Source organism: Tachyglossus aculeatus, chromosome 9 (genome assembly GCF_015852505.1).
Source record: "Tachyglossus aculeatus isolate mTacAcu1 chromosome 9, mTacAcu1.pri, whole genome shotgun sequence".
In the NCBI taxonomy this organism is placed as follows: domain Eukaryota; kingdom Metazoa; phylum Chordata; class Mammalia; order Monotremata; family Tachyglossidae; genus Tachyglossus; species Tachyglossus aculeatus.
The window spans coordinates 40,359,343-40,503,521 of NC_052074.1; the positions used below are offsets into that span (position 1 = coordinate 40,359,343).

At 43.5% G+C, this 144,179-nt stretch overlaps 1 non-coding gene across 1 annotated transcript; it reads right to left on the reverse strand.

The window, feature by feature from the left end:
• Nucleotides 1-94,931: 94,931 nt before the first annotated feature.
• On the reverse strand, nt 94,932-95,069 carry LOC119932727. Its single transcript, XR_005452466.1, has one exon. It is a non-coding gene; the product is annotated as a small nucleolar RNA SNORA7 (small nucleolar RNA).
• Between the last annotated feature and the right edge of the window lie 49,110 nt (nt 95,070-144,179).

Sequence of the window (144,179 nt, forward strand, 5' to 3'; positions counted from 1 at the left end):
TTCATTCATTCATTCATTCATTCATTCAATCGTATTTACTGAGCGCTTACTGTGTTCAGAGCACTGTACTAAGTGCTTGGGAAGTACAAGTTGGCAACATATAGAGACAGTCCCTACCCAGCAGTGGGCTCACAGTCTAGAAGGGGGAGATGGAAAACAAAACAAAATATATTAACAAAATAAAATAAGTAGAATAAATATGTACAAGTAAAATAAATAGGGTAATAAATACGTACAAACATATATACATATATGCAGGTGCTGTGGGGAGGAGAAGGAGGTAAGGCGGGGGGATGGAGGGGGGAGGACGGGGAGAGGAAGGAGGGGGTCGAGAATTGGAAACAAATGTCAGTCAGTCATTCAATCATATTTATTGAGCACTTATTGTGGGAAGAGCACTGTACTAAGCTCTTGGGAGAGTACAATATAACAATAAACAGATAAATGAAACAGTCACATCAACATAAAACAATAAGACAGACACCTTCCCTGCCCACGGGGATCTTACAATCCAGAGGCCAACACCGTGTCAACTCCCTGAGGGCCAAGGATGTGTCTCAAGTTTCTGTCTTGCTTAGTAGAGTCTATCATACCCAAGAGACACTCGATCGATGTCATTATCATCTTCTAGACTGTGAGCCCACTGTTGGGTAGGGACCGTCTCTATATGTCACCAACTTGTCCTTCCCAAGTGCTTAGTACAGTGCTCTGCACACAATAAGCACTCAACAAATACGATTGATTATCATGAATGAAAAATCTATCTTTTTCCAGCGGAGAGGAACATGTGAGTCAAAGAGAGTTCTGGCTTCCCAAAGGAGGGGTTCTGGCCAGCTCCAACTGGAATCTCAGCGGTCTCCTGGATACGGGGCTCCCGGATCCCAGAAAACCATGGTTTCGGCCCCAGCCCATCCCGAGCTACACGCGGGGCTGGGAGTCACAGACCATAATTAAAGCCCTCCGAGCCGGAGCGTCGTCGCGTCCCATGAAGAATTTACAGAAGATCTCGACGCGAGCCCATCGCGAGGGGAGTCACGCTGAGCCGTTCGGTAGGGAAATATCGTCGCTCTTATGCCACTGGCACATTTGAACACCTAATGGGATAAGCCAGACACCAGTGTTCAAGGTTTTATACAAGGTAACAGCTGCTTTGATCAGGCAGTTAATTAAATATGTTAATTTCCCATACACCCGACAGTAGCGACAAGAGATCAGAGAGGGATTTTATGACATTTCCGGGTTCCCTTATGTGCTCAGGATCGTGGACGGGACCCATTTGGTCTGACGGGGCTCCTTCCAAGCTGCGGCTCCCATCCTCCATCTTGGAAGCGGCCTCGGGCTCGGGCTCTGTAGACAGTGCTCCTCTCCGGGCCTAACGACGCCAGTTGTCTCCACTCCAGTGCTCAAAGGCCCCAGCCCGGGACTATGTTTGGTTAGTCGGTAAATATCACAAATCATTCTGGGTGAGGGCGAGAAATGGATTTGTTTCTCCCTATCCTGTGCTGTGCCTTCTGTGTGATTATCACTTGAGTGTGGGGGTGTAGTGGTGTTGATGAGAAACAGATTGGAAAGAATGGTCAGCACGGGGACTCCATATCTGCCCTGTCCTGAATGACTTAAAGAGTTGTGGCCGTCAGCATAACCACCAGAGGATGGGAAAATCCACCCCGAACACACGGAATACCACTGTGCCCTTTAGTAGGATCGATTGGTTAATCGATCGATAGTATGTATTGTCCTAGTAATCGTCTGTGCTGAGCCCTTGAAGAAGTACAGGAGAATTAGAAGACATACTCCCAGCCTTCAAGGAGTGTATACCCTAGTTTGTCTGACTCAAACTATTTTTTATTTTATTTTATTTTGGTGTTTGTTAAGTGCTTATTACGTGCCAGGCACTGAACTAAGCGCTGGTGCTGATGAGATAATGGGGCTGGACTTTGGAGGTAATTGGGGCACAAAAAAATTAAGTGGCTTACCCAAGGTTACACAGCAGAAAAGTTGTGGGTAGGGAATGTGTCTGTTTATTGTAGTATTGTTATTTTCCCAAGTGCTTAGTACAGTGCTGTACCTGCACACAGTAAGCACTCAATAAATACAATTGACTGACTGACTCTGACGCCCAGGCCCATGGTCTTTCTACTAGTTCATGCTGCTTTTATGGTTTCCACAGAATCATAGAGATGGATGATCGGAGAGTTCGTGTAGTCCAATCCTCTGTCTTCTGACAGAGCTAAAGTTAGCGTTGTCCAAAGAGATGTAATTCCACCCTGGTTTTCAGCCCCTTTCAGAGACGGGGAGTCTTGGTTGTGTTGTTTGGGTTATGACAATTACTAGGCAATTTGGTTGTCAAGAGAGCCATCCCTAGAAAAGTTCTCTAAGCAACTACACTCTAAGGATCAAGAAGGAAAGTAAGAAAGGTGTAACTGTTGGGTGTTTCCATTTTGATGGAAAAACATTTCCCCACCTGTATGTTCTTCCTTTCAAGTTTGAAATGTTTTGGAGACTGCTTCTTGTAACCACTAAAAAATGTGACCCTCATTTGGGGTGACACCTTTTTGAGGAGGTAATAATTTTATGACTTCTATTTAGAAGTCATTTTTCTATTGAAAAAAGCATCAGGTCAAGTGACGTCTCAATGCAGCTGTGTGCTATGGGATGGAACTGTTCTGATGCATAGAATAGAATGGTTTTGACTGAAAATGACTGTTCCCAAGGAAAAATCCAGGTCTCTGCTTTTCATGGAGGAATGTCTTGTGTTATAAGTACACTTTCAGAATAAAAGACATGTCATTTTTGTGAGGAATGGGCATGTTCTTTATCCACGTTAATCCCTAAAAGAAGATTTGTCCACCAAAGCCATACACAAGATATCCTAATTCCTTGAATTTGAATTGTGCCAATACGTGAAATCAAAGAGCTTTTGCAAATGCTATCCCTGTTAATCAATCATATTTATTGAGAGCTCACTCTGTGAAGAGCACTGTACTATCCACTTGGGAGAGTATGGCTACAACAGAGTTGGTTAGCAAGTTCCCCAACAAACCTAGTGTCCTCACCAAACCCTTGTCAAATCACTATCCCCATTTTATAGATGAAGAAACAGAGGCCCAAGAGCAGCATGGCCTAGTGGATAGAGCCTGGGCCTGGAAATCAGAAGGACCTGGGTTCTAATCCCCGCTCCGCCACTTTTCTCTGCTGTGTGGCCTTGGACAAGTCACTTCACTTCTCTGTGCCTCAGTTACCTCATCTGTAAAACGGGGATTGAGGCCGTGAGCCCCACGTGGGGCAGGGACTGTGTCCAACCAGACTTGCTTGTATCCACCCCAGAGGTAATAATCATGGCATTTATTAAGCGCTTACTATGTGCAGAGCACTGTTCTAAGCACTGAGCACTATTCTAAGGTATTTGCCTGGCACCTAGTAATCAATCAATCAATCAATCATATTTATTGAGCGCTTACTTTGTGCAGAGCACTGTACTAAGCGCTTGGGAAGTACAAGTTGGCAACATATAGAGACAGTCCCTACCCAACAGTGGGCTCACAGTCTAAAAGGGGGAGACAGAGAACGAAACCAAACATACTAACAAAATAAAATAAATAGAATAGATATGTACAAGTAAAATAAATAAATAAATAAATAGAGTAATAAGTAAATAAATAGAGTAATAGAGTAATAAATAGAGTAATAAATAAGCATAGTAGAGTAGTAAGTGCTTAACAAATGCCACAATTATTGTCATTATTACTATGAAATCAGAGGACTTGATCCCATGAAAAGGAACCTCTTCCAAGGAGTGGGGAATATAAGAAAACTGGATCTCCTCTCACCCCTTAATCGGCTAGGAGAGTTGGCTACCTTTCCACATTCCTACAAAAACCCGGTCATCGGTTTCCTAAATTTGGACTACCTGGAGTGGTGGGAATAAATCCCTTAAGGGGCAGATAGATATACCAGTCAATTGAGCAGTCATGGTGATTGAGGGTTTACTGTATGCAGAATACAGTATAAAGAGCTTGAGAGAGTACAATACAAAAATAACACAATTGGTTGAGATGTTCTCTGACCACAGCTGTACCCCAATGCACCACGTTGGAATTGACACCTATTTTTGTCTGGGACACAGTACTGCATTATCTAACCCCATGTTTCCTGGTGTTCTTTAAAAACTTCTTCTGTCCACCCCTGCTTTCAACTTCCCAGTTTCAGTTCACCATTACTGCAACTATCATGCTGTGTGCTTAGTATAATGCTTGGTGAACAATAGCACGTAAACTCCAGGGATTGTATTTTATATGCCTTTAGACTCTCTCAAGTGCTTAGTACAGTTTTTTGCCTACAATAGACTCAGTAAATACTACTGATAAAATAGGTCTGGAAGCTGAAAACAACGAGATAGCATCAACAAATAATCCGGTCAATTGTTTCACCCAGCTACATGTAATAGCCCCCAAATAAGTTTTTAAATCATTTGTTGATTTTTCTGTTGCTCTCCCCATACTTGCATTTTTATTTTAAATTTCTATCTCCCAGGCTTGATGATGAACTGCTTGAGAGAAGGAATCCTACCTTCTAACTCTATCAAGCTCTCCCCCAGGTTCAGCTCAGTGCCCTGCACAGAGTTTATCACTCAATAATGAGTAATGCGTGGCTCGATGGAAAGAGCCCGGGCTTTGGAGTCAGAGGTCATGGGTCCAAATCCCTGCTCCGCCAATTGTCAGCTGTGTGACTTTGGGCAAGTCACTTAACTTCTCTGTTCCTCTGTTACCTCATCTGTAAAATGAGGATGAAGACTGTGAGCCCCCCCGTGGGACAACCTGATCACTTTGTAACCTCCCCAGCACTTAGAACAGTGCTTTGCACATAGTAAGTGCTTAATAACCATCTCTATATGTTGCCAACTTGTACTTTCCAAGCACTTAGTACAGTGCTCTGCACACAGTAAGCGCTCAATAAATACGATTGAATGAATGAATGAATAATAAATGCCATAAAAAAATGCTATTGATCGATTGATCTCACCTGGCCAGGGGGGAAAAATAGCTTGATCTCTCAATAAGACACTCTTTCGACAGACATGTAGTACATAAAACTGAAAAAATATATAATTTTAGCTCTTCATATTCCATCTCCAGACTGCAAACTCCCCCTCTAGACTGTAAACTCGCTGTGAGCAGGGAATATGTCTACCAGTGTGGTTTAGTGGAAAGAGCCCGGGCTTTGGAGTCAGAGGTCCTGGATTCAAATCCCCGCTCCACCACTTGTCAGCTGTGCGACTTTGGGCAAGTCACTTAACTTCTCTGTACCTCAGTTACCTCATCTGTAAAATGGGGATTAAGACTGTGAGCCCCCCGTGGGACAACCTGATCACATTGTAACCTCCCCAGCGCTTAAAACAGTGCTTTGCACATAGTAAGCGCTTAATAAATGCCATCATTATTATTACCAACTACGTTGTACTGTACTCCCTTAAGTTCTTAGTACAGTGTTCTACACACAGTACGCACTCCGAGAAATATGCTTGATTGACTGATTGACTTGGACAATAAAATATTTCCTCCAAAAAGATTTACACCGTTAAAAGGCTGAAAGATTTTTTTTTTTCTTTTAAACACCTTATCTTTAGCCGTGGAAACTTATTGTGAGGATGTGGGTGACCATGGACCTCAGAAGTATGGAGGGGTTCATTCGTGTTGAGGGGTTTGAACCAAAGAATGGAGACTCCCAGCAGCCTTGTGTCTTAGGTGATATATCAGTCAATCAATCAGTGGTATTTACTGAGTTATTATTGTGTGAAGGGCACTGTACTAAGTGTTTGGTAGAGTACAATACTCCTTGTGAACTGGGAACATGCCTGTTCATTGTTATATTGTACTCTCTCAAGTACTTAGTAAAATGCCCTGCAGGCTATAAGCACTCTATAAAGTAGGCCCTTCCCCTGCCCACAATGAGAAGTCCAGAGACAAGCTTTTAGGCAGGTACTGCTCTTTTGTTTGCTGGTAGGAGGTATTAACCGCTTTCTATCCTCCAACTCTGTACTAAGCAGTGGAGTAGATTCAAGACAATCAGATAAGCAGCATGGCTCAGTGGAAAGAGCTCGGGCTTTGGAGTCAGAGGTCATGGGTTCGAATCCCGGCTCTGCCACTTGTCAGCTGTGTGACTTTGGGCAAGTCACTTCACTTCTCTGTGCCTCAGTTACCTCATCTGTAAAACGGGGATGAAGACTGTGAGCCCCAAGTGGGACAACCTCATCATCTTGTATCCCCCCGCGACGCTTAGAATAGTGCTTTGCACATAGTAAGTGCTTAATAAATGCCATCATTATTATTATTATTAGATAAGACACAGTCCCTGCCCCACCCAGGGTTTACAGACTAGGAAAGGAGGAGAAAAGGATCTCATCCCTATTTTACAGATGAGTAAAGCGAGCCCCCGCGTGGCTGATTGGCCCATGCTCTCACAGGACGAAAATGCCATGCTCTTTCCACCATGCCGGGTTTGGTGGAAAGGGCTGATTTAATGGGCCACACCAGTGCCCGGGTATCTTCCCTGCTGCTTTTCCATGTCCTATGCTCACGAGCGGTTTAGAATAATAATGGTGACATTTGTTAAGCACTTACTATGTGCAAAGCACAGTTCTAAGCTCTGGGGAGGTTACAAGGTGATCAAGTTGTCCCACAGGGGGCTCACAGTCTTACTCCCCATTTGACAGATGAGGTCACTGAGGCACAGAGAAGTGAAGTGACTTACCCCAAGTCACACAGCTGACAATTAGCGGAGCTGGGATTTGAACTCATGACCCCTGACTCCAAAGCCCGGGCTCTTCCCACTGAGCCACGCAGCCTCCCTGGAAGCCACTCAGCCCACGTCGGAGCATCCAGCATTATTAACGCGTGGCCAATGTGCAACTCTTCGAAGTCTGAGTAAATGTTTTGACAAGTCGAAGCAATGAGGACAGATCAGTAGTAGCTCCGGAGATGAAATTTCAGCTGGAGACGGAACAGCTTTAAAGTCTTAACTGTGTTTGCACTGGGGCAGTTACCAGATGAAGCGTTCTTCTGGGTGTGCATACTAGAGAAGAAAATTCCTCTGAAAGTTTATAATTTCTCATGGGAAAACACAACTTAAAAGTTACTTTTTACTCATAGAAAAACACCACCATATTTTTCTGTCAACCTCTGCAGTTGGGAATTTCAAACTTTTTGCATTTTTTTCCTGTGATTCTTTACCGGCCCACGGGACAGGCGTTTACAACATAATTTACTTTCAACGTGTCTGTGTAAATCATCGTAATGCTCTCTGTGACTGGCAAATAAAAGCCTCTCCCATGCGGGTCTGACACTCCGTTTCGCCTCGCTTTCGGCGGTGTGAAAACAAAACCGATCTCGACGCTGGCGAGAGCGGTCTAGGACGTTGCCCGAAAGAAACATCTCACGAGGCGTGTAGGGGAATACTGACCAGAGTCTGCTTGGCCTGGGGAAGGCTGAGGGCCTGCACCGTGGGTGATATTTGTGCTCAAATATGGGGCAGATGGATCACGGGGGAGTCAGTCAGCTTTAACCGCGATGAAAGATCTCCACCTTTCCCTGCTTCAAACTCCCCGCAACTTGGGAAGGCTTCAGAAATCCAGGCTGGCTCCTCGGCGAACGGTTGTCCATTAGAACTTGATGACTTACATGTCGGTTTGAACCTTCACCTTTTTCAATCTTAATGGGGATTTATTAGCTATTTCACAGTGTGTAAATTTGAATCCAGGTCAGATGAGGAAGAAAAATAGGGCAAGCCTAGGCCTTCAGTATAACCTACGAATAATATATCAGAGCGGGGAAAAAAAGTGCAAAATTAAACAGATGATTAAAAGTGTCTAGAGCCGTCTGAGGTTCCAAGACGGCTCTTGATAAATTAGGGGTTTGTGTAGACAGTGGGAGTTCAAATTCAGGTGACTGGGCAAAGCTTAGGTTCCACGGGAACGCTGCAGGGAAAGGAGTTAAAATCTCTGATTAACCTGCTTTGGCTAACTGTCCGCAACAGGAAATTAAACGCAGGTGTGCTTGATAGTCACAAGATTAAAGCTTCTCCTAACATTAAAGTCATTTTAATGAAGGCTTAGGAGATAAAATGAATGGACTTCTCTAATTCAGGGCAGGGGAGAGAGTCTGATCCCCTGCTGACCTCTCGGCAGTTGGGTAAGTTAAACAATGAGTTAGCTGGGCTAAGACATAGGATGGGATATAGAGAAGCGTCTCTTACACGCTCAAGTGTTGGCTTCTCTTTGTTTCTTTCCTTTCTTTATGATATTTGTTCAATGCTTACTATGTTCCGGGCACCCTAAGTGCTAGGGTAGATCAGTCAATCAATCAGTCGTATTTATTGAGCACTTACTGTGTGCAGAGCACTGTATTAAGCACTTGGAAGAGTGCAACACAACAATATAGCAGACACATCCCCTGCCCTTCTAGATTGTAAGCCCACTGTTGAGTAGGGACCGTCTCTATATATTGCCAACTTGTACTTTCCAAGCGCTTAGTACAGTGCTCTGCACACAGTAAGCGCTCAATAAATACGATTGAATGAATGAATGCCCATGTAGATATAAGCTAGTCAGATGAGATCCAATCCCTGTCCCACATGGGGCTCACAGTCTGAATCCCCATTTTACAGATGTCATAAATGAAGCCCAGAGAGGTGGAGTAACTTGACCAAGGTCACACAGCAGACAAGGGGACGAACCCGGGTCCTTTTGACTGCAGGGCCTGTCCTCTATCCACTAGGGCCATGCTGCTTCTCAAGGAAAAAGACTACTCCCCAAGGAAAACGTTTGCTTCCCAGAAGAAAGGGTTGGATAACATACCATGGCTGCTCCTTTATCTGAAGGAAAGGAACTGAAATAACAAGAAACTGCAAAAACAAGAAACGGAAAGAAACTTGGCCAAAGTGCTGGCATAGGAGTAGTGATAGCATTTATTGAGCGCTTACTAGGTGGACACTGCACTAAGCGACTGGGAAATTCGGTAAGCACTTAGCACAGTGCTCGCCCACAGTAAGTGTTCCATAAATACCAATGATTGATTGATTGATTTCTGTGGTCAATTGATATAAACAACATAAGCAATTGATATAATTGAGAGAAGCAGCATGGCTCAATTGAAAGAGCATGGGCTTTGGAGTCAGAGGTCATGGGTTCAAATCCCTGCTCCGCCAATTGTCAGCTGTGTGACTTTGGGCAAGTCACTTCACTTCTCTGGGCCTCAGTTCCCTCATCTGTAAAATGGGGATAAAGACTGTGAGCCCCCCGTGGGACAACCTCATCACCTTGTAACCTCTCCAGCGTTTAGAACAGTGCTTTGCACATAGTAAGCATTTAATAAATGCTGTCATTATCATTATAAGGGCCTGTGAACAGCTGTTGCCATAATCCAAAGTTCCCTCTACCTTTCAATGGGGGAAGTGATCTTTCAGAAAATGTTTTCTGGGACATATTTATTTTGGTGTCTATCAATCAGTAATGGTATTTACTGAGCGCTTACTATGCGGTTGAGAAGCACTCTGCATTCGGTGCTATGTGGGAATTTCCTAACAGGATCTAGGATATTACAGGGATGAAAATCCAGGTCCTTGGACTTCACACTGGACCTCACAAACCCACCCTCCCCCATCCATCCATAGAGTCCCTAACTCAGTGAACTTTTCAGAATGTGTCTGGGTTAAGTACAGATGATGATGATGGTATTTGTTAAGCGCTTACTATGTGCTAATCACTGTTCTAAGCGCTGGGGAGGTTACAAGGTGATCAGGTTGTCCCACGGTGGGTTCACAGTTTTAATCCCCATTTTACAGCTGAGGTAACTGAGGCCCAGAGAAGTTAAGTGACTTGCTCAAAGTCACACAGCTGACAGTTGATGGAGTCAGGATTTGAACCCATGACCTCTGACTCCAAAGCCCGGGCTCTTTCCACTGAGCCAGACTTTAAACTCATCCTCTGGAGTGTAAGCTCTTCTTGGGCAGGGAATTCATTCATTTATTCATTCAATTGTATTTATTGAGACGTTACTATGTGCAGAGTACTGTACTAAGTGTTTGGAAGAGTACAATATGACAGTAAATGGACATATCCGCTGCCCACAACAAGCTAACAGCCAGTTATATCGTGTATCCCATCAGAGTCAGAGGTCATGTGTTCAAATCCCTGCTCCTCCAGCTGTCAGCTGTGTGACTTTGGGCAAGTCACTTAACTTCTCTGTGCCTCAGTTACCTCATCTGTAAAATGGGGATTAAAACTGTGAGCCCCCCATGGGACAACCTGATCACCTTGTAAACTCCCCAGCGTTTAGAACAGTGCTTTGCACATAGTAAGCACTTAACAAATACCATTATTATTATTATTATTAACAAATACCATCATTATTATTATTATTATTATCCCAAGATCTTAATACAGTGATTTACACATTGTAAGTGCTCTGTAAGTACAATTGATTGATTCCCCCATCTGAAACAATAATAATAGTAATGATGGTAATTGTTAAGTGCTTACTATGTGCCAAGCGCTGTTCTAAGCGCTGGGGGAGATACAAGGTAATCAGGTTGTCCCATGTAGGGCTCACAATCTTAATCCCCATTTTATGGATGAAGTAAATGAAGCACAGAGAAGTCACACAGCTGATCAATGACAGAGTCAGGATTAGAACCCACAACTTCTGACTCCCAAGCCCGGGCTCTTTTCACTAATAAATAAATAATAAATAATGATGGCATTGATTAAGTGTTTACTACGTTCCAAGCACTGTTCTAAGCGCTGGGGAGGTTACAAGGTGATCAGTGATCCCTTCAAGGCCCTGCTGAGAGCTCACCTCCTCCAGGAGGCCTTCCCAGACTGAGCCCCTTCCTTCCTCTCCCCCTCGTCCCCCTCTCCATCCCCCCCATCTTACCTCCTTCCCTTCCCCACAGCACCCGTATATATGTATATATGTTTGTACATATTTTTTACTCTATTTATTTATTTACTTTATTTGTACATATCTATTCTATTTATTTTATTTTGTTAGTATGTTTGGTTTTGTTCTCTGTCTCCCCCTTTTAGACTGTGAGCCCACTGTTGGGTAGGGACTGTCTCTATACGTTGCCAATTTGTACTTCCCAAGCGCTTAGTACAGTGCTCTGCACATAGTAAGCGCTCAATAAATACGATTGATGATGATGATGATCAGGTTGTCCTAAAGTGGGCTCACAGCCTTAATCCCCATTTTACAGAGGAGGTGACTGAGGCACAGAGAAGTGAAGTGACTTGCCCAAAGTCACACAGCTGACATGTGGCGGGGCTGGGATTTGAAACCATGACCTCTGACTCCAAAGCCCGGGCTCTTTCCACTGAGCCACCTCTGTCACTGTGGGGTGTAATCAATTGTGAGGGGCGGTGAAAGTGCCTACTGAGACTGAGATATTCTGGACCAGGGGTGGGAGGTAGTCAAGAATGCCCTCCCCACACCCGGGAGGACCAGAGAAGTGTGTGTGTGTGCTGCGATGGAGTAACAGATGGCGTGGCGTCAGGCCGGGCTGTTGAGGGGAGTGAGAGGGAGGTTCAGGACAGGTGGACTGGTGAGCTGGCTAACATGGACACCACATCAAAGCACTCTAGCAGATGGCCCCGGGGGCTGCTGATGATGTCTGCTCGGTTTCGAGCTCGGGACCCGGCCTTAGGGGCTCTGGGGTCCATTCACGGGGAAGTGTCAGGGAGTCGGACATGTGTCGGCCAGATGGGGCCACGCTTCCCCTTCTGGCGGTCGGATAATAATGATAATAATAATAATGATGTTGGTATTTGTTTAAGCGCTTACTATGTGCCAAACACAGTTCTAAGCGCTGGGGTAGATCCAAGGTCATCGGGTTGTCCCACGTAGGGCTCACGGTTTTCATCCCAGATGAGGGAACTGAAGCACAGAGAAGTGAAGTGACTTGCCCAAGACCATGCAGCTGACAAGTGGCGAAGCCAGGATTTGAACCCGCAACCTCTGACTCCCAAGCCCGGGCTCTTTCCACAAAGCCACGCAGCTTCTCCATTGGGGAAGAAACCACCTCACCTCACCTCAGGCCGGGTGGGAGCTGAGAAGCGGTGTGGCCTAGTGGGAACTCCCTACCTAGGCTTGGGAATCAGAGGACCTGCTTTCTAGCCCCGTGACCTTGGGCAAGTCACTTAACTCCTCTCTGCCTCAATTCCCTCATCTGTAAAATGGGGATTAAGACCATGAGCTCCTAATAATAAAAAATAATCAGGTTGGGCCCAGTCTTTGTCCCACATAGACCATGAGCTCCATGTGGGACAAAGACTGGGCCCAACCTGATTATTTTTGTACCTATTCCATCACTTAGTTCAGTGATCAGCACATATTAAATCCTTAACAACCAAAGAAATAATAATAATAGTAATAATGATAATGAAATAGGATCCGTGTTCCAATTGGAACTGGGAGGGTATCCCCCTAGACTGTTTGCTCACTGTGGGCAGGGAATGTGTAGGCTTATTGTTAAATTGTCCTCTCCCAAGCTCTTAGTACCACTCTCTGCACACAGTAGGCATTCAATAAATAGGATTGCCTGACACTGTCACCTAGGTCAGACAATGGCAAGTCAGTTGGCAAAGCCACCAAGAGGATAGGCAGAGTGGCCTAACTAATAATAGTAATTATGGTATTTATTAAGCACTTACTATATGCCAAGCACTGGGGTAGAGAAGCAGCATGGCTCAGTGGAAAAAACCCCGGGCTTTGGAGTCAGAGGTCATGGGTTCAAGTCCTGGCTCCTCCAATCGTCAGCTGTGTGACTTTGGGTAAGTCACTTAACTTCTCTGTGCCTCAGTTACCTCATGTGTAAAATGGAGTTTAAGACTGTGAGCCCCCTGTGGGATAACCTGATCACCTTTTAACCTCCCCAGTGCTTAGAACTTCACTTCTCTGTGCCTTCGTTACCTCCTCTGTAAAGTGGGGATTAAGGCTGTGAGCCCACTTTGGGACAACCTGATCATCATCATCATCATCATCAATCGTATTTATTGAGCGCTTACTATGTGCAGAGCACTGTACTAAGCGCTTGGGAAGTACAATGCTTAACAAATACCATCATTATTATTATACAAGGTAATCAGGTTGTCCCACAGTCTTAATCCCCATTTTACAGATGAGGTAACTGAGGCACGGAGAAGTTAAGTGGCTTGCCCAAGGTCACACAGCAGACAAGTGGCAGAGCTGGGATTAGAACCCATGTCCTCTGACTCCCAAGCCCGGACTCTTTCCACTAAGCGACACAATTTCTAGAGGAAAGAGCACTGGCCTCCATATCAGGAGACCTAGGTTGTAATCCTCGCTCGGTCATTGTCCTGCTGTGGGCAAATTACTTAATTTCTCTGGACTTCAGTTTCTTCATCTATCAACTGAGAAATGATAATGCCAGCTTCTCCCCACCTCATGAGGGTATACATAGAATAAAATGACAATTGTTGAGTTGGAACTGGAGCAAATTCAAATTATTTTGAGGTAGGATTGCCTAGCTCTCTGCGTGGCTCAGTGGAAAGAGCCCGGGCTTTGGAGTCAGAGGTCATGGGTTCAAATCCCGGTTCCGCCAATTGTCCACTGTGTGACTTTGGGCAAGTCACTTCACTTCTTTCACTTCTCTGTGCCCTCAGTTCCCTCATCATTTATTTTATTTTGTTAGTATGTTTGGTTTTGTTCTCTGTCTTCCCCTTTTAGACTGTGAGCCCACTGTTGGGTAGGGACTGTCTCTATATGTTGCCAATTTGTACTTGTACTTTGTACTCTGCACATAGTAAGCGCTCAATAAATACGATTGATGATGATGATCTGTAAAATGGGGATTAAGACTGTGAGCCCCCTGTGGGACAACCTGATCACCTTGTAACCTCCCCAGTGCTTAGAACAGTGATTTGCACATAGTAAGCACTTAATAAATACCATTATTATTATTATCATATCCATGGGTCTGAGAGTGGCTAGAAAAAATCTCCATGCCTGTGGAAATACAGACCTTTTCTGGTCCCTCGTCTGGGAAACAGTGTGGCTTAGTGGTAAGAGCCAGGGCTTGGGAGTCAGAGGTTTTGCGTTCTAATCCTGCCTCGGCCACTTGTGAGCTGTGTGACTTGGGGCAAGTCACTAAACTCCTCTGTGCCCCAGGTGCCTTATCTGTAAAATGGGGATTATGACTGTGAGCTCCACATGGTACAACCACCCCAGCACTTAGAACAGAGCTTGGTACAAAATAAGCACTTAAATACCATCATTATTATTATTATTATTATTATTATTATTATTATTATTATTATTATTATTGTCACTCAGCTGAGCCCTGATCAAACTCTGATAGGCAGATAGCTCTACCCTCTTGCCAGCAGAAAATGTGCTTGAGTTGTTATAATTATTATTATCATTATTATTGTCATTATCATTATGGTTTTTGTTAAGCACTTACTACGTGTCAAGCACTGTTCTAAGCACTGGAGTAGATACGAGTCAGAAGTCATGGGTTCAAATCCTGGCTCCACCAGTTGTCAGCTGTGTGACCTTGGGCAAGTCACTTCACTTCTCTAGGCCTCAGTTGCCTCATCTGTAAAATGGGGATGAAGACTGTGAGCCCCATGTGGGACAACCTGATCACCTTGTATCCCTCACAGCGCTTAGAACAGTGCTTTGCACATAGTAAGCGCTTAATAAATGCCATCATTATTATTATTATTATTATTAATGAGCTCAGATAGTCCCTGTCCCATACGGGGCTCACACAGCCACTGGATCCCCATTTTACAGATGAGGAAACTGAGGAACAGAGAGGTTAAGTGATTTGCCTAAGGTCACACAGCAGACAAGTGGCCGAGCTGAGATTACAGCCAGGTCCTCTAACTCCCAGGCTCACGCTCTTGAATACTTGCTCGGCGTCACCAATACCCTCTTGCCCAATCCAATTTTTTGAAAAGAATAATTTTTATCATATGATTATAATCATTATTATAGCTAATTTAGCCCTTTGCTCACAGATTGCCCAGGCCTAGTCCCCCCTTATTTCAAATCATTTTCTGATAATGACCGCTTGGTATGTAATTAGAACACGTTAGCGTGCTAATCCATTTTCGCATAAATGGTAAAGAATGCTTATAGAGGTCGTGGACTTTGTCACAGTGTACTCCATTAGTTCCTATGTTAAGACGTGTACACAAACACATCATACATTATTTATTCATGCTATATGAATGTTTTATATTTGGCCGAGGTGCAGAAGCTACACTTAGGTTTATCTATGTTATTGGATTCCTTGTGTGGGTCAAAACAATATGGTGGAATCAGTCACTTCCAAGGAACAGAAACAAAGGCCTCCTCCCCTCAAACATTTCCTACAAGTTTTCACCTGACCAATTTTTGACATCCTTCTAAATAACTAAAGAGAAATGCCCCTTCATCTATAATGACTTTGCCATGGTAATTGAGGGGTGGGGGTGAAATGGGGTAAGTAATAAACAGAAGCAGCATGGATGATGATGATTATGATGGCATTTATTAAGTGCTTACTATGTACAAAGCACTGTTCTAAGCGCTGGGGAGATGACAAGGTGATCAGGTTGTCCCACGGGGGGCTCACAGTCTTTATCCCCATTTTACAAATGAGGGAACTGAGGTACAGAGAAGTGAAGTGACTTGCCCAAAGTCACACAGCTGACAATTGGCGGAATCGGGATGGACTAGTGGATAGAGCACGGGCAGTCTGAAGGATCTGGGTTCGAATCTCAGCTCTGCCACTTGTCTGCTGTGTGACCTTGGGCAAAGCACTTCTCTTCTCTGGGCCTCAGTGACCTCATCTGTAAAATGGGGATTAAGACAGTGAGCCTCAAGTGGCGCAGGGACAGTGTCTCAACCTGATGATCTTTTACGTACCCTGGTGCTTAGAGCAGGGCATGGAATATAGTAAGCGTGTAATAAATCCCATTTAAAAAAAAGAAGACACCATATGGTCCAGTTGAAAGAGCCAAGGCCAGAAGTCAGCAGAACTAGGGTGTAATAATAATGTTGGTATTTGTTAAGTGCTTACTATATGCCAAGCACTGTTCTAAGCGCTGCGGTAGATACAAGGTCCTTAGCTTGTCATTCATTCATTCATTCATTCAATCATATTTATTGAGTGCTTACTGAGTGCAGAGCACTGTACTAAGCACTTGGGAAGTACAAGTTGGCAACATATAGGGATGGTCCCTACCCAACAACGGGCTCTAGTCAATCAATCAATCATCATCATCATCATCATCATCAATCGTATTTATTGAGCACTTACTGTGTGCAGAGCACTGTACTAAGCGCTTGGGAAGTACAAGTTGGCAACATATAGAGACAGTCCCTACCCAACAGTGGGCTCACAGTCTAAAAGGGGGAGACAGGTCCCATGTGGGGCTCACGGTCTTCATCCCATTTGATAGATGAGGGAACTGAGGCCCAGAGAAGTGAAGTGACTTGCCCAAAGTCACACAGCTGACAAGTGGTGGAGCCAGAATTAGAACCCATGACCTCTGACTCCCAAGCCCAGGCTCTTTCCACTGAGCCACGCTGCTTCCCTATTCCCAGAGATCTTCCACCTGCCCGCTGTTCGAGCTGGGGTAATTGCCTCTGCTTCATTGGGTTTCTGTTTCTTCTGCTGCAAGTTAGAGAAATAAATAAAAAAAAAACCCTGCTTACCCCCTTTTTTCTGTGAATCCCAGCTGGAACAGGAGCTGTGTCTGTTCTAATTACCTTATTTCTACAGCAGGGGCATAAGGGAAAACACTGAAAGCAGTGGGCTGGAGACAAAAAGAATTGAAAAATGGAACTTACTGAGTGTCTACTAGGAAACAAGCGCTGTACTAAGCGCTAGCCCAGTGCCTTGCACAGAATACACACTCAATAAATACTGGTGTTTGAATGACTGAAAGAGAACAGCAAGAACGAAGATCCACTACCTGCCTTCAGGGAGCTTGCAGTCTTAAGAAGGAAACATCTTCTGCAGCGTGGCACGAGGAAAGAGCCCGGGCTTTGGAGTCAGAGGTCATGGGTTCAAATCATGGCTCCGCCAACTGTCAGCTGTGTGACTTTGGGAAAGTCACTTGACTTCTCTGGGCCTCAGTTACCCCATCTGTAAAATGGGGATTAAGACTGTGAGCCCCCCGTGGGGCAACCTGATCACTTTGTAACCTCCCCAGTGCTTAGAACAGTGCTGTGCACATAGTAAGCGCTTAATAAATTCCATCATTGTTATTATTATTATCTTCACTTAGTGAGCCACCGGTTTTCTCCCAAGCAGGAATCACGACCCTAGGTTAGACTGTGGTATGCTCCTTCTCCCTGATGAGCACCCAACACCTCTAGCAACCCACAAAAGACAGTTTGCCCATGACCTTCCAAAGCTCCTTTTTAACCTGCCATCACACACGAGGCTCATGGTATTAATCCCCATTTTACAGATGAGGAAAGTGAGGCCCAGAGAAGTTAACTTGTCCGAGGTCACACATCGGACAAGTGGTGGAGCCGGGTTTAGTACCCAGTTCCTTCTTTACTCCCAGATCTTTGTTCTTTCCACGAGGTCACATTCCCTTCTCTGTGTGTCTTAATAATAATCTTGGTATTGTTTAATATTTACTCTGTGTGAGGTGCTGGAATAGATGCCTGATAATCAGGTAGGGAGGCAGATACAATCCCAACATGATGCTATCCCCTATGGAATTCACAGGTGAAGTGAAGGTAAAACAGTTATTGAATCTCCATTATACAGCTGAAGGGTCTGTGTCCCAGACAAGTAAAGTGACTTGACTAAGGTCACACAGCAGGTGTGTAGTAGAGCCAGGATAAGAACCCACATCTTCTGACTCCAAATCTCGGGCTTTTTTTCCCTTAGACCATGCCGTTTTGATTTGACAGTTTGAGCAAAATCTTCGGGTAGGGACCGTCTCTATATGTTGCCAACTTGTACTTCCCAAGAGCTTAGTACGGTGCTCTGCACACAGTAAGCGCTCAATAAATATGATTAAATGAAAGAAGAGGCATTCTCTCCTCTCTTCTGACCATGCAACAATATTATAGATAACATAACCCTATAGTCACACCCTCCCCCTCCACGTATTCTCCCTCACCCTCCATAAAAGCCAGATTAAAACCCTCTCCACCTTCCAAGAATTATTGAGTTCACATCTTCTTCAAGAGGCCATCCCAACTTGAGCTCTCCCTTTCCCTAATTTGCTCTTCCTTCTGCATCATCTTTGCATTTGGATCCGTGACCTTCAGACATTTCATAGCCTGTCCCCAACCCCACAGCGCATATATACATATCTTTAAATTATACTATAAATCATTTGTTCATATTAATGGGCATCCCCTCCTCCAGAGTGTTAATTTGTTATTGACAGGAAATGTATTCTTCCAAGTCCTCAGTAGAATGCTCTGCCCCCAGTAAGCACTTGATAAGTTTGATCGATCGATCTATTTACATGAGGTTCATTGGCAGCAAAATGCCCCATTTTAGAGATGCGAAAATGTTAAGTGACCTAGGATCTCCAGATGCTAATTCTCATCCAGTCCCACAATCCCTCTACATATTCAGGCCTCAGACATAACATGAAGCAACAACAAGATCTGTGAAGCGGAGGATATGCAGCTGTGATGAGAAATATGGCATGCATTGTCTAAATGATAACTACTATGAGAACTGCCAAGTGATTAAGTTTGGTTTTCCTCAAGCAATTTATCGACACCTGGATGGTTCGGTATTGACTCGGTTATTCAATCTGGATGTTTGAGACCCAACCTCTCAATGCCAGGTGGAATATCACCTGGTTAAAATTATATAGATGGTGTTAGGCAAATACCTGAACTATTACTGTAACAATACAGACCATAAACTCTTTGTGAGTAGCGATAGGATATGCTTATTCTATTAAATTGTACTTTCCCAAGCGCTTAGTGCAATGCTCCACACATAGTAAGCTTCCAGTAAATAGCATTCATTGATTGGTTAAAAAACACAGGCCAGTCTCTTATCCCCAAATGGATTTCTCATGGCAAATGTTCTGTTAGTGTGGAGGATGCAAATTAAAGGGAATGTGAGGTAAAAGAAGGAAGAGAAGAAAGGAAAGGGAAGCAAAAAGGGAAGGGAGAGGGGAAAGATGAATGGAGAGAGAGAGAGGGTGGGAAGGGAAGACAGTGAGAATGAGAATACACCTACTTTTGATCGAAAACCCATCATGAGCTTGGAAATATTTTCCATATTCAGTTCATGCTAAATTATTTGGAGCAACTCGTAGGTATGAGAGCCACAAATGTCAGCCTCAAGAAGCCTGGGAGAGGAAGGGGAATAAGTCACTAGAACAAGTGTTTTCTACGTCTGGGCTTTGGAAGTCAGATCGAGGTGGCGAGCCAACCTTTCCTCTGCGCCCACTTCGCATGCTGTCCATACACTGTGCCGTGCCCGGGCCCTTTGATCACCTTCCTTCATTAATTTCATTCATTCATTCATTCAATCGTATTTATTGAGTTCTTACTGTGTGCAGAGCACTGTACTAAGTGCTTGGGAAGTCCAAGTTGGCAACATCTAGAGACAGTCCCTACCCAACAGCGGGCTCACAGTCTAGAAGGGGGAGACAGACAACAAAACAAAATGCATTAAAAAAATAAAATAAATAGAATAAATATGTACAAATAAAATATAGAGAGAAATATGGACAAACATTCATTCATTCAATCGTATTTATTGAGTGCTTACTGTGTGCAGAGCACTGTACTAAGCACTTGGGAAGTATAAGTTGGCAACATATAGAGATGGTCCCTACCCAACAGCGGGCTCACAGTCTAGAAGGGGGAGACAGACAACAAAACAAAACATATTAACAAAATAAAATAAATAGAATAAATATGTACAAATAAAATAAATAAATAAATAGAGTAATAAATATGTACAAACATATATATATATACAGGTGCTGTGGGGAGGAGAAGGAGGTAAGGAGGGGGGATGAGGAGGAGGAGGAGGGGGAGAGGAAGGAAGGGGCTCAGTTTGGGAAGGCCTCCTGGAGGAGGTGAGCTCTCAGGAGTTTCAGCTCTGAGTAATCAATTTCTCCCTGGACTGCGCATCAGAAACTGGGGTTCTAATCCTGCTCTGCCATTCATCTGCAGAGAATCAGCGCAGCTCAGTGGTAAGAGCACGGGCTTGAGAGTCAGAGGTCATGGATTCAAATCCCAGCTCTGCCACATGTCTGCTCTGTGACCTTGGGCAAGTCACTTAACTTCTCTGGGCCTCAGTTACCTCATCTGTAAAATGGGGATTAAGATTGTGAGCCCCACACGGGACAACCCGATCACCTTGTAGCCTCCCCAGCGCTTAGGACAGTGCTTTGCTCATAGCAAGCAATTAACAAATACAAAAATTATTATTAAAATTATTATTTGCCTGTTGGATGACATCAAATAAGTCATTGCTCTGTATCTCAGTTTCCTCCTCTGTAAAGGAGGGACAAAATGGCTCTTCTCCCTCCCATTTGGACTGTGGGTTCTATGTGGGGCAGGTACTGGGCCTGATTGGAATATTTTGTATCTAGACTCCGTGTTTAGCACAGCACAGTGTAACCACTTAACAAATCCTTATTATCGTCATCATCATCCTGACTATATGCGTGGCCCAGTGGGTAGAGCCTGGGCCCGGGCGTTAGAAGTGCCTGGGTTATAATCCCGCCTCCGCCACTTGTCTGCTGTGTGACTTTGGATAAGTCACTTCACTTCTTTTAATCAAAGTGTTTTCTCAGCTTCACTAAGCCTGCAGCAGCCCCTCAAAAAGGGTGTAAAATGAATTCCTTAGTTTGCCCTTAATTTTTACACTTCATATCTGGTACCTAGGTAGAGCAGCAAAATAGACTCAAAAGCTTCTGGGTGGACAGAGAGGTATCTCATCAGTAAAATGGGGATAAAGACTGTGAGCCCCATGCGGGACAGGGACTGTGTCCGACCTGATTAGCTTATATCTGCCCCAGAGCTTAGAACAGTGCTTGGCACATAGTAAGTGCTTAATGGATACCATCATTAATAATAATAATAATAATAATAGCATTTATTAAGTGCTTACTATGTGCAAAGCACTGTTCTAAGCGCTGGGGAGGTTACAAGGTGATCAGGTTGCCCCACGGGGGGCTCACAGTCTTAATCCCCATTTTACAGATGAGGTAACTGAGGCCCAGAGAATCAATCAATCAATCAATTGTAATTTATTGAGCGCTTACTGTGTGCAGAGCACTGTACTAAGCGCTTGGGAAGTACAAGTTGGCAACATATAGAGACAGTCCCTACCCAACAGTGGGCTCACAGTCTAAAAGGGGGAGAATGTTCACACGCCCTTACAATAATAATGATAGCATTTATTAAATGCTTACTATGTGCAAAGCACTGTTCTAAGCATTGGAGAAGTTATAAGGTGATGAGGTTGTCCCACGGGGGGCTCACAGTCTTAATCCCCATTTTACAGATGAGGTAACTGAGGACCAGAGAAGTGAAGTGACTTGCCCAAAGTCACACAGCTGACAAGTGGTGGAGCCAGGGTTTGAACCCGTGACCTCTGACTCCAAAGCCCATGCTCTTTCCACGGAGCCACGCTGCATTATTATTATGGTTATTATTAACTTTCCGAAGGAGGGGTATTTTCTGTGGTATTTCCTATATTCCATACACTGGTGACCAAATATCAATCAGTCAATCTATGGCATTTATTGAATGCCTACTGTAAGCAGTACACTGTACTAACAATAATAATGGCATTTGTTAAACGCTTACTATGTGCCAAGCACCATTCTAAGCTCTGGGGTGGATACAAGGTGATCAGGTTGTCCCACGTGGAGCTCATAGTCTTAATCCCCATTTTACAGTTGGGGTAACTGAGGCACAGAGAAGTGAAGTGACTTGCCTTAAGTCACACGAAATCTGACAAGCGGTGGAGACAGAATTAGAACCCATGACCTGTGACTCCCAAGCCTGTGCTCTTTCCACTGAGCTTCGCTGCCTCTGCTTAGAAACTAAGCAGTTTGGAGAGTAATAGAGTTCATAGCCAAAGTCTTTCCCAACTAAACCCTCATTTCCCCAGGTCTTTATAATTTTTAGGATTTTTCAGAATAAAAAATCTGCAGCTTAGTACCTATTTCTGGCAGATAACGCTGTGTCCACCCAGAGGTTTTTTTGAGTCTATTTTGTGGCTCTACCTAGGTCCAAATATGGAGTGTAAGAATGAGGGGCTAACTAGGGAATTCATTTTACACCCTTTTTTAGGGGCTACTTTATGCTTAGTAAAACTGAGGAAACACTTTTATTAAACTAGTTTATCTCCACTTGGAAATAATAATAAAAAAAGTATGCTCAAGACAAACAGGACAATATGTAGAGGGCAAGAATGGTCTCATTCTCGCTTTTCAGTTTCCAAGAGGTTAAATAGGAAAGTCACTGATGCTAGGAAACAGAATAATGCGGTATTTGCTATGCGCCGTGTTCCAAGCACTGTATTAAACAGCGGGGTAGATACAAGATAATCAGGTCGACACAGTCCCTGTCCCACATGGGGCTGAGTCCACATGGGAGGGAGTTCAGGTATTTAATCCCCATTTTACAGATGAGGAAACTGAAGCCCAGAGAAGTTGAGTGACTTGCCCCAGGTCACACAGCAGAAATTAGAACTCAGGTCCTCCGATTTTCAGGCCCAGCTTTTTCCACTAGGCTTCACTGCTTCTCTGATATGGGAAGGGGTGTTGAGACAGCCGGTCGATATGTTGACGACCATCGCTCTACAAGATGAGTTAACTGGATTTTATATGGTATTACCAGCTAGGATATGTATGAAGCTCTGATTAGGTGCCAAGCTCTGTACTAAGTCTTCTGGACTGTGACCCACTGTTGGGTAGGGACTGTCTTTATATGTTGCCAACTTGTACTTCCCAAGCGCTTAGTACAGTGCTCTGCACACATTAAGCGCTCAATAAATACAATTGAAGAATACTAAGCACTGTGGTAGATATAATCAGACCGGGCACAGTCCCTGTCCTTTGTGAATCTCACAGTAGAGGAGGCAGGGAGAGCGGGGATCCTATCAATCGATCAATAAATCATTCATCTATATTGAACACTTATTGTGTGCAGAGCACTGTACTAAGCGCTTGGGAGATTACAATACCACAGAATTGGTAGACATATTCCCTTCCCATAATGAGCTTACAACCTAGAGGGGGAGGAGGCAGACCTTAATATGAATAAATAGTTTAAAATATATAATTTCAAGATATGTTTATGGGGGGGGGGGGGGATCCCATTTTGCCGATGCAGAAGCCAAGACCCAGGGAAATGAAGTGACTTACCCAAGATCATACATTTATTTATTTATTCATTTTATTTGTACATATCTATTCTATTTATTTTATTTTGTTAGTATGTTTGGTTTTGTTCTCTGTCTCCCCCTTTTAGACTGTGGGTCTACTGTTGGGTAGGGACTGTCTCTATATGTTGCCAACTTGTACTTTCCAAGCGCTTAGCACAGTGCTCTGCACACAGTAAGTGCTCAATAAATATGATTGATTGATGCAGCAAGCTGATGTCTATTTTATTAATGATGTGTATCTAGCTATAATTCTATTTATTCTGTTGGTACTGACACCTGTCGACTTGTTTTGTTTTGTTATGTGTCTCCCCCTTCTAGACCGCAAGCCCGTTGTTGGGTAGGGACCGTCTCTTTATGTTGCCGATTTGTATTTCCCAAGCGCTTAGTACAGTGCTCTGCACACAGTAAGCACTCAATAAATACGATTGAATGAATGAATGAGTGATGTCAGAACTGGATTAAAACCTGGGGCTTCTGACTCCTCAGTGAGACAGTCAGTCAATTGCATTCATTGGGTGCTTAATGTGTGCAGAGCACTGTACTAAGGGCTTGGGGGAGTATTACATTACAATATAACAGACACATTCTCTGCCCACAGTGAGATTACAATCTAGTAGGGGTGACCGGCATTAATATAAATAAATTGCGGAGATGTACGGAAGTGCTGTGTGGCTTATGGGGGTTGGGGGTGAATAAAGGGAGTGTGTCAGGGTGACGCAGAAGTGGGTTGGAGAAGAGGAAAGGAGGGCACAGTCAGGGAAGGCCTCTCGGAGGAGATAGGCCTTCATTAAGACTTCGGACTGGGGGAGAGTAATTGTCTGTTGGATATGGGGAGGGAGGGCATTCCAAGCCAGAGCGAGGGCATGGACAAGGCCTTTTCTCTTCCGGGTAGGGCAAACTGCTCCCCTTGATTTTGATACTTATTGATCGGTGGGTTCCCCCTTAATATCCACTCCTGCTCGGTGTTATCGCTCCAAATTTTGGGGGACACCAGACGAGAATCAGACCAGCTTCCTACCCCTGGATCTTAGCTGGCCTGCCAATGTGGCTTCTGGTATTGGGACCCCAGAGCAAGGCCAGAAACTTGGATAATAATAATAATGATGATATTTGTTAAATGCTTACTGTGTGTCAAGCACTGTTCTAAGAACTATATAAGTTAATCAGTTTAAACCCAGACTGAACCCCATTTTTTCCTCTCCTCCTCCCCATCCCCCCACCCTACCTCCTTCCCCTCCCAACAGCACCTGTATATATGTATGTACAGATTTATTACTCTATTTTACTTGTACATATTTACTATTCTACTGATTTTGTTAATGATGCACATCTAGCTTTATTTCTATTTATTCTGATGACTTTACACCTGTCCACATGTTTTGTCTTGTTGTCTGTCTCCCCCTTCTAGACTGTCAGCCTGTTGTTGGGTAGGGACCGTCTCTATATGTTTCCAACTTGTACTTCTCAAGCGCTTAGTCCAGTGCTCTGCACACAGTAAGCGCTCAATAAATATGAATGAACGAATGAATGAATGACACAGTCCCCGTCCCAAGTGGGGCTCACAGTCTTAATCCCCATTTTACAGATGAGGGAACTGAAACCCAGAGAAGTTAAGTGACTTGCCCGAGGTCACACAGCAGACAAGTGGTAGAGCCGGGATTAGAACCCAGGTCCTCCTGACTCGGTTCTGTCCACCTGGCCAGGCTGCTTCCATGCTGGATCAATCAATCAATCAGTCAGCCACATTGATTGAGTGCTTACTGTTTGCAGAGCACTGTGCCAAACACTTGAGAGAGTACGATGTAATGGAGTTGGCAGATATATTCAATCAATCAATCAATCAATCATATTGAGTGCTTACTGTGTGCAGAGCACTGTAATAAGTGCTTGGGAAGTACAAGTTGGCAACACATAGAGACGGTCCCTACCCAACAGTGGGCTCACAGTCTAGAAGGGGGAGACAGAGAACAAAACAAAACACATTAACAAAATAAAATAAATAGAATAGATATGCACAAGTAAAATAAATAGAGTAATAAATATGTACAAACATATATACATATATACAGGTGCTGTGGGGAAGGGAAGGAGGTAAAGCGGGGGGAATGGAGAGGGGGAGGAGGGGAAGAGGACACATCAAGATTGTGAGCCCGTTGTTGGGTAGGGACTGTCTCTATATGTTGCCAAGTTGTACTTCCCAGGCACTTAGTACGGTGCTCTGCACACAGTAAGCGCTCAATAAATATGATTGAGTGAATTAATGAATCAATCAAGCTTACAGTCTAGAGGATCCCCAGTGAACAGAAACCGCCTGTAGCGACTCAGGTTGCGTCGGCGATTCTTTTCCTCCAGAAGGCAACTCACAACCAACCAAAACGGTGGGCAGCTAGAGCTAATACTCTCATCTCTCCGTTCCCCCTCGGAAAAATAAAAACATAGACAATGATAGTGTCTGTTATTTGTTCCCTCGTAAACATTCTGAGCTACCCAGAACTGGAAGATAACTGCCCCAAGGGTTGGGGAAAGAGGTCCTCAGCATCCATGAGCTGAAGAAAGACCAACAGCTAGGCCAAACGGAAAGCTCCTTGAGGACAGAGACCACGTCTAACTACTCGACAGGATTCTCTCAAGTGCTTTGAACAGAGCTCCTCAAATAGTCAGTACTCAATAATCCCCTTGTTTGGACAGACCATTCATTCAGTCGCATTTATTGAGCACTTACTGTGTGCAGAGCACTGTACTAAGCGCTTGGGAAGTACAAGTTGGCAACATTGTCAGATACGGGAGCCTGTATCTCAGTATAAGTACCTCCCACAGTTCAGTCAATCCATCATATTTATTGAGCGCTTCCTGTGAGCAAAGTTCTGTCCTAAATACTTGGGAGAATACGGTGCCACAGCAATTTTCGACACATTCCCTGCCCACAGCGAGTTCACCCCTTTCCTGCCAGGGGTTGTCGAAGTGGCAAAATGGAGGATCCGGGTCTGATGAATGAAAACAATAATTATATGCCGAGGAGGAGAGGAGAGGAGCTTCCATGTTACTTTAAACAAAGAAGAGCTAAGACCTTATCTTCACCATGCTTTGGCACCGCAATGCGAAATGGTCATGCAAAATTAATTTTTAATGTGTTCAATTTATATTAAAAATTTCTGCAAGTGTGTGAATTTTTTTTTTCTAAGGCTGGAGTGCTACTTCATTTACAATATTCCCTGAAGGTGTTTTTTTTTTTAAAGAGACTCTTAAACTGAAGCCATTTTAAGGGTTTTATGAGACATTATGTGAGCTTTCATATGCAAGTTAGTCGTTAAGTACCAGATATTATATTCTGTAATATGCTTAAGTGATATTAGAGGCTGTATATAGCCTGCAGTAATGGCTATTGCTGCTTTTTTAATTTATCAAGAAAATGTTGCTTAAATAAGGAGCAAATCAATGCTGGGTTGTAGAAAATATAAATGTAAGGAAGGAGCAGTATTTCTTAGATACTTGGGGTTTCCAGCACCTTGAAGCAGGGAGCGCTGGCCATTCTCAGGACTCCGATGGACAGCACGTCCAAGGGCCGATAAGAAGCCAAGACCGCTTCACTGGGGATTGAGACCCATTGCTCTTCTGTGGTCTTCGCCATTGGATGGCCCTCAGTATTGTAATTTGTGTGATCCTCTAGATTGCGAGCTGTCTGAGGTCAGGGATCATCATTTCTACTAATTCCATTGTACTTTTCCAAGAGCTTAGTACGGTGCTCTATGCACAGTAAGTGCTAAGGAAACGCCACTGATGGGCTTCAGCTATTCAAACAGTGGCCCATCTTGTTTGGGAGGAAATCAGGAAAGCACTGGGGATCTTGATCTTCCAAGGAAAATGTCTTTATTGAGCAGGACTAATTGGCCAAGCAATGACAAGGAAAGTAAGTTAAACAAGCCACAGTGGTGCTTTAAGAGAAACAATTGAGATGGGAAAATGCATCAACCTTCGGGAAGCTGACGTAACGTTAGTGTTTTTTATGGAATAGCCACTGTAAAAGTGTTTGGAAAAAGACAGAGAAGTGACACGTTTCTGCTCACAGGTAGCTAACATTCCATATTTCGGAGACTCGGAAATAGACTGGATTAGCCCAAAATGGAGCTACCAGCTCCTGCAGGGGTTTGAAGCCAGTCGACATTGAGGACAAGTTGGACGTCAAAGAGAGAGAGGCTCGATTGGTTTCTGGTCCTGAGTCCTCCTCTCCTCCCCACCCTCCAAAATGTACTACTCCCACTGCATCTTCCAACTAGTTGTCTTCCCTCCCCAACACCCTCCGACCTCCACCATGGGTCAAAACACTTCCCTCCGGGAGGGAAATAGTGTCACCTATTGGAAAGACCACAGGCTTGGGAGTCAGGAGATGTGGGTTTTAACCCGATTCTACCACTGGCCTCGTGGGAGACCTTAGAGAACCACTCAACTTCTCTGTACCTCAGTTTCCTCATCTACAAAACGGGGAGAAGATCTCTGCTCTCCTGCTTAGATTGTGAGCCCCTTGTGGGAACCCGGGCTGTTGCCAATATAATTTCCTCATAGCTAGCCATCTATCGGTACAATGCTTGGCACAAAGTTAGAGCTTAATAGATACTGTTATTATTGATTTTTAAAATAACTCACTTGGAAGTATACTTGATGATATATTTTAAACCCCTAAATGTGTAGAACAGTAGCACACCAACGATTCCATGTGTTTGTTTATTTTATGGTATTTGTTTGGCACAGAGTAAGAGCTTAATAGATACTGTTATTATTGATTTTTAAAATAACTCACTGGGAAGTACTTGATCATATATTATAAACCCCTAAATATGTAGAACAGTAGCACACCAACGATTCCATGTGTTTGTTTATTTTATGGTATTTGTTTGGCACAGAGTAAGAGCTTAATAGATACTGTTATTATTGATTTTTAAAATATCTCACTGGGAAGTACTTGATGATATATTTTAAACCCCTAAATATGTAGAAGAGTAGCACACCAACGATTCCATGTGTTTGTTTATTTTATGGTATTTGTTAAGCACTTACTGTGTGTCAAACACCATTCTAAGCGCTTGGGTAAGTACAGGCTAAGTTGGACACAGCCCCTGTACCCCATGTGGGATCCCAGTTTGAAGTAGGAGGAAGAACAGGTATTGAATCACCATTTTATAGTTGAGGAAACTGCAGCAGAAACAAGTTAGGTGTCTTGCCCAGGGTTACACAGTTTTGTTTTGTTTTGTTGTCTGTCTCCCCCTTCTAGACTGTGAGCCCGTTGTTGGGTAGGGACCGTCTCTATATGTTGCCGACTTGTACTTCCCAAGCGCTTAGTACAATGCTCTGCACACAGTAAGTGCTCAATAAATACAACTGAATGAATGAATGAGTGAATTGGCAGAGGTGGAATTAGAACCCAGGTCCTCTGATTCCCAGGCCAGGGCTCTTTCCATTAGGTCACACTGCATATTCATACCATTTCTGCATGATAAGAAGCTGGTATCATTCTCTTTACATGCCTCATATGTACAAAACTATAAATTATATGTTATGAATTATACATTTAAATTCATGTCCCCCCCAGACTAAGGTCACTGCGGGCAGGGAATATGTCTCCCAACTCTACAGTGTTCTGCACGCAGCAAGTGCCCAGTAAATACCAGTGATTGAATGATTGATCGATTGATCATTCTACCTGTTTTCCAGAAGAGGAAAGCGAGGACCAGAGAGGAGTTGACCAAAGCCCACCAGGAGAGTAGTTACAAGAGTGGGAATGAGTCTTTCAGGTTTTCAGATTCAAAAATTGCATGCTCTTTCCCAGAAAATCTGCTGCTTCTCCGGGCTGTTCTGGCATAGAAGGAAGACAGTTTTAACGTGGACAGGACCAAAATGAATACAAGGCCTGAGGTGTGTCTGAGAAATGATAATAATAATAATAATGGCATATGTTAAGCTCTTACTATGTGCAAAACACTGTTCTAAGCGCTAGGGAGGATGCAAAGTAATCAGGTTGTCCCACGTGGGGCTCACAGTCTTAATCCCCATTTTACAGATGAGGGAACTGAGGCACAAATAAGTTAAGCGACTTGCCCAAGGTCATAGAGCTGATAGTTGGCGGAGCCGGGATTAGAACCCATGATCTCTGACTCCCAAGCCTATGCAGTTTCCATTGAGCACTTTGAAGCAGAGTGGCTCAGTGGAAAGAGCACGGGCTTTGGAGTCAGAGGTTGTGGGTTCAAATCCCGGCTCCGCCACTTGTCAGCTGTGTGACTTTGGGCAAGTCACTTCACTTCTCTGGGCCTCAGTTCCCTCATCTGTAAAATGGGGATGAAGACTGTGAGCCCCTCGCGGGACAACCTGATTACTTTGTATCCTCCCTAGCGCTTAGAACGGTGTTTTGCACATAGTAAGCACTTAACAAATACCAACATTATTATTATTATTATTGAGCCATGCTGCATACATCAGCAATGTTGTATTGCATGCTTCCCAAGTACAGTGGCCTGCACACAGTAAATGATGATTGATGATTGATTGATTGATTGAAACTTGGATTCTCAGATCCTTACCCAAGCCTGGATTCTGTCACCCTGTGTAACCTTGAGTACTCTGCATGCTTAGTTACCCATCCCACTTTAAATGAGAAGCAGCATGGCCTAGTGGAGTGAACACAGGCCCAGGAGTCAAAAAGACCTCGGTTCAAATAGCTCCGCCACTTGTTTGCTGTGTGGCCTTGGGCGAATCACTTCACATCTCTGTACCTCAGTGACCTCATCTGTAAAATGGGGATGAAAACTGTGAGCCCCATGTGGAACATGAACTGTGTCCAACTTAGCTCTATCGTATCCAGCCCAGTGCTTCAGTACAGGGCCTGACACACACTAAGCGCTTAACAAATTCCATAACATCAACAATGACAAGACAAAAGCAAATAGAACAAGTAATTGCTAGTGAATGATAAAGTCATTTGGATGCCTAACTATCTTGCTTAAATACTTCCTTAGGCTGAATGAATTCCATCACCTAGAATCCCAGTTATCCTCACCTCAACACAGCTATGCTGCTTGTGGGGTAAGAGGAGAAAGCAACCTGACAGAGCAGCTGCTGTGAAGAGACCTGAAGTTGGGAAATTGAAATTCAGGGGTCAGAGGAAATATTTTTAGGACAAAGTAAAAGAAAGGCTTAGAGGATGCTGAATCGCAACTGAAAACTAGGAGTCAATGGGGGAGGAGACGAGCAGACAACACTACCCCAAAGAAAAGAGTGGGGCCGTTTCTGCAAAAGCTTTTTAAGGAAGGAGAGATAGAGGGCCAAAAGTGAAAACAACCCGTCAGGCTCTGCAAACATCAAGCAGAGAAGCCGCATGGCTCAATGCAAAGAGCCTGGGCTTGGGATTCAGAGGTCATGGGTTCTAATCCTGGCTCCACCACTTGTCTGCTATATGACTTTGGGCCAGTCACTTCACTTCTCTGGGCCTCGGTTCCCTCATCTGTAAAATGGGGATGAAAACTGCGAGTCCCACGAGGGACAATCTGAGCATCTTGTATCCTCCCCAACGCTTACAACAGTGCTTTGCACATAGTAAGCACTTAACAAATGCCATTATAATTATTATTATTATGATAACACAAAGGGCAACATTTTTGCATGCGCAAAGTGTACAGGATTGGGTCCCTCTTTAGCCTTTTCAGACATATACAGCCCATGAATTTCACCATTAGAGATGCCTTATGAAAGATAACTAGATTCAGACAGATAGGTAAATATGGGCAGATATAGAGAGTTGGGTAGAGAGCTAGATCATTAATAATAATAATGATGGCATTTGTTAAGTGTTTACTATGCGCAAAGCACTGTTCTAGGCACTGGGGGGATACAAGGTGATCAGGTTGTCCCATGGGGGGCTCACAGTCTTAATCCCCATCTTACAGATGAGGTAACTGAAGCTCAGAGAAGTTGTGACTTTCATTCATTCATTCATTCAATCATATTTATTGAGCACTTACTGTGTGCAGAGCACTGTACTAAGCGCTAGGGAAATACAAGTTGGCAACATATAGAGACAGTCCCTACCCAACAGCGGGCTCACAGTCTAGAAGGGGGAGACAGACAACAAAACATATTAACAAAATAAAATAAATAGAATAGCAGAATAAATACAAAAATGCCCAAGGTCACACAGCAGACATGTGGCAGAGCTGGGATTCGAACCCATGACCTCTGACTCCAAAGTCTGGGCTCTTTCCACTGAGTGCTCTGCACACAGTAAGCACTCAATAAATACGTTTGATTGATTGAGCCACTCTGCTTCATTCTTTCTTCACCTTAGTCCTTTAACCCTGAAAGGGCACACTGTCTTCTTTCCCTGCTGGAGATTCCCCTCCTTCTTTTCCTACTTTTTTGGCACACCCCTGCATCCTCCCTACCTTAATCCATCCCATTCCATGCACACATACACAAAGAAAGTCCTCTCTCTGAGCTCTTCCCCACCTCAACCCAGCTGCAGTCTTCCTCCTCTCCCCGAGTTTGCAGTGTGATGAAGCAAATTGGAAATCAAAATCATCTTTTCCACTTGCCTTCTCCCAGCTGCGTTGCCCCCCTCTTCCCGCCCCCCCCTCCTTACCCCCCCTGCCCCCAGCGAGTCTATGGGATCCAGGAATGAGGATTAATATGAATATTTAAAATCAAAATAATCTCTTTCTCTGCCCCAGCTCCAGCAGCTGTGAGCAAACCCATCCCAACCTCATCCTTGGCTTTCAGAGACAACCAAATGCTACAAAGTCAAGTCCAACCTTTTTCCCACTGGCTCTCCTGGAACTCAATTCATCTTATGAAGGGCAGATCAGTTTTCCGTCCAGAAAACGGCCTAGACTTTTGGATTAAGTCTCTTTCAATCAGTCAATCAATGGTATTTATTGAGCGCTTTCTAGGTGCAGAACACTGTACTAAGTGCTTGATAGGGTACAATAAAACACAGTTGACAGAAAACTTGTACTTCCCAAGTGCTTAGTACAGTGCTCTGCACACAGTAAGCACTCAATAAATACGAATGAATGAATGAAGTTCCTTCCCCCTCTTGACTGTAAGTTGCCCCTCTAGACTGTAAGCTCATTGTGTACAGGGGAATGTATCTGTTTATTTTTGCATTATACTCTTTCAAGAGCTTAGTACAGTGCTCTGCACATAGTAAGCACTCAGTAAATAAAAATGAATGAATGCCTGTAAAAAGCTTACAGTCTAGAGGTGGAGATAGACATTGATATAAATCATTTATAATGTATAATTGAAAGATGTGTACGTAAGTGCTGTGCGGTTGAGAGTGGGAGGAATATCCAATGCCCAAAGGTCACAAATCTGAGTGTATAGATGATGCAGAAAGACATGCAAGATGGGGAAAAGAGGACTTAATGAGGGAAGGCCTCTTTCAAACTCAGTGTGCAAAGAAGGGGGAATAAATTCTGTGACAGTTTTTTCATCTTGTCTACGCTTCCAGAAGATTCCTACTCAGTTCGGCAAGCAGAAGCAGAATAGAGCAGAGATAAGCCGGATCCTAAAATCAACACTCTGAAGAAATAAGCAAATAAACTTTTCTGGCAGCGAGTTTATTTATTTAACGACAGCGATGCAGTTGCTTACACTTTCTACAAATGTTTTATCTCCTCTTCCTCCGCACCTGTCCCTTCGTGAATAGAACCACATCTGTCTCTTCTTGGCATGACAAGTACACATCTACATCTGTGAGCGATGATTCCATTTTTGAAGGAAACTGTGGATGCTTCAACACTCCTGCAGTTGGATTTTTTTTTAATATATTACACAATGGATTTTGTGTCTTACAGGAAGACTTCTAAGTACTGAATTAAGAGTGTTCAGTTGACCTAGAGAAAAATTGACTCTGCACTTGAAGAAAGCCGTGTTTTATTTTCTGTTTGTGGGTTTTTTTTTGTTTTTCTGATGGTATTTGTTAAGGATCTACTATGTGCCAGGAACTGGAATAGATACGAGGTAATTGGGTTAGAAACAATCCCGGTCCCGCATGGCGATCACAGCTTTAATCCCCATTTTATAGATGAGGTAACTGAAGCACAGAGAAGGGAAGTGACTTGCCCAAAGTCACACAGCAGACACGTGGCAGAGGCAGAATTAGATCCCAGGTCGTTCATTTGTTCACTCAATCACATTTATAGAGAAGCAGCGTGGCTCAGTGGAAAGAGCCCGGGTTTTGGACGGAGGTCATGGGTCCTAATACCGGCTCCGCCGCTTGCCAGCTATGTGACCTTGGGCAAGTCACTTCACTTCTCTATACCTCAGTTCCCTCATCTGTAAAATGAGGATTAGGACTGTGAGCCCCCCGTGGGACAACCTGATCACCTTGTAACTTCCCCAGAGCTTAGAACAGTGCTTTGCACATAGTAAGCACTTAATAAATGCCATTATTATTATTATTATTATTATTATTATTTATTGAGTGTTTGAGAGTACAGTACGAAAACCAACAGACACATTCCCTGTCCACAATGAGTTCACAGTCTAGAGGGGGAGGCAGACATTAATATACATAAATAAATAACAGATATACACATACGTGCTGTGGAGCTGGGAGGAAGGATGAATTAAGGGGCAAGTCAGGGTGATGCAGAAGGGAGTGGGAGAAGAGGAGAGGACAGCTTAGAGAAGACTTCTTGGGGGAGATGTGCCTTTAGCATTGCTTTGAAGTGGGGGAGAGCAATTAACTGTCTGATATGAGGAGGGAGGGTGTGCCAGACCAGAGGCAGGATGTGGGCAAGAGGTCGGCGGCGAGATAGGAGAGATGGTGGTACAGTGAGAAGGTTAGCATTAGAGGAATGAAGTGTGCGGACTGGGTTTTCATAGGAGCGTAGGTCCTCCGTGCTCCTTCCATGAGGCCACACTGCTTCTCCAGTGATGAGAAATGGAGGAGGAGGAGGAGGAGGGTAGCATTTGACAGCCAATATGAGGAGTTAAGTTTCAAATATGTTGAGCTTGAGGTATTGCTGAGACATCCATGTACAGCTGTCCTGGAGGCATAAGGAGAATTGAGTCTGTGGAGGAGAGAGGCCATCGTGATGAGGTAAATTTGGGAATCATCTGTGTTGAGGTGGCAGCTTAGTCATGCAAGTGGATGACCTCACCGTACCTCGTTCTCGCCTGTCCCGCCATCGACCCCCGGCCCACGTCATCCCCCAGGCCTGGAATGCCCTCCCTCTGCCCATCCGCCAAGCTAGCTCTCTTCCTCCCTTCAAGGCCCTACTGAGAGCTCACCTCCTCCAGGAGGCCTTCCCAGACTGAGCCCCTTCCTTCCTCTCCCCCTTGTCCCCCTCTCCATCCCCCCATCTTACCTCCTTCCCTTCCCCACAGCACCTGCATATATGTATATATGTTTGTACATATTTATTACTCTATTTATTTATTTATTTATTTTACTTGTACATATCTATTCTACTTATTTTATTTTGTTAGTATGTTTGGTTTTGTTCTCTGTCTCCCCCTTTTAGACTGTGACCTGTCTCTATATGTTACCGACTTGTACTTCCCAAGTGCTTAGTACAGTGCTCTGCACACAGTAAGCGCTCAATAAATATGATTGATGGTGATGATGATGATGAACTCCCAAGGAAGTGAGTGTAGATTGGGAATAGAAGGGGATGCAGAACTGAGCCTAAAGGGATACTGTTAGTGAGTTGGAGGGAGGAGGAGCACTAGAACTAGAATTTCCTTCTTCCTTCCCTGACAGTCAACTTCAACTGTTGACTCTCCAATGGCTTCTTCCCCATTGCTTTCAAACGTGATCATGTCTCCCCATCCTAAGTACAAACAAACAGAAACCTCCCCTTGATCTAATGGCTTCCTTCAGTTACTGCCCCATCTCCCTCCTACCATTCCTCTCCAAACTCCTTGAGCGAGTTGTCTACACCCTCTGTCAGAGGATGTGGGTCCTAATCCTGGCTCCACCACTTGTCTGCTGTGTGACCTTAGGCAAGTAACTTCACTTCTCTGTGCCTCAGTTCCCTCATCTGCAAAATTGGGAATTAAGACTGAGTCCTACGTGGGACAAAGAATGCATTCAAACTGATTATCTTATATCTAGCCCAGTCCTTTGTGTAGTGCCTGGTACATAGTAAACATTTAAAAAATATCAATAAATAAAAAACCGGAGAAGGAGCCATCAGAGAACTAGGAGGAGTACCTGCCCTTTATTCCTCAGGTCTACCCACTCTCATCAATACACGAGAGCGTAACCAGAAGAAAATATGAGGCGCCACTAGAAAGCTGGAATTCTATCTTCATTAAAAGGCAACGTCCAATTTCTTCGGTTTCGTTTCTTCTCAGTCTGGCCTGGGTACGTTAGCCTTCAAATGTTCTTTTGTAGATTTTTATATTCCAAAGGAAGAATGGAAAAGATCAATCACAAGAGGTTATATAATGCATATTATTTACTTGATAGCGCTCTGCTCTATTAGATAAATACATAGTCAGGCAATTTTTTAAAACACGTATTATGTACCCAAGAGACCAGAAAGGAATTGTGCCAGTCTATTGGGTAAATATGTATTTAGGCAATTTTTCAAAATACGTTACAACTCCTCGGTGCCGTTCTGTCAATTGGTTAAATATGCATTTAGGCGTTTTGAAAAATGCACATCGTGGAACTCATAGGCTGAGAGGGCTCTACGTGTGAAATATGCTTTTCTAATTTTAAGCGAACCCATCAATTACAAATTTGTCGGATTTCTCCATTGATCCTTGCTGATGTATTCAGAGGGAATACCGGCAGGGATGTTCACAAGTTATTTCAATGACCAGGTCTCGACACTCCAGACTCAAAGGAAAGAAAGCTTCCGGCAGGGATATTTTCTCCAAAGGCACAATGTGAAATATGGCAGGGTGCTCTTCATTAGTTTCTTTTTCAGAATCCACCATCTCCTCATCCCCAGCCTGCCCATCTTTCAAGGCTCTGATTCTAATGTCTAGATGACAGTATTTTTTATCTTAATCCATGATCTGGATTTACTGAACAGCTACTGTGTGCAGGACACTGAACTTGGGAGAGTACAGTAGATAGAAAGCAATCTCAAAGATAAGGCTTGGAGAGAGAAAATTCAGGATCATTCAATCATAGGTGAGATATCATGCCGTGACCTGAAGCATCTGGTATGATACAGTCAGTCCATCAGCAACACAAAAATCCTGGTTTACCCAAAAATATATCTGTTGAATTTATTTACCTTGGCCATTCTAGTATTAAGTATGCTTATGTCTGTCTCCCCAGTTTGGGAGTCCTTATAGTCCTTATAGTCAGGGAATGTGTCACTTCATTGCTCTGCCCTTTTCAAATTGTCCTCCTCAAGTAAGTGCTCAATAAATATTACTGCTACTACAATTGTATACCCTCATTACTCTGTCCTTGTCAAATTGTCCTCCTCAAGTAAGTGCTCAATAAATATTACTGCTACTATAATTGTGCACCTGAGGGCAATTATAATCCTATCTCTATACTCTATCCTTTCTTCTTATCTGTAATTGATTTTAGTGTCTTTCTCCCCTGTTAAATTGTAAACTCCTTGAGGAGTTTAAACAATTTCAAACAACTCAATTTTATAATCCCAGAGGTTTAGTACAGTGCTCAGTACCCACTAGTCTCAAATACTTGTGATCGATTGATGGATTGATTAAAACATGGGAAACATATGCTGCAGTGCGCAAGCGGTCCGATGTCCATCATTTTACGTCCTTAGGGTTGATCGGAGAATTCACTAAGACTCTGTGAGAAAAAGAAAATCATTGTAATCCTGCATTGTCCTTTCACTGGCTATTATGTGTGTGAACACGAGGAAAGAGAGAGAGTAAATAAATATACACTTTGAGTAAAGAATGTACACCATGAGGGAAATGTCCAAGAGTTCAGTCATATTCTGGTCAGAATCTCACAGGGCTCATTAGTTGAAAAATGAGAAGTATTTACCCATGTTTATTAACTTATCAGCTCTGGTTGAGCACGTCAGCTCAGCATTTAGAGAAGCAGCGTGGCTCAGTGGAATGAGCACGGGCTTGGGAGTCAGAGGTCATGGGTTCAAATCCCGGCTCCGCTAATTGTCATCTGTGTGACTTTGGGCAAGTCACTTCACTTCTCTGGGCCTCAGTGACCTCATCTGTAAAATGGGGATGAAGACTGTGAGCCCCCTGTGGGACAACCTGATCACCTTGTATCCTCCCCAGCGCTTAGAACAGTGCTTTGCACATAGTAAGCGCTTAACAAATGCCATTATTATTATTATTATTATTATTATTATTATTATTATTATTATTATGTGACTGGAGCTTAAATCAAATACTATAATTAGAAACAGCCTGGCCAAGTGGTTTGAGCACGGGCCTGGGAATCCGAGGACCTGGGTTTTAATCCCAGCTTTACCAAAAGCTTGCTGCGAGACCTTGGGCAAGTCACTTCATATCTCTGTGCCTCAGTTCTCCTATTCTCCCTCCTACTTAGACTGAGAGCCCTATGTGAGACAGAGACTGTGTGTCCTTTGGCAAGTCACTTAACTTCTCTGTGCCTCATCTGTAAAATGGGGATTGTGACTGTGAGCCCCATGGGGGACAGGGACTGTGTCCAACCTGACTAACTTGTATCTACTTCAGAGTTTAGAACAGGTTTAGGCACATAGCAAGCACATAACAAACACCACTATTATGGTTATTACTAGGAACTGTGTCCATCCTAATTAACTTGCATTTACCCCAGCGCTTAGAACAGTGTTTGACGCATACAAGCTCTTAACAAATACCATTAAAAGAAAGAAGAAAAAAAAATGTCAGTTGCAATTGACCTTACCATCCAGAACCATCCTTCAGTGAGTTCTGGGAAGATCCAATCTGATAGACTGGGTAAGCCTTCTAATAATAATTGTGATATTTACTGAGCACTTACCATGTGCCAAGCAATGCATAAACAGCCAGGGTTGGACACTTTTCCTGTCCCACATGATACTCACAGATGAGAAAACTGAGACACAAAGAAATTAGGTGACTTGCCTAAGTCCACACAGCAGGCAAGTGGTGGTCCAAGTGGTCCATGCTCTTTCCACTCAGCCAGAATTCTTCTCCTCTCCCTTTAGGAAGCTGTGAAAACGTGATCCCTTTTCCCAACTTTGATAGAGTGGAATTTTTACAGGACCCTAATGAGAGAAGAAGTGTCTTAGGAGAGAAAACAATCTGGAGAGAGGTTCATAAAAATCTGTCAGGGTGCATTGGAGAGGGAATCACTTAATGGTCCTTTTGTTTGTGTTTGCACTCTGCTGGTAAAATCAAGCATTTATCAATCCCTGAATTTCTCCCTTGCTGGGGAATCTGGGGATGAACAGAACGTTGGAGAGATGAAGGGGAAGCATTTATCACCCAAAATCATTTGGAAAAAGGGATATCAAGTCTTGTTTCCCCAAGGATGTGGTGAAACCTGGACCACAGAACTCCTTTAATAATAATAATAATAATAATGGCGTTTGTTAAGCGCTTACTGTGTGCAAAGCACTGTCCCAAGTGCTGGGGGGATACAAGGTGATCAGGTTGTCCCACGGGGGGCTTATAGTCTTAATCCCCATTTTGCAGATGAGGTAACTGAGGTACAGAGAAGCAAAGTGACTTGCCCAAAGTCTCACAGCCGACAGCTGACTCCCACTCACGGGCCCTTTCCACTGAGCCATGCTGGTTCCCCTCAACACAAACACACACACACAGACACACACACACACACACACACATCATTGTGATTTCCCAACAGCCTCACCCCACCCTAAGCTAAGAAGCATGGCCTAGAGGAAAGGGAATGTGTCTACCAACTCAGTTATATTGTACTCTTCCAAATACTTGGTACAGTGCTCTGCACGCAACAAGCAATCAATATATACCATTGATGGAACGACTGATTGACACAGTCCCTGTCCCATGTGGGGAGAAGGACAGGGATTCAATTGGTGAGTTTCCCTCTGGATCCCAGAGAACTTTAGAGATAAAGTTGGGCAATTAACTTGAAAGTGGAGCCATCTCTCTTTTTATTTGTGGTATTTGTTCAGTGCTTATTTTATGCTGGGTACTGTTAAAAGCACTGGGGTAGATGCAAGCTCATTAGGTTGTTCACAGTCCATGTCACACAAGGGGCTCACAGTCTTAATCCTCATTCTACAGATGGGGTAATTGAGCCACAGATGAGTGAAATGACTTGCCCAAGGTCACATAGAAGACAAACGGCAGACGGGGATTAGAATAAAAAATTAGAGAAGCAGCGTTGCTCAGTGGAAAGAGCCTGGGTTTTGGAGTCAGAGGTCATTGGTTCAAACCCCAGCTCTGCCAATTGTCAGCTGTGTGACTTTGGGCAAGTCACTTCACTTCTCTGTGCCTCAGTTCCCTCATCTGTAAAATGGGGATTAAGGCTGTGAGCCCGCCGTGGGACAACCTCATCACCTTGTAACCTCCCCAGTGCTTAGAACAGTGCTCTGCACTAGTAAGCACTTAATAAATGCCATTATTATTATTATTATTATTATTATTAATTAACTCAGGTCCTTCTGACGCCCGGGCCCAAGATCTATCCCTCAGGACACACTCTTCTTTCCCTTATCCACAATCAAAACCCAAACTAACAATAGACAGCATTGCATTGGTCCCTACGTTGAAGTCAACTTTGGTAGTGATTATTCATTGGTCTCCAGAGGGAAGTATGAGTGAGAGGAACTGAAGAACACATTGTTCTCCTCCAGAAAGGATTTCCTTCATACACTCTTCTAAAATTCCCTTTTTCCTGATGGTTCCTGAGCCCTGCAAGGGCAGAGGTGGGAGGGGAATCAGAAGTTTCTTCCCTTTGATCTTTCACATTGGTTCTGTTCTTGCAAGGAATCAATCGATCAATCAATCAATCATATTCACTGAACACTTTCTATATGCAGAGTGTTGTACTAAGTGTCTGGAAAAGTACAATAGAGCAGAATTAGCACACAGGTTCCCCGAACATAACACGCTTACAGTCTAGAGCAGGAGACAGACATTAATATGCCTGCAGAAGCCATTTACAAGATATAATTTAAAGACATGTACATAAGGTCTGTGGGGTTGTGGGTGGGGAGAATACCAAGAGAACAAAGGAAAGAGAAAGAGTGGGATGTTTGCCTAGGCTCAACAGCATCTTGGGGAAAGAAAAAATCATGTAAGGTTGAAAACTTCATTCAGAAGAAACTGCTCAGTTCTCAAGAGAAGCAGGTGGCTCAGTGGAAGGAGCACAGGCTTTGGAGTCAGAGGTCATGGGTTCAAATCCCGGCCCCGCCAATTGTTAGCTGTGTGACTTTGGGCAAGTCACTTCACTTCTCTGGGCCTCAGTTACTTCATCTGTAAAATGGGGATTAAGACTGTGAACTCCCCCTGGGACAACCTGATCACCTTGTAACCTCCCCAGCGCTTAGAACAGTGCTTTGCACATAGTAAGTACTTAATAAATATTATTATTATTATTATTATTATTATTATTATTATTAAGAGCATCCCCAAGATAGGCAGCACTAGAAATTCAAAGAGACACAGCCAGGAATCTCAGTAAAGAGAGGTCCCATCTTCCCCCACATGCATATTGTCCTTCTTTCTCCCCCAGTGGCCTCGGGTAGGAAGGGAAATTAATTTTGAGGTGAAACCCTTTATTCATTCTTTTTTTCCTTTAATGGGGTCTGTGGGAGCAAGGGCTATTAATAATGATAATAATAATAATAATAATAATGGCATTTATTAAGCACTTACTATGTGCAAAGCACTGATCTAAGCGCTGGGGAGGTTACAAGGAGATCAGGTTGTCCCATGGGGGGCTCACAGTCTTAATCCCCATTTTACAGTTGAGGGAACTGAGGCACAGAGAAGTAAAGTGACTTGCCCAAAGTCACACAGCTGACAATTGGCAGAGCTGGGATTCGAACCCATGACCCCCAACTCCAAAGCCCATGCCCTTTCCACTGAGCCATGCTGCTTCTCCGTTGCTTGTTGGAGGGTAATTAGGAGAGTTTATGTGGATTAAACTTTTATTGGCTTTACCTGCCTTTTCATATTAAGTTGTGTATTTAATAGTTTTAGTTTTGTGTGGCAGCATGAGTGAATGGGGGACAGGCTTCTAAAGAGTATCGCTGTCGTATCAATTTGGAGATGAAAGAGAATTCCAGGCGAAAGCGGTAAATGAAGGTTGGTAAAAAGGTCAAGGTTTACGGTGAGATTATGTATGGTAAACACAGGCCTCTCTATTTTCAGCCTCTACTTAGATGGGGAAACTGGAAACTAGGGCCTTCTGATCTTTCATTTGAAGATCATAAGGATACTAACTTTATTTTTTAAAACATTGGTTAAGTGCTTACTATGTGTCAAACACTATTCTAAGCACTGGGGTAGGTACAAGCAGATTAGGTCAGGAACAATCCCCGGCCCACGTGAGTCTCGCAATCTACATAGGAGGGAGAAAGTATATTGAATTCCCATTTTAGAGAAGCAGCGTGGCTCAGTGGAAAGAGCCCGGGCTTTGGAGTCAGAGGTCATGGGTTCAAATCCTGACTCCGCCAATTGTCAGCTGTGTGACTTTGGGCAAGTCACTTCACTTCTCTGTGCCTCAGTTCCCTCATTTGTAAAATGGGGATGATGATGGTGAGCGCCACATGGGACAACTTGATCATCTTGTATCCCCCAGCGTTTAGAATATTGCTTTGCACATAGTAAGCGCTTAGCAAATATTATCATTATTATTATTATTTTAGAGTTAAGGAAACCGAGGCACAGAAAAGTTATGTGACTTGCCCAAGATCCCATACAGTGGGAATTAGAACCCAGGTCCTCTGATTTCCAGGCCCATGCACTTTCCATTACACCTCACTGCCTTTCCCTTAATTTGTGTAATTCTTTTATTTTTCAAGAAACTCTTTCAAGCACCCATTTCATTTAATCCTCAAAACATCTGTGAGACAGAAACTATTATCCCCATTTTGCCAATGTGGAAACTGAGACCCAGGGAGTTTAAATGACATGTCAGAGATCACACAACATACAAGGGACAGAATAGGGATTAGGACCCTGGTCCTCTGACTTCCAAACCCAGGACTTTCCTTCTAAACACCTCTGCCTCCCAGTAACATAACTTTTTAAAGGACAAGGCTCAGGATATAAATCAATTCCTATTCTCCTTCCTACATAAACTGTGAGTCCCTTGTGGAACAGGGGCCATGTCCAACCTAATCATCTTGTATCTGCCCCACTCTTAGTACAATATTTGCACATCATTAAGGGCTTATCATTATTATCATTATTATTTTCATGATTATTACCTTCCCCACGATGGCTTTAATTGGTTCCGCCCAATTTTCCCATATTGGAGAGAGAAGTAGGAGAAGAAAGAGCCCGTTGTTGGGTAGGGACTGTCTCTATATGTTGCCAACTTGTAGGTAGGGACCGTTTCTACATGTTGCCAACTTGTACGTCCCAAGTGCTTAGTACAGTGCTCTGCACATAGTAAGGGCTCAATAAATATGATTGAATGAATGAATGAAAAGAGAAGGAGACGGAGGATGAGGAAGAGGAGGAGAGTAAGAGGAAGGAGAAGGAAGAGAAGAAGAGGAAGAGGAGGAAGGAAAAGCATAAGGAGATGAATAGGAGAAGAGGAAAAGGAGAAGAGGTGGAGAGAAGTGGAAAGGAAGAGGAGGAGGGAGAAGGAGAAGGAAAGGAGGAGTGGAGGAGGAGAAGGAAAGGAGCAGAAAAAATGGAAACTCCTTACCATGGGCTGTAAAGAGCTCAATCACCTCACCCTCTCTTACTTCACCTCCCTGATTTTCTACAACAAGCCAGCCCACACACTTGGCTCCTCAAATGCCAACCTACTCACCCTACCTCCATCTCATCAATCTTACCGCTGACCTCTTGTCCATGTCTTGCCTCCGGCCTGGAACTACTGCCTTCTTCACATCTGAAACACAATCACCCACCCCACCTTCAAAGCCTTAGCTGGTCATACAGCTTCTCATTTCCTTACTGAAGTACCCTAGTCTCACTGTTGGTGTTGTCTTTTCTCCAAAATGGAGGTCTGTCCCCGAAGAGTCTCACCAGTAGTGGGTGGGAGGGAATTCAAACTCTTTAGTAAGAGTTCATATAGATCATGCTCCCTTCCATAATGATTGGAGGGACTCTCTCTGAAATGTCTGTAAACTCTGAGGGAAGTGTTCGCATATTCAATTTCTACCACACTCCTCCAAGTACCCAGTAAAGCACTCTGCACACTATAGATGCTCAAAAAATATTGATGCCTGTCTGCTTCTTTTGTTTTGTTGTCTATCTCCCCCCTTCTAGATTGTGAGCCCATAGTTGGGTAGGGATTGTCTCTATCTGTTGCCGAATTGTACTTTCCAAGCACTTAGTACAGTGCTCTGCACACTGTAAGTACTCAATAAATACGATTGAATGAATGAATGAATGAATGACAAACCACCGATGATGGTGATGATTATGATGATGATGATGATTATGTTGTCCATGTTGAAAATGGGATGACTTCGAAGGATCAGACCATTTCTAAAATTGCTGTCTCACCAACACCAGGGTGGCCCTTAATCTAATAAATCAATCATATTTATTGAGTGCTCGCTGTATGCTGAGCTCTGTACTAAGTGCTTGAGAAGGTACAATACAACAGAGTTACTGGATATGTTCCCTGCCCACAATGAAGTTACAGTCTATGTCGCCTAGATCCAGAACTTAGTACACTCCTTGCCACCTAGTACGTTTTCAACAAACACCTCAGTGAATCACCCAGTCATTTTATCCTTTAAGAACCACTTGTTATGGGAAGATTGAACTAAAGTAACCACTGATTCAATAGGAATTGATGGATTAGCATTTAGAAGCCACCATACGATTCTCATTTCTCATAGAGTTATTGTGTCCACGGCTAGCAGAAAGATTGATACCCTGTGACTCATTGATATTTTACTGGATGAGCTATAATAAAGTTGCCAAGACACAAGGAAATACTAAGTCCTGTATGATGTGGTACATTTCCCTGGACAGGAAACGTATATACCAACTACGTTATATTGTATTTTCCCAAGCGCATAGTATGATGTATTGTGCACAGTAAGTGCTCAATAAATACAATTGAAGATGGCTATTGATTGATTGATTGGTACAGTCCAAAAAGACAGAAATGGAGGTTAGGATCATAGCAGCATTGTGTCCTGATGTGTACGTTTCCACAGCCATTTCTTTGGAATCTAATTGTTCCAATGTAATGTTCATGGTTTCCCAGATTATATTCGTGTTGCGGGAAGAAAGTTCTCCCCTTCTTATACCATGATATATACAAATCACGTAAAACAAAACAAAACATGGACTTCAGCAGAAGTGACTGCAGTTGTCTTCTGACTTCCAGGGACAGGGTTATTTTATCCCTGGATGGAAGTAAAACCACTTCAAGGATCCGGTGATCTCTTCCAGAGAAGCAGCCTGGCCTAGTGGATAGAGTCAGAAGGACCTGGGAGTAAGAAGGACCTGGGTTCTAATCCCAGCTCTGCCACTTGTCTCTAGTGTGACCTTGGGCAAATCACTTCACTTCTCTATGCCTCAGTTGCCTCATCTGTAAAATGGGCGTTAAGACTGTGAGCCCATGTGGGACAGGGACTGTGTCCAACCTGTTTAGTTTGTATCCACCCCAGCACTTAAAACAGTGTTGGGCACATAGTGCTTTACATTTGCCATAATCTTTATTATTATTATTATTATTCCACACTAAGGCACAATAAACTCTCAGAGAGTCAGGAGCTGGCAATCCTCAGAGTGGATAATTAAGAGATCTGTCTTCCTTCTCTCTCTTCTCAGTCTTGAGACGGCCTCCCTGTCTGGTTGCCACTCCCCAGGCACAGAGAGAAATGATGAAAAATAACTCCTGCCATTCTATGGCCAACCCATCAGAAGCTTTGGTGACATATGTAACTGGAGCTGTGGTCAGCAGTGAGGTTTGTAGGTTATCTGTTCATTTCCATCATCCTACCTCCCTGGGCCCTCATTAGCATGAATAATTGAGAGCTGGTTGGGGAATCAGCCCCACAAATGTGTGAGTTAACAAAAGTAAATAAACAGTGGGCTGAAACTCAGGAATTCTCCATCTGGGCCTCTCTAGGGCAGAGATCCCGTTTTGATAGTCCGGAGATGATGTCCATTTTGATAGTCTGGGATTGATAGTGGGGGATAAATGGCAAGACAGAGCATGGATTTAAACCTCTGACAGTCCTTGGAAGAACTCTTGGAGCTGAGAGAGGAAAGAATTTCCAGCAGAATCTCCCTCGTGGAAATTTATCTCTTGCTGTGCGGATTGATACGTCGACAATCTAATTCTGTTTCCACAGGGAAGTAACAATGGCAGCTTGCTTTCCCTCGGAGGTAGCCTTTTCTGAATCTTCTCGATTTTATGTTTGCTCAGAGACACAAAGCGAAGCTGGAACATGGGCGAGCACCCGAAGTAAAATGCCCTAGAAAATGAACAAATAATAATAATAATGATGGCATTTATTAAGTGTTTACTATAAGCAAAGCACTGTTCCAAGTGCTGGGGAGGTTACAAGGTGATCAGGTTGTCCCACAGGGGGCTCACAGTCCCCATTTTACAGATGAGGTAACTGAGGCACAGAGAAGTTAAGTGACTTGCCCAAAGTCACACAGCTGACAAGTGGCAGAGCTGGGATTTGAACCCATGACCTCTGATTCCAAAGCCTGTGCTCTTTCCACTGAGCCATGCTGCTTCTCTATAATAATAATAATAATAATAATGGTATTTGTAAAGCACTTACTGTGTTCCCAACACTGTACTAAGTGATGGGGCAGACCCGAGATAACCAGGTCAGACACAATCCTTGTCCCATATTGGGTTCCCCGTGTAAGTGGGAGGGAGATCAATTACTGACTCCATGTCACAGATGAGGAAACTGAGGCACAGAGGAGTTAAATTACTTGTCCAAGCTCACACAGCAGGCAAGTGGCTGGGCTGGGATTACAATCCATGTCCTCGCACTCTCAGGCTCATGCTCTTTCCCCCAGTCCTTGCTGCTTCTCCACCAAAGTAAATACTCAAAGGAAAGTACGTTTAGATAAAAGCAAGAAGGAGAGCTCACTGGAATATACCCAAAAGTAAATACACCAAGGAAAATGCACTGGAAAATACACAAAGACCAATGCACGGAGGAAAATACTCTGGAAATGCACTAAGATAAATACACACACACTCACACAGACACACACGCACACACAAAGACAGACACACTGGAAAATACACAGAAGTAAATCCACAAAGGGCAAACACTGGAAAACACCCAAAATACACAGGGTGGATTGCCTTCCAGGGCAACTCTTCTTTTTAAAGCTCTGGCCCCCGCCTCTCATCGTCCGGGGTTAGAGAAGAAAGGAGGGCTATATCGGTGGGGAACAAAGTGAGCTAAGATGCAGTGCAGGGACACAAGAGCTCGTGTTTTTGAAACCCTCCGACACGCCCAGCCTCCAGGCTGAGCGTACGCAGACCACTTTAAAAATACAACATCCTCTACCCACTTGGGTTAGATATCAGCCTTCAAGTATGCCTGTAAATTCTAATTTGGCTGGGTTGGGAGCTCTTTGCTAAGTAGGACGGGTTCCAAATCCACTTTAATGTAGCTCTATTTCCTCAATAGTTTCATGTGTTCCTAGCCCACACCTCTTCCCTAGTGCATAGAAGCACATCTGCCTGTTTGCCGTCTTATCGAGCAGATATCTACATCTGTGAGGAAAACCCCACTTCCTTAGCTAAAAACCTGTATCTGATTGTGCTAATCGAGCCCGACTTCCTCAGTTCAAAACATACATCAGACAAGTCCGATTACTCTAAATGACTCACAGCACCAGACAGAATAACCATCGTCCCGTCAAAGCCCTTTGAACTTCCACAGCTTCAAAGGTGTACTGAAACGTGGCCATGGGTCCATTGTCTAAAATCGCCAAATGACCCGCTTCCCTAGCTGGCCATTTCGTTATTTTGGGGTTAGAGACAAAGGGGCACAGTTTGGAGGCCGTTCCCGAGAGGAAGAGACCGCACAAAGGGTTTGATCGTAGGTGAGAATGTTTTGTGGGACGCGTCTCTGGACAGAGCATGGGAAACGAATTGCGCAGTGATGAATCCGGTGCTATGAATAGGTTATGTGGTCGTTCACCGGGAAATTCAGTTTTTATCGTTACGGCGGCGCGTAAAAATGGGAGGCTCAAGACACCTGGGTTTGAATGACCTAGTGGATAGAGCTCCGGCCTGGGAGTTAGCAGGACCTGGGTTCTACTCCCGGCTCTGTCTGCTGTGTGACCTTGGGTGAGTCACTTCACTTCTGGTTACCTCATCTGTAAAATGGGGATTAAGACTGTAAGCCCCATATGGGACAGGGACTATGTCCAACCCGCTTTCCTTGTATCCACCCTGGCACTTAGTACAGGGCTTGGCACCTAGTAAGCACTTGAACAAACACACTATTATTAATAAATAATAATAATCCCCTCTCTGACCCATATCTGCTCTGTGCTCTTGGGCAACTCATTAAACTCTCTGTATCCCGGTTACTTCGTCTGGGAAATGGAGATGTGTTGCCTGTTGTCCTTTTGTCTTACATTGTGAACTCCATGAAAGCAGGAATTCTGTCCGATCTGATGAGCTAATTCTCACCCTTATGCTTAGCCCAGTGCTTGGCATGTAGAGAGAGCTCAATCAACACCATAATAATTGTGTGTACAGTTTTTTTTTAAAGAAATTTGCCTTTCCAAAAGGATAATCTTGTATGTAGAAAAGCAGCACGGTTTAGTAGATAGAGCTTAGGCCTGGGAGTCGGGTGGACTTTGGATCTAATTCTGACTCTGCCACCTCTCTGCTGTGGAACCTTGGACAAGTCACTTAACTTCTCTGTGCCTCAGGTACCTCATCTGTAAAATGGGGATTAAGATTGGTAGCCCCATGTGGGACAGGGACTGTGCCCAACCTGACTTGCTTTTATGTACCCCACAGATCAGAACAATCCCTGACACATAATAAGCACTTAATAAATACCACAATAGTATTATCATTATTATTAGGATTATTATGAGGATTCTGGGAATGAAAGAGATATCTCTTGTATTCCCCTGGCAGGAACATATGTGACTGTCAGATCAATGGCAATAAAACGCACCGACTCTTCTCTTCCTCTAGCTCTGCCCAACAGAAACTTTGTCTTTTGGGGGACAAGAAGCACAGTGAAAATGATTATCTCTCTTCTCAGCTCGGCCAGAACATTGTGAAAAGCAGCGTGCCCTGTGCTTCCATTCCAGGATTGAAATAATGATGATGATGATGATGATGATGATGGCATTTATTAAGCGCTTACTATGTGCAAAGCACTGTTCTAGGCGCTGGGGAGGTTACAGAGTGATCAGGTTGTCCCACGGGGGGCTCACAGTCATAATAATAATAATAATAATGGCATTTATTAAGCATGTACCATGTGCCAAGCACTGTTCTAAGCACTGGGGAGGTCACAACGTGATCAGGTTGTCCCACGTGTCCCAAATACAGACCTCCTTTCAATCAATGGTATTTATTGAGCACTTACTGTGTGCAGAGCACTGTACTAAGTGCTTGTGAGAATGCAACACAATAATATAACAGACACAATCCCTGCCCACATTGAGCTTACAGTCTAGAGGAGGAGATGGATATTAATATGAATGAATGTTATGAATGTGTACGTAAGTGCCATGGGGCTGGGAGGTAGTGAATAGAGGGAAATCAGGGTGATGAGGGAGAAGGGAGTGGGAATAGAGGAAATGAGGGTTTAGTTGGGGAAGGCCTCTTGGAAGAAATGTGCTTTTAATAAGGCTTTGAACATGGGGAGAGTCATTGTCAGTCAGAAAAGAAAAGGGAGCGGACTCCAGGCCACCCTGTGGACATTTTCCTTCAGGTTGGCTTTCTCTTGTCCACTAAGGACAGGTTGATCAGAGAAGCAGCATGCTCCGTGGAAAAAGCACAGGCTTTGGAGTCACAGGTCATAGATTCAAATCCCGGCTCTGCCAATTGTCAGCTGTGTGACTTCGGGCAAGTCACTTCACTTCTCAGGGCCTCAGTTACCTCATCTGTAAAATGGGGATTAAGACTGTAAGCCCCCCGTGGGACAACCTGATCACCTTGTAACGTCTCCAGCGCTTAGAACAGTACTTTGCACATAGTAAGTGCTTAACAAATGCCGTCATTATTATTATTATTATCTTGTGCACAAAATAGGCTGTGTTTAATATTGATGAGTCTGCATGGGTGATTTAATCATCCCTATTGATTGGATTTCATTAGAATGGGCAGGAACCGGGATTGTAGTGTAAGGATTTTTTTTTTTCAGTTCTACAAATGAGGATCTGGCTTGATTTTTTTTATATGATATTTGTTAAGCGCTTACTTTGGGTCCCACGCTGTTCAAAGCACTGGAGTAGATACAAGTTAATTAAGTTGGATACAATCCCCGTTCCATATGGGGCTCACAGTGTAAGTTGGAGGGATAACTGAGACCCAGAGATGTGAAGTGACTTGACCAGGGTGACACAGCAAGCACTTGGCAGAGTGGTATTAGAACCCAGGTCCTCAGAATGATATCACATTCACAATTAATGGCACACATCTGCATGGACTGACACACATAAACACACACACATGCAAATAATAATAATAATAGTAATAATAATAATAATAATAATAATAAGAAGAAGAAGAAGAAGAAGAACATTTATTAAGTGCAAAGCACTGTTCTAAGAACTGGAATAATAATGCTGGTATTTGTTAAATGCTTACTATGTGCAAAGCATTGTTCTAAGTGCTGGGGAGGGGATACAAGATAATCAAGGTTGTCCCATGTGGGGCTCATAGTCTTATTCCCATTTTACAGATGAGGGAACTGAGGCCCAGAGAAGTTAAGTGACTTGCCCAAAATCACACAGCTGACAAGTGGCGGAACCAGGATTAGAACCCATCCACGGACCTCTGAGAGAGGAAAAATGAATGTGTTCCCAAAGTCCCTTTTGGCACATAGATTAAACCTCTCCAATTGAACAAAGTTTATTTACATGTTGTAATAGAGGAGTGAGATGGTAAACGCTAGACCTTGTCTCTGGATTGGTCGGGTAATTTGGACATTATTTTTTGTTTTCCATTTCAAAGCATCAAACTCTTCTTTTAAGTGTTGGTTGACATTTGAAAATGGTTCATTTTTACCAGGTCAATTTTACATTTTCATTTTATTGTTTGTCTAGAGATGCTCAGAGCCTTTCAGTATGCAATTTGGTCCATTCGAAAGCTTAGGGAAGGCTTCATTTATGGCAAAATTTATTTGCTTGGATTCTGCTCCCTGGGAACTATGCTTTAGCTGATCTCTGGGCTCACCCGCCATATAAACAGCATGGCTCATTGGAAAGAGCCCGGGCTTGGGAGTCAGAGGTCATGGGTTCGAATTCCAACTCCACCAATTGTCAGCTGTGTGACTTTGGGCAGGTCACTTCACTTCTCTGGGCCTCAGTTCCCTCATCTGTAAAATGGAGATTAAGACTGTGAGCCCCATGTAGGACAACCTGATCACCTTGTATCCTCCCCAGTGCTTAAAACAGTGCTTTGCACATAGTAAGCACTTAACAAATGCCATTATTATGATTATTATTACTATTATGTAGACTGATCCTTTTTTCTTGGCAAAGGGGCCCACCACTTTGCCCACCATGGGGCAAAGATGTATCATCAGCCAGGTTTCCCAAGGTTTGGGGTGGGTATCATGGCCTGCTGCAGCATTTATTTTGTACTTTCTGTGTGTAGAGTACTGTATGGACACTTATTGAATGTAGAGGACGGTACTGAGTGTCTTCTGGGTTTTAAGTACCGTACTATGCTCCTCCAGTATGTCAAGGAATGTACTGAGAGTCTAATATCTGCAGAGCCCTGAATTGGGGGCCTCCTGTACGCAATGCCCAGAGAACTTTAGTGAATTCCCCAAGGTCACACAGCGGGTGAGAGGCAGAGTCTGGCTTCCCAAGCGCTTAGTATACTGCTCTGCACACAGGAAGTGCTCAATAAATACGATTGAATGAATGAATGAATGAAGGAGTCAGAAGGACTTGGGTTCTAACCCCTGCTCTGCCACTTGTGTGCTGTGTGATCTTGGGTAAGTCACTTCCCTTCTTTGTGCCTCAGTTACCTCACCTGTAAAATGGGGATTAAGATTGTGAGCCCCCTGTGGGACACGATCTGTGTCCAATGTGATTATCTTGTTTCTACACCAGTGCTTTTAGTACAGTACCTGGCACATAGTAACCAATTCCCAAAATACCATTAAAACATGAAAGAAAGTCAGAATTCAAACCCAGGTCCTCTGACTCTTGGTCCCCGGGGAGCCGAGTCACACACTGGGCAAATCACTTAATTTCTCTGTGCCTCAGTTCCCTCATTTGGAAAATGGGGATGAAGACTGTGAGCCCCATCTGGGGCAGGGACTGTGTCCAACCTGATTAGTTTGTATCTACCCCCATGCTTAGTACAGTGTTTGATGCATAGTAAGCGCTTAACAAATACCTTTGCTATCAATTATTAATAAATACCGCTGCTTGATTGATGGAGTGATAAGCAGAGAAAATCCTACTGGCTGGGACTGCCAAAATGTAATTTATTGTTCGATATGTATTCCCCGACAGAGCATCAACTTATTTTATGGGTGAGAAAAAGATCTTGCCCAGCCTCTGACGTGCCAAAGAGATTATGAAGTTCTTTCTGATTGATCATAATTAACGGCACCTTGTGAAATTGCAACCTTGACTAGCTCTGGAACTTTTGTCGCGAGAGAGAAACTGACATAACACAGAGAGTAAAGAAGGAGGGAATCGCTATAGAAACCTGAACATCTGTCCCATTAATGCTACCGGAGCTGGTGGCTAAGATATTTCCTCGACTCTCTAAAGTACCAGATTGATTCAGAACACTACAGAAAATGTTTGCTTATAATTATTTCTAGCACTTTTTGAAGCTCAGGGATAAAACATTTCCAATTACTCATCTTGAAACTTCTGAGTTTTTCTAATAGGGAATTAGCAGAACTACAAATAACATACAAGACTACCGATGAAAGAGAAGAGTTTGATGGGATTATTTCAAAAAAAAAAAAGCAAATTAGCTGATGGAATTCCAACAGTTCATCGAGTCGGGAGGAGATAGAAAAATAATGCTAATTGATAAATACATAGCTGTTTAAGCATTTATTTGAATGAATTCCAGGCGGAGAAATGAATTATACCTGCAATTTTCTTTCTACACATAGCTAAACATTTCAAATGTCACCCATCTTCTTGGCTGGTGTTTCTATCAACTCCTTTAGGCATTGTATAACAGACTGAAATGAAGGAAGATTAATGTATTGCTTTTAACTTTGCTTTTATCAAAAAAACAGCACAGGTAATGCATAGTCTTTACAAGTAAAGTACCTCGGAGAAACCAGGCCTAGATGTACAAGCAGTCCTGAATATTCAAGATTCTGCATGGCTAGAAAGCATGTTCTCTGGAGCAGGAAGCCACTAGGTTTGTAAGCTCCTTGAAGGTGATGACTGGATCTCTTAATATTTTTTCAGTTCTTAATTTTCACGATATTTGTTAAGCACTTACTATGTGCTAGGAGCTGCACTAAGCTCTGAGGTAGATACAAGCTAATTGGGTTGGTCGCAATCCATGTCTCACATGGGGCTCACAGCTTTCATACTCATTTTCCAGATGAGGTAACTGAGGCACGGAGAAATTAAGTGACTTGAAGTGCTGCCTAATGGCTAGAGCATGGGTCTCGGAGTCATTAGGACCTGGGTTCTAATCCTGGCTTTGCCACTTGTCTGCTGTGTGACCTTGGGCAAGTCATTTCACTTCTCTGAGTCTCAGTTCCCTCAAATGGAAAATGGGAATTGAGACTGTGAGCCCCATGTGGGACAGGGACTGTGTCCAACATAATTAACTCATTTCTACCCCAGCGCTTTGAACAGTGTCTGGCACATAGTAATAATAATGATGGTATTAATTAAGTGCTTACTATGTGCAAAGCACTGTTCTAAGCACTGGGGAGGTTACAAGGTAATCAGGTTGTCCCACGGGGGGCTCACAGTTTTAATCCCCGTTTTACAGATGAAGTAATCGAGGCCCAGAGAAGTGAAGTGACTTGCCCAAAGTCACACAGCTGACAGTTGGAGGAGCCGGGATTTGAACCCATGACTTCTGACTCCATAGCCCGGGATCTTTCCACTGAGCCACGCTGCTTCTCATAGCCACGCTGCTTCTCATAGTAAGCGCTGAACAAATACCACCATTATTATTATGAAGAGTCATAAGGATCCTTTTCACTAGTTGCATTTTCCCCACTAATTCACCTACAGGAAATAAACGCATTTGTCAATCTGGACACTTTCCTAAGTGAAATGGGGAGAGGTTGCCTCCTGACCCCCACCCAATGATGAAAGACCCAGAAGTTGGGGCCTAGGCCCTAATGCCTTGTGACATCTGACCATCTAGAAACAATTTTTTTTTCCTTTGTTATGGTATTTGTTAAGCACTTACTAGGTGTCAGGCACTGTACTAAGTGCTGTACTAAGCTAATCATGTTGGAAGCAGTCCCTGTCCCACCCAGGGCTCACTATCTTAATTCCCATTTTACAGACAAGGGAACTGAGGCAAAGAGAAGTGAAGTGACCTGCTCAAGGTCACACAGCAGACAAGTGGTGGAGCCGGGATTGGAACCAAGGTCCTCATAATAATAATAATGGCATTTATTAAGCCCTTACTACTATGTGCAAAGCACTGTTCTAAGTGCTAGGGAGGTTACAAGGTGATCAGGTTGTCCCACGGGGGCTCACAGTCTTCATCCCCATTTTACAGATGAGGGAACTGAGGCACAGAGAAGTGAAGTGACTTGCCCAAAGTCACACTGCTGACAAGTGGTGGAGCCGGGATTTGAACCCATGACCTCTGACTCCAAAGCCCGGGCTCTTTCCACTGAGCCATGCTGCTTCCAATGACTCATGACCCCCAGGCCTGTGCTTCCATCCACTAGGCCACACTGCTTAGTGTTCCTCAATTGGAACCTCAAATTTCTTCTCTTGCTTTCATCTCTCCCTTAATGAAATTAAAGCTGTTAAACATCTTAAACTGTATGAGACATAAATTATTTGCATACTCTTTTTTTTAAAAAAAAAGGAAAAAAGAGAGAGTACATTCGCTAGATTAGCGAGGGAGTATCCTGTCAAGATTCCTAGTGCCAAAGCCTAATTAAAATAAATCATGTTTTATACATATATATTACTTCTGGGTAATATGATGTCCTCAGAGGATTACTCCTTCCGAGACATTAAAGATTCATTCAAGGAGGTCACAGGCATGTGCTGGATTGAGGTTCTTACCTGAAACTAACTCCCAGAGAGCAAATCTTTGCTCGAACTGACTCTGAGGGTGAAGGAAACCAGTTTTCCCTCTTGAGGCTTTGGAAGGAGAGATAGACGGCGGGATTTGGACTGGATTTGCCGGTTGTCATTTGTAACCAGCCCCAGGGACACTCTCTGGGAAATCAAGAAGCTTGAAGCTCAGGAGGTGGAATTCCATGTATCTGGGAAGGAAAGGGGTCCTTTAGCTGTGCCTGGCTCACTTGAGCTTTTTTCAACGGGAAAAAAAGAAGGAAGCTTGTGAAAATTAATTCTTTGTGATGTGCTTTGGGTCGGGATTTTGAATTTGAAAATGCTTTAGTCCCTTCCATTAAGGATTTAGTGACTGTTTTGTTTTGTTGTCTGTCTCCCCCTTCTAGACTGTGAGCCCGCTGTTGGGTAGGGACCGTCTCTATATGTTGCCAACTTGTACTTCCCAAGCACTTAGTACAGTGCTCTGCACACCGTAAGCACTCAATAAATATGATTGAATGAATGAACGAATTAATTAAGGGAAGCAGCATGGCAGAGGAAAGAAGACAGGTCCAGGAGCCATAGGACTTGGTTTCTAATCCAGGCTCTGCCGTTCTCCTGCTGTATTACTTCTCAGTGCCTCATCTGTAAAATGGGGATTAAATCCTACTCCCTCCTACTTAGATTGTAAACACCATAGGGGTTAGGGACTGAGTCCAACCTGATCATCTCATATCTACATTAGTGCTTAGTAAGGTGCTTAACGAGTACCATGAAAAAAAGAAAGATGGAGAAAATTAGTGAGAAGCCTTAAAGCAAATAAATTCATTCATCCATTCATTCAATCGAATTCACTGAGCACTGACTGTGTGCAGAGCACTGTACTAAGTGCTTGGAAAATGCAATTCGGCAACAGATAGAGACAATCCCTATCCAACAATGGGCTCACAGTCTAGAAGCAGGGGGAAGACAGACAACAAAACAAAGCAAGTAGCCAGGAATCAATAGCATCAAAATAAATTAATAGAATTATAGATATATGCACATCATTAATAAAATAAATAGAATACTAAATATGTACATATATAGACAAGTGCTGTGGGGTGGGGAGTGGCGTAGAGCAGAGGGATGGAGGAGGGGAATTGTGATTGTGAGCACCATGAGGGACAGTGGCTTTGTTCATCTTGCATATCTTTTATCTACCCCAGCATTTACCACAGTGCTTAATAAATTCCCCAATCATTATTACTACTGGGACTTCAACAGCCATTCAACAACGATCTCTCCTCTTATCCAACTATTACTCTCCCCTCTTCAAAGTGTTACTGAAGGCCCATCTCCTCCAAGAAGACTTCCCTGACTAAGCCCTCCTTTCCTCTTCTCCCAATCCCTTCTGCATCACCCTGACTCTCTCCCTTCATTCACCCCCTCCCAGCCCCTCGACACTTATGTACATATCATATTAATATCAATAAACAATGTCTATCTCGCCCTCTAGACTGAAAGATTTTTGTGAACAGGGAATGTGTCTGTTTACCGTTATATCGTTCTCTCCCGAATGCTTAGTTCAATACCGTGCACGTAGGAAGTACTCAAAAAATTCGACTGACTGACCAACTCACTGATGTCCATCAACAGACTAACCCTTAAAAAGCAGTGTGGCTCAGTGGAAAGAGCCCGGGCTTGAGAGTCGGAGGACATGGGTTCTAATCCCGGCTCCACCACTTGTCAACTGTGTGAATTTGGGCAAGTCACTTAACTTCTCTGTGCTTCAATTACCTCATCTGTGAAATGGGCATTAAGACTGTGAGTCCTATGTGGAACAACCTAATTACCTTGTATCCCCCCCAGCGCTCAGAAAAGTGCTTGGCACGTAGTAAGTGCTTAACAAATACCATTTTAAAAAAAAGAGAGAAAGTGATGGAGGAAAATCAACATCACTGAAGCTCAGCGAAGCTCCTTTCTGCAAGCCAGGTGTAAGTTGTCCCGCCCTTGGATCACGTATGTTTACTCAACAATTAAACAAACAAGTGAGCCGCAAACTGTAATTTTACAGAAGGGGCCAAGGTTCTCAGATATACTGCAACTGAGCTCCAAGGAGATCTTTCTGCCAACTCTAACAACGGAGCAGGTTGACGACTATCTTTGGCATATCGACGTTCCCTATTATTAATGACTTTAAAAGGATGCTGCTGTCTGAAAACACCCTCCTAGGTAGGAGCCAACAGCAAGCGACAAGGCTTTTTTTATTGGTTTCTAGTTTCCAGATAACTTTCAAGATAGAAAGTCAATGCAAATTTCATTTTGGTCGGATTAGGCTTCCAAAGTGAGCAGATTCCAGCACTTTATTGTCGGGAATTGTTTTTGACCACTCCTTCGGATTCCCTCCAAAGCAGCGGGGAGAAACACTCTGGACTGAAATCCTGGATTCTGTTGGGTTTTTGGTGGGTCTGTTCCACCTGCCAATGCTGCCTGTGGACTCTATCCCTCTAGCTACAGTTGGAGATGCTTTCTTCCATTCTGCTGCTCAAACTAAGTTCTTAATCAATCAATCAGTCACATTTATTGAGTGCTTACTGTTTGCAGAGCACTGTATAAACAGTTGGAAAAGTACACTATAACAATATGATAGACACATTCCCGACCCACAATGACTTACAGTCTAGAGGGGAAGACAAACATTAATATAAATGAATAGATTATAGATATTTACAGAAGTACTTTGGAGCTGGGAGGGGGGAATGAACGAAGGGAGGAAAACAGGGTGACGCAGGAAATGAGGGCTTAGTCGGGGAAGGCTTCTTGGAGGAGACATGCCTTTAATAAGGCTTTAAAATGGGGAAGAGTAATTGTCCATAGGATACGAAGAGGAAGGACGTGGGCGGAAAAGATGAGATGGAGGTACAGTAAATAGGTTGGCTTTAGAGGAGCAGAGTGAGCGGGCTGGGTTGTAGGAGGAAAGTAGTGAAGTAGGAGGGAGAGAGGCAATTGAGTGCTTTAAAGCCAATTGTAAGGAATTTCTGATACGGAAGTGGATGGGCAACCATCGGAGGTTCTTGAAGAGTGGGGAAGCATGGACTGAACAGTTTTGTAGAAAACTGATCCAGGCAGCAGAGTGAAGTCTGGACTGGAGGAGCGAGAGACAGGAGGCTGGGAGTTCAGCAAGGAGGCCGATACAGAAATCAAGGCGGGAAAAGATAAATGCTTGTATTAACATAGTAGCACTTTGGATGGAGAGGAAAGGGTGGATTTTAGTAATGTTGTGTAGGTTGATCCAATAGGATTTAGTGATAGATTGAAAAGTGGGATGAATGAGAGAGAGGAATCTGATTATCTCGTACTACCCCAAAGCTTAGTATAGTCCTTGGGACATAATAATAACAATGATAATAATAATTGTAGTATTTGTTAGGCACTTAATATGTGCCAGGCACTATACTAAGCCCTGGGATAGTTACAAGGTAACTGGGTTGGACACAGTTCCTATCCAAATGGGGCTTAAAGTCTTAATCGCCATTTTTCAGATGAGGGAACTGAGGCATAGAGAAGTAATAATAATAATAATAATGATGGCATTTATTAAGCGCTTACTATGTGCAAGACACTGTTCTAAGCACTGGGGAGGTTACAAGGTGATCAAGTTGTCCCACGGGGGGCTCACAGTCTTAATCCCCATTTTACAGATGAGGGAACTGAGGCACGGAGAAGTGAAGTGACTTGGCCAAGGTCACACAGCAGACAAGTGGCAGAGCCAGGATTAGAACCCAGGTCCTTCTGACTCCCAGGACTGGGCTCTATTCACTAAGCCACACTTGACAAGTACCGCAATAATTATTATTATTGTTATCATTGTGGTTGTTGTGATAGATACCGTCGATTGATTGACTTTGCCCTCCTAGGAGGGCGATTCAGCCTAGTGTAAGGAACATGGGATTGGGTGTCTAGATTGTAAACTCACTGAAGACAGGGAATGTGTCTGTTAATTGTTATATTGAACCCTCCAGAGTGCTTTATATAGGGCTATGCACACAGTAAGTACTCAATGAATATGATTGATTGATTGACTGACTGAGTCAAGATACCTGGGTCCTTCTCTGTCACTAGCGAGCTCTGTGACCTTCTCCATCTGTAAAATAGGGAGAAGACATTTGCTCTCCTTACCTCTTAAATGTGCTCGATTTGGTGATCTTGTGTTGACTTCAGCATTAGGCAAATAATAAGCACTTCCCAAATCCCATAATTCCAGTTGTTTTATATCTGATTCCCCAATCGACACTCCCAATCCATTCCTCCAATGCAGCTGTGATCGCATGCGACTTAATCTTAGCCAATCAGTTACAGGTAATTACCTGGTCCACATTTTAGTTTTTTAGGGTTTTTTAGTTTTGTTTTTTCACTAACACCATCAAGTTTCAGTGAGAATTTTTTTTCTGATTCATGGGAGCGTGTCACACATCCAGGCTACTTTACACAATATGCTCATGTGTTGTTGTTATTATTTAATGTTGAAGGACAGCAATATGCCCTGTTGAGAATGGATAAATGACACCAAAGGAATACTCTCGACTCTGCGCTATATAATAGTCACATAACTCATGCACGGCTAAATTTGATCAGGTATGTTCACGAATGAGTTGCATTTTAAAGATGCTCCCAGTTGCATTTTAAGCCCAAATTCCCCCTCGAATACGGATGGTTTAGTGAGACTGTAAATATCGGGGTAGAAGGCACCGAACTTCAGGTATCTTAGAAGGGGGAGGAAAGAGCATCTTCAGCCCAAGAGATGAATTGACTGCATAGAACGGAAGAGACTGTGACTTTTAGTGGGTTACAACTCTATTCCATTAACCAATTTTATAATCCGTAACTGCATCCTAAACCTTCCAAGAACTCCAAACACCAGCTATCGCTGATAACCCTTCCATGAATTCTGCAAACTATTATGTGTAATAAATAGCCATGCATAATTCATTTGGCAATCCCGTTCACTTATAAATAGTAGAGAACACCCTTCCCAAAAACCTCAACTTGACGTAGCATGGAGATTGTAAAGACAGGACCCAGATTTCATTAAAATGGAAACTCACTCTGGAATGTTTGCTTGCAGGCTCACAGTCAGCTCCCGACCACTGGTTTCAAAAAACATCGGGAAGAATCTTAATGACTGGAATGGCAAGAAATGTATTCATATTAGCAAAGGAAAAAAAAATGATGAAAAAAATCTCTAGATCTAATTTGCAAGCTCACTGATTTTACCCCTCCTTTTTCCTGCTTCTTTGGATGACATGATGTGAATTTTTCTGAGGTTTGGCAACCCTGGATAGATAGAGAAATGATAAAGCAGAGTAAAAGGAGTAAAATGAAGAGCTAGGATTTAAGTGGAAATTGTGCGCTATTTAAAACGGTTACATTCATGAAAGGAACACAAACTGGAAATCAGCTTTCTATTAATATTGCTATAGTTAATGAAAAAATAACGTCTCACCTCCAACAGCCATTTGTTGGACAAGAATGGCAGCAGCTTATCAAAATTAAGAGACTCAGGTCCAATTCAGTACTTGCATGCCTTTGTTTTTCATTGTTGTGGTAATAGTTACGCCAAAGTTATGTTGGTAGCCATCGGTTTTTCATGAATACATTGTTTTTCATCATTCACTTTCCTTTCATCATCTCTGTCTTTGATCTCCTCACAGTATGCTTAACACTATCTCTCTGCTTGCCTCCTTTATTAGATTGTAACCTTCTTGCGAACAGAGGCCATGTACTGTCCTTAATATCCAATTTCTCAAGCACTTGATAAAATGTTCTACTTCAGTAGAGAAGCAGCATGGCTCAGTGGAAAGAGCACGGGCTTGAGAGTCAGAGGTCATGGGTTCTAATGTCGGCTCCCCCGCATGTCTGCTGTGTGACCTTGGGCAACTCACTTAACTTCTCTGAGCCTCAGTTACCTCATCTGTAAAATGGGGATTAAGACTGTAAGCCCCAAGTGGGACAACCTGATCACCTTGTATCCCTCCCAGCGCTTAGAACAGTGCCTTGCACATAGTAAGCACTTAACAAATGCTATTATTATTATTTTCATTTTATGGCTTATAAATGCTGGTGAATTGGGGGATCAGTCAGTGAACACTCTTCACATGCCCACACCCATCTCACAGGATTTACAAGCTTATCCATAATTTATTTATTTATATTAACATCTGTCTCCCCCTCTAGCCTGTAATACCACTAATAATTAATAATAATACTAAAATAATAATAATGATAATAATGGTATTTGTTAAGTGCTTACTACATGCCAAGCACTGTTCTAAGCACTGGTAGATACAAGGTAATCAGTTTGTCCCACTTGGGGCTCACAGTCTCAATCCTCATTTTACAGATGAGGGAACTGAAGCACAGAGATCTTAAGTGACTTGCCCAAGGTCACACAGCAGACAAGTGGCGGAGCTGGGATTCGAACCCACGTCCTCTGACTCCCAATTCTGGGCTCTTGTCACTAGGCTATACTGCTTCCCATAACATGACTGTAAACTCGTTGTGGGCAGGGAATGTGTCTGTTATATTGTTTTATCGTACTTTCCCAAGCACTTGATACAGTGCCCTGCACTCAGTAAGCACTCAATATATACGACTGATTGATTGATTGATTGATTGATTGATAATCAACATAATTTAGATATTTGGCCACCTTTTTGATATCATCACTGACCACGGTAGTCTCCACTAGTTGGATTGAAAAAGGGAGTCGGCTCAATTGTCCTTTAATATTTGAGTCACAGCATGCATTTGGCACTTACTACATGCCAAGCACTGTGATAAGAGCTGGAGAAGCTAATCAGATTGGTCACAGTTCCTGTCCCCCACGGGGCTTCGCATTCTAGGAGATTTTTCCCACGCCGTTAGGGAATTTTTGAACATTCTTCCAACAATGTGCATCTCTCTGGTGTCAAAAGAAAGAGTCGTGCCCAGACTTACACCTCCAAGTGAGGTACGCGCATTACACATTACAGCTAGAGTTTCCCTTAGGGACTAGTTTATCAAGAACACAATCCACACGCTTTGGGAGAACTGAGTGCACAAACTTCAAAGCATCCGGTGTGATTGCCTTTCCTTAGGGATAGCTGTTGTACCAGTGAATTCAGGTTGAGGAATTACAAGCCTGTTAATTTCCCAATGATAAACAATGCCGAATAACTAGAAACACGAGGTCTTCTAATAAGCCTGGAGTCAAGGAAGATTTCACAAATCTCCCATATTGGTTATACACTGCTCGATTCAATTACCTCCTAGCATTCAAAACAGATGAAGGTGGTTGTTAGAAAGAGAGGGCAGATAGTATGGTAAGACTTAAACCGTGGATAGGATTGGCCATTTATGGTTTCTTTTTTAAAGCAGAAATGGAGCAGTTTTTTTGTTCTAACGTTTCATTTGGATTTTTGATACTTTCAAGGTGATTTGAACTTCAGGAGTCTTGCAAATCGGAAGGCGTTTTTTTTCACCGCGATTGAGAAAGAAATCATAGACAGATCGGGATGGTAACCATTCCACCGCTCTCTCTCTAAGGAGACTTGAGAATCTCCCTTTTCTCTCTAAGAGATAACACTATCTCTTGATTTCTGCATCTACCTTTTGTAGACTCAAAGGTGCACCGCATTACTATGTCACAAATACCTGACACTTCCATTAAAACCACATCAGTCTGTCAAGTCCTCAAATATGATTTCAAAACCATGTGCTATGTGTTCCTATGGAGAGCTGATAGAATCTTATTAGAAGATTGACCGTGGTGTTGTTGTATTTTTTCTAGGCTACACTGGCCTAGTCAAGTCAAGGAAAAGCTGTTCCTTTGGGGTTCTATTTCACATTGAAGATAGGCTGGAGAAGGAAATCCAAGCAATTAAGATAAGGTTCTGTTGACTGAGAACCAAGGAATCCTCTGGTATTGTGAGACTGATTGTCAGGGCAAGGTAGCAAAGAGATGTTTAAAGGAGTGATTATCCTGTAATGTCATTGTTGTAATTCCTATTTAAAACATGGGCAAAATAGACCTTGATGCTTGGGATCATCAGTCTGAAATCAATCAATCAATCAATCAATCGTATTTATTGAGCGCTTACTATGTGCAGAGCACTGTACTAAGCGCTTGGGAAGTACAAATTGGCAACACATAGAGACAGTCCCTACCCAACAGTGGGCTCACAGTCTAAAAGGGGGAGACAGAGAACAGAACCAAACATACCAACAAAATAAAATAAATAGGAAAGAAATATACAAGTAAAATAAATAAATAAATAAATAAATAAATAAATAGAGTAATAAATATGTACAAACATATATACATATATACAGGTGCTGTGGGGAAGGGATGGAGGTAAGATGGGGGGAATGGAGAAGGGGACGAGGGGGAGAGGGAGAAGAAGGAGCAGAGCAGCAGAGCAGAGGAGCAGAGCACTGTACTAAGCACTTGGGAGAGTACAATACAACCAAGTAAAGACTTAGAAAGTACCACTTTGATGAGGAAAAAGGGATTTTTTGAGGTTTCTCAGGTCCTGATAGGGAGGGTTGGACTGACTTCACGTTTGTCTCTTCCCTTTCAGATTGTGGAGGAATTTGTTACAGGAGAAGGTAGACTTGGAATAGTGCTTTCCTTGTTAGGAGAAAGAGTGGCGAATGAAACAGGAGAGAAAGTGCTGTGAACATGTAAAATAGAATGCAGGTCCTGCAGGGCAGCCAGGTGGACAGAAGAAATGATTGCGTTAAGAGCCTCTGTGATCTTTGCCATTTGTGTCAGTCAATCACTCAGTGATATTTATTGAGCACCTACCATGAGCAGAGCACTGTACTAAGTGCTTGGGAAAGTCCAGTTCAACGGAGTTGGTAGACACGATCCATACCCATAAAGAGCTTACAGTTTACAGTGTACAGAAATACTCTTCATAGTTCTTCCAGGGTTTATCTAAGATCAGGGCCTAGTTGGTTCTTCAGTCACCAAGCTTCACCACTGATAGGCCAAGCCCACCAGGCAACTAATCAATCAATCAATGTATCAATCATTGGTATTATTTGAGCATTTACTGCTGTGGAGCACTGTACTAAGCACTAGAGAGAGTACAATATGACAGAGTTGATATACATGTTCCTTGCCCATGATGAGCTTCCCTTCCTATAGAACAAGGTTCAGAACCCAGTTATCTTGATTCCTAGAGCCTCTGTCTCTCCACTGGACAAACGGGTGAAAGGCAGCGGGGATTTATTTCAAAAAAGGAATTCAATCTAAAGGTACCAAGCTACAGAAGAATCAACTTGATCATACGGTTTCTAAAAATAGCCTAAGCATTCCCCATATCTTTAGCTCATCCACACTGGCACGCTCTCCATTCTCAATCGCCCGGTTTGCCTGGAATGTTGAATGCCATCCAATAGTAATGTGCGATGTATATTCTTATCCATAATACACCTGCCGTTCTATGTATAATATGGAACAGATGCTATTTTCCAGCTTGTTGGCATTTTAGGTTGCCTAATTCTCTTTGTGGTGAGTTTCTCCCAACCCAAGAGACATCTTCCTGGGGAATCAATAAAGGAAGACGAAAATGTAAACAACGAGCCCATGATTGAGATTGAGCTGAAGCCAGTGTGCTCTTTTAGAGCTTAAAGAGTTGAATGCTGATTCCTGGAGAGCTCCTGCAGATTTGTTATATTGAGGGGAGGCTCCCAGTGCTGCCTGTGCTTTCGATTTGTAAGACTTTTGATTTGGCTGTGACATTAATATAATGTGCCAAACATTCTTCACCTTGATCACGTTGGGATTGCATTTCAAAAAGATAGCCCCCATCCATGTCACGCTAATTAAGCAGGGCTTGATTAATCCTGGGGTGGAAGGATTAAGGCCCTGGGCTCTGATTTAAGAGATATTTCATCATTGTGAGGGAGTGGACCATTTTCCACACTTTGCATTTGGTAGTACATCAACCCATTCCATTCCATGGGTTTCGTGTGGTGCGTTGTTGACTTGCTCATCTCTCCTTCACCTTCTTGCCTGCCACTTCTTCTCCCTTCACATTTGGCAGGCCGCCGCTCTCCCCATCTTTCAAACCCTTTGAAAATTGTGTTTCCTCTAAGAGGCCTTCCCTAGCTGAGTTTCATTTCCCAACCCCATTACTTTGTCTTCAGGGCTTCCTTATCAGCTCCACACTAGGAGCAACGTGGTCTAGTGGGTAGAAGGACCTGGGTTCTGATCCTGGCTCTGCCACTTGTCTGTGGTGTGACTTTGGGCAAGTCACTTAATGTCTCTGGGCCTCAGTGACCTCATCTGTAAAATGGGGATTGAGACTGTGAGCCCCACATGGGACAGGAACCGTGTCCAACACGATTTGCTTGTATCCACCCCACCAAGTAGCACATTGAAAGAAGAGCATATTAATGCACAAAAGATATGCGCAAGTATCACATATGTTCGCCATCTTCCTATTGAAGAATGGAACCAAATGTCACGCCATCTTTTGCTTTTTCTCTTAGGCGTCTGCTGGCAGATCGACTGTACATGATCACTTACGATTGTACTTGAGTGTTTAGTGACCAGAAAATGTACAAATGTTACTTCTTCCAGAGAGCCTGAAAGTGCACAAGCAGATTGAAGGAATCACTACAGGCAACAATTAGCGATCGGTAGTTACCCCTGCTAATACTGCAGAAAATAGAAATGCTTGCTTCAGTGAGGATTGAAGAGCATGCCTGAATTTTACCCAGAATTTCCCCACATCCAACTTTTCCATTAAAATAGAGGGGATCGTTTTGTGATGATGTGTCTCTTTCGGCGCCTCGCCTTTATGCAACTCTGTTCCCTCAAAGACAGACCGATGTGATTCTCCTTAAAGGCTCGCCACCATTTCAGTTGCCATTTTCTGAGCCAAATATTTGTTTTACACGTATCATCATTCAAGACCAGACATTTCAAGACATTATGAGTGTTTGGGGATATAAATAGCTCTAGCCCCATCCTCAACAAATGTAAGCCTTCTTTATATTTAAACCCCAAACTAAATGTCTTTTCTTTTTTTAACAAATTGGCTCACAACCAGCACAAGAAGAAGTCAGTGAGAAAGTCTGCCACTTCGGAGGGTAGAGACCCGTTTACCAATGACAAGAGTGGATTTAATTCTAGTCTGAGTTCACTTTTCCCCTTGTCTGACTTCACTGAACCAGCCAAAACTTAACTGGAAGCTCCCCTGTCAGAACATAAGCTTCTGGTGGGCAAGTAAAATGTCTCCTGTACCTGTCATATTTTTCCAAGTGTTTACTCCCAGTGGGTGCTCAATAAATGAATGAATACCATTATTGCTCCTTCCAGGCACCCAAAGAACTATCATCCAGTCGACATCAGGGGTGTTCGTTTTCACGGGTGACCTCACCGTCAACATCTCCGTCAAGCAAATTCAGGCAACACCTGTCTGAACTGTTACCATATTGAAATGAGGCACTTCACTCGCCTTAATGCCAAGAGGTGATTATGGAGCCAAAAGTAAAAAAGTACATAAGAAACATTGCATTTCAAGAAAAGTCAGCTCTGGAAATACCCTGGACAGTGAGAGCATCTCCACGTGATGTTATATAAACACTAATGATTTTTTTAGGCTCTTCTGTAACAAAATCAATCAGCTAAAAAGAAACCGCGAAACAATATGCCATTCCTGTTTTAAGGTAATGCTCTTTCATGTAAAATAAATCCAATAACTACAGGTAAAAACAAACCAAAATCGATCAAAAGCACTTTCATATATATTTATAAAAAATTGTCTTTTTACTTTGAGTTCAGTTATTGCTTTTTCATATTGACCCTCGCACATTTAGGCACTCATTAATTTGGACTGTCGTCTGAATTAATGAAAATTCTTAATGATACAGTTTTACTAGAGAAATTTTCATGGGGGAATTTTATTTCCTGCATCTTTGGGGCCGGGTGGGAGAGGTGATGTGCACGGTGAGGCTTGCCTTCCTAATTCTGTGTTAATTTGGCTTTATACATATGCCTAGGGCATTTTGCGGTTCAGGAAGAGCACTCGCTCTGTGTGTCTCTCTCTTTCTCTCTCTTCCTCTTTCCCAAGGTCATTTTTTTTTCCCCAAAGTAACTAATTCATTAAAACATTAAACCTGGGTAAAATGAGACTGTAAATGTCAGCAAGTAAAAGTAAAATTAGATAAGAAGCTCAGTGCAAATACTAGTTTGAGAAGCAGTGTGGTCTAATGGAAAGAGCTGTGTTATAGGCCTGGAGGTCAAAAGACCTGGGTTCTAATCCTGCCTCTGACACTTGTCTGTTGTTTGATTTTGGGCAAGTCACTTAAACTGCTGTGTACCTCAGTTTCCTCATCAGTAAAATGGGGCTGAATCCTACCTCTCTCCTATTTAGACTGTGAGGCCCTTGTGGGACAGGGACTGTGTTCAAACTGATAACACTGTATCTACCCCAACACTTAGAACAGTGTTTGGAACATAAAAAGCGTTTAACAAATACTTATTCTTATATCATTATTATTGTATTTTACCTTGTCTTTGGAGAACTGACTCACTGTGATTTTATGGGAGTGTATTCATTCATTCAATCATATTTATGGAACACTTACTGTGTGCAGAGCACTGTACTAAGTGCTTGGAAAGTACAAGTTGGCAACATATAGAGACGTTCCCTACCCAACAGTGGGTTCATGTGCTCTCCTAGAAAAAGCACAATGCTGGGAGTCAGAATTGGAGGAACAGTTTTGCTTAGTGGCCTTGGATAAGTCACTTAACCCCACTGGGCCTCAGTTCCCTCATCTGCAAAGTGGGGATGATGTTAACTTCCTCTCCTTATCTCACAGACCTATAGACTGTAAGGTCATTGTGGGCAGGGAATGTGTTTACCATTTCTGATGTACTGGGCTTTTTCAAGTGCTTACTAGCATGATCTGCTCACATTAAATGCTCCATAAATAATGATAATAATACTTATGATATTTGTTAAGTGCTTACTATGTGCCAAGCACTGTTTTAAGTGCTAGGGTAGATATAAGGTAATCAGGTTGTCCCACATGGGGCTCGAGGTAATCAGGGTGTCCCACATGGGGCTCACAGTCTTAATCCCCATTTTACAGATGAGGTAACTGAGGCACAGAGAAGTTAATTGGATTGCTCAAGATCACAGAGCAGACAAACGGCAGAGCTGGAATTAGAACCCACGTCCTCTGACTCCCAAGCCCGAGCTCTTATTCATTCATTCATTCAATCAATGGTATTTATTGAGCACCTACTGTGTGCAGAGCACTGTACTAAGCGCTTGGGAAGTACAAGTTGGCAACATATAGAGACGGTCCCTACCCAACAGTGGGCTCACAGTCTAGAAGAAGACATGCTGCTTCTCTAAATACCATTGATAGATTGATAAAGAGAGGACAAGATCAGATTAGGAATTTCAAAAGCAGGCTGAAAAAAAATCAAAGTACTGTACTTTGTACAGTACAAAGTACTTAGTACAGCTTAGTACAGTTCTTTGCACACAGTAAGCGCTCAATAAATGCGATTGATTGATTGTACAAATTCAAGGCATAAGTGTGATTTTCATTGAAAATCATCCTGGGGCTGTAAAGTGTGACATTTTAGCCCATCTTCAATGAACAGGACCTCAGATTGAATGAGAAACTAATAATGATAATAATAATAGCATTTAAGTGCTTACTATGTGCCAAGCACTATTCCAAGTGCTAGGGGGGATACAAGCTAATCAGGTTGTCCCACGTGGGGCTCACAGTCTTAATCCCCATTTTACAGATGAGGGAACTGAGGCTCAGAGAAGTTAAGTGACTTGCTCAAAGTCACACATGGAGGAGCTGGAATTAGAACCCATGACCTCTGACTCCCAAGCTCGGGCTCTTTCCACTGAGCCACGCTGCTTCTCAAAATATCCGGGGTCTTGGAGCTGGTTGAATGGAATGTCACTGACAGCCATTTCGGAGACCTGAGTGGTACCTTCACTTCGGTGGAAAAATTTGCAATGGGTCAGGGGATGGACTGGGCCCGTCCAAACTTTGTTTCCTGACAAACACTGTGGCCCCATCTTTTTAAGCTTTATGGTCCTTGTGGGCAGGGAACATGTCTACTAATTCTCTTATATTGTACTCTCCCAAGCACTTAGTACAGTGTTCTGCACACAGTAAGTGCTCAATAAATACCCTTGATTTTATTCATTAGTACAATCACCTGTCTCCCTCTCTAGACTGTAAGCTCATTGTGGGCAGGGATTTATTTTTACTTGTACATATTTACTATTCTATTTATTTTATTTTGTTAATGATGTGCTTCTAGCTTTACTTCTATTTATTCTGATGTCTCCCCTTCTAGACTGTGAGTCCACTGTTGGGTAGGGACTGTCTCTATATGTTGCCAGCTTGTACTTCCCAAGCGCTAAGCACTCAATAAATATGATTGATTGATTGATTGATTGATTGACACCTGTTCATATGTTTTGTTTTGTTGTCTGCCTCCCCCATCTAGACTGTGAGCCCATTGTTGGGAAGGGACCGTCTCTATATGTTGCCGACTCGTACTTCCCAAGCGCTTAGTACAGTGCTCTGCACGCAGTAAGTGCTCAATAAATACGAATGAATGAATGAATGTATAACCAACACTTTTATATTGTGTTCTCCCAAGCACTAAGAAGAGTGCTTTGCACACATTAAGCAGTCAATAAATATGATTGATTGATTGATTCTACAACATAATCCTGGACTTCCAGTAGTAAGGGCTGGAGTCAGAACTGGGGCGACATGCCTGGAACAGAGATTTGGGAAAGTGCAGGAGACAAAGAACCCAGTTCTGTTAATAATAATGATAATTATGGTATTTGTTGAGTGATTACTATGTGCTAGACACTGTACTAAGCTCTAGGTGGATTCAAGCAAATTGGGTTAGAAACAGTCCTTGTTCCACTTGGGACTCACAGTCTCAATCCCCAATTTACAGATGAGGGAACTGAGGCACAGAGAAATGAAGTGACTTGCCTGAGGTCACCCAGCAGACAAATTCATTCATTCGTTCAATCGTATTTATTAAGCGCTTACTGTGTGCAGAGCACTGTACTAAGTGCTTGGGAAGTACAAGTTGGCAACCTAGAGAGATGGTCTCTCCCCAACAACGGGTTCACAGTCTAGAAGGGGGAGACAGACAACAAAATGTAACATGTGGACAGGTGTCAAGTTGTCAGAACAAATAGAATTAAAGCTAAATGCACATCATCAACAAAATAAATAGAATAGTAAATATGTACAAGTAAAATAAACGGAGTAATAAATCTGTACAAACATAGATGCAGGTGCTGCGGGGAGGGGAAGGAGGTAGGGCGGGGGGGATGGAGAGGAGGAGAGGAAAGAGGGGGCTCAGTGTGGGAATTCCTTGAGGAGGTGAGCTCTCAGTAGGGCTTTGAAGGGAGGAAGAGAGCTAGCTTGGGGAATGTGTGGAGGGAGGGCATTCCAGGCCAGGGAAAGGACGTGGGCCGGGGGTCGACGGCGAGACAGGTGAGAACGAGGTACAGTGAAGAGGTGAGAGGCAGAGGAGCCGAGGGTGCGGGCTGGGCTGGAGAAGGAGAGAAGGGAGGTTAGGTAGGAGGGGGCGAGGTGATGGTCAGCCTTGAAGCCCAGAGTGAGTAGTTATTGCCTGATGCATAGGTTGACTGGTAGCCACTGGAGATTTTTGAGGAGGGAAATAACATGCCCAGAGCGTTTCTGCACAAAGATGATCCGGGCAGCAGCATGAAGTATAGACTGAAGTGGGGAGAGCCAGGAGGATGGGAGATCAGAGAGGAGGCTGATGCAGTAATCCAGTCGGGATAAGGTGAGAGATTGAACAATTGATGGAGCTGGGATTAGAACCCAGGTCTTTTTGATTCCGAGGCCCAGTAGGTTGGTGTTAAAGGAGCCAAGTGTGCAGACTGAGTTGTAGTGGAAGAGGAGGGATGGTAGCAGGGGGAAGAAGAGTTGATTGATGGTGAGGAGGTTTTTTTTCCCTCATTCTGTCTGCAGGTGGTGGAGGTCTTGTCCTGGCTAGGTTAGTGGCAGTGGGCCAGACACAGAACAGATGGAATAGACGTGGCCTGTGGGGAGGGTAACTGTTCAAAAACTGTTCACCCTACTCTCTGACATGGCCTACTGGATAAGAGCACGATCCTGAGAGTCACCAGGACCTGTCTTCTTCTCCTGGCTCTGCTACTTCTCTGCTGTGTGATCTTGGACACTTCACTTCCCTGCTCCTCAGTTGCTTCATCTGAAAAATGGGGATTAAGACTCTGAGCCTAATGTGGGACAGGAGCTGTGTCCAATGTGATTAGCTTGCATCTACCCCAGCGCTTAGAACAGCGCTTGGCACATAGAAGGCGCTTAACAAATACCTTCATTAGTATGGCATGTCATCATCAGTGCCATCTTCTCTGACTGTGAAGGACAGATACACACACACACACACACACACACACACACACAAACACACACACACACGGAAAAAGGGCCACACGCACACGTCTCAAATTCTTGGGGCAGAGAATATAACTGGAGTATTTAACTCATGAGAGTCAGAGAAACATATTGACAGTTTCTGGACCCTAAATGCATCACCATTTCAAGAAAAATAACAAGCCTGGCCTCGGGCGTCTGTTCATGGTGTGTGATCACTTGATACTTTGCCTCTGTGGCTTCACAAGCTATGAAGGAAGGGAGAGTCTCCTGCAAAAGAATGGCAGATCCCTCCCTAAGAGGTTATTATTTTCATTGTACGATGTCAGCCTCACTGTAATTAATAACTAAACTTCCAAATACATTTATTCAGAGTTGGCTGTTGGTCTCGATCGCACAAAGGGAGATCCGAAGCCGTCTTTCCCGAGTCCGCGGGTTTTTGCAGCTTTCTAAGTAAAAAAAAAAAACCACAAAAAAACCGTACAAGCTTTTGCAAGACACGTTTAATAGCACCAAAGCTTCATACTGTTCCCTCTTCAGGTCTGCTGCTCATGAATTCTTTATTGAAAAGGTTAACTATTGATTGAAATGGAGGGAAGAAGACTAATTCGTAGCGGGAAAACCACACATTTGTTTCCAGGTAGATACAGATGGCTCAGACCACGTTCCATTTGGTTGTCGGTAGAACAGGACTCGCCTATTCAACTGACTGTACTGTTTGACGCAGCAAAGATTCTCTTGAAGCAAATATCTTGAACGATGCCTTTGAGGACATTCTTCAGCAAAGGATGGCTTTTCCTGGAAAATCTAGCAACCGTAGGGTTCGTCAACTTCCATCCACCTCGGCATTTCCAACCCCGGATTTCATTTTCTCTGCCTAGAAATAGAAGGAATGACTCTTGAGCGTGGCGTTTCTCAAAAACATTTAACGAAAGCATTTTTTTTTTCCAAGCAAGGATCTAATAGGCCTTATTGTTGCCGTATGAAAAGCTCATTGTACACACTAACTTTTCCAAAGCATGAGCAGGGGGAGGCCTTTTGTTCACAATTACAAGCTTTCCATTGTCCATCCGTCCACTCCGGGTTCAATTCTCTTCCACCCCAATGGAAAGTCTTTTTGTTTTTATTTTATTTTTTTTCTTTCACCATGAGGTAACCAGATCATCATTCATATGTGTTTTCCTCGGGTCCTAAATTCCATGTTTCATTGGAGACAGCCGCCACAGGATTTGGAGGAATCGAAAGCATAAGGATTTCTTTATTATTATTTTTAAAGTGAGAATTAAGGTGAAATAAATAGCAGGACTTCTGAGAAAAGTGGTTCTGGAAATAAGCATCTCCCTGGTATTGTCTTGAGACATTTTAGAAATGACTCAGATATGCCTGAATCTCCTTATGCACAGCTTCAGTTGTTTATTTCACACCAAAGCATGAGCCGCAGATGATTTTTCGAGTTTATTTGCTCCCAGATATTTAGCCAAACCAAGACCAAATGCTCTCCTTAAGGATTTTTTTGTTTTCCTGCCGACTGGATCTGAGGAAGCACTGGGCAATCTTTGACTTGAATTTCCCCAAAAAGGCTCTGAATGGTAGGTTGCATGCCTTTGAGAAAAGCTTCAGGGATTTGAAATCAGAGTGAGACTCTGCCTTTGCAAAGGGGGATTTTTCAAAAAAGATGCAACTCTGCTTACATGTCTCCTGGATATGGCTGTAGGGCCCCTGTTCTGAGAGGTCTCTCTCACAGGTCCTACTGGACAAATGCTGTCTTTTGGCACGCAAACAAAATGCCACTGCATTGGGTCGAAATAGATATTCTTATGAAACAATCCCGATCCCCTGCCGAGACTCTGGGTGAAAACACAGCGGACGCTCGCCCCATTTCGTCGTAGACAAACCCCCGATACTGCGAAGGTCTTTTCCACAAAGTAAGCCCGGCAATCACCGCTCTTTGTCTCTGTATAAAATCCATTCGGAATGGCTATTTCTCTGCCCAGGGTCTTTGTAAAGGAAATAATTTATTGCTCTACCTGTAACTGAAATAATGACTAAATCATTAAAAAAAGTCTCATAGCTCCTGCAGAGTAAATCTTCCACAACTTGCAGCTGTTATACAGTAAGTTTGCCCGAAGCAAAGTTAAGCAAGCAGATTAGGGCTGTAATATAGTATCAGGACTCATAAATCAAGTGTGCTTACAGATTTTCTTTCACATCCTGTTCCTTCTTATAGTTCAGACAAGTCATAATTACACATCAGTAGGCATTGTGAACTGAAGAATGAGCTACAACATAACGCACAATAAACCCTGTCATATAAAAGCAAACTGGATAAAATAACAGAGAACCAATACTGCATTTTACAACATCACACTAAAGAATTACATCACGCCATTGTGTATTACTCTGATCTATCAAGAGTCCATCCACAATTGACAGCCCACTAGACTAACATGTACCTCGGCCGTTTTATTATTTTTTGTTTGATTATACACATTAAAACTGGCTATGTTTGCGATTCGAAAAAGCCACAGGTACATAACCTAGCGCGACTGCCCACAGTGAGAGGAAATAAATTCCGCTAATGCTGTTTTAAAGCTTCCTTTTATTAGACGTGCTTAAAATAATTCAGATCAGATGAACCCTAAGTGGAGCTTTGTCCGTGTTTTATTAGTATTATAATATTGGGTAATTATTCAGGTAGATTCTTGCACACTGGCACCAAAGAGATGTTGACTCTGAAGTGTTATCGGTGATTTCTGGGCTTAGATACTATTGCCAGAGCTCAAAAGGGCTTTGTCTCTGGGTTTGAGCGGAACATTGGAAATGGGATTTAATGAAACATGAGCAAATATTGGTTGTTTCAATTCTAATAAAACATTTAAAGGAGCTGATAAATGGTAGATAATTGTGGAACGTTAAAGCTAAAATTGCTACCGCAGGTTTTCTTTCCAGGCTGACAGTCGGCGGGTGTGACTAGGGGTTCGGTCCACGAAATGGCGCTTAGTACAGTGCTCTGCGCACAGTAAGCGCTCAATAAATACGATTGAATGAAATGGCCCAGTTCACGGAAACGCTAGTCCCAGCATCAGAAATGCCTGGTAATTAGAGCCAGGATGTCAATTTCATCCTGGATGGAATTCAGATCCCCACACTCCCAGACAGATTTAGAGGCTGTCTCACTTTCAGGGACAAAACCGCTCACTCCCCCACCCCTCCAACACACACACAGACATACACACACACACGCATTCACATACACCCTTTTAAGAGGAAGAAAAGAGCTTCTGGAGGAAGGGAGTTCTGGGTTTACCACTGCCCTCTTTGCTCCCAAAGCTCTCTGCCCAGAGTTGAGGGCCGCTGGGAGAAAATCCAGGCCACCGAGTCACACACGCTTCCTGCCCTTCAAGGAGCCCACCATCCAGAGAAAGGTGGGACTTCAGAAGGACGGGCCCCCGAGGGAAGGATTGCAGGATGTATTTCGAGGGAACAGCACTTAACAGAAACACCCACCACAGCATCCATCAGTGATATCTTTTGAGTACTGACTCTGCAGAGCTGTCGGTTAGTCATTCGTATTTATGGAGCGCTTTGCTCTGTGCAGAGCTCTGTACTAAGCACTTGGGAGAGGACAATATAGCAATATAACAGACACATTCTCTGCCCATAGCGAGCTTGGGAGAGTTCATAGACAGTAACACTTGATAGAATAACACTTGAGAGAGTTAATAGACATGATCCCTGACCTCAAGGAGTTTACAATCTAGCGGGGTAAACGGGCACTAAAATAAATTATGGGTAGGGGGAAGCAAACAAGTATAAAGATTCACATATACATGCTCTAAGGGTCGGGGAGGGGACGGGGTGGTTAAAACCCAAGTGGTTAGGTGAGCCGGAAATTCTGATGTGGCAGAAGGGGCGTGTTCAGAGGGGAGTGAGAGATTAATTGAGAAGGAGAGAGCAGTCTGTCACAGTTAGGAAGCGATAGCTAAGCCACAATGATCTTCCTAATGTCAGTCAAATCTCCTTCTGCTGCCTCTTCTCCTGTCTCTCTGCACGCAAAAAGCCACATAACAGGATGGGGATTTTTTTGCTATGAAGAGCGCAAAGAGAGAAATGAGGTGGGGGCCGACTTTTCCCCTATTTTGAATGAATGGTAGTGTTTAGTTCTACCTACTCTGGATCGTTAAATTCCTTGAGAGTAAGGATCATGTCTGCCTACTCTAATGTATTGCATTCTCCCGAGTGTTCAGTACAGTGTTCTGCATAGGGTGAGCACTCAAATACCACTGATTTATTCATTTCTAGTGCAGAAGTAATCCACATTGTAGGGAGAGGGTAGGGATGACAAACTTAGGCTGAACACTATATAGAATGCCAAAGGCGTTTAGGGGTGTGTGTGGGTTCTCTGTTTGGAACCCTCCTTCTATTTTAACTTTGATTTTCCTTCATTTTCTTTGATTTTCCTTCTTGAGGCAATGTGGGGCGGGGGTGAAAAAAAGAGTTTTATCCGGGGACTTTACGGGAAACCGACCATTTTGTGTCTGTCTCCCCTCATTAGATTGTAAGATCCTTTGAGGGTGGGAACAGTGTCCAGTATCTTGATTGTACTCTCCCAAGAGCTTGATATAGTCTTGGGTGCTCAATACTTAATACTGATTGTCTGAGGGATAGATTGATTCCCAAAGAGAGAAAGCATCCCAAATATAAAGGCAAACTGGATCATCAATGCTTTAATCAATCAATCAATCAATCGTATTTATTGAGCGCTTACTGTGTGCAGAGCACTGTACTAAGCGCTTGGGAAGTACAAGTTGGCAACCTATAGAGACAATCCCTACCCAACAGTGGGCTCACAGTCTCAAAGACTGTGCCACCACCATAAATGCCACCATAAAGCAAGGCCTCGAAAAATATGGTATAACTTTGGTTAACAGAGACAGGAGAAGAATGCATCCAACAGTCATATTTACTGAGCACTTATTGTGCGTCCTTAGGAGAGTACAGTACCACAATACGACAGACACATTTCCTGCCCTCAACGAGCTCATGGTCGAGAGGAGACACTCCAGACTGGAATGTAGAAATTAGAAATGGAAATGGGGACAGATCAGAGTCGCTTGTAGACCAAAGCATCGTGACACCAAGAGGTAGAAATAAAAGCAGAGCCAGAAAATGTGTTTGACAAATGCAACAGTGTAGCAAGGACCCACCTTTACCTGCTCACAGTATGGATGGGACTCTAAGAAAATATTTGGGCCTTTCCATCCACCCCCTTGTCCACCCACCCCCGACATATCTGCACGCCTGCTTTATGGGAAGTTAGTACTCAATACTCCAGGGCCTGAACTGTTCTGGACTAGTAAACCCTCCCACGAAAGCCAGTGAGTCAGCTATTTGTGAACGAGTGAATTATAAGTGGGAACAGATCTGGCATTTCCCAAAAAGAAGGGAGAAAAGTGGAAGACTTTCTAAAATGGCTTAAAATGCAGATCGCCGGCTAGGAGGCCAAGAAAGGTTTAATGACTCTGTCAAGCGGAAGAGTGGCAGAGGGTAATTCGGTCCTTAGCTCAGGATGTTGCTAACATCAGTATAAGTTGATACATAAAGAATTTCATGGGACATATGTTAACTTGGTCAACCGCGTAAAAAAAGAAATCTTTAAAATTTCTAAATAGTAATCACTTTTAAGCAGAAGCCTATGGGAACAGTTAAAAAGTTTTGCTTCTGCCGTAGAAACCAGACATTTGGAGCTAGCAAATATCTGGAAGGGTTTGCTGTTGTCAAAATCTCAAGCAATTCATAATTAATTGGCCGTTTGGATAGTCCGTAACTATACACAGCAGTGGGTTTATGAGAGCATCCTCCTCCTCATTTATTTCCTTAAGAATTGTTATTACCCAGTATGCTTTAATAGCAAATATGCAAATTACCTCTGCTTTATAAATGTTCTGCCTCAGAATGCTGGACCAATCAATTAATTCTGCCTAATTATTTTCTGATTGTCAGCTGCTGGCCACTTCTCTTTTCTACATCTCCCGCAAGAGAACTGTAAATCAATTTCCTGGAGTCATCCTGGAAGAAGAATCACACCTAAACCCCTTCGGCATTTTACTGCAGAAAGATTATTCACCCTTGAAGTGAGACAGGATAATGCAAGATCCTACCCCAGCCTGGTGGTATTTTTTTAAGTGCTTACTCTGTGTCTAAGAGCCGGGAAGGGTCCTAGATGGGCAGTGCAGACCTGGTCTGTGGCCCACAGTCTGAAATAAACTGAAGCGCTTAGTACAGTGCTCTGCACACAGTAAGCGCTCAATAAATATGATTGAATGAATGAATGAAGCGTGAGAATGTTTCCCTCACTGGGGCTGACATCCTAGGGGGCTGGAAAATCACAAAAGTGCATGGTTTATATATATTAATATATATATATTTATAGTATTTGTTAAGCACTTACTATGTGCCAAACACTGTTCTAATCGCTTGGGGAGATACGAGGTAATCAGGTTGTCCCACTTGAGGCTCACAGTCTTCATCCCCATTTTACAGATGAGGTAGCTGAGACCCAGAGAACTTAAGAGACTTGCCCAAAGTCACACAGCTGGCAAGTGGCGGAGCCGGGATTAGAACCCAAGACCTCTGACTCTCAAGCCCGGGATCTTGCCACTGAGCCACGCTGCTTCTCGAGGCAGACCGCGGGAACTGGTTCCATTGTGTGTGTGTGTGTGTGTGTGTGTGTAGTGTGTGTGTGTGTTTTCACGGTAGTTGTTAAGTTCTTTCTATGTGCCAGGCATTGTACTAAGCCTTGGGGAAGATACGGGCTACTCAGGTTGGACACAGTCTATGTCCCACATGGGGCTCGCAGTGTTCATTCATTCATTCATTCAATCGTATTTATTGAGCGCTTACTGTGTGCAGAGCACTGTACTAACCGCTTGGAAGGTACAAATCGGCAACATATAGAGGCGGTCCCTACCCAACAATGGGCTCACAGTCTAGAAGGGGGAGACAGACAATGAAACAAAACAAGTAGACAGGTGTCAATACCATCAGAATAAATAGAACTACAGCTATGTACACATCATTAATAAAATATAGTAAATATGTACAAATAAAATAGAGTAATAAATATGTAGAAATGCGTACAAGTGCTGTGGGGAGGGGAAGGGGGTAGGATAGAGGGAGGGAGGGGGTGATGGGGAGGGGAGGAAAAAGGGGGGCTCAATCTGGGAAGGCCTCCTGGAGGAGGTGAGCTCTTAGTAGGGCTTTGAAAGGAGGAAGAGAGTTAGTTTGGTGGATGTGCGGAGGGAAAGCATTCCAGGCCAGAGGGAGGAAGTGGGCCAGGGGTTGACGGCCAGACAGGAGAGAATGAGGCATAGTCAGGAGGTTAGCAGTTGTACAGATAGGCAACCGAGGTGGAGAGAAATGAAGTGACCTACCCAAATTCGAACAGAAGACAAGTGGCAGAACTGGGATTAGAACCCAGGTCTTTCTGACTCCGAGGCCCGGGCTCTAGCCACTAGGCAACACTGTTTGGTGGGAGGGGTGGAGCTTATTCTTCATGCCAACGGCTTGAGCATCAAAGGTATACAGGCAGGGGATTGCACTCCAAGTCAGGACATGGTGATGTTTTGGTCTCCCTAACCTGCCGCGCCCTGGAAAAACACCCACACAGGTTCCATGGTCACCCTTGGATGGGTCATCACCATCACCGATCCGGACTCCTTTTCCTGTTGTTTTTCCTTCTCCCTACAACACTCTGCATACAGTAAGAGCTCGGTAAATAGGATTGATTGATTGATTCTGTTTTGGCTGTGCCAGGCTAATGCGCAACCGAAATCTCAGAAATCTTCCTCATTAAACAACCAAGATCTTGTCCTTTGTGAACTGACACCCATAATTTTCACACTGCAGGTTACAACGGACAATCCATGCTCTGTTACCCTTTCTGGTGATCTTTGATATGATCCACATCTGTCACTGAACAGTAGAAATTGAAAAAGGAAGAGTGTTGTGTGACAAAAGATGTTGAGACACTGAGACACCCGTTCCCTCCATTTACTCAGTAAGTACACATTGATTCAATGGGAAGATTAAATATTTATGTCAAATGTTTGAGTTTTTGTCCAACAAAATACACTCTCAGGAAAATGTATAATGATGTAATGGATATTGAATAACTATGGAAACTTTGGCACGGCTGAACTGATTGGAATACTCCCACGAAATCCGTTAGGGTGCTTTTACCGGGAATGTTTTTTTACCGGTGGCTCATGACGGCACTGAAGATCTTTCCACATGAAGGAAAGAAGTTGAGCCTGGACAGAAACCAGATTTGTCTGCCTTTGGTCTTCAGAGACAATCAATGGTATTTATTAGTGCTTACTGTGTGCAGAGTGCTGCACTATGTGCTTGGGAGAGTATAATACAAAAAAAGTTGGTCTATACACTCCCTGCCCACAAAGAATTTACAGACTGCACACAGTAAGCGCTCAATAAATAAGATTGTATGAATGAATGAAGAGTTTAGGATGGTCAAATTTCCCCAAGAGGGAGCGTATGGTTGAAAAAAAAAATGTGAGGCTTTCAGTCTTGACCGCAATGTATACATCCACAGACTATTTATTTTAAACACATGGATACTCACCCTCCTCTGCAACACGAAGGTACATATTTCTATATGCTATTCCCTCCTCCTTATATAAAATGCATTTTAGTGTCTGTCTTTGTGGGATGCAAGATCCTTACGGGCAGGTTTTATGTCCCGTAACTCTAATGCACATTCCAAAGACCCTAATACATTGCTCGGCATAAAGTAGGTACTCAGAAAATACCATTCACTGATGGATGGATTGATTTTGCCTCCTTGTCTCTCCATCGTCAAAAGTGAAAAGAAAGTGAGAGCGAAAAGAAGCCACTCTCTAGAGAGCAGATGGCCAAAAGCTGGAGAGAGGACCAGAAATGGATCTGTAGGAGGAAGAAGGGAGAAAAACAGTTCCCTGGTTTATGATAGAAGGAGGAGAAACGTGACCTAGCGGTAAGAGCCCAGGCCTGGGCTCTGCCACTTCCCTGTTCCGTGACCTTGTGCAAGTCATTTAACTTCTCGGGTCCTCAGTTTCCTTATCTGTACAAGGGAGGTTCACTCTCTGTTCTCCCTTCTACTTAGAGAAGCAGCATGGCTCAGTGGAAAGAGCCTGGGCTTTGGAGTCAGAGGTAATTGGTTCAAATCGCAGCTCCGCCAATTGGCAGCTGTGTGATGTTGGGCAAGTCACTTAACTTCTCTGTGCCTCAGTTCCCTCATCTGTAAAATGGAGATTAAAGACTGTGAGCCTGACATGGGACAACCTGATTACCTTGTATCTCCCTCAGCGCTTAGAACAGTGCTTGACACATAGTAAGCGCTTAACAAATATCATTGTTATTATTATCATGGCAGGGCATGTGAATCAAACACGGGCCTGAGAATCAAAAGGTCATGGGTTCTAATCCCAGCTATGCCACTTGTCTGCCATGTGACCTTGGGTAAATCCCTTCACTTCTCTTGGCCTCAGCTATCTCATCTCATCTCATCTCATCATTTATTTATTTATTTATTTTACTTATACATATCTATTCTATTTATTTTATTTTGTTAATATGTGTGGTTTTGTTCTCTGTCTCCCCCTTCTAGACTGTGAGCCCACTGTTGGGTAGGGACTGTCTCTATATGTTGCCAACTTGTACTTCTCAAGCGCTTAGTACAGTGCTGTGCACACAGTAAGCGCTCAATAAATACGATTGATTGATTGATCTGTAAAATGGGATTGAGACTGGTTATTTTTTGGTTCTTTCCGACAATGCTTCCTTGGGTCTTGTTTTGATTAGAAACAAGTCCATCAGTGGAAAGAGCCCGGGCTTCGGAGTCAGAGGTCATTGGTTCAAATCCCGGCTCTGCCAGTTGTCAGCTGTGTGACTTTGGGCAAGACACTTCACTTCTCTGGGCCTCAGTTACCTCATCTGGAAAATGGGGATTAAGGCTGTGAGCCCCACGTGGGACAACCTGATCACCTTCTATCCCCCCAGTGCTTAGAATAGTGCTTTGCACATAGTAAGCGCTTAACAAATACCATTATTATTATTATTATTAGACTCTGAGCCTTATATAGGAAAGGGACTGTGTCCAACCTGATTAACTCATATCTACCCCTTTGCCCCAAGAAGCGCTTGGCAAATAATAATAATAATTAAAACAATAATAATAATAACAATGGCTTTCTGGGCTATTAATCCAGATGCTTGTCCCCTCACAGCTTTGCCTACCTGTCTAAAATCCCTACCTCCTCTATTTCCTTGGATTCAGAGTGGAAAAATTGGCTCCCTGGGCCAAGCCATGGATCATCACATGAGAAATAACCAGGATGCTCACAACTGTGGCTCTCTCTGAGAGCAGGGGAGATGCCTCTTCCTGGGCACGACTCTCCCCAGTGTTTAGTGCTGTGCTTGGAACTCAGTAAGTGCTCAGTACACCCCACAGATTGACCGACTGATGTCCCCTCCACAGGGGAAATGGTTCATTTACTGGCCACAACCAACAGATGCTTGAACGGCCATGAGAATGTTCCCTGTCTGAGACAACGGGTCTATCAGCATGGCTCAGTGGAATGAGCCCGGGCTTAGGAGTCAGAGGTCATGGGTTCTAATCCTGCCTCCGCCAGCTGTCAGCTGCGTGACTTTGGGCAAGTCACTTCACTTCTCTGTGCCTCAGTAACCTCATCTGGAAAATGGGGATTAAAGACTGTGAGCCCCACATGGGACAACCTGATTACCTTGTATCTCCCTCAGCACTTAGAACAGTGCTTGACACATGGTAAGCACTTAACAGATACCATTATTATCATCATGATTATCATTATTATTATTATTATTATTATTATTATTATCATCATGGCAGGGCGCATGGATCAAACACGGCCCTAGGAGTCAGAGGGTCATGGGTTCTAATCCCAGCTGTGCCACTTGTCTGCCATGTGACCTTGGGTAAATCACTTCACTTCTCTGGGCCTCAGCTATCTCATCTGTAAAATGGGATTGAGACTGTGAGCCCCACGTGGGACAGGGACTGTGTCCAACTCGATTTGCTTGCATCCACCCTGGTACATAGTAAGTGCTTAACAAATACGATAATCGTTATTACTATTATTATGATCACAGAGGGGAGAAAAGCACAATTTTTCAGCGACTCTGAGCAGCACTCCTGTGCTTTCTTTCTAAATTCTGTGTGACAGTCCTCTCTCAGATGTGCCTCCACTCCACTTTGATGGTGGGGCCCGGCGTTTCTACCTGTGGGAATCCTCATTTGCTTGAAATTGCCGGAGCGCTCATTATGGGATGCTTCGCGGGAAGAGTTTGTGCATCCTATTTGAAAAATCAACCTTAATTTTTCCGCCTGAGTTGAACACTTGAATTTCAGAGTAAACATAATCAGAGATTTACAGAAACCTGGTGATCCCTGTTTATTATACTTGCCTGGAATTGCTATAAAAGGGGTCAGAGGCCCAGCGTCTTCCTGGGGAGACCGATCGTGTTTGAGCTGGTACTGAGGAGGAAACAAGCAGTAGGTGATGTTTTAATGAATGGTTTATCATGGGGAACACACTGTGGGTAATAGCCCTGCTGGTAAAAGGCAAGGAAGAAGTTTGGGGAAAGAAAAAAAAAAGCATGAAGAGGCTTAGCTTGGTTTCCATCACTCAAATAGACAACACTGCAACTAGAGCAGGTGAAAGGGTTTATTACAGACCACGGGACTCCCCACATCCTAATCCCTGCTTAAATCACACCTTCTCCAATAACGTTTCCCCATTAATATCCAAACACCCTGAGTTCATTCCCCTCAGACCCTCTAGCACTTAGGAACTTGCTCTACACACAGTAAGCACTCAATAAATATGATTGAATGAATGAATGAATTTACATTTTCCTTAATATATACAAATATATATTATATATAAAATAATGGCATTTATTAAGCACTTACTACGTGCAAAGCACTGTTTTAAGTACTGGGGAGGTTACAGGTTGATCAAGTTGTCCCATGGGGGGCTTACAGTCTTAATCCCCATTTTACAGATGAGGTAACTGAGGCACAGAGAAGTTAAGTGACTTGCTCAAAGTCACACAGCTGACAATTGGCAGAGCCGGGATTTGAACCCATGACCTCTGACTCCAAAGCCCGGGCTCTTTCCACTGAGCCACACTGCTCCTTATATACATATAAGCAGAATTGAAATAAGGATACATATGTACTTATAAGGAGGATTGAAATAAGGATATATATGTACTTATAAGGAGGATTGAAATAAGGAGATATATACATACATCCTCTTCTAGACTCTTCTAGACTGTGAGCCTCTTCTAGACGGTGAGCCCACTGTTAGGTAGGGACTGTCTCTATATATTGCCAACTTGTACTTCCCAAGCGCTTAGTACAGTGCTCTGCACACAGTAAGTGCTAAATAAATACAATTGAATGAATGCATATATATGTGTGTGTGTGTGTGCGTGTGTGTGTATATATTCACATAAGCATTAAGAAGAATGTAAATAAGTTCTTAAATACTAAAGCAGATATATTTGTTCGTATATGTTCACTTATTTATTTTCACCATTCTTGTTATAAAAATTTTTAGATTTGTCTTCTCCATTAGAATGAGAACTCCTTATAAGCTCCTTACTTAGTCTGTGAGCTCCACATGGGGAACGGGGACTCTTTCCAAACTATCTTGTATTTGCCCCAGTGTTTAGTGCAGTGCTGGCACATACTAAACACTTTACAAATAACAAGATTATTACTATTATTACCATGATTATATCATTATTACTGAACATATCACTTTTTATTCTGTACTTCCCACTCTACTACAGTGTACAAGGGTTTACTCAATATATCCTGCCACTGCTACTACTTCTACTATTATTACTACTATAACTATGGTAGTTATAGTAATCCCCTCCCCATCCCCCCTGCCTTACCTCCTTCCCCTCCCCACAGCACCTGTATATATGTATACATTTTTGTACATATTTATTACTCTATTTTACTTGTACATATTTATTCTATTTATTTTATTTTGTTAATATGTTTTGTTTTGTTGTCTGTCTCCCCCTTCTAGACTGTGAACCTGCTGTTGGGTAGGGACCGTCTTTATATGTTACCAACTTGCACTTCCCAAGTGCTTAGTACAGGGCTGTGCACACAGTAAGCGCTCAACAAATACGATTGAATGAATGAATTAACTATTACTACCCCTTTTACTACTACTACTATTTGATGATGATGGTATTTGTTAAGCACTTACTATGTGCCAGGCACTGTACTAAGCGCTGGGGTGGACCCAAGCAAATCAGGTTGGACACAGTCCCTGTCCCACATAGGGCTCACAGTCTCAATCCCTGTTTTACAGATGAGGTGACTGAGGCACGGAGAAGTGAAGTGACTTGCCCAAGGTCACACACTAGACAAGTGGAGGAGCCAGGATTAGAACCCATGACCTTCTGACTCCCAAGCCCGTGCTCTATTCACTCTGCCATGCTGCTTCTCCCATTATTAGTACTATTACTATTATTACTACTAATTTTACTACTACTATTACTACAACTTTTTCTTCTACTACTACTAGTACTACTACTCTATTACTTCTTACTATTATTAAGAATGCAGTGGTTCACTTCCAGTGGATTGTGAGAAAGTTGGATATTCTGAGCTTTCACCCTGTGTTCTAATGGATTCCAGGAGACCTGCTGCCTTTCCAAACTGAGATCTAAGGCCATTTTTCTTTCACATCTTGATTTCCAGACTCCTGCATGGTTATTCTTATTTAGGGAAGGTGGTCCACTGCCCTTACCTGCTGGGAATGAGTCAAGAATGAAGATACTCATAGGAAAGCACCTGAGAAGACATCCAAATGTACTCCTGGAATCACCGAGGAGACTTGTAATAACGATTGTGGGCTTTTTTAAGCACATACTATGTGCCAAGCACTGTACTAAGTCCTGGAGTAGGTTGAAGATGACCAGGTTGGAGACAGTCCCTATCCCTGATAGGGCTCACAGTCTAAATGGGAGGGTGGGCAGGTATTGAATCCCCATTTTGCAGATGAGGAAACAGACACAGAGAAGGTAAGTGACTTGCTCAAGAGATCAATCAATCAATCAATCGTATTTATTGAGCACTTACTGTGTGCAGAGCACTGTACTAAGCGCTTGGGAAATACAAGTTGGCAACATATAGAGATCACAGCAGGCAAGGATTGGCAGAGGCAAGATTAGAACTCAGGTCTTCTGACTCCCCTCTCTTTCTGCTCGGCCACCCTGCTTCCCAATAACCAACTGATGGACGGACTGCCCCGCACTCTTCTTGAACCGTTTGGAAGTTCCAGCCAGCACATCCCTTGTGGAAATGTTTTGGGTTTGAGGGGAGAGAGTTACACATAGAGTTGTCTTGCTCTGTCTATAGTACTGTTCTCCAAACCACAGAGTGACATATCTGGCAGTGATTCTGATCCATAATTGTGAGTGTCGCGCAGATTCTCTTGCACGCATGCCTTCTGAGCCCATGAATGTTTAGTTGGTCAGTCGATCGTATTTACTGAGCACTTACCGTGTGCAGAGCACTGTACTAAGCACTTGGGAGAGTACAATAAAACGGTATAACACACACATTCCCTTCCCACAATGAGCGTACAGTCTAGAGGGGGAGAAAGACCATAATAGAAATAAATAAAATACACTTTTCTGGTCTCCAACCACTCAGGGTGAGCGTAGCTCAGACACTTATCAATCAATCAATGTTATTTACTGAGGGCTTACTGTGTGCAGAGCACTGTACTAAACACTTGGAGAGTATATTATAGCAGAGTTGGAAGACCCATTCCCTGCCCACAGTCTAGACGTGGTGATTAAGAGGGGAAAAGTTTGTCCTGCCATCTGCACTTCACCTGGTTGGTTCATTCATTCCCCCTTTTAGACTGTGAGCCCACTGTTGGGTAGGGACTGTCTCCATATGTTGCCAGTTTGTACTTCCCAAGTGCTTAGTACAGTGCTCTGCACATAGTAAGCGCTCAATAAATATGATTGATGATGATGATGATTCATTCACGGGTGCAGTCTGTGGCCACGGAAGTAAAAGGGACCAGAGTCGGGAGAGGGAGAGTTGCGGCCAGAAAGAGCCAACCGGGCAACTCTGAGATCCAGACACTTCCTTCTTGCCTCCCTAAATGCAACATCTTCTAGGTGACTCACCTTTATGCGATTGTTTATCCTCCCACAAACCCTCTTTAGAACCAACAAATAACGAGGACTGAATAGTAAATGAGGAGCTAAATCAATCAGTTCATTAATGGCATTTATTGGGTGTTAACTGTGTGCAGAGCACTGTATTAAGTGCTTGGGAGCATGCAATGCAACCGAGTTAGTGGACATGCTTCCTGCCCACAAGGAGCTTACAGTCTAGAGGGGGAGACGGACATTAATATAAATGAATAAATTACAGATGTGGAGTGTAAATCAAGTGTTCAAAGAGTACAGATTCATTCAGTCGTATTTATTGAGTGCTTACTGTGTGCAGAGCACTGTACCAAGCGCTTGGAAAGTACAAGTTGGCAACATATAGAGACGGTCCCTACCCAACCGTGGGCTTACAGTCTAGAAGGGGGAGACAGACAACAAAACAAAACATGTGGACAGGTGTCAAGTCATCAGAATAAATAGAAGTAAAGCTAGAGGCACATCATTAACAAAACAGATAGAAGAGTGAATATGTACAAGTAAAATAAATAGAGTAATACATCAGATCAAAGAGTATAGGTGTCACTGAAGGGAGAGAGAGTTGGGGTAAAGAAGGCTGAATTTGGGAAGGCTTTTTGGAGGAGATGTGACCTCAATAAGGCTTCGAAGGTGGGGAAAGTGCTAGTCGGATGTATATGGAGGGGGAGGCTCAGAGGACGTGCGTGCAAGAGAATCTGTGCGACATTCACAATTATGGATCAGAATCACCGCCGGCTCTGTAACTCTTTGGTTTGAAGAACAGTACTATAGACAGATCAAGACAACTTTATGTGTAACTCTCTTCCCCTAAACCCAAAGCTAAGGGGAAGTCATGGGAAAGGGGTTGGCCGTGAGAAAGATGAGATGGGGGCACAGAGAGAAGGCCAGAACTACAGAGCTGAGGTGTGAAGGCTGGGCTGTCAGAGGGGATTAGTGAGGTGATGTAAAATAAACACTTTGTAAAGACCAATACCCCTCTAAGAACGCTCCAGACCTTAGGCTCGTTATGGGCCGGGATTATGTCACCCAGCTCTGTTGAATTGTACTTTCCCAAGCACTTAGTACAGTGCTCTGCACAAACTGATTGATTCATTGATTAATGTATGAAAAGAAGAGGTTATTTGTTTGATTCATTCATTCACCCATTCAATCGTATTTATTGAGCGCTTACTGTGTGCGGAGTACTGTACTAAGCACTTGGGAAAGTCCAATTAACACCGTACCTTTCACTGTTAGCAATCCTTTTAGCCTTGCAGGGGCTGAGAAGCAATTCATTCATTCAATCATATTTATTGAGCACTTACTGTGTGCAGAGCACTGTACTAAGCGCTTGGGAAGAACAAGTTGGCAACATATAGAGACGGTCCCTACCCAACAACAGGCTCACAGTCTAGAAGCAATGTTGCCTAGTGAACCTCGGAGTCAGAAGGACCTGGGTTCTAATCCCAGCTCCTTCACTTTTCTTCTGTGTGACCTTGGGCAAGCCACTTAACTTCTCTGTTTCTCAGTTACCTCATCTGTAAAAATGGAGATTAAGGCTGTGAGCGACTGGGTCTAACCTGATTAACTTGAATCTACCCCAGCAGATAGTAGAGTGATTGGCACATAGTAAGCACTTACCAAATACTATTAAAAAAAAAAAAGGAAGCAAGAACCAGGAGCAAAAACCTTTTCAGCCTTCTCTGGTGGGTAGATTAGCCCGCCTACTAATTAATACACCTCTTCCAGTGCCCCATGTATGGCGGAGAACCAAGATCTTGTCAAAGAGTTCAGCAAAAACACAGGGAGTTTTTCTGTTCATCTTCCAAAGGTGAGTAGAACAGGACTTTGGTAAATCCAGAAGAGATGCAAAGGGAGAAAAGTTATCTCCTCCCAATGAAAAAATGTGGCCTAGTGGATACAGCATATTCCCGGGAGTCAGGGGAGCTGGGCTCCAATCCGGCCTCCTCCACTTGTCTGCTGAGTGACCTTGGGTAAATCGCTTCACTTCTCTGGGCCTCAGTTTCCTCATCTTTAAAGATGGAGATTGAACTCTACCTAGGATGTGAGTTCCAAGTGGGGCAGGAGCTATGTCCAAACTGATAACCTGTATCTATCCTAATGCTTAGAAAGGTGCTTGGCACAAAATCAGCACTTAAATAGCATAATTAATGAGGAATGGAACTCATTTATTCATTCATTCAATCGTATTTATTGAGCACTCACTGTGTGCAGAGCACTGTACTAAGCACTTGGGAAGCACAAGATGTCCAGAATATTCAGTTGTCAGCTTAATAAATGCCTGACGATAATAATGATGGTATTTGTTAAGTGCTTACTAAAATAATAATAATAATGGCATTTATTAAGCACTTACTATGTGCAGAGCACTGTTCTAAGCACTGGGGAGATTGCAAGGAGATCAGATTGTCCCGTGGGGGGCTCACAGTCTTAATCCCCATTTTACACATGAGGGAACTGAGGCCCAGAGAAATGAAGTGACTTACCCAAAGTCACACAGCTGACAGTTGGCGGAGCTGGGATTTGAACCCATGACCTCTGACTCCAAAACCCGGGCTCTTTCCACTGAGCCACTGAGCCAAGCACTGTTCTAAGTGCCACATGACAACTTTGATGAGGATGAAGAGGGTGATTTATGAGGGTTATGTTGCTGTCATGATCCATTGCACAACAAAACAGACTTCAAGCAGAAACTGAATTTCGATATTCATCCTCTCAAATTTGCATGAGAATATCAATTCATTAATAGCAATAATATTACTCCTCCTAATACTATAAACCTAATACTATATACCTAGTACTATATACCTCCTAATACATATTATAATAATAATATTAATCAAGCAGTCATTACGTCTCAAGCACTGGTGTTGAAACAAAACAGTTAGTTGATCCAGAGTTCCTGTCCCTCGCAAGGCTGGCAGCCTAAGAGGGAGGGAGAACAAGTTTAGAATCCCCAGTTTATAGATGAGGAAACTGAAACACAGAAAAATTAAGTGATTTGCCCAAGGTCACAAAGCCGGCCAGTGGAAAACCAGGACTAGAACCCGGATCTTCTGACTTCCCATTCATGCTCTTTTTACTAGGCCACCCTGGAATGAAGGGCTGTTACATGTGTGTGTGTTTGTGTGCCTGTGTGTGTGTGTGTTCGTCTTCTAGACTGTCATCCCAGTGTGGGCAGGGATTGTCTGTCTTTATTGCTGGATTGTACTTTCCAAGCGCTTAGTACACAGTAAGCACTCCATAAATGTGATTGAATGAATGAAAGAATGTTTGTCCATAGCTCTATTTGACATAGATCCCAACTGGCCTGCCGCTCTTCCCGGCCCCTTCCGCTCGGTTCCACGTCAGATCCTGGCCCATTCCTCTCAGTCCACGTCGGATCCGGGATCGAATTCCTCAGCCTTGGCTCTCCACAAAGTCGGCTGATCTGACGGTAGAGGGAGAATTCACGAAAAACAGTTTGCAGGGAGGGTGATTTTCTCACTTGTAACAATTTGAAGTGTTTAATATTCCAGGAGCATGCTAGAAGCCCATCCAACTAGAGTTCTGTTTGAGTGTGAACCATCAAGTATGTGCCATTTTGCAGAGCTGAAATTATGTAGAGGAAATTCACCACAGAGAAAAATGAAGCGTCCTTTGAACAGTTTTACTCGTCCCGGAGAATTCGATGCTTTCTAAGTCGCTTTGGATGACTTAGGGTTAGTTTTGAAGTCTGGCGTCCTTGTAATATCACTGGATGCTTGACATACTTCTAATTTGCTTATTACTTCGCTTATCTGTTCATTGAGATAATGATCTGACACCTGCTTGCCGCAGATTGTTCTGACAGATTTTACTGGCTGAGATCAATTTGTTCCCTACCATCTGTCCAGTTGAAAGGTGTTTCACAGGTCAACAGGCTGGAGAGCTTGGAAACATCTTAAATGGCCGGGGAAATTTCCCCCCCACCCCCATCGCCAGGTTGGGAATATATAAGTATTGTCTTCTGACACAAAAAGAGCACAAAAGGAAAAACTCCTCAAAACATTCTACAGCAGTGACTGCCTTTCAAAGAGTCTCGTCTTTCTACTCTCCTCATTCTTGCTCTTCTTTTCCGGGAGTTTTTATCCTGCTCTGTAGACCGTTAGGATTAAAGTGTGTGACTTTAGAGCGGCAGTCGGGCTACTTGGAATATTTTCACCAGGGCCACGCCGAACGCTGCGGCGGAATCTCTCTTTGCCGCTCATTGCCGGCATGGATTTCTTCAGCTTCCCGTGTGTGAATAATTTTCTCAGCTCACCCTCGATCACAAGCAGAAGAGATCTGCCCCACTTCTAAAAGCAGGATAATCGAATAAAGTAAAAACCCGAATGTGTATGATTAAGAAATTAGAAAAAAAAAAAATCGGGCTCCGATGACTAAAATGAACCTTTTATTTTGCGAGTCTGGTTCATCTCCTAAAATATTTCTCGGTCCCTGGTCACCAGGTGACCTGAGTGGAAAATGTCAGCGTGAAGAATAGGGGGCTGAAAAAAAGGAGATGTCTTTTGTGATGACTGCTTTGACTGTGTGACCTCAGGCAAGTGGCTTAACCTCTCTGTGCCTCAGTTTACTCATGTTTCACACTAATGACTGGTGTAGCTCCCTTGTGGGGATAATGTGAGAATAAATGAGATAATATATGAGAAGAAATTTGAGCTTCTTGAAGAAAAAGTGGTTAGATTCAGGGCACCATCAATAATGCAAAGATGAATGTATTTCTGGGGGAAAGAAAAAAAATTCCATTTTAAAAAGGTTCTAATATCCCGGAGAGAAATACTATCCTGGGGGGAATTTGGGGTGTTCTTAAATCAGGCCAGTGGAATCAAAGCACATACGAGGACTCTTTTTTTTTTTTGCTATGCCAACTGTGGACACCTAGTATAGCAAATGAGTGCCCCAGTACAGTGCTCTACAAACAATGGGTAGTCAGTACAGTGTTTTGCACACAGGAGGTACCCAGTACAGTGTTCTGCACACAGGACACTGTGCCCAATAATAATAATAATTGTAGTATTTATTAGGCACTCACTACATGCCAGGCACTGTACTGAGTGCTGGGGTGGACACAAGCAAATCAAATTGGACACAGTCCCTGTCCTATGTGGGGCTCGCAATGTCATTCACCATTTTATAGATGAGAAAACTGAGGAGCAGAAAAGCGAAGTGACTTATCCAAGGCCACACAGCAGACAAGTGGAGGAGTGAGGATTAGAACCCATGACCTTCTGACTTCAAGCCCTGTGCTCTAGCCACTTAAACATAACACACAAAGGACTCTCAGACAATAATGACATTGAAATTAATATCTTTTGTCCCTCCCCGGCCCCAAGGAAGAGCTCAGGAGACCCAAGCAGCATAACCTAGTGGAAAAGTTTGGGCCGGGTAATCAGAGGACCTGGGTTCTAATCCCAGGTCTGCCAATTGCTTGCTGTGCCACCTTGGGCAAGTCACTTCACTTCTCTGTGCCTCAGTTCTCCTGTTCTCCCTCTTACTTAGACTGCAAGTCCCGTGCAGGACAGGGACTGTATTCAACCTAATTTGACCACCCTAGAAATCTACCCCAGACCCAGAAAGGTGTCTGCTATATCGTAAGCACTTAACAAATACCATAAAATACCAAATCCCACATACCACAGTTCGTCCCTCAGTTCCTCCACCCTCACCCATTGCAGGATGGAAGCACTAACCCCTCTGCCCACAAAATGCCCCAGGAGGGTGTCTTTGCCCAAAATCTGGGATCTTTTTTAGACCTTCCCAGCCTCCACCCCCTGGTTAATATTCCCAGGAGAATGAGGGGAACCTGTAATTCCCAATGGAAGTGGGGTGGACATGGAGGTTCTAATAATAATAATAATCATAATGATGATGGTATTTGTTAAGCGCTTACTATGTGTGAAGCACTATTCTAAATGCTGGGGGGTTACAAGGTGATCAGGTTGTCCCAAGTGGGGCTCACAGTCTTAATTCTCATTTTACAGATGAGGTAACTAAGGCCCAGAGAAGTTAGGTGGCTTGCCCAAGGTCACACAGCTGACAAGTGGCAGAGCTGGGATTTGAACGCATGACCTCTGACTCCCAAGCCCGTACTCTTTGCACCGATGGAGTTGTTTCTAATCAAAACAAGATCCATGGAAGCAATGTCGGAAAGAACCAAAAATTAATGTTAAGTCCTCCCTTTGCACCTATGAACATTGTGGCTTAGACACTTGCCAGTCATTGCTGGTGTCTACTGAGTAAGCTCACTTTCTCTCTGCTTTTTTTTTTTAATTGTATTTGTTAAGCACTATGTTCCAGGCAACTGTCCTAAGCACTGGGGTGGAGACAGACCATGCCATTCATTCATTCATTCATTCAATGGTACTTCTTGAGCACTTACTGTGTGCAGAGCACTGTACTAAGCGCTTGGGAAGTCCAAGTCGGCAACGTATAGAGACAGTCCCTACCCAACAGCGGGCTCGCAGTCTAGAAGGGGGAGACAGACAACAAAACAAGACATGTGGACAGGTGTCAAATGGTCAGAACAAACAGAATTAAAGCTAAGTGCACATCACTAACAAAATAAATAGAATAGTGAATATGTACAAGTAAAATAGAGTAATAAGTCTGTACAAACATATATACAGGATGTCCCACATATATGTCCCACCTGAGGCTCACAGTCTTAATCCTCATTGTACCGATGAGGATTTTGAGGCTCGCAGAAGTGGTCACCAGGTCCTTCAGATTCCCGGGCCTGTGCTGTGTCCCCTAGGCTACGCGGCTTTCCTGCTGCTCTCTGTTGGGAACAGACTGGCCAGGCTGCGGCCAACAGTGCTGCTCCTGTGAGGGGATGTTGAGGGGAGAGAACATGGGGCGACACGGTCTCCCATCCCAGCAGGCCGAGGAGACGAAGAGGGGCGGCTTGCCGTAATTCCCGCCCCCTGCCAACAGCAACCTAATTTCCCGTCCGGTTTCCACTGGAGTTGCTTGGCGGGAGATTCTTCCCCAGGCTCAAGCCAATCTGAGGTGAGAAGGGCTCCCCGCTGACGACGCAGGTACAGGCCTGCAGCCCAGCTCGCGGAGACGCGGCTCCTTCTAACAGCTTGGACGGGCTGGGCCGGGCCTGCAGAACAACTGCGCTGTAATTGGGGCGGGAGAATGAGTGTTGCACAGAAATGCAGTCAGAATGGGGAGACCACAGACTCTACAAGGTTACACCTGACGGTTGAAACACATTCTAGGCAAGGTGAGAGCATAGACATGAAGCAGGCTTATCCCCCCATCTTCCCAGATTCACTCCTGAACCTGTTTCCTTTTGGGGTCGGTGAGGGAGCCTCTGACTTATCCTTTTCCTAGCTGTATCGGGTTAAAATTGATTGGTTCCTTGGTGGTATGAGCCACAAACATTTTCCATTACAGCTTTGCTCCGGGAAAGCTTAGAGGGAGAGTCGATGATGATGATGATAATAATAATAATATTGTTAAGCACTTACTATGTGCCAAGCATTATTCTAAGAGCTTGGGCTAATCACGTTTGACACAGTCCTTTTCTCACATGGGACTCAGGGTCTTAATCTCCGTTTGACAGATGAGGTAAATGAGGCACAGAGAAGTTAAGCAACATGCCCAGGGTCACACAACAGATAAGTGGCAGAGCCAGGATTAGAACCCAGGTCCTTCTGATTCCCACCATTAGGGATCCAAAGCCATTAGGTGGGAAGGTGTAAGGAAAAGGTTTTAGGGCCAGGAGGCAAGAATCCCTGATTCTGATCTCAGCTCATCCCCTGTGGCCTTCTGTGTTACCTTGCCCAAGTCCCTTAACTGATCTGGGCCTCAGTTTCCTCATCAGAATAACAGATCCTGATCTTCCTCTGTCTTAGATTGTAAGGCCCGTGAAGAACCAATCTGATTATTTTGAATCTGCCCAAGTGCTTAGCACAGTGGTTTGACATGCAGTAAGCACTCAGTAAATACTTTTAAGAAAGAAAAAAACTAGAGTTACTAAGGAATAACCAAGCATGACTTGTCATTTTCTGTCAAGTCAACTCCAACCCATAGTGATGTCATGGATACATCTCTCCCAGAACTTCGCACCTCCATCTGCAATCATTCTGGTAGTGGAACCATAGAGTTTTCTTGGTAAAAATATGGAAGTGGTTTCCCATTGCCTCCTTCTGCATAGTAAACATGAGTCTCCACCCTCTACTCTCTCCCGGGCCGCTGCAACCCAGCACAGGTGAATTTTGAATTGGAGCAGATTCCCTTCCACTCTCTAGCCACTGGCCAAGCTAGGAATAGAATGGATATGCCTTTGCTTGACTCTCCCTTCCGTAGTCAAAACTGGTAGAGTACTGAAAACTCTCTAGATGCGACCCTGAGAGGGGAAACAAACACGATTCAATGTTTAAAATTTGATTCTACCTAAAGGCGACAGGCCCCTCTGCTATTTTCTCCCTTAGCTTTTCTGACCTCCTAGCCAGGCCGATTCTTTAAGAGGAAACTGAGTTCAGTCTTGATAAATCAGCCTATTTCTCAGTCAGGGCTGAGCCATTTCAAAATCCACGTTGGTTTGCCGATCTGAGTTGGAAAGGAGGCCGATCCAGTGGATTGAATCCAGAGGGGTTGGGAAAGTTAGAACCTTGGTGGTTTCTTCAGTAACCTACCCACTTCACATCCAATTTCACTGGAAAAGGTCATCCCGCACCATCTAACACACCACAGACCCTCCCTCTGCTCCTTGAAGGGAGTTGAGTCTGGAAAAACAAAGCTGTGGAAAGAAGCTTGCCTGGGCTCTCTTCCCTATGCAGAGTTCACCGAGACCCCCCTAAGAGGAGAAGCGAGATCTCACTCCCCATTCCACTCAGATGGTGATGTCTTTGACTTTACTGATCAATATCCCCTCCCCTTGGCATCTCTGAGAATGGACCATCACCTTCACTCGATAAACCCTTAGTTCCTTCTCTTACAAAGGTGAGCAAAATACTTTTAAAAGAAAGTCTTATGTTTTTCATGCCTGGAGGGACTCAGCGTTCTAATCCTCTAAAGGTACTCTCAAACTTTGAAACGCATAATGTTATGATATGGCTTTGGGCTACCAAAGCCTTAAAAAAAATCATCTGTTTACCCCTAGAAATCGATGTCAGATTCATGTAGGAAACTAACTATGATACATCTGCTTTCAGAAAGTGCGAAGGTATCGGTGTATTTTTTTTTTATCTTGCCCAGAGATTCGAGTCAGGTAACAGTCAAAAATTAGGGGGAGAATCATTAGCCTACGCTGAGTGTGAAACATAAGCTATTCCTCAGTATCGGGGATTTTCACTGAGCACCTATGGAGTGGAAAACATTGTTCTAAGCGCTAAGGAGAGGCAACAGAAGCAAGACAAAATCACTGCTCTGCTAGAGCTTAGAATCTAATCAATCTGTGTTATTTACTGAGTGCTTGCTGTGTGCAGAGCACTGTATTCAGCAGTCATTCAGTCAATCATTGGTATTTATTGAGTACATACTATGTGTAAAGCACCGTACTAAGTGCTTGGGAGAGTACGACACAACAGAATTGTCAAACGCCATTGTCAATATCAGTGTCAGATGTCAATATAAATGACATACTACCACAAGAGTTACTACTGAAATGACTATTACTGCTGCTATTTAGGTAGCATTTGACCTTTAATATGGACTGGGTGAATTGGCAGACTTCCAGTTTGTAATCTGGGATTCAAGTTCTCTGCTCAGATGTGTACAGGCTGAATTGCCAGAGGAATTCTGTTCTGGGTTGTAGCTCACCTAGGGATTCTTATTCCTCTGTGGGATAGGGGTCAAAATGGCAATGTAGTGCATTCAACCAGGAACAAAATGAGAAAAATGAGCTTTCGGTATATGAAATGTACCATGAAGGGGTACTTAGCCTTGAATAAACAAGTTGATCTGGAAAAGTTCAAAAACAATTTAGAGGAAAAGCTAGGAGGTCTCCTGGAAACCCACATGGATGGTGAGATCACTTGTTGAAAAAGTTTGTCACTCTAATGAGCACTTAATTAAAGTCAACAGAGTCTCTAAGTCTCCAAGTGATTTTTTTTTTTTTTTTTTGAGGAGCAGGGGTATGGGGGGATGTTTCTCCTATCTGTCTTTGTCTTTGGTTCTTGGTTTCCTGATATCTGAAAGATTTTAGCCAAATTGTTTATGAGGCCTCTGAAATTGACCCCTCTCCCCTCTCCCACACAGAGTTCATGGAGGAAACCCTTCTCAGGGAGTTTATGGAAGGGAGTTCTGTAGATTTTTTTTCTTTTTCTATTTTTTCATAGTATTTGTGCCAGATACTGTACTAAGCGCTGGGGTAGATACAACATAGTCAAGTTGTAAAGAGACCCTGTCCCACATGGGGCTCAAAATCTAAACAGGAGGGAAGAGGATCTAATCCCTGCTTTACAGATGAGGTAACTGAGGCACACAGAAATGAAGTTGACTGGGCCTGAGGTCACACAGCAGACAAGTTGGGGAGTCAGGATTAGAATCCAGGTCTTCTGACTCTTAGGAGTGTATTCTTTCCACTTAGACCACACTGCTTTCCATTCATTTGTTCATTCTATCATGTTTGCTGAGCACTTGCTGTGTGGAAAGTACTGTACTAAGCACTTGGGAGAGTACACAGACATATTCCCTGCTCACAACGACCTTACAATCTAGAGGGCATGATTGATATTGATAAAAATAAATAAATGACAGGTATTTACAGAATAATAATAATAATAATAATGGCATTTACTAAGCACTTACTATGTGCAAAGCACTGTTCTAAGTGCTGGGGAGGTTACAAGGTGATCAGGTTGTCCCACAGGGGTCTCACAGTCTTAATTAATCCCCATTTTACAGATGAGGTTACTGTGGCCCAGAGAAGTTAAGTGACTTGCCCAAAGTCACACAGCTGACAATTGGCGGAACCGGGATAAATCAATCCACAGCAGCCCCATAGACCTGAGTCTCCACTCTTCCTCATTTCCTCCCCAATTGCTGAGGTTGAGCAAAGGTTGATACCCACGGCGAGAGTCCCTGGATATACTGTCTTCATTATTATCATCCTCATCAATGGTATTTACCGAGTGCTTCCTGTGTGCAGAGCACTCTACCAAGCACTTGGAAGAGTACAGAATAAAAGAATTGGTAAACACGTCCCCCGCACACAATGACCAGATGGGTCTCAGTCAAGACTTCCCGAGGCCAAATGAAAAGTTCTGGCAGCGTAGACAGATTGGAGGAAGTAAAGGGCTCCTCTTCTCTACACTCACAGAGTGTCTTTCTCATCCTTTTTTTATATCCTTTTGAAGCGCCGACCACAGGCTCAGACCCCTGTGACCCCTTCCCATGTCTTTATCTCCAGTTGGAGACAAATAATAATAATAACAATAAAAATCATGGTATTTGTTAAGAGCTTGCTATGTGCGAGGCACAGTACTCAGCCCTGGGATGGATACAAGCAAATCGGGTTAGAATCATCATCATTTTCCCCACAGATGCCTCCTCATCCAAAGTTGGCGAAAGACTTTGGAAGTGAAAGCCCTGGAGAATGTGTGCATTATTGATCCTTCCCCAGTAAGTCTGACTATTTTTATTATAACAATAATAATAATAATGATAATGAAATACTTGTAGTATTTATTAAGCACTTATTATGTGCCAGAACACTACTCACTGCTGGAGTAAATATAAGATAATTAGGTTAGATCATGCCCTTACCCCACATAGGACTCAAAATCTAAGGGGGAGAGAAAACGATTCTTACATTCCCATTTTAGGGATAAGGAAACTAAGGCACATAGAGGTTTAATGACTTGCTCAGTCACACAGCAGGCAAGCAGCAGAGTGAAATTAGAACCCAGGTCCTGTGACTCTCAGGCCTGTGCTCTATCCACTAAGCCACAGGAATTTCAGATATCTACTTTTATGTTCCTTGGCCCTGGGTCTTAGGTTTAGACAAAATCCTTAACGTGTCTGAAACCTCACCTCCAGCTTCGTTGAGACCCTGATTTCCAATTGCTTTGCTTTGCAGCAAAATCTGTAGTTATTTTTAATTTGGTTGTAAATTTCCTTCGGCGAAAGAAAATATTTAACCTTAGTTATATTGGAAAATGAAGTAGCATAAAACTGGCTTCGTAGGTATTTAAAACAGAAGGCATAAAAATACTAATTAAGATGAAACATTATACCACCATTCCAACCATAAAGACAAATGAATAAGTCAAGCGAAGATGTGCGCACCTTCAAGAAAATGATAACAGGAATTGCCGTGACTTCCCAGTTTGGTGTCAGCAAAACTTAGAAGATGCAGTGCTTGGCGTATAGTAAGTTCTTCGCAAATACCATCCATGGTCTAGTGGAAAGAACACAGAGCACCTGGCTTTAATCCTACCTTTGCTACATTCATGTTGTGTGACCTTGGGCATAACGCTTAAGTTTTTCTGGACCTCGGTTTCCTTATCTGTAAAATGGGGATTAAATTCCTTTCCCCCCTCTTACTTTTGACGGTCAGCTCTATGTGGTCCTTCATCTGATCATACTGTATCAACCACAACACTTAGTACAGTGCCTGGTACATAGTAAGGGATTACGAATGAACTCTTCATCAAGTGGTCGTGAAATGTAATATTTCTGAATCCCTAAGAGTAGTTCATGGGACATTTTTTCCTGAAATCATCTTTAGAGGTTGAGTGATGTTGAATCAGTACCAGCTGATTATTTCGATGGCTGATTATTTGGCAAAAGGGGTGTTGGAGCACATTTCCTTAGCGAGATGATCTGCTCAAATCCAGATGAAGATTGTATTCTGTCTAGATTGCCTCCTACCCAAAATAATAATGATCATAATAATGATACCAATACTTTTTTGTGGGATTTGTTAAGTGTTAACTATGTGCCAACCATTGTTTTAAGTGTGAGGGTAGATACAAGTAAATCGGATTAGTCATAGCCCCTGTCCTACGTGGGGTTCACAGGCAAAGTAGGAGGTAGAACGGGTATGGAATACCCATTTTCCAGTTGAGGAAACTGAGGCCCAGAGAAGTTTGGTGACTTCCCCAAGTTCATACAACAGGCAAGCGGCAGAGCTGCAAATAGAACTCAGGTCCTCAGCTTCACATTATCCCCTTACTGGCTTTGGTCACATGGGCCTACGAGGAGATCGGTAAAATCGGGTTAGAAGCGGGTTTAGAACGTTTCGAGCAGAATTTCCTTTCCCTTTTATTTTTGGTTAATTAAAACCATTGCTATCATTTCTTCAATTTTCCTCATCTTGAAGAAAGCTGGGGAAGGAATACTAAGCCCTGTATAATTAAATAAAATCAAATAGCCGAGGTGTCGAATAGCTCTGGTTAAAGACCCTCTGGAGTTTTGTAAACCACTGCCACTAAGGCTGGAAGCCATTTTCAAACACATCAGATTTAGTTAGGTCTCCAGGCTCTGAAGGTGGACCTCCGAACCCTTCGGCCAGCAAATATTTCCCTCAAAATGGAATCCCTTCAGCTACCTCCAGCTCTTCAGTCCATGCTCTTACCCATCCTCAGCACTTATGTAAAAGCACTTATGCATTCAATTGTGTATTCCATCGTTTATTTTGATTTTTTTTCCATACATATTTTTACGTCTGTCTCCCTGATTAGAGTGAAAGTTTCTTGTGGGCAGGGATGCATTCTTTACTTGTTTTATACATCCCAAAAGCTTAGCATAGTGCCTAGAAGGAACTCAGAAACTGTTTTTATTACAAATCCTACTCCTTCAAAACCAGACCAGTTGGTCCTGTTTCAAATACAGTAAGCAGGGCCTACTTTTTGTAAACTAGATTTTCTTACTGAACCTCTAGTGAAGCAAAGATTTGAAAACGAAGAGGAAACAAAATTCATTCTTCCCAGGGGCATGCAGTAGAAACATGGGTTCAAAATGGAAATTATCAACCCAAAAATGATAATTTACTAGATTGCAAGATCCTTGAGGGAGGGATAATGTCTATGTGTATCGTGTAGTTCTCTCCCAGTGCTCAATAAATGCCATCAGTCGACTGAATAAATTCTCCTCTTGACATCCGCAAATTTGTCCTTTTGCTAAAATGCCAACATCAGGCGATCTGATGAAAAGGAGTTGATTGCAGCAGATGAAAGAGAGTTTGTCGAGCAAATAGAGAAACATAGGGTGTCGTTCTCACCAAACCCTAGATTTCTTGCTTCTGCATGTCTTCCCCTAGCTCATCCACTAATTCCAGTAAAATGAAATGTTGGCCTAAGGTACTACCCTTTCCAGCATTTCTCTCAACTCTCCCTCAGACTCCACGTGGCTCATATCCATATACATATTTTGTCACCTCCAGAGCCTTCGAAACCTGAACAGCTGAACATTTCATTCTATTCCCTGCCAATGAAATGACAGCCTCTGGTTTATAAAAGGTTTCTGGGTAGCATACTGTGTAATCGCTCAGATGAGTGAAAACAAATTTCAATATACACAATGGACTAGCTCAGAGGTTGCGTGTTGTAAATACCCTCAGAAACAGTACGGAGCCTCATTAAGCTAGGACCTTGGGCCTTCAAGTTCCTCAGGAACGGGACCGAATGGAAAATACAGAAGAAAATAAATAACTTTAACAATTCCCTGCTTCAGCGTAAACCCAGATACTTTTGTCAGTTGTTAATTACAGTCATATTTCTTTAACTCCTTTCTTCGAAAAAAAGGCAGAGAAGGATTTGAAGGTGAAAGCTTGATTGGTTCCGTAGTGTTCTCAATCAATTAGTGATATTTAGTGAACGCTTACTGTGAGCAGAGCTCTGTATTAAGCAATCCGGAAAATATGAGTGCAACGGAGTTGCTGAAAACATTCCCTGCCCACAAGGAGTTTATGGTCTAGAGGACATTTACAGTTTAGAAGGCTTTGGAGCCACTATCCGAGAGAGATGGGGAAAGTGGGTGTAACAATAATAACAATAATAACAATAATATATATAATATTGTAGGCCAAGCACTGGAATAGATATAATACAATCACATTAGACAGTCCCTGTCCCTCGGGATGCTCACAGTCTAAGGGGGAAGGTAAACAGTTTTTAACACCCATTTTAGAGGTGAGGAAACTGAGATGCTGAAAAGTTAAGTGCCCCTGTGCCTCAGTTACCCCATCTGTAAAATGGGGATTAAGACTGTGAGCCATACGTGGGATAACCTGCTTCCTTTTTAGACTGTGAGCCCTCTGTTGGGTAGGGACTGTCTCTATATGTTGCCAACTTGGACTTCCCAAGCGCTTAGTACAGTGCTCTGCACACAGTAAGCGCTCAATAAATACGATTGATGATGATGATGATGATCTACGTAAGTGCTGAGAATAGTGCGTGGCACATAGTAAGTCCTAAGGAAATACCATAATTATTATTATTCCCCATTTTACAGATGAGGTAACTGAGGCACCAAACAATGAAGTGACTTGCCCAAGGTCACATAGCAGACAAATGGTGGAGCCAAGACTAGAACCGAGGTCCTTTTGACTCCCAAGCCCATGCCCTATCCACTAGGCCACGCTTCTTCCCACAGTCCCTGCCTTTGGAGTGTGTGTATGTGTGTGTCCCCTTTTCCATCCTCAGCAGCGGGAGAAAGTAAGAACTGATTTTGTCATCTCTCATGAAAAGCATCCCCTCCACGGCCGTTTCACTGCAACCACTCGGCATTCTGAGGAAACAGGTGCTTTTCTATTAATAACTCTAGGCTGTATCAAAGGAAGAAGGTGCAGCGCTCTATGAAAATCAGGTGGACCACGGCTGAATACTTTGTACACAATAACCAATCACGCCAAGCCCATATCTATTTATAATGAGGGCTATAATTATAAGCCAGGTGGCTGTGGTTAGGAGAGTGTGGTCTTCTTTTGTAGCAGGTTACTTGATGCAACATTACAGCTTTGTGGGCGATCAGACCACCTGGGTGTCGGACCCTCTGGGACACGTGTTTGCATATAAACTCCGGGAATTGGCACCTCTCTCTCTCTCTCCTAGCGTTGTTTCAAGATCACTGGAAATGGAAGGAACCATTTGCCAAGGCAACCGAGTTTCAATGCCTCTCTCTTCCTCTCTCCCTACTTCCCACCCCTGCTCACACCCTCCCTCCAAACGGGAATTCCCTCCCCCTTCATATTTTTATTTTATTAATGATGTGTATCTAGCTATAACGATTTATTCTGATGGTATTGACACCTGTCTACTTGTTTTGTTTTGTTGTCTGTCTCCCCCTTCTAGACTGTGAGCCCATTGTTGGGTAGGGATCGTCTCTAGATGTTGCCGATTTGTACTTCCCAAGTGCTTAGTACAGTGCTCTGCACACGGTAAGAGCTCGATAAATTCAATTGAATGAATGAATGCATGTGCTAAACAAATACCATCATCATTATTATTATTTATCCTCCATTTACCACCAAGTGATACCTATACGCTTCCAATCTTCCACAGCACTTTTATACAATTGCTATTTATTGTGTACTCCCCTAAATATCCCCTTTCCTTCTTCCTGCTACCTGAAAATCAGTTAGTGTCTGTGTCTCCCTCATGACTGCAAGCTCGTTGAGAGCAGGGAATGTACCTAGGTGCCACTCTACTCTGCCAAGCGTTTGGTACAGTGACATGCACACAGTAGATGCCCAGACATATTATGAATTAGTGGATCAGGGGTTTATAATAATAATAATGATGGTATTTGTTAAGCACTTACTATGTGCCAAGCACTGTTCTTAGGGATGGTTTATGTAAAGTAACTCTTTGAAGTTGGAAAGCTCCAAGTAACCCTCGGAGAATGAGACATTACAGTGAGAGAAGGATAAATTCATGGGTGATGATGATGGTATTTGTAGAGAAGCAGCGTGGCTCAGTGGAAAAGAGCTCGGGCTTTGGAGTCAGAGGTCATGGGTTCAAATCCCGGCTCCACCAATTGTCAGCTGTGTGACTTTGGACAAGTCACTTCACTTCTCTGGGCCTCTGTTCCCTCATCTGTAAAATGGGGATTAAGACTGTGAGCCCCCCGTGAGACAACCTGATTACCTTGTATCCTCCCCAGTGCTTAGAACAGTGCTTTGCACATAGTAAGCACTTAATAAATGCCATTGTTATTATTATTATTATGGGTGGAGGAGAAGTCTAGAATATGGTCTTGGAAGGAGAGGTAGGGTTGTAGAGGGAGAATGGCGAGGATGTTCTAGTGGAAAGTTTGGGATAATAGAAAGCCATGTTTCTATAATACGTAATAACATGGAATTTGTTAAGTGATTACTACGTGCCACGCAAGCACCGTTCTAAATGCTGGGGTAGATGCAAGATAATCCTGCCCTACGTGAACTCACAGTCTAAGTGGGAGAGGCAACAGATATTGATGTCCCATTTTTCAGGTGAGGGAACTGAGGAACAGAGAAGTTAAATCGGAAGGTCGCATAGCAGATGTGTGGCAGAGCTGGGATTAGAATCCAAGTTTGATTCATTCATTCATTCATTCAACTGTATTTATTGAGCGCTTACTGTGTGCAGAGCACTGGACTAAGCGCTTGGGAAGTACAAGTTGGCAGCATATAGAGACGGTCCCTACCCAACCATGGGCTCACAGTCTAGAAGGATGAGCTCACAGTCTAGAAGGGAGTCTATGAATCCCAGCCCCATTCTCTATCCACTAGACCCTACCACTTCTTTTGTTCAAAATAATAAGGTCAAAACAATAAGGCATAATGTCTAAATTTCAGGAAATATTTAGTGGGCTGGACAGGATTCAGAATTTTATCCACCCCAAAGAGGAATCAAGCTGTTTTGTGAAACTTCTGGCTCAATGGAAAGAGCACGGGCTTGGGAGTCAGAGGTCCTTGGTTCAAATCGCGCCTCCACCAATTGTCAGCTGTGTGGCCTTGGGCAAGTCACTTAACTTCTCTGTGCCTCAATTACCTCATCTGGAAAATGGGAATTAAGACTGTGAGCCCCAAGTGGGACAACTTGATCACCTTGTATCCTCTTCAGTGCTTAGAACATTGCTTTGCACATAGTAAGCACTTAACAAATGCCATTATTATTATTATTAAGGTGGGGAAATGTGATTAAATTGTGTACACTTGGTTACTTTCAGTAACTGCTGCTGTATTTATAGCTACTACCTTCTAGAATCCCCTAGAGAGCCGACATAATATATTAAAAGATCCAAATGGATCTATAGTAACTCAGTGGTGGATTTAGAAAAAAAAATAAGGCTCTCCAGGCCTTGTAAATACTTCAGGTCTTTTGTTCTGCCTCAATACCCTTGTCATAAGGCTGGGGTATAAGGAGAAAAAAAATGGCAACAATTCTTCCTGAGATTAGTTTAGGAGCCAATCAGGGCAGTAGAGTTCAAGGCGATCTCTGTTCATTTCTATGTCTCCAATATTAAGGGAGGATCAGGGTTCTTAGAGCATCACCGTGTCAGCGATAAACTTTTGACAGCTATGGCACGGAAACCAAATTTTCCCCAAAAAAGTTCACTGCGGATATCCTGGCATTGATCGTTTTAGAGTTGCCTCGGAGAGAGAAAAAGTCAGTTGCACTTGGATTTCCACCCTTTATTCACCTTCAGCCCTCCCAGCACTTATGCATATAGCTGTAATTTATTTACTAATATGAATGTCTGTCTCCCTTTCTAGACTATAAGCTCTGTGTGAGCAAACGTGTCTACCAACTGTTATATTGTACTCTCCCAAGTACTTAGTACCAGGGTAAGCACTCAATAAATGTGATTGATTGACTGATTGATTGATTGATTGATTGGAAGATGAGGGTACCTGGGATCACGGGACAAAAGCCTTGGAGGCTACCGTGAGAAGCAGCATGGCTCAGTGGAAAGAGCACGGGCTTTGGAGTCAGACGTCATGGGTTCAAATCCTGGCTCTGCCAATTGTCAGCTGTGTGACTTTGGGCAAGTCACTTCACTTCTCTGGGCCTCAGTTCCCTCATCTGTAAAATGGGGATTAAGAGTGTGAGCCCCCTGTGGGACAACCTGGTTGCCTTGTAACCTCCCCATCGCTTAGAACAGTGCTTTGCACATAGTAAGCGCTTAAGAAATGCCATCGTTATCATTATTATTATTACCACACTGTTGCTGGGTTTTTTTTAAGTGGTATTTGTTAAATGCTTACTCTTTGTCAAGCCCTGTTCTAAGCATTGGGGTAGATAAAATATATCCCCATTTTCCAGGTCTGAGGCTAGCCGGGCTTTTCCAAGCAATCTGCCACTTGCCCGCTGTATGCCCTTGGGCAAGTCACTTCACTTTTCAGTTGCCTCATCTGTAAAAAGGAGTGAAAACTGTGATCCCCATGGGAGACAAGGACTGTGTCCAACCTGATTTACTCTTACCTGCCCCAGTGCTTAATACAGTGCCTAACACATAGTAAGTTCTTAACTAATGCCATTAAAAAAATAAAATAAAATTAAAAATCTGTGTCTGGGGAAATCCCCCCAGGGGAAATAGGTCAGGACATAGTGGGGAGGGGGCTTGTCCTGGATCTCGGGCCTGGACTCTTTCCACTAGGTGATGCTGAGAATGTGAGGCTTCAGTGGGGTCTTTTCATAGTCAATTCTATTTATTAAGTGCTTACTGTGTACAGAGCACTGTACTAAACACTTGGAAGAGTACACTATAACAATATAACAGATACATTCCCTCCCCACAATGGAGGAGGAAACTACGGCTCTGAGAAGTGAACCGACTTGCCCAAAGTCACCAAGCAGCAAAATGACAGGGAAGGGATTATAACTCAGGTCTCCTGAATCCCAGTTCCGTGCCTAAGCCATACCACTTCTTATGATCTCAATATATCAAACTCAGTGCTCAACACAGAGTCACCACCAGTGTGGCTTAATGGATAGAGCACGGGCCTGGGAATCTGAAGGACCTAGGTTTTAACCCTGGCTCCACCATTTATCTGCTGTATGACCTTGGGCAAGTCACTTCACTTCTCTGGGCCTCAGTTTTCTCATCTGTAAAATGAAGATTAAGAGTGAGTGGTCAAGGATGGGAGTCCCTTGTATCTACCAAAGCGCCTAGTGCACATTGTAAATGCTTAACAAATATCATGTCATTATTACTTAACAGATATCTGTGAGCACGTTGTGGGGTAGGGAACATCTCTATATGCTGCCGACTCGTACTTCCCAAGTACTTAGTACAGTGCTCTGCACACAGTAAGAGCTCAATAAATACGATTGAGTGAATATCCCTATTTTTCTAATTCTAGAGTAAGCGAGGAATCCCCAGAGAGAGAACCCACGATGCAGTAGACCGCCTCCCGACAATGTAGATGGCTTTGCTCCGAGAGACGGCTCCTGAGACCAGCGGGCCCAGATCCAAGATTCCCAGAAGAGCGCTTATCCGATGGGGAATGTGTTCTGGGCCCAGCATCCTTCAGACCCAGGTCTGCTTCAGACTTCCAGAACCGCATCCTAATAGAATCGCCCACTGAGGTAACTGGCCCATCCAAGCAAACCAAATTGAACTCTAATTAGCAAACGTAATAAGAGGGGAGACTGCTCCGAATGGAGAAGGGGAACCATGGACTCCTTAATGCTATTACCTGAATTCCCCACCACCACCACAATTACAATAAAATGCTAATTTGCCAAATAATCGCATTCCCTTCTGCACTTTGCAGAAATACAACATGGGAAACGATGTCTTCTGAAGCCATTTCCACTGGCTGAGATCCTATTCAGAAGTCAGAAGAGGCATCGCAAGTGCCTCCCTGTGTCAACAAATTGAAGGACTTGGGAGATTACAAGGCTCTGGTTCCCACATCCCCTAGGGAAGGGGGAGGAGGGACAAAGAGACAGAGAAGGGGAGGGAGGGGGAAGAAATCCCTATTTGTTTAGGGTCTTTAACGCTAATCACATAATTAAATTCCTAGAAGGGGAAAACACCCCACAGAAAGCAAAGCCAGACAGGCTTGTCCTTGGCCTCCGGCGCTAATCTCCTTCACCCTTGTCCTTTCTCCTGGAAGAGAAAGATAGTTGGGTGTAAGCAAGACTGTAATTTTACCTTCAGGGAGGTGAAACCACAATTACCTCCTTCAAACAGGAAGGGAGAAGGGTTGTTGTGGAAACAGAGGGCTTTCAACTGGCAGGTAATAGAGCAGACCTAATTACCTCAAGTACCTGTAATCCTAGGTGGCCCTGTATTAGGTATAGTGTGTCATCTGTGCTGAATGCTGACTATTGATCCCAGAGTGTCTGCATTTTTCTGGCACAAATTGAATTTATATTGCTTACACGAGGAAGGCATCTGGCATGACAGAGTTTACCTGCTTCATATTTCAGAATCGTTTTCGTCAACGACAAACAGGTTGAGAAAAGCCTGCTTAGTGCTTTTTATTTTTTTTCTCCCTCAGGATGAAACAATCTCATTCTTGTTCCGGGGCCCCTCACGGTCAACATTCGCGGCTAGAAAATCAATCAACCCATCGCATTTATTGAGCGCTCGCTGTGTGTGGAACACTGTACTAGATTCTGGGGAGAATGCAATACAGCAGAGTTGGTAGACATGTTCCCTTCCCACAGTGGGCTCACAGTCTAAGGAGGAAGGAGAACAGGTAATGAAACTTCTGCAAAGAGAAGATAAGAGGACACAGAGCAGGCGCGTGGAGGAGCCAGAATTAGAACCCGGTTTTCCTGATTTGCAGACCTGGACTCTTTCCAAATAGACCACATTGTTTCTTTAGAGATTTTAATCCCCAAGATTAACCACTAGTAATAATACTTGTGGTATTTGTTAAACACACACTATGTGTCAAGCACTAGATACGAGATAATCCGGTTGAATATGAAGCTTAAGGAGACAAATGTGACATCCTTTGTCCCTGTAGATTCTCCTGTATATTGTGGAGACACCCAGGGGTGGATCCAGTTTGGAACATGTTCCCTGTTTAAATCCCATCCCATCCCCAGGGCCGGATTGGAAAAAAATACTTTGCCGCCATCATTGACAAAACCACCCTTCACTTTAAAAGGCTGCCACCAGATATCTCTGGGCCCTTAATGATGTAATAATAATAATGGCATTTATTAAATGTTTACTATGTACAAAGCACTGTTCTAAGCACTAGGGAGGTTACGAGGTGATCAGGTTGTCCCACGGGGGGGTTACAGCTTTAATCACCATTTTACAGATGAGGTAACTGAGGCCCAGAGAAGTTAATTGACTTGCCAAAGTCACACAGCTGACAATTGGCGGGGCTGGGATTTCATTCATTCATTAAATCATATTTACTGAGCACTTACTGTGTGCAGAGCACTGTACTAAGCACTTGGGAAGTACAAGTTGGCAACATATAGAGATGGTCCCTACCCAACAGTGGGCTCACAGTCTAGTAGGTGGGGGGAGTTGAACCCATGACCTCTGACTCCAAAGCCCGGGCTCTTTCCACTAAGCCGTGCTGCGGCCCTTCTCTTCTTTACACCAAATTCTCCTGGTGATAGAAAAACTATGAAGTGGGATTGCTGTATTACATTCACTCATCATGGCCATGAGGGATCGCCGAGGACTGCAGGAATAGTTTGGGTTCCTGGTGGGGGTTGTCCGAATCTGGTGGGTCACTGCAGGTTGGATTTTGGGGGTGTGGGGAGGGGAATCCAACAATAGTTATGTGGGGACTGGGGGAAGAGAAGATCCCTCTCCCCCTCGTCCCCCTCTCCATCCCCCCATCTTACCTCCTTCCCTTCCCCACAGCACCTGTATATATGTATATATGGTTGCACATATTTATTACTCTATTTATTTATTTATTTATTTTACTTGTACATTTCTATCCTATTTATTTTATTTTGTTGGTATGTTTGGTTTTGTTCTCTGTCTCCCCCTTTTAGACTGTGAGTCCACTGTTGGGTAGGGACTGTCTCTATGTGTTGCCAATTTGTACTTCCCAAGCGCTTAGTACAGTGCTCTGCACATAGTAAGCGCTCAATAAATACGATTGATTGATTGATTGATCCCACTCCTAAGGAGAGGCGAGGAACTGCAAAGCCATCTTGCAATAGAAGGAGGGATGAGGGATATTTGGCTGGACGTGAGGAGGAGAAAGGGGTGAGGAGAGAGACAGGAAGGGATCTTTGAGGGCAGGGATCAAGTCTCCTACCTCTATTGTACTCTCCCGAATGTTCAGCACAGGGCTCGGCACAGAGTTAGGTGCTCAACAAACGTGATCGACACGGGGGCCAAATACATTTTTGGTATTGTGTTTGGTCCTCGGATCCACAAATAACTGAGTGCTTTTCTGACCCATAATCCTTATGGCCCCCAGACTAGACTCTGATTTCATCAGGAGAAGCAGCGTGGCTCAGTGGAAATAGCCCAGGCTTTGGAGTCAGAGGTCATGGGTTCAAATTCCAGCTCCACCAATTGTCAGCTGTGTGTCACAATTTCTCTGGGCCTCAGTTACCTCATCTGTAAAATGGGGATAAAGACTGCGAGCTCCCCGTGGGACAACCTGATCACTTTTTAACTTCCCCAGCACTTAGAACAGTGTTTTGCACATAGTAAGCGCTTAATAAATGTCATTATTATTATTACTATTATTATAATTATTATTACTATTATCGGGCCCATCCACTTGACACTGTTCAGAGGGTCAAAATGGACTTGGGGGTCAGAAAGATCCAGTTTCGTTGGGCACCAGACCCAAATCCATCAGTTCATTTCCAACTCTTTCAGGGAAAATGGAGCCTAAAACCCCATTTTTTCGGCAGGGGAGGAGGGTGGGATTGAGGGTGGTCTGTCACTCTCAGAACCCAACAGTTATTCCATCTACCGGGTCAACATAAACTTTCCATAGTACTGAAGAAACAGCGTGGCTCAGTGGAAAGGGCACGGGCTTTGGAGTCAGAGGTCATGGGTTCAAATCCCGGCTCTGCCAACTGTCAGCTTTGGGCAAGACACTTCACTTCTCTGGGCCTCAGTTACCTCATCTGTAAAATGGTGATTAAAGCTGTGACCTCCCCCCACACACACACCCGGGACAACCTGATCACCTTGTAACCTCTCCAGGGCTTAGAACAGTGCTTTGCACCTAGTAAGTGCTTAACAAATACCATCATTATTAAGAAGCCACAAGAATGTGGAGTACTTTCCCTATAAGGAAGTCCGGGATTTCACGACTGTGGTGTCTGGTGCAGCTAGGGGAATTGATGCTGGATGTTAAATCCAGGAACTTTCCCCACGGTAGCTGGCAAATTCAAACAGCACCTGGAATTTCATCCAACAGACAGGTTAGAGCACATCCTTCAAACAGGAGGCAGGATGCAGGATAGACAGCTGCTCTTTTCTCACTCATTTCCTTCCGTTATTGGTTAACTTAGTGGAAAAATGTAAATTTTCCAGGGACGGTAGGGTGGAGGGCCGTAGCCAAGGAGAAGGCTGCCTTGACTCGTGGCCTAATTCAACTCCTGTGTCGTATCGATCTGCCAGAGAGAGACAATGGTCTGAGAGGAAAGCATAATAAATGCCACCCTCCAATCCCTTGTCGATATCCAGCTGACTTTCTTCCGGTTGTTTTGAGTGCCTCGGTATTTCACGTTTATTGTAGTGGGATGAAACACCTTTCAAAGTGGCCAGAGGGACACTCAACGGTAAGCGTTTAGGCAGTACAAATTGGAGTGAACAGGAGGCCAGTTAGTTGGGGATATTTCTCAGGTCGGAGAAGTCCGGAGAGCGGCTGAATCAGCAGAACGCAGAGCTGAGAGGCCTCGGTACCTGCCGTAAAGTAAATATAGATTACCTGCACGATGGCGGATCAATCTCACGATGCAGGGCCTCGCCAAGCCAGGGAACCGAATGATATCCGCAGATCGAAAAGCGACGAGGCTGATGCTTTGGAACACCGGCGTGGTGAAGGTGTTTATGGATACCATCGCTCAATAAATACCACTGAGCGATTGACTGATGAGAAGCAGCGTGGCTCAGTGGAAAGAGCCCGGGCTTTGGAGTCAGAGGTCATGGGTTCAAACCCTGGCTCCGCCAATTGTCAGCTGTGTGACTTTGGGCTAGTCACTTAACTTCTCTGTGCCTCAGTTCCCTCATCTCTAAAATGGGGATTAAGACTGTGAGCCCTCTGTGGGACAACCTGATCGCCTTATAACCTCCCCAGCGCTTTGAACAGTGCTTTGCACATAGTAAGCACTTAATAAATGCCATTATTATTAATATTATTAGATGCAGCGGTTGAATGATGAATTTCTTAGAGAGAATGTCCCAGTGAATTGATGAATGATATTTATTGGGGGCTTTTACTGTATCCTCTGGACTGGCAGCTCCTTGTGGGCAAGGAATGGATCTACCAACTAATAAAATAATGATTGTGGTATTTGTTGAGCAGTGTGGCTCAGTGGAAAGAGCACAGGCTTTGGAGTCAGGGGTCATGGGTTCAAATCCTGGCTCCACCAGTTGTCAGCTGTGTGACTTTGGGCAAGTCACTTCACTTCTCTGTGCCTCAGTTCCCTCATCTGTAAAATGGGGATTAAGACTGTGATCCCCCTGGGGGACAAACCGAACTCCTTGTAACCTCCCCAGTGCTTAGGACAGTGCTTTGCACCTAGTAAGTGCTTAATAAATGCCATTATCATTGTCATTATTACTATGTGCCAGGCACTGTACTAAATGCTGGGGTGGATACAGGAAAATGGGGTTGGACATAGTCCCTGTCCCACCTGGGGTTCCCAGTCTCAATCCCCATTTTACAGATGAGGTAACTGAGGAACAGAGAAGTGAAGTGACTTGCCTAAGGTCACGCAGCAGACAAGTGGCAGATTGGGATTAGAATCCAGGTCCTAATGACATTCAGGTCGATGCTCTAACCACAACACCATGTTGTTCTCAGCTGTTCGAGCTGGGATTTTGCCAGTGATATAGAGAACTTGTCTACCAATTTTATTGCATTGTACCCTCCAAGTGCTTAGTACAGTGCTCTATACACAGGAAGCGCTCAGTAAATAGTGTTGCATGCTTGACTGTTTGCAAAGCACTGCACTAAAAACTTGAAAGAGTACAACAGAGTGGGTAGACACATTCCTTTTGTCGTTGGCAAAATCCTAAATCAAACTGTTGCCAATTTCTCTTCCATGTCAAGCGCTGTAAGTCTCCCCTGCCTTGGACTTTAATTTTACCATCTCTCCGACTAAAATAGTGCACTCTTTGTGGACAGGAATTGCATGCTTGGTGTCTGTCGGCTTTTTGCACAGTGCCAGTAGGCGCTCAATAAGTATTGTTACTCTCCTCCTACTACTAACTCTCCTGTGCTCCAGGAATCAAAGTCCCCCCGACCGCTTCCAGAAGAAGGAAATGCTCTTCTACCTAGTGAGGAGTAGTGTGAGCTAGTGGAAAGAACACAACCCCGGGGGTCAGGAGATGTGGGTTTTAATCACAGCACTGCCACTGGCACACCATTTGACTTTGGGCAAATCACTTAAATTTTCTGGGCCTCAGTTTTCTCACCTGTAAAATGGGGGCTGAATATCTTGTCTCCCTCCAATTTAGACTTTGAATCTCAGGTAGGACAGAGACTGTTTCTCACCTGATTATGTTCTATACACTCCAGTGCTAAATACAGTGCTTGAGACATAGTAAGAGCTTGATAAATACCACAGTCATTATCATTACTGTATGATCCAGACTGTACATAACCTATTTGCAGGCAAATTTTATTTGTGCCCACAGAGAAGGCTGGTAAAACTCAAGTGTGAGGCTCAGTTCCTCTCTCATGGAAATGCGCTGTTGCCTTTTTTACCCACTCTGTAGGACACCATTTTTCATAGTCCATTTGGATGTCATGACCTGCCCAAGGCTTTTACCCCAAAATGGCCACCCACTTCATCTTACTTTATATGTGCCTGACTCACAGTAATCTATGATATTTATTGAGCGCTAACTGGGTGGAGAGCAGCTTACTAAGTACCTCAGAGAGTACAATAAAATGGAATTGTTAGTCACATTCCCTGCCCACAATGAGTTTGCAGTCTAGAAGTGCTGCTGAACACATTTCATTCATTCATTCATTCATTCATTCATTCAGTTGTATTCATTGAATGATTACTGTGTGCAGAGCACTGTACTACTACTAATAATGGCATTTATTAAGCACTTACTATGTACAAAGTACTGTTCTAAGCACTGGGGAGGTTACAAGGTGACCAGGTTGTCCCACAGGGGTCTCACAGTCTTAATCCCCATTTTACAGATGAGGTAACTGAGGCCCAGAGAAGTTAAGTGACTTTCCCAAAGTCACACAGCTGACAATTGGCGGACCCTGCATTTGAACCCATGAACTCTGACTCCAAAGCCCGTGCTCCTTCCACTGAGCCATGCTGCTTCTCTAATCACTTAGGAAAGTACAGTATAACAATAAACAGATACATTCCCTGCCCACAATGAGCTGATAGTCCATTTCTCCTGTCACCTCTGTTTTTGCTCTTCCCATAGAGAAACTGATCGGGAATCTTGTCATCATCCATTCTCCTCACTTGTCTCTCCACGGTGAGGTGTGAGAAGCATTGCTGGGACACTGTGCAGGTTCCTCATTTCAGGACCTCAGTGTTAGTGAGCCCATCCTGCTCCTAGACATTAAGTAGATCAAAAATATAAATGACCAAATGCTCCACACACTGATATTTCTAATGCTGCTAACAAGTGTTGAATCCCCCTGATAAAATCAACTCTTGGCAGTACTTAAGTGAGTCCCAGGTGAGCAGGAATAATTGCTCCCGCAATCAGTCAACCATATTTATTCAGTGTCTTCTCTGTGCAGAACACTGATCTAAGCATTTGGGAGAGTACATTAGAGTTGTAGGCATGATCCTTGACCCCAAGAAATTTGTATTCTAGCTGGGGAGACAGACATTGAAATAATTTACAGATAGGAGGAAGAAAGAACATTATATACATAAATATATGTAAATATGATTGGCATATAGTAAGTACTTAAGCGCTTAAGAAATACCATAACTATTACACAGAAATGAGAGAGATCAGTCAGAAATTATGAAATAACTTCCAATCTTATTTCTTCCACATGCCCGATTGCGTGGGCCAGTAACTCTTGAGATTTTGCAAAAGAAAGTTACTTCTGGAGTTTGAGAGTTGACAAAAGATGGGATCTTTCCCCGGTTTCCATGAGTTGAGAAAATCAAGTTTGTAGTCATGAGGAAGGTGCTGGAAGAGAGTAGGTTGCTTAAATATTTCCATGTATGTAGTCACCTTGGGAATTACATTAACCTGCTTGGGGAGGGGATCCCTGCTCATGTTTCCAAGAGTGTTCCATTATATTCTGACTGCAATTTTCTGAACACACACACACATATATATATATAGGGAGAGAGAGAGGGATTATATCAATATCTATGTATCCATTGTTGTTTGTATATAGTATAGTCTCTCACTATATATGGGAAGCAGCACCTGGGAGTCAGAGGACCTGGATTCTAATCCCAGCTCTGCCACATACCTGCTGTGTGACCTTGGACAAGTCACTTCTATGTTCCTCAGTTTTCTCATTAGCAGAATGGGGATCCAACACTTGTTTTTTTTAATTTTTCAATGGTATTTGTTGAGTGCTCACTCTGTGCCAGATACTGTATTAAGGACTTGGGAAGTTACAAGGTAATCAGGTTGGACACAGTTCATGTCCCATATGGGGCTCACAGTATTAATCCCCATCTTACAGATGAGGTACCTGAGGGACAGAGAAGTGAAGTAGCTTGTCCAAGGTCACACAGCAGACAAGTAGCAGAGCAGGGATTAGAACCCAAGTCCTTCTTACTCTCAGGGCCATGGTCTAATTAGTAGGCCATACTGTTTCTCCACCTGTTCCCCCCTTCTATCTGGGCTGTGAGCCCCATTTGGGACCCCATTATCTTGTAACTACCCCAGCACTTAGGCAGAGAATGTATCTGTTATAATGTTGTTGTACCCTCCCAAGCACTTTGTATAGGGCTCTGCACACAATAAGCACTCAATAAATACAACTGATTGGTTGAAAAGATGATTGATTGGTATATAGTAAGTACTTAGGCACTTAAGAAATACAATTATTACACAGAAATAAGAGAGATCAGTCAGAAATTATTAAATAACTTCCAATCGTATTTCTTCCACACGCCCGATTGTGTGGGCCAGTAGCTCTTCAGATTTTGCAAGAGAAGAAAGTTACTTCTAGAGTTTGGGAGTTGACAAAAGATGGGATCTTTCCCCGGTTTCCATGAGTTGAGAAAACCAAGTTTGTAGTCATGAGGAAAGTGCTGAAAGAGAGTAGGTTGCTTAAATATTTCCATGTATGTAGTCACATTAGGAAATACATTAACCTGCCTGGGGAGGGGATTCCTGCTCATGTTTCCAAGAGTGTTTCCATTATATTCCGACTGTAATTTTCTGAACATTAATTTAGAGCAGTACTTCAAGCTTATTTCTGAAAGCCTGGAGTAAATACTGTATATATTTCAGGAATTCTATACGAAATTACATATTAGATAACAGAGTGACTGCTAATTCAGTAAACATTACATAGATGCATTGTATTCTCAATGGTGCCATATGATTTGTGCACAGCTGTGTATACTGTGGAGGGAAATTTTGCATATGTTAATATTTGCACTATCTCCCGACTTATATACCCCCCGCTTGGATTATCACTTTATTAGGTTTCTTAATACCTCTGGGCATTGTGAAGGTTTGATGCCCATTTCAGAGACAAACTGATTGAGGCAGACTTCCCAAAATGAAGAAAATCAAAAGTCGATTTTTCAATTCATGTAGCACTTTGAATTTTCCAAAGAACTTCCATCCAATAATTGAGCAATTGTTGGCATTTATTGCGCACTTACCTTGTGCAGAACACTGTACTAAGTGCTTGGGAGCATTCAGTAAACTGGAGTTGATAAACATGGTCTCTGCCCACAATGAATTTACAGTGTAGAGATAAGCATGAAGTCTAGATCGTTATTATTATTAGTAGCAGTGATAGCAGCATTATTATACCATTTTTAATGCTAGTACTGATAATTATAATGAAAGTAAATGCTTAACAAACACCACTATCATATTATAGCATGATGGAATGTATAAAAATAGTGGAAACTTTTAAACATTTGCTTTGTTCCAAACACTGTGCTAAGCACAGGAGTGGATTCATTATAAGCAGAATGGAAGCAGTCCCGTTCCCATATGGAACTTCCAGAATAAGGGTCAGAAAGATAAAATATCTTAGCCCCAATTATTGCCTCACCACATCTCAGTGAGAGATAGTACTGTCCTTATTTGACAGGTAAGAAATCGAAGGAACAGAGAGGTTAATAAACTGCCCTGGAATCACACAGCAGGCCAAGAGGAGAGGTAGAATCCCAACTGGATCTCTCACTCATTAGAGTTTAGCTCTTTCTCCTAGACCACCCTGCCTCCCTGCTGATGACATTAGCGGTTCTAGGAATAGAAGTTGGCTATCTTGATTCTCCATCAATCAATCCGTGGTACTTCGTGCGTGCTTACTGGGGGCAGAGCACTGTACCAAGTGCTTGCCTGGTTTATCGTTGTCATCAGTATAAAAATACTCAAAGTGCAAAGCAACCTGGTCTTTAGATCAGAGCAGGAACATAATTTCTCACCTTTATAGTGAGTCCTCTAGACTGTGAGTTCATTAAGGGGAAGGAAACACATCACCAACTGTGTTGTTTTATGCTCTCCCAAGTTCTTAATACAGTGCTCTGCACACAGTAAACACCCAATAAATACCTTTGATTTATAGGGGAACATTGGCCGGATTTGCTCCTCGATATTTACCACCCAAGGTAAAAAGAGAGGGGAATTGTCATGATAAGATTGAGATCTAGAGTGCCTAGACTTTCCAGGTAGGAAGGATAACGTCTTATCGCGTGAAATACCTTTTTGGTCCAATCGCTTGGAATGACCGGATAGCCAGAGGGCACTTGTAGAAGGATAACAAAGTCATTTCCTTTAACATCAACACAGAGAGCTGTTCGTCACTGCAGCCGACATTGATTTTACAGACCATCTGAAGGAGAGGGGGAGGTCTTTCTACTGGAAGACCGTAGAAATTTGCTGAGCCTCCTCCTTTGCACGAGTTGCTTTATGTCAATCATTCGAAAAGATGGCCGTCATCTTCCATTGAAAAATCATCAGTTTGGTGCTGGCCTCTCACTGATTCTGGTATTTTTCTCCCTGACTGGAAAGTTCTCTCCTCCGAGTGTAAAACTTGCATAAAAAAAAGACTTGAAAAAACAATTCCTTCAGGATTAATTCCTTCCCCCCTCACACTTCTGCCATAGAGTTCTTATTATAGGAATGGGAGCTAGGATGGCACGTCGAATGGAAAATGCACCCCTTAGTGTAAGCTTTCTGACAGAAGTCTCTGAGACAACTTTTCGGAAAGTGGTCTCCCTTCATTTTCCCCATTTCTTTCCTCCGAGATCCCTGTCAGCCTTCATTCGAACAGGAGACAACTCATTTCATTTCCGTGACACGCCATGATGGACTTCTGTGGCCACTCTGACTTCTCTTGAGGACTTCAATTTCTCAAGCCAGGGGCTTGATTGTCCCATGCTTGGAAGAGCTATTGATCTGATGTGGATGGACAGACAACTCAAGAGGAACGGATAAATTCCTCGTAACACTTTCCTTTTCCCCTTTGACCACTACATAATGGAGATTTCCTTGGTGTTTATTGTCTTCAGAAACCAAGGCTGTGGGGGCAGTTGGATACTTTTCCATTTATTTCTCCACCGTCGTCTTTTATTTTACCCTTATGTAACTTGGTTTCATTTCTTTTGAGAAAATGGGTTATGGACATTGTGATTTTTCTCCCCTACCCCTTCCTGGATTTGCAGTCTAGCCTGCCACACTGTTGAGAGACATGCCTAGGGAAAACACACTGCTACTCACAGGGGCTGATCCTATGTGACCAGGCATTAAATGTGCTTAGCTGCCTCACATTCCAGGCTATTAAGTGACAAAATGAGGTTTTTTTCAATCGATGAATTGGCATTCGTCCATTTTATGTACAACTGGTTCTGTAGCGGAGTTTCATCATACCAAGTGGATCGAATACAGAAGAAGAATTAGGGAACATTTTCTCCATAGCACAAGTTTGTTTGGGGACAGTATATAGGAGAGTAAAAAAGCAAAGAGTGGTGGGAGTGGTGCATAATAATAATAATATAGGAATCTATTGAAAAAAAACATCTGCCAGGGGCTTATCTTTGAACTATCTAATGCATTTATTTGCATTGAATCTGTAGTTATTAAAAGTGATTTTTCTCATTACTCATGATTCTTCAAGACACAAACTCTACTTTTTCATGGTATTTGTTAAGCACCTACTATATTCTAGGCACTGTTCTAAGCACTGGGGTAGATACAAGGAAATCTGGGTGGACACCATCTGTGTCCCACATCAGGCTCAGTCTTAATCCCCATCTGAAGGGTGAGGTAACTGGGGCCCAGAGAATAATGATAATAATTAACAATAATGATGGTATTTGTTAAGTGCTTACATGCTCCGGGCACTGTACTAAGCACAGGGGTAGACACAAGCAAATCGTGTGGGAAACAGACCCTGTCCCATGTGGGGCTCATAATCTCAATCCCCATTTTATAGATGAGGTAACTGAGGTAAGAAACCGCATTCAACAATAACAACCAAAGTTCCTAAAACCCCAGCCCGTTTTGTATGGCACAATTGATTCCTATTTGTGAGGGTGATCATGCCATGCTCACCTATGCCCTTCCTCTGCCTTCACTGGACACCTGGGTCCTCATCTGCCTTAGCATTTCTAGGATCAAAAGGAAACAGCAAGTATAAATGAGAAAAAAAAAGTATAGCCCCTATACTGTCAATACACCTTTAACAGTGGCACTGGTCTAATCTCTTTATATTCTGTTGCTTTCTTACCTGTAATTTATTTCAACTTCTGACTCCCTGACATGATTTCAAGCTCCGTGTTGGAAGGAACCACAACTAGCAACTCTATTGTACGGTCCCACGATGCGTTACCGCGTTTTGCTCCGCGAAATGTTATTCAGGTGAAGTCCTTCAAGACGGCATGATAAATTAATGGTTTTTCATGGCCACTGATTGATCAGTGAATCGTGCACTCATATTTATTGAGTGCTTACTGTGTGCTCTGCACGCATACTACACGCTTGAGAGAGTACAATATGACAGAGTTGATAGATAAATCCCCTGCGCATAACAAACTTACAGTCTAGAGCAAGGGACAAACACTGATATAAATAAATAAATAAATAACGGATATGTGCCTAAGTGCTGTGGGGCTGGGGTGGGGTGAATAAAAGGGGTAAATCCAAGTGCAAGGGTGATGCAGACGGGAGTGGGAGAAGAAGAATTGAGGGCTTAGAGAGAAGGCCTCTGAGGCACAGAGAAGTTAAGGTCACACAGCAGAAATGTGGCAGAGCCAGGATTAAACTAGCAAGCCCATGCTTTTTCCACTAGGCCACACTGCTTCCTATGGTTTATTCTGCCATCACCTTATGTTCAATGCAAACACTACCCAATTATTAGATGAAAGGGGACTTTTCCACCCCCTTGTTAGAGAAGCAGAGTTCCCTGGATAATAGAACCCAGGTCCAGTCCACCTGGCTGCCCCAAGGCCCAACATCTTTGCGGTTTTTCCTGATGGAGAAAGGGAAAATAGAAGACACTGACATATCACGGAAGACCCTCCAACCTGCTAAACATGGAAATGGCTGATGGGTTTGCAAATTGTATGTTTTGAAGAGGGATTTCTTCTCCCCCTTCTAGACTGTGAGCCCACTGTTGGGGAGGGACTGTCTCTATATGTTGCCAACTTGTACTTTCCAAGCGCTTAGTACAGTGCTCTGCACACAGTAAGTGCTCAATAAATACGATTGAATGAATAATGAATTAATTAATTACAGTCTGATTCAATGAAACAATCACCGTTTGGGTAGCATGTGTTTTTGAACTAGTCTTTCAAATCGCATATTGAAGGGATACTTTGGGTTTGATCTGGCAGTTTCACAGTAGAAGAAATGGAAATTTATTCTAGTATCACCCCACCTCCTGTTTCTCTGTGGAGTAAGCTAGAAATAAGATATTAACATAGAAATGACATGCCAAGAGAAGACCTGTAAGGGAAAACTTACACCTGAACCACGAGGATACATCGGAAACTTGCTCAGACTTGATAGATGACTGCCATCCTTCTTTCCATCTGCATATTTATGTATACACAACCCCCCCAAAACACACACACATCTAAAGGATATACATGAGTCTTGTCTGTATTGAAAGGAATCTACACATTTACATCAGCACGTGTTTGGAGAATACACATACCACAGACCCCACCCCCCCCTCTTTTTTTTCTCTCTCTCTGCAAAATGAGAGATTGATCCATCAATCAGTGGTATTTGTTGAGTACTTACCATGTGCTGAGCACTGGACTAAGCACCTGGAAGAGTACAATAGAGTTGGTAGATAGAATCCCTGACCACAAGGAGGTTACAGTCTAGAGGAAGAGATAGACATTAATACAGTAACCCCTGTCAGCAACCATTTCATCACCCCCGACATCCCACTGCCAACACTAGTACTTTGAACTTCAACTCCAGGAGGTCAGAAGCGTCCTCTCCCTCTGGAATAATACACCTGACTAGAGTCTCAGCACCATTCATTCATTCAATCATATTTATTGAGCACTTACTGTGTGCAGAGCACTGTACTAAGCACTTGGAAAGTATAATTCAGCAACAAATAGAGACATCCCTGCCCATAGCGGGCTCACAGTCTTCAATCAAAGCCCACGTCGCTTACTCCACTCTTTAAAAATAAAAGAGGAAGCATTGTTGTAAAAATTAGCAGTGGAATTAAACCATCTCCTCGAGTCAGTAACATTTGGGGAGGGGGAAAAACAAGGTCCTTCTTTAGAAACACAAATCTGTTTGGTCAAAGCAGGTTAGCAAAGGCAAATATAATAATGATGGCATTTATTAAGCGCTTACTATGAGCAAAGCACTGTTCTAAGTGCTGGGAAGGATACAAGGTGATCAGGTTGTCCCACGGGGGGCTCACAGCCTGAATCCCCATTTGACAGATGAGGTTACGGAGGCACAGAGAAATTAAGCGACTTGTCCAAAATCACACAGCAGAGCTGGGATTTGAACCCATGACTGCTGACTCCAAAGCCAGTGCTCTTTCCACTGAGCCACGCTGCTTCTCAACTATGTATATATATATGTATTCAGAATTCAACACAATTGCTTGAAAAGCAAAAATGATCTCATAGAAGAGGGGGAAGAACTCCAGCATAACAATGCAGGCCATGATGTAAAGGAGAGAAGATACAGTGATCAAAACACCGTAAGTGCTCAGTTAATATCACTTATTGATTAATTGATGGAATCTCCGCTCAGAAAGTTAGGGGACACAGCCTGGACCTGAAAAGTAGCTGAACTGAATGGAGCATTAGGGATAAAAGTGTCAGCTGATTTTTTTTTTCTGATGCCCCTATCCCCTTTTACTGAATCTTATTATGTTTCATATTTTAAAGTCTTTAGCATTTTAATTGGCTATCAGAGCCTTGGTTTAAATACATTTCACTTTTTGGTCTGTGGTGTGGATTGAGTTGGGGAGGAGCTGGAGCAGAAATGTGGTTGGTTTCTGAACCATGACATAGTCTGTTTATTAATAATAATAATTGCATTTGTTAAGCACTTACTGTGTGCTGTCTGTTCTAGCGCTGGAGTAGATACAAGTTAATCAATCAATCAATCATTTTTATTGAGCGCTTACTATGTGCAGAGCACTGTACTAAGCGCTAATCAGATTGGACACAGTTCCTGTCCCATATGGGGCTCACAGTCTTAATCCCCATTTTACAGATAATATAACTGAGGCACAGAGAAGTGAAGTGAGTTGCCCAAGGTCACACAGCAGACACCTGGCAGAGCCGGGATTAGAACCCACAACCTCTGATTATCAGGCCCGTGCTTTTTCCAGTAGGCCACACTGCTTCCTATGGTTTACTCTGCCATCGCCCATTCATTGCAGGTTCAAAGCAAACACTACCCTATTATTAGGTGAAAGGGGACTTTTCCATCCCTTTCTTCTGATAAACGAGAAAGTGATCAAATTCCTAATGAATGAATTGTAAATCCAGTCAAAAACAGCAGTTTCTAATCGAGCTGTTTCAGTTAAACCACCCACTTTTCCCCCCCATCTCTCACCCCAGCTTTCTCACTGAACAGGACAAAATGAAAATACGTCTAATAATGAAACTTTACACTTGCAGAGCAGTGAGTTCATTCACCTGGTAGTGATACAATTGGCCAATTTAGCATAAACGTAAAATCCAGGCTCACATACCACTGGGAAGAAACTCTGAGCAGTTCTGCCTCGATGCCTTTGATGTGCGTGTCTGAAGGAGAGCGGATCCTGAAAACGCAGACACGGCCATTCATGGAGGATTGAATTCTCCTTGGCCTTTCCCGTTCAAGAGCTCAGAAGCTTCTGCCCAGGTGAGGCAAGAAGGAAATGGAGAAAACAGAGAGGCTCTGGGGAGTCAAGTCTTGATTAACCATCATTTATAGATCAAACCCCAGAAGCAAAACAAAACAAACAAAACTTGAAAGGGAAGCTAAACAGGCAGCAACTAAAGTATGTCTTCCACTTTAAAGCTAGAGAACATCTTCAGTAGGTGGCTACCTATTTATTAACGAAGAGCTTCCACGGCGTGACGTCAGGGGAAGAACAAACTAAACTAGTTCAGTTTCTTAATGGGTAGTACAGTGCTCGTTGTAGAATACAAAAATGACTCTGCTTTAAGCTACTGCGCTGAAAATGCTTTCATAATCACAATGGTCCTTTCATTCTCTTGCCTCGAGTAAATAACCGTGTCAGCAGTGTCTGTGAATAGGACACAAATAACGATAGAATAATTGCCTGCATTTGTGTTCTTGGGTGGTATTAAAAATAGACAAAAGTCCATCTCAAATTGTCAGCATACAGTTCTATTCATCTCTAACGAAGCACTCCCTTAAGCGGGAAGTAACAGCCATGTAACATTAAGGCTGGTGGCAGAAGCTAGGGAGCTTGGAGGTTTGTTCTTGTAAAGAAAAATTTCAATTAGTTAAAGAAGCCAGAAGCATCAGCTTTCAAAAAAAAAAACCAAAAAAAACTTATGAATCTTTGATCTCCTCTTGCTGTATCGTGTTTTTCATGAGAGACGGTTATCGTGGCACTGCTTAAAGAGCATCTACAAAACAGTTCAATTTGCAAATCACTGAGATTATCGTTTCCTTTGTAATCGTTATTTAAATGAAGTTGCATGAATAAGATGTTAAATTAAGGTCTTGTCTATGAGATGCACCGATCATAATTAACCAGAACCTGAGAACGGTAAAGGAAAGAATATTTTTGCACGTGATCATCATTCAACGCTGGTGGGTCTGCTGGTCTAATTGGCAGCCTGTTTGCATTTTCCTGACAGTCGTAGATTGGGACTCTGCTTGTAAAGTCCGGTACGGAAACTCTATTGTACACCGGGATATTTTCCTCTTCCTTCAACGTGCCCCTCACTCTTTTTGAATCGGCCTCGTGAGATCTGACCAAAGAATCCAGGGTTAATCCTCATTGTTCCATGCAAGGCGGGCCAGTATATTAGGCCATCAACCAATCATTCTGCCAATCAATCACATTTACTGAGTATTTGCTATATATAGAGCACTGTACTAAGCACTTGGGAGAGTACAATTTCACAGAATTGGTAGACATGTTTCTTGCCCATGATGAGCTTACAGTCTAGAGAGGAAAAAAGATATTTCTATGAATGAATACATTGTGGAGATGGACAGAAGGGCTGTGGGGCTGAGGCAGGAGTGAAAAAAGCAAATCCAAGTTCAAGGGAGAAGAGGAAGGTCAGGGAATGTCGCTTGGAGGAGATGGACCATCAGTAAGGCTTTGAAGGTGGGGAAAGGGATCATCCGTGGGCTAGACTGTGAGCCCACTGTTGGGTAGGAACCGTCTCTATGTGTTGCCAACTTGTACTTTCCAAGCGCTTAGTACAGTGCTCTGCACACAGTAAGCCCTCAATAAATATGATTGAATGAATGAATGAATCCGTCGGCCATGAAGAGGAAGGGTGTCCCAGGCCAGAGGCAGGAGGTGGGCAAGAGCTTGGTGCAGATAGATGGGAGACCAAGGTACAGTGAGTAGGTGGTCATTAGAGGAGAGAAGTATGTGTGCTGCCTTGTAGTGGGGTTGTAGTTTTAGTAGGTTGGAGGCTATATTTCAACCAACTTACAGGACTCCTGGCCTGCTCTCTTAATTGGGCTCAATGTAGGCAGGGAATGGGTCTACCGGTTCCAATTACTATGTTCTCCCAAGCGCTTAGTTCAGTGCTCTGCACCGTAAGTGCTCAATAAATACAACTGATTGATTGGTTGATTGCTTGACCATGAAAATAGAAGGCAGTTTCCCGCAGGAAAAAAAATCAAGTGCATTCCCCAGATCTAAAATTTACTGATTACCTTGAATCTCCCCTATCACTTAGTACAGTGCTTGGCAGAGTGAGAGCTTAGTAATACCCCAGTCATTGAAAATGAGATAAACCAAACAATAGACATATATTAAATTGAGAGTTACAAGAACAAATCATGCCATAACAATGCACTAACATTGGAATTTTTTTCATGTTCCAAATGCAAACACTCTTCAAAGTGCTAGCTTGCACAGCAAAAAGACACCTAATGACCTTTCACAAATTAATGACAAATAGAATAGGCAGCCGAGGAAATGGGCTTCTTGTGTCCCTAGTCAATTAAGTTAAAATACTTCAGAGGTTGAGGAGGTGTGAAAAGAATGAAGTGCTTGAGCCAAGGTAAACTGTAGTGCTCTAGAAGTAATAGTAGTAATAGTATTTATTGAATAGTAATAATGATGGCATTTGTTAAACGCTTACTATGTGCCAAGCACCGTTCTAAGTGCTGGGGGGATACAAGGTAATCAGGTTGTCCCACATGGTGCTCACAGTCTTAATCCCCATTTTACAGAGGAGATAACTGAGGCCCAGATAACTTGTCACACAGTTGTTAAGTGGCAGAGCTGGGATTAGAACCCATGACCTCTGACTCCCAAGCCCGGGCTCTTTTCACTAAGCCACACGTGTTTACTGTGTAGTAAGTCCTGGGGAAGAATACATAGTTGGAATAATTATCATTATTATTACTCTCCCAAGCACACAGTACAATGTTCTGCACACAGAAAACGCTCAATAAATATGATTGGTTGACTGAATTAGAAAGTTTCTGGTCTAAATGGGGGTTTCACAGCGTAAAAGCAGGGACGCTAAACCAAAATAAGACCACTAGAGCAAACAAAAGCCAAAAGGCTGAAGAGCATTAGAAGAAGAGAGTTGTAGAGGACCACTCTGCTGTCTATAAACAGAAGGATTTGAGTTGATCAGCCAGTGGGGTCTATTGAGTGCTGGAGGAAGCTAGAAATATTATGTTTTTTGCCACATTTATATTTGTCCAAGAGACACTGGGTGATGCTGACTCTAAAGGCGAGGCCACCAATCCTCCTTCACTAATGCATTCAATCATATTGAATGAGTACTAACTGTGTGCAGAGCAATGTACTAAGGGTTTGGAGGGGTACAGTATGACAATGATGATGATGATGATGGCATTTGTTAAGCGCTTACTATGTGCAAAGCACTGTTCTAAGCGCTGAGGAAGTTACAAGGTGATCAGGTTGTCCCACGGGGGCTCACAGTCTTAATCCCCATTTTACAGATGAGGGAACTGAGGCACAGAGAAGTTAAGTGACTTGCCCAAAGTCACACAGCTGACAAGCGGTGGAGTCGGAGTTTGAACTCATGTCCTGTGACTCCAAAGCCCGGGCTCTTTCCCCTGAGCCACGCTGCAAACCGTCACATTCCCTGCCAACAGTTAGCTTACTGAGGTTTCATCTGCCTGTTCTGTTTTTTTTTTCATGAAAGACTGTTTAATTAGCCACTTCACTTAAGTTCAAAATTCCACTTTAGACGAGTTTTCATTAGACTTGTCCACTTTAGATGAGTTAGACACTCAGGCATCCCTGATGGTTATACTGAGGGCAGGCCTCAAGCACTTGTGCTGCGGAACTCTACTGGATCGATTTTTTTACTGGATTCAGGAGTGGGGTTAGGTTGGCTTTAGTTTAGTCACTCCCAACACATCCATTTTTTTTTTTTTTCCCAGGAAATAGATGGAAATGATGGGTCACAGGATCAGTGTATTGTCCTTGAGTCGAGAGTCCTCTGGGAATGGTTTGTGACTACCGATGATGATGATTTCAAGTGCTTACGATGTACAAAATACTGGGGCAAATACCAAAGAATCACTGGACATAATCCCTTTCCCATGTGGAACTCACGATCTGAGAGGGCGACTAGTTCAGTCTGTCAGTCAGTCGATCGTATTTATTGAACACTAAGTGTGTGCAGAGCATTGTACTAAGCACTTGGAAGAGTCCAATATAACAGAGACATCCCCTGCCCACGATGGGGTTAGAATCTAGAAGGGAAGGCAGATGTTAATCTAAGTATTAATGTCTGGTATTTCATTCCCTTTATACAGACGAGGAAACTGAGGCCCAGAGAGGTTCAGTGACTGAACTCTGAGGGGCCACAAGGTCTGCTCCTCTACCCACAGTGCCCCATCCCTCTTTTTGCAGTGTGGCTCAGTGGAAAGAGCATGGGATTTGGAGTCAGACGTCATGGGTTCAAATCCAGGTTCTGCCAATTGTCAACTGTGTGACTTTGGGCAAGTCACTTCACTTCTCTGTGCCTCAGTTCCCTCATCTGTAAAATAGGGATGGAGACTGTGAGCCCCACATGGGACAACCTGATCACCTTGTATCCCCCCAACGCTTAGAACAGTGCTTTGCACATAGTAAGCGCTTAACAAATACCATCATTATTATTATTGCTGTATATAATTGTCCAAGCCTCTTCTAGGGCTTTTGTGGTGATTCATGCTTCGTCATGCGCCTGCTGCCCATCTTGACTCACTCATTATTCATTGAGAACCTCGTGAGAGCCCTGGACTGGGCCTGATTTATCACCTGTGAATGTTTTCCAGGCGCTTAGTATAGTGTTCTGCACACAGCAAGTGCTTAATACTATCATTATCGCAGCTTCTACTGGTCTCATCCATGGGCCAGGCCTCTTCATAGGTATTCCAAGAAGGCTTGAGCCACTTACTGGGGTGGTAGTACATTTAGAGAAGCAGTGTTGCTCAGTGGAAAGAGCCCAGGCTTTGGAGTCAGAGGTCATGGGTTCAAATCCTGCCTCCACCACTTGTCAGCTGTGTGACTTTGGGCAAGTCACTTCACTTCTCTGGGCTTCAGTTCCCTCATCTGTAAAATAGGGATTAAAACTGTGAGCCCCCCCGGCACAACCTGGTCACCTTGTATCCCCCCAGCGCTTAGAACAGTGCTTTGCACATAGTAAGCGCTTAACAGATACCATCATTATTATTATTATTATTTAGACTCTGCTCCCACTTTGTGCAATTCATTTTTATCTACACCTACTAGGTTATAAACTTCTGGAGGTCAGGGACCAGGAAGAGCCGTGGCCTAGTGGATAGATCACGGGGCTGGGAGTCAGAAGGACTGGGGTTCTAATCCTAGCTCTTCCACTTACCTGCTGTGTGACCTTGGGCAAGTCACTTCACTTCTCTCAGTTTTCTCATCTGCCAAATGGGGATTAACACTTTGAGTCCCAAGTGGGACACCGTTTTTGTCCAACCTGACTATCCTGTATCTACCCCAGCACTTAGAACAGTGCCTGGCACATAGTTACTACTTAACAAATACAATAATTATTATTATCATTATTATTATTCTGCCTGTTACTCTCTTTGGAGAGTTTAGTAGAGTGCTTCATATTTGACAAATATCTATCAGTGGTATAATAACTGTGAGCCCTTCTAGACTGTGAGCCCGCTGTTGGGTAAGGACCGTCTCTATATGTTGCCAACTTGTACTTCCCAAGTGCTTAGTACACAGTAAGTGCTCAATAAATACGATTGAATGAATGAATGAACTGTGGTATTTGTTAAGTGTTTCCTTTGAGCATAGGAGCATACTAAGCACTGGGGTTGATGAAAGTATAAGCAGTAGATTGTAAGCTTCTTGAAGGCAGGGATTATGTCTACAAATTTCATCTTATTGTAGTCTCCCAAGCTCTGCACGCAGTTAATGCTCAATAAATACCATTGATTGATTGATTGCGTGCCTGTTGTTTCCAGCCCCGTGCTAAGTGACTGGGGGAGTATAATAGCATTAATAGGCATCATCCCTATCCTCAAGGAATATACAGCCTAATGGGATTGATGTCATGGTTACTAAAACCACAATTTATTCTTAACAGCTATTTCACAATGGACACTGTCTGTATCCCACATGGGGCTCACAGTCCCCATTTTATAGATGAGGTTACTGAGGCACAGAGAAGTAATAATAATAATAAGAAGAAGAAGAATGGCATTTGTTAAGTGCTTACTATGTGCAAAGCACTATTCTAAGTGCTGGGGAGGGGAAACAAGGTAATGAGGTTGTCCCATGTGGGGCTCAGTCTTAATCCCCATTTTACAGATGAGGTAACTGAGGCTCAGAGAAGTTAAGTGATTTACCCAAGGTCACACAGCAGACATATGGCGGAGCCGGGATTCGAACCTATGATCTCTGACTCCAGAGCCCACGCTCTTTCCACTGAGCCACGCTGCTTCTCAAGTAACGTGACTTGCCCAAGGTCACACAACAAAAAAGTGGCGGAGCCGGAATTAGAACCCAGGTCCTTTTGACTTCCAGTCCCGTGCTCTATCTGCTAGGCCACACTGCTTCTCCTGGTTCTTTACTAGGCACTTGAAGAATCGTAAGAAGCCATCCTTGCTGTTGGAAGAAAGTCTACATCAGTTGATGAAGCTGAAGTTACAAGTATTAGGTAGGCATTAACTGGGATTTTCAAAGCCTTTTTGATGGTGTTCCATGTTAGTGACTAGCAGCTTCTCGGAGGTGGAAGTCTTGGAACAAGTAGAAAACTGTCTCTCAAAAGTGAAGATAGAGAGCGAAAACCCAAGGAAGTCTTAGATGAATGCTATGCCATTGGCAGTAAAGGTAAATAATGTGGAAACAACTGCCAGATGGAAAAAGATTTACATCATTTGAAGCCTAATAGATGTAAAAAGCAAACAGTCAAAACAGATCATTTGATCTCAATAGCTGTCTGTCAGGGATTTCCAAACCGGCTAGTCCCCTTTCGCTGGGAGACTCCTGGCTGAGAGAAAGCGATGGAAGGAAGAATCACTGCTCCGAGTCTCGAGCCGGGAGCCGAGTTTCTCTTCATGCCACGACGAGAACTTGCCACCTCTAATTTCCTGGACTGAAGAAAGAGGTGGTATTGGCACTCGGCTCAAAACAGCTTTGGTTTGGAAGCCAAGACAAGGAGGGTCATGCATGAAGTCAATCCCTCATGGTTGATTTTCCTGGTTCTGGTCAGGGGGCACGGAAGAGGATTCTTAATTGTGTGATAGAAGTACTCCCAACTGGGATTGTCATGTGCTATTTCCTCTGACAGGGCAGGGGGATTTCTTCAATACTGTTCGGGTCTACTGTTCAAGTAACTTATCTTTTACATAATGTATGAATACCAAGTTCCAAATTATCAGGTACACAATATGCCTTTCCCAGAAACATGCTGAATACAGAGTTTCTCCAATAAACCAGAACAGTTACAAACACTAAATACATTGACACAAAAATGTTTAATCATGTCCTTGGAAATTTGTCTGAAGTTATTCTAATTGTTCTAGTATTTTCTGGTTGTGGGGTGTGTGTGTGTGTGTGTGTGTGTATGTGTTTGTGTGTGTGTGTGTTGTGTTTGTGTGTGTGCATAGCTACCTTGCAGGAGCAGTGAATAAGAACAATGGGAAGTCAGCAATTCTATCTTACCGGACTGTGGAAAAATGGCCTCTTGCTGCTCTGTTGCATTTATTAGCTACGGTGCCTGATACTGTTTTCTTTTTTCCTCATGATGTCAGGACCTCCCTGGCTGCTAAATTCTGGGCTGTCTGGTCAGTTGATCCTGCTGCCTCCAAATTACTCTCTGTTCTGCCATTCAGTTTGATGTTTTGCTTTACTGTGTCTCTAAAATGTTTCTCATATTGAGTGCTTATCATTTGTCAAGAAGCTTATCAAGAAGCAGCATGGCTCAGTGGAAAGAGCCGGGGCTTTGGAGTCAGAGGTCATGGGTTCAAATCCCAGCTGTGTGACTTTGGGCAAGTCACTTAATTTCTCTGTGCCTCAGTTCCCTCATCTGTAAAATGGGGATTAAGACTGTGAGCCTCACGTGGGACAACCTGTTCACCTTGTATCCCCCCAGTGCTTAGAACAGTGCTTTGCACATAGTAAGCGCTTAACAAATACCATCATTTTTATTATTTTGTTATTATTATTATTTGTCAAGCACTGTGCTATGAACTGCGACAGAGACAGTATAAGCAAAATCAAACACAATCTCTGTCCTAGGTGGGATCATAGTCTAAGGGAGAGGGAAAACAGATAACAAACCCCCACCTAGCAGACAAAGAAAATGAGGCACAGATAAATTAATTGACTTGCTCAAGATTACACGGCAGGCAGATCAGGGAGCTAGAATTAGAACCCAAGTCCTCTGACTCCTAAAGCTTTTTCTACTGGTCGATGGTGGATGCCGAATTCAGTCCTCCACTCTCCTCTTCTTCCTCCTGCAAACATGCAAGCGGCCGACACTGTGCTCTATGCTCATGGCTCACGAATGAGCCAGTTGAGGGAAGGGAAGAGTTAGAGAAGCAGCATGCCCTAATAGAAAGAGCATGGTCCTGAGAGTCAAATAACCTGGGTTCCATCTCCATCTCCAAAACTTGTCACCTGGGTTCTAATTCCAACTCTGCCAACTGCTTGCTGTGTGACCTTGGCCAAGTTGCTTAACTACTCTCTTCCTCAATTCTCCCTTTCGCCCTCCTACTTGGACTGTGAGCCCCATGGGAGACAGGGACTGTGTCCAACCTAATTAACTTGTATCTAGAACAGTGTTTGACACAATGTAAGTGCTTAGCAAATACCATTTGAAACAAAAAATTGTGGTGTTGAGTTGGTATTTTGCATCATGATGTCACAGGAAAAAGCATGGGAGAATCATGGAGTCCTTAGGCACCATCCCAGCTCTACCACTAGCCTGCTGTGATAGCTTGGGCAAATACCCTTTTCTCTCTGGGTCTCAGTAGCCACATCTGATAAATTAGAACAAAATACCTCTTAGATTGTGAGACAGGGACTGTTTCCAATCTGATTATCTCATATCTATTCCAATATTCAACACAGTGCATTGGCATATAACAAGTAGTTAATAAGTACAGGGGTAGAATGGAGTGTGTGCCTTCAACTTTCCAGTAAGGTTTTATAGTTTTTTTTTAATTCCCCAAGAAGCACTTTGATTACAATAACCAAGGTTGCTTGGTGCTATTGTAATTGTAAGTGTTCAGAGAATTATTGCATACATTTACAACATAGCTATGGAACACTAGGAATCAAGATGGATCTCTTTTTATTAGCACCACACCCACACACTTTACAGTATAAACCAAGAGAAATGGTGACAACATATTGTTTAGACTGTAAGCTCTTTGTGGGAAGGGGACACATTCATTCATTCATTCATTCAATCATATTTATTGAGCGCTTTATTGTGTGCAGAGCATGGTACTAAGCTCTTGGGAAGTACAAGTTGGTAACATAGAGAGACGGTCCCTACCCAGTAGCGGGCTCACAGTCTAGAAGGGGGAGACAGACAACAAAACAACAACACATATTAACAAAATAAGATAAATAGAATAGTAAATATGTACAAGTAAAATAAATGGAGTAATAAATCATTCATTCAATCATCTTCCAACTGTGTTGCATTGTACTCTCCCAAGTACTTAGTATAGTGCTCTGCACATCATAAGTGCTCCATAAATACCATTGGTATTTTTTAAGTGCTGACTAGGTGACAAGCATTGTTCTAAGCACTGGGGAAAATGCAAAGTTATCAGGTTAGACACAGTCCCTTTCCCACATGGGGCTCACAATCTCGATGTGATTTTAGGAGGGTTTTGAAGGAAGGGAGAGTGGCAGACTGTCATATATGAAGGGGAAAGGAATTCCAAGCCTGAGGGAGGCCGTAGACAAGGGAAGGGTGGCTAGATAGGATAGACGGGATCCAAGTGCAGAGAGTAGGTTGGCGTTAGAGGAGCGAAGTGTATGGGATTGGATTCTGTTGGAGCTGTAGCTCCTCTATCTGATAATGGATCCCCGTTTGAGTGGCTAAAGAACCAGCAAAGAGGGGTCGAGGGATCTGTCTTCAAAATCGCCCCTGTTGCTGCTAAATGGTTTCACCTCCTGAGAGAAAGTCACCTCACCGTGACCTCCATCTGACCCCAGAGATGTCCCAAAGCCCCCGCCGTCCTAACAAACAAGGATGTTCTCCGGGTTAGCGGAGGTCCCCAATGGACACACCATTCCCTGGCCCCTGTTTTCAAAGGAGGCTTCTTGGTCCCATCTGAAAAAATGTATTATTAACCTCACAGGGGCTGAGCCTTGAATAATCTTTCCTCTTTACCTGGGAGAAAGTGCCCTCTGCAGAGGTGGACTTGGATGAACCCTGAGGGAAAAGAAGCAGAGAGCAGGCCCTAATGGAGTCAGGTTTGGGGAATAAAGTACTTAATCCTGACATTGGGTCAGACAGTCTCAGTAGGGCAAGCAAGCACTTAGCAGGTGTTGACTCTTTCCCGAGAATATTTTTCTTTGAAAAGTATGCAGGTCTGGCTTTGTTTTGATATCTCCCACCCTGACAATCAGCCTTCAAATCTATGGGTAATAAGTACATCTCTCTGTGCCCTTTTCAATTATAACTGGTATTTCCCAAGTTCTTTCTATGTGCAGAGCACTTTGCTAAGCACTGGGGGAGATTCCTTCCTTCCTTCCTTCCTTCCTTCCTTCCTTCCTTTCTTCCTTCCTTCCTTCATTCAATCATATTTATTGAGTGCTTACTGTGTGCAGAGCACTGTACTAAGCACTTGGGAAGTACAAGATAACAAAGCCAGACACAGTGCTTGTCCCACAAGGGGCCAGAGAGCTAGAGGACCTGGGTTCTAATCTTGGCTGTGCCACTTAAAGGCCGGGTGACCTTGGGCAAGCTACTTTATTCTCTGCGGTTCAATTTTCTCAATTGCAAAATCGGGATTCAAAACCTGTTATCCCTTCTACTTAGACTGTGAGCCTAATGCGGGATAGGGATTGTATCTGGTCCGATTAACTCGTATCTACCCCAGAACTTAGAACAGCACTTGTTGCGTAGTAAGGGCTTAACAAATATCATAAATGGGGTGGGGGAGGTGTCACAGTCCAAGTAGGAGGGAGAGCAGGTTCCTCCCTTCTAGATCGTAAGCCTTGCATGGGCAGGGATTGTCCCTATTGCTGAATTGAACTTTCCAAGACCTTAATACAGTGCTCTGTGCATAGTAAATGCTCAATAAATACAATTGAATAAATGAATGAAATCTCCATTTTACAGATGAAGAAACTAAAGGAGTGAAGTGATTTGACCAAGACCACACAGCGACCAATTGGCAGAGCTGAGATTTGAACTCTCAGGCCTGTGCTCTTTCTACTATGCATGCAGCTTCTGCAATGGCCACAGTAATATCATTAATATTGCTACTATTTATACCTTGTGTTTTGTCAAGCATTATATCAATTACATCACTTTATCCCAACAGCATCCCTGTGAGTGACCTTGGGCAAATCACTTTATTTCTCTGTGGCTCAATTTTCTGAATTGCAAAATGGGGATTCAAAACCTGTTATCCCTCCTACTCAGACTGTGAGCTTAGAAAGGTGAGTGCTATTGCCCTCCGTTCGCGTTTTCCAGATGAGAAAACCGAGACCCAGAGAGGCTAAGTGATTTTCCCAAGGACACACAGCAGGCCAGTGAGAGAGTTCTGTAGTTATCTCCAGTAGATGGGATTGCTACTGATGAAATGCTCTGAAGTCATTTTCTCCTCGAATTGAATGATGCTCTGCACATCGTAAGCGCTCAATAAATACCATTGACTGATTGATTCATTAGCATGATTTTGTCAAACTGCCCAACTCAGCCCTCATAGTAAGAGCAGAACAAATGCCACATACTCTTGTTATCAACTAGTATCAATATAATATTATCAGTATCACTATTATTATTACTATCATAACAGCCTCACTGAACTCTAGGAGAGCACTCCACAGACAAAGGAGAAAGCATCTTGGCTGACTCTGTAGTGATCCGGAATAGAGCTTCCAGTGAGGAGTTAAAAGGTCTTTGGCCATTAGTAAATTCTATTTATGGTGTCGGCATCCACACCCAACACATGGCTACTTCATTAACAAATGCATGCAGATATTCAGACCCGTGGCTACATTTCCTCAGAGCTGTTTGTGATTCATTTCCTGGTTCCTCTAATCCTTTAGCATGAATGCTGGATCTTTGGACATTCCTTCTCCACTCTCCTGCAGACAGACAGACACTCACACACACAGAAACACACACAAACTTCTCTCTTTATTCCTGTTTTCTGGAGAGAGTGCCTAGGTGAGTCGTTTGATCCTCTCCTCCCTCTAGACCTCATATCCCATTTGCAAAAGCAGCTGAGACAGAAAGGAAATACATTAGAACTCGAATCTCTCTGGGTAATGATGTTGATTACTGCTAATCAATCTATTAGATTTATTGAGCGCTTACTGTGTGCAGTGCCCTGTAACAAGCGCTTGGGAGGGTACAGAGATGGTAGACATGCTCTCTGCCCACAAAAGGAGCTTACATTTTAGAGGGGGAGACAGACATAAATATAAATAAATTATGGCTATGAATATAAGTGCTGTGGGGCTGAGGGTGTGGTGAATGAAGGGGGGCAAATCCAAGCGCGAGGGTGACCAGAAGGGAGTGGGAGGAAAGGAAATGAGCGCTTACCTGAGGAAGGCCTCTTGGAGATTTGCTTTTACTAAGTCCTCTAGGGTGGGAAGAGTCATCATCTGTCAGATGTCAAGTGGGAAAGAGTTCCAGGACAGAGTCGAGAAATGGGAGAGGGGTAAGCGGTGAGATAGACACCATTGAGGTATATTTTGGAGCGAATAATTTTCACCTCTCTCCCTCCGAATCACGCCCTGCTGTGGAACTGGGGGGAAGTCAGGGGATTTGGGTTCTCAGCTCACCTCTGCCTGCAGCTGGCTAGATAGACGCCATCGAGGTATATTTCAGAGCGAATAATTTTCACCTCTCTCCCTCCGAATCACGCCCTGCTGTGGAACTGGGGGGAAGTCGGGGGACTTCGGTTCTCAGCTCACCTCTGCCTGCAGCTGACTAACGAAGGGGGTGGTCTTCATCCCTACCCCCCTACTCATTCATTGCACTCTGACCCCAGTGGGAACATGATAGCCAGGGACAAGAGTGTGACGGAGGCTCTTCTGTTGTTCTCGATAGGAGGCTCCATCAATTTAGTTTGAATTTAGTCTAGTTTTCTTATGCCTTATGCCTTAATCAGGATGTCATCTTCGGCAATCCTCAGTGATGATACTGGGGAACCATGGGGAAACAACATGTCAGTGGCTGGGAGCAAGGAGGCGATGCTTATTCGGGACTCCGCCTCCTCCGTGGAGCCCACTGGTCTCTGTAGCAGTGCATTCTGTAGAAACCTGTCCCAACACATATCTGAAATTTAGTTTTTATTTGTATTAATGTCCGCCTCCCACTCTAGATTGTAAGCTAATTGTGGGCAGGACATGTGCCTGTTTATTATTGTATTGTACCTTCCCAAGAGCTTAGTACAGTGCTGTGCATACAGTAAGCACTCTATAAATACAACCGATAGGCCGACTCGGGAAGGCATGGTCGGATGAAACTTTGGGGAGAATCTGAAGAGCCATTTCCGGGAAACGCAAGCACTGAGGACACACGTCCCTTGTCCACAAAAGGACACTGTGTTTCTCACATGCAGAGGGGGAGGCAGTCTTGCCTAGTAGAAAGAACACATCTAAACACCAAAACCCTAGTAATTATAACCTCAGTTCGAGTTCCAGCTCTGCAGGTCATAAGCCTTGGACACAACCCTTAGTCTCAGTTTTCTCATCTGTAGAATGGGAAGATGATATCCCTTCGACTTGGAGTCCTCTGTGAGACAGGGACAGCATCCAGTCTCTATCCCAGCGCTTAGCACAGAGGAAGTACTTAATAAAGACTGAAACTTACTAGATGATAGGGTGACTGTTTGTGATCCAGCCTCATGGTGAGAAAGGCAAGGTGACCAGATATTCTCTCCCGATCCCAGCCCTCCGAATCCTCGGAAAGGCCGGCTTCCGGGAAGAGCTGTCATCTCATCCCAAACAACTCGAACACTTACTCTGTCTGCCTGGGTCTGTTCTCAGGCAGCTGAACAGCAGGTATTTTTTACTTATCAATAAGTGTGAAGCTGTTGGCACATGGGTCTCTGTGTTTCTTTCTTTCTTCCCTTGCATTTTGATGACTTTTACATGTGGGTGGCTGTTTAGTTTCCTTGAAGGAAAAAAGGAAGTGCCAGCTTTGGAATCAAACTTTAAATGTTACCGAGTTATTTTAGTTTCCTTTTTGATGTATTTAGTTTGGTCATTTTATTAATAGCAGTAAATGAAAATTCGGGTGGAACTGGGGTTGGATTTCAAGTCTCCCTCCTCCTGGGGGTGGCACAGACCAATGGCTATGGAAGACCATTTTTTTCCCCACCAAATTGTACATGGTACATTTATTTATTTGTACATATTTATTCTATTTATTTTATTTTGTTAATATGTTTTGTGTTGTTGTCTGTCCCTCCCTTCTAGACTGTGAGCCCGCTGTTGGGTAGGGACCATCTCTATATGTTGCCAACTTGTACTTCCCAAGCACTTAGTACAGTGCTGTGCACACAGTAAGCACTCAATAAATACGATTGAATGAATGAATGATACTTTTAAAATTCATTCAATCAAATTTATTGAGCACTTACAGTGTCCAGAGCACTGTACTAAGCACTTGGGAAGTACAAATAGGCAACATAAGTGCTTACTATGTGCCAGGCACTGTACTAAGTGCTGGAGTATCTAAAAGATCATCAGTTAGGACACAGTCCCTTTTCTCACATGCGTCTCATGGTCTCCATGTTTCGTTTTGTTGTCTGCCTCCCCCTTCTAGACTGTGAGCCCGTTGCTGGGTAGGGACCGTCTCTATATGTTGTGAACTTGTACTTCCCAAGCGCTTAGTACAGTGCTCTGCACACAGTAAGCGCTCAATAAATACAAGTGAATGGATGAATGAATGAATAAGTAGGAAGGAATAGGATTAAATCCCCATTTTACAGGTGAGGGAACTGAGACACGGAGAAGCTAAGTCACTTGCCCAAGGTCACACAGCTGACAATTGGCAGAGTTGGGATTAGAATCCGGATCCTCTGACTCCCACGCGTTTTCTATTAGGCTACCTTGCTTCCCTTCTAGACCGGTTGTCTCGACCTCTGTGGCCTGCCTGGGATCTCGGTTGTATTTGTCCATTGGTTGGCAGGCATTGGGTCCTGGAGGAAGGAGCATAAACCGAGAGTCAGTCGACCCACCATCTGCCACTGGCCTAGCGGGTGAAGTTGGTGAAGTCCTTTGTCCTCTCTGGGTCTCTGAATTCTCATCTGCAAAATGGGGATCCTACTCCCCTTCTGACTCTGAAACCCGTGTTGGACAGGAACTCTTTTCAATCAATCAATCGTATTTATTGAGCGCTTACTATGTGCAGAGCACTGTACTAAGTGCTTGGGAAGTACAAACTGGCAACACATAGAGACAGTCCCTACTCAACAGCGGGCTCACAGTCTAAAAGGGGGAGACAGAGAACAAAACCAAACATACCAACAAAATAAAATAAATAGGATAGAAATGTACAAGTAAAATAAATAAATAAATAAATAAATAGAGTAATAAATATGTGCAACCATATATACATATGTACAGATGCTGTGGGGAAGGGAAGGAGGTAAGATGGGGGGATGGAGAGGGGGACGAGGGGGAGAGGAAGGAAGGGGCTCAGTCTGGGAAGGCCTCCTGGAGGTGGTGAGCTCTCAGCAGGGCCTTGAAGGGAGGAAGAGAGCTAGCTTGGCGGCTAGCTAGCTTTTCATCTGAAGCAGCATGTCCTAGTGAGAAGCAGCGTGGCGCCGTGGAGAGAGCCCTGACCTGGGACTCAGAAGGTTGCGGGTTCTAATCCCGGCTCTGCCACTTATCTGCTGGGTGATCCTGGGCAAGCCACTTCACTTCTCTGTGCCTCAGTTACCTCATCTGGAAAATGAGGATTGAGACTGTGAGTCCCTGTGGGACAGGGACTGTGTCCAATCTGATTTTCTTCTATCCACCCCAGCGCTTAGTAGAGTGACTAGCACACAGTAAGCACTTAGCAATTACAATTGAGCCCTGTCCTGGGACTCAGAAGGTTGCGGGTTCTAATCCCGGCTCTGCCACTTATCTGCTGGGTGATCCTGGGCAAGCCACTTCACTTCTCTGTGCCTCAGTTACCTCATCTGGAAAATGAGGATTGAGACTGTGAGTCCCTGTGGGACAGGGACTGTGTCCAATCTGATTTTCTTCTATCCACCCCAGCGCTTAGTAGAGTGACTAGTGCACAGTAAGCACTTAGCAATTACAACTATTACAGGATAGAGCACAGACCTGAGAGTCAGAAGATCATGGGTTCTAATCCCAGGTCTGCCACTTGGTCTGCTGTGTGACCTTGGGCAAATCACTTGACTTCTCTGTGCCTCTGTTCTGTCATGGGTAAAATGGGGAATAAGACTGCGAGCCTTATGTGGGACAGAGACTGTGTCTAACCCAATTATCTTGCATCTACCCTGGAGTTTAGAACAGCAGGAGAAGTAGTGTGGCTTAGTAGCAAGAGAATGGGTTTGGGAGTTAGAGGACATGGGTTCTAATCTTGCCTCCTCCATTTTGTCTGCTGTGTGGCCTTGGGCAAGCCACTTAACTTCTCTGTGCCTCAGTTACCTCATCTGTAAAATGGGAATGAAGACTGTGAACCCCACATGGTACAACATGATTACCTTGTTTCTACCCCAGCGTATTAGAACAGTTCTTGACATAGTAAGTGCTTAACAAGTACCATCATTGTACTTCCCAAGTGCCTAGTACAGTGCTCTGCACACAGTAAGTGCTCAATAAATACAATTGAAGGAATGAATGAATGAATGGCACATAGTAAGAGCTTACAAATACCATCATTGTTATTTGATTAGCGTGAATTTACTCCAGCAATTTTATCTGATTATATGCTTAATAAATACCCAATTGAATATTGAGCTGAAGTGACTTTGTGGACTGTGTCTACATAAGATGACTCCTTCTAAACTACACCTTGTTCATTAACTGGCACTTTTTCATTCTTTATGGGGCTGGTCTCTAGTGAGCCACCAAGGATGTTACAGTTAGGGCTGAATCAATCAATCGGTGGTATTTATTGAGCACTTACCATGAACAGAGCACTGTACTAAGCACTCGGGAAAATTCAGTCCAAAATTCAGTTAGTAGACATTTGTGTAGGCCCACAAGGAGCTTATAGTCTTAGTCTGAAGGGGAAGATGGACATAGAGAAGCAGTGTGGCTCAGTGGAAAGAGTGTGGGCTTTGGAGTGAGGTCACGGATTCAAATCCCGGCTCCACCAACTGTCAGCTGTGTGACTTTGGGCAAGTCACTTGACTCCTCTGTGCTTCAGTTACCTCATCTATGAAATGGGGACTAAGACTTGGAGCCCCCCATGGGACAACCTGATCACCTTGTAACCTCCCCAGCACTTAGAACAGTGCTTTGCACATAGTAAGCGCTTAATAAATGCCATCATTATTATTATTATTACTATCGGAATGGAGGTAACCCCTAGCCAGCCAACTTTCAACTGGCAAATCTGACTGGAAATGGATATCAGGGAGTCAATCAGGAGAGTTGCATATAGCTTTAATTCTATTTGTTCTGACTATTTTGACACCTGTCTACATGTTTTGTTTTGTTGTCTGTCTCTCCCTTCTCGACTGTGAGCCCGTTGTTGGGTAGGTACCATCTCTATATGTTGCCAACTTGGACTTCCCAAGCGCTTAGTACAGTGCTCTGCACAAAGCACGTGCTCAATCAATATGATTGAATGAAATGAATGAATGAGAGTTGGGCTTGGAAACCTCTTCCCCATATGGTGGAAATCAGCATCGTGAATTAAAAGGGTAAGTAAAGAATAGCACCTGTTTCCACACTGGAACACTTCAGCCCACCATCATTCTCCCTGCCCACATGCATGTTGGCTGAATTAATCAGAGAAGAACAGGGAAGCGGCTGGTGGGATTTTGGAAACAAGAAGCCCGTATGAACAGGAATAGGAGGTCTCTTCCCACTCCAAATTCTACTGCAGTGAAGAAAACCACAAGCATTTTTTCATTCCTTCATCCAGTCGGATTTATTGACCACTTACTGTGTGCGAAGCGCAGTCCACAAACACTTCTGTCCTTCCCGCTGGAAGCCCGGTTGATTTTTCCCTATTAATGTCTTGTCTCCCGCTCTAGACTGTAAGCTGGCTGTGAGCGAGGAAGGCGTCTGTTATATTGTTCGACTTTACTCACCCAAGTGCTTAGGACTATGGTCTGAACACGGAGCTCAATAAATGTGATTGACTGACAGAGGACACTCTAGAATCAAGAGGGCAGGGCACGAAACCGACTCCATCGCTGTCACCCTGAGACGCATCCCCTTTCCAATCGGAAAACCAGCAAGTGCCACAGAGAGGAGCTGAGAGGATTTATCCGCAGTGAAATCTGCCACGCGCTTTGCGATCCTGGAGGAAAGTGCGATGTAAATACAAGATGGCGGTGCCTGTGCTTTCGCCTAAATCACACCTGTTCTGCAAACAGAAAATCTCATGTTCCAGCAACTTGCATCTCACACCTCTCGCTTACAGGAGTTGAGATAAAAACGGACTTATTCCTCAGCAGCTGACTAAAAAAGCTGCTTTCCGCACTGTGTTAACAGGACAGTAGAGAAATACTTCCATCCTATTTAAAATACAAGCTGATGTCTGTTGTGGATTAATTGTGGTGGAGTTTTCTTCCAAATGATTATTAGTTTGGTATGAACTTTTGAGTATAGTCACGCCTTCAGGGCCGTGCATAATTACTCAATTCTGATGGAATGAACAAAATTCTGAAAATGTCTTTTCTCTCTCTCCTCTCTCTCTCTCTCTCTCTCTCTCTCCCCCCTCTCTTTCTCTCTCCCTGCTTCTCCAGTTTTCTCATCTTAGAGCATTAATAATGATAATTATTTGAGCAGGAATGTGTCCATTTGTTGTTATACTGTACTATTCCAAGTGCTTAGCCCAGTGCTTTGCACACAGTAAGAGCTCGATAAATACAATTAAATGAATGACTAATAATAATAATAATAATGAATGGCATTTGTTAAGCACTTACTATGTGCCAAGCCCTGTTTTAAAATCTGGGGTAGAGACAAGCTAGTTACGTCATACACGGTCCCTGTTCCAAATGGGGTTCACAGTCTAGCAGATAATCAATCAATCAATCATATTTATTTAGTGCTTACTGTGTTCAGACTACAGTACTAAGCACTTGGGAGAGTACAATATAGCAGAATTGATAGACACAACTCCTGCCCGCAGTGAGAAAGAGAACAGATATTAGATCCCTCTTTTGCAGGTGAGGAAACTAAGGCACAGAGAAGATGAGGGACTTTCCCAAGGTCACACAGCAGGCAAGCAGCAGAACCAGAATTAGAACCCAGATCCTCTGACTCTAAGTTCTGTGTTTTTTCCTCTAGGCCATGCCGCTTCATGATGCATAATTGTTTGTGACACACAACACTTCTCCACTACATCAATTTCTGTCACCAGCCAAAGAGCATCTTAGATTCAGGAGTCTTGAGTAAGGTCTGACCCAAAATCTCCTCCAGTGGGGCTAACCTCTCCCTCCGAACAATGAAACAAAGCCTTCTAGACTGTAAGCACCTCAAGGGCAAGGATCATGTTCTACTAATTGTACTTTTGTGTTGTATGGTACTTTTCTCAAGCATTTAGTATAGTGCTCTGCACACAGTCTGCATACCAGATTGAAACGACCAGCTCTAAGACTTCATCCATCCATGTCTCACCCTCTCTCAAGAGGGACCCTGGTATTATCAGACATTATAATAATGTCATTATCAATATTAGAGAAGCAGCGTGGCTCAGTGGAAAGAGCCCGGGATTTGGAGTCAGAGGTCATGGGTTCAAAACCCAGCTCCGCCAATTATCAGCTGTGTGACTTTGGGTAAGTCACTTAGCATCTCTGGACCTCAGTTCCCTCATCTGTAAAATGGGGATTAAGACTGTAAGCCCCCTGTGGGACAACCTGATCACCTTGTAACCTCCTCAGTGCTTAGAACAGTGTTTTGCACACGGTAAGTGCTTAATAAATTCCATTGTTATTATTATCATCCTCAGCATTATTTACTGAACACTTACTGTGTGCAAAGCATGATAGTAAGCACTTGGGAGAGGAGAAAAGCAGAAGACATGATCTCTGCCTACCGTCAAGGAGCTTACTGTCTGGTGCTGTCCCAATCGCTTACACACAGTAAGGGCTCAATAAATACCATTGACCAATTGATCAGATCACCTTCTATTGGCCCTGTCCAGAGAAGTCCTCCCCATAGAAAAGGGGGAAATCAAGGCAGGGAGAGAGGATTTGGGGTGGCCATTTGGGAGTCGTTTCCCCAAGTTCCACGCTAGTTTGCCCTATTCGAGCTCAAAGGGTATTTACTAGCTGCTCACTATCAACTGCACACAATTATAATCCTTTAAATGAAGTGATTCCCGAATTAAAGAAGTGGAGTAGAACTGCTAGTGGGACTTATAGTATCCATTAACCATCTCAGAATGCATTTCACAGATTGCTTCTTTATATCCAAAATGAATAGGGTTTTATATCCGAAGAAACAAACCTGCACATTAAAAAATCAATGTTTCTCATGATACACACTTGGTATTATTTCTGGGATTGCTACAGCTGGCAGGCCTGGCCCGTTTTAAAATATTATAATTTACTTGACTCCGTGCATAGTCAATTTGGAGTCAAAACTACCACTTACTACATGGGAAGAAAAACGAGTTCCCTGCTACTGGAAACATCAAAGGTACTTTTGCAGAACAGCCCCATGGAAAAAGCCCTGACTCATAATCTTTCCACTGGTTACTGGAGTGTTTCTTTGGTTTAAAAAACAAATTGTGGGGGGTTGCAAGAGGCTGAGGAGAGAG